Source organism: Oncorhynchus kisutch, linkage group LG25 (genome assembly GCF_002021735.2).
Source record: "Oncorhynchus kisutch isolate 150728-3 linkage group LG25, Okis_V2, whole genome shotgun sequence".
Taxonomy (NCBI): domain Eukaryota; kingdom Metazoa; phylum Chordata; class Actinopteri; order Salmoniformes; family Salmonidae; genus Oncorhynchus; species Oncorhynchus kisutch.
In genome coordinates this window covers 45458716-45582255 of record NC_034198.2, presented here as the reverse complement: position 1 = coordinate 45582255, position 123540 = coordinate 45458716, and the positions used below count along the sequence as shown (strand labels likewise).

The window sequence follows — 123540 nt, the reverse complement described above, 5'->3', positions numbered from 1 at the left end:
CCTCTCCTCTCCTCTCCTCTCCTAGTGGTAGTGTTGACAGAGAGCAGCCTCTCCTCTCCTAGTGGTAGTGTTGACAGAGAGCAGCCTCTCCTCTCCTAGTGGTAGTGTTGACAGAGAGCAGCCTCTCCTCTCCTAGTGGTAGTGTTGACAGAGAGCAGCCTCTCCTCTCCTAGTGGTAGTGTTGACAGAGAGCAGCCTCTCCTCTCCTGGTGGTAGTGTTGACAGAGAGCAGCCTCTCCTCTCCTGGTGGTAGTGTTGACAGAGAGCAGCCTCTCCTCTCCTAGTGGTAGTGTTGACAGAGAGCAGCCTCTCCTCTCCTAGTGGTAGTGTTGACAGAGAGCAGCCTCTCCTCTCCTAGTGGTAGTGTTGACAGAGAGCAGCCTCTCCTCTCCTAGTGGTAGTGTTGACAGAGAGCAGCCTCTCCTCTCCTAGTGGTAGTGTTGACAGAGAGCAGCCTCTCCTCTCCTAGTGGTAGTGTTGACAGAGAGCAGCCTCTCCTCTCCTAGTGGTAGTGTTGACAGAGAGCAGCCTCTCCTCTCCTAGTGGTAGTGTTGACAGAGAGCAGCCTCTCCTCTCCTAGTGGTAGTGTTGACAGAGAGCAGCCTCTCCTCTCCTCTCCTCTCCTCTCCTAGTGTTGACAGAGAACAGCCTCTCCACTCCTAGTGGTAGTGTTGTCGTGAGCTGTTCAGTGTGTGTTGACAGTCCTTTCTACCGCGCCATTTTTGAAAGATATAACATCAGCCATCGACAACTACACAAGTTTAGCTACTTTTCTCAACAACATTGATGCCCTGATTGTAGCAGGAGCTATCAACAGACTTGACCCAACACTGCCAAACAAGATGTAGCTACCAACAGAACAGAGTTTAATGGATCCAGTCAGTGTGAAGCGTTTCTCCATGTATACAGGTCAGAGTCTAGTTACATTTTACAGATATAACTTTATAATTTGGTCAGAAAGTCATGTTTATTGCGAAACGTTAGCTTGTTGGCTCGCTAGCTAACATTACGTGTATGATCTGTGTAGTAATATAATTTGAATCAGAAAACCATTTGCATTGCTAGTTATAACCTAATGTTAGCTAGCTAGCTAACATTGAACCTAGTTTGTTAACTTTAACTACCTGCAGATTCATACCACAGTTATGACAATGTTTGTATTGGTAGTAGTATGAGTTGGAGTTATGCCGGTTCATTGTTTTAGCTAAACAAAAGACTCCACTTTGGACCATCAAAATAGCCAGGTGTGTCTGGGGGGTGATTACGGCATCTATTGTATTTCATGAACATGTCGAGACAATTACTGCTTACGCCTTTTGTATCCTGTGCATGTGACAAATGAACTTGGATTTGATTGGATACAGGGTGTGTTTACCACAGGGCCTCACGTTAATCCTTAAAGAGATGGGTGGGTGGGGGGAGAAGAGAGGCTGCTCTCTATCAACACTACCACGGGGGGGGGGGCGATGCTGAATGGGTGTAGCCAAAGAAGAGCTCTCCAGTAGGTGTACCAACACATTCAAAGGTAATTTTCTCAAAAGTGGGGTTACAAGTTTATCAACATTCAAAGCAGAATGACTTTCCTCGTTGTTCCTCAACTGTAGCCCATGTTTAGATGTTCCTGTTTGGTAAACATTCCATTTTGCTGGTTAAAGCCAGGTTTTTCTGGTTGGTTTCCAACATCTCACAACCTACATCCTAAATGTTTCATCTTGTGAACTAAGTTTATTTAAAACATACTATTTTGTAGCTCTGAGTCTCTACTATTATCCAATGTGTAAAAATGATGCTACATAAGACCGAATCGAGGCGGCCGGCCACAATTAGATTTATCTGGCCATGTAAATCCCGTAGACACACAGTACCAGTCAACAGTTTAGACAAACCAACTCATTCCAGAGTTTTTCTTAATTTTTACTATTTTCTACATTGTAGAATAATAGTGAAGACATCAAAACTATGAAATAACACACATGGAATCATGTAGTAACCAAAAAAAGAGTTAAATATTTGAGATTCTTCAAAGTAGCCACCCTTTGCCTTGATGACAGCTTTGAACACTCTGGGTATTCTCTCAAGTGCTCATGATTCCATATGTGTTATTTCATAGTGTTGATGTCTTTTCTATTATTCTACAATGTAGAAAATAAAGTACAAACACCTTGAATGAGTAGGTGTGTTAACTTTTGACTGGTACTGTGGATATTACACGTAAAACAACCTGACACACACAAGGGGGGGGGGGGAAGAGCGAGAGAGAGAGAGACAGAGAGAGAGAGAGAGACAGAGAGACAGAGAGCGAGAGACAGAGAGAGAGAGAGAGAGAGACAGAGACAGAGACAGAGACAGAGAGACAGAGAGACAGAGAGACAGAGAGAGAGGCACAAGTAGAACAATGGAGTCACTAAACCTCAGGCTGAGGACTGTTTCACTCAGGGATGTAGCAGAGTCACTAAACCTTGAGTGCCAATCGAGTCCAAGTCTGGAGTCCGAATCCCAGTGCGTGAGTCCTGGTCCAAGTGCTCATCTCTGAGTCAACTGGGTCCACATTAACTCAACATAAAGTCATTTCCCCAGTGAGATACAGCGTAGTGGCAAGAGGAAATGTCCTTTCTTTCTGTGCCAACAAATATTTGCATTTAGTCTAGCTAAACGACTACCGCCCCGTAGCACTCACATCCGTCATCATGAAGTGCTTTGAGAGACTAGTCAAGGACCATATCACCTCCACCCTACCTGACACCCTAGACCCACTCCAATTTGCTTACCGCCCAAATAGGTCCACAGACGATGCAATCTCAACCACACTGCACACTGCCCTAACCCATCTGGACAAGAGGAAAACCTATGTGAGAATGCTGTTCATCGACTACAGCTCGGCATTCAACACCATAGTACCCTCCAAGCTCGTCATCAAGCTCGAGACCCTGGGTCTCGACCCCGCCCTGTGCAACTGGGTACTGGACTTCCTGACGGGCCGCCCCCAGGTGGTGAGGGTAGGCAACAACATCTCCTCCCCGCTGATCCTCAACACTGAGGCCCCACAAGGGTGCGTTCTGAGCCCTCTCCTGTACTCCCTGTTCACCCACGACTGCGTGGCCACGCACGCCTCCAACTCAATCATCAAGTTTGCGGACGACACAACAGTGGTAGGCTTGATTACCAACAACGACGAGACGGCCTACAGGGAGGAGGTGAGGGCCCTCGGAGTGTGGTGTCAGGAAAATAACCTCACACTCAACGTCAACAAAACTAAGGAGATGATTGTGAACTTCAGGAAACAGCAGAGGGAACACCCCCCTATCCACATCGATGGAACAGTAGTGGAGAGGGTAGCAAGTTTTAAGTTCCTTGGCATACACATCACAGACAAACTGAATTGGTCCACTCACACAGACAGCATCGTGAAGAAGGCGCAGCAGCGCCTCTTCAACCTCAGGAGGCTGAAGAAATTCGGCTTGTCACCAGAAGCACTCACAAACTTCTACAGATGCACAATCGAGAGCATCCTGGCGGGCTGTATCACAGCCTGGTATGGCAACTGCACCGCCCTCAACCGTAAGGCTCTCCAAAGGGTAGTGAGGTCTGCACAACGCATCACCGGGGGCAAACTACCTGCCCTCCAGGACACCTACACCACCCGATGCTACAGGAAGGCCATAAAGATCATCAAGGACATCAACCACCCAAGCCACTGCCTGTTCACCCCGCTATCATCCAGAAAGCGAGGTCAGTACAGGTGCATCAAAGCTGGGACCGAGAGACTGAAAAACAGCTTCTATCTCAAGGCCATCAGACTGTTAAACAGCCACCACTAACATTGAGTGGCTGCTGCCAACACACTGTCAATGACACTGACTCAACTCCAGCCACTTTAATAATGGGAATTGATGGGAAATGATGTAAATATATCACTAGCCACTTTAAACAATGCTACCTTATATAATGTTACTTACCCTACATTATTCATCTCATATGCATACGTATATACTGTACTCTATATCATCGACTGCATCCTTATGTAATACATGTATCACTAGCCACTTTAACTATGCCACTTTGTTTACGTACTCATCTCATATGTATATACTGTACTCGATATCATCTACTGTATCTTGCCTATGCTGCTCTGTACCATCCCTCATTCATATATCCTTATGTACATATTCTTTATCCCCTTACACTGTGTATAAGACAGTCGTTTTTTGGAATTGTTAGTTAGATTACTTGTTCGTTATTACTGCATTGTCGGAACTAGAAGCACAAGCATTTCGCTACACTCGCATTAACATCTGCTAACCATGTGTATGTGACAAATAAAATTTGATTTGATTTGATAATGTTACCAGGGCGTTTAGCACCCCGGGTGGTGCACCCAGTGCTTGAGGCATCACTACAGACCCGGGTTCGATCCTGGCAGTGATCGCGAGACCCATGAGGCGGCGCACGATCGGCACGGCGTCGTCCAGGTCCTTATCCCACCACACTCTAGCGACTCCTTGTGGCGGAACGGGCGCCTCCACGCTGACCGCGTTTCCTCCGACACATTGGTGTGGCTGGCTCCCGGGTTAAGCGAGCAGTGTGTCAAGAAGCAGTGCGGCATGGCAGGGTCGTGTTTCAGAGGACGCACGGCTCTCAACCTTTGCCTCTCCCAGGTCCGTACAGAAGTTGCAGCGATGGGACAAGATTGTAACTACCAATTGGGGAGAAAGAAGGGGTAAAGAGTACACCCACTCCAAATCTTTTTTTCAAAAAAATGTTTTATTGAGCATTGCAGATAGAAATGCCATGAATAGAGCAGACGTTATTCCTTATTCAACATGAGGCAAGAGGCATATTTGTTCTACATAGCATATTTCTATCTGAAGGTTCCAAAACGTTGACTCCTGCTGAAAGAGGCCCAGGTTGTCGGCGCTATAGCTTTCTAACGAAGTGACGTGGCTGTTCAAGGTTTGTAGCCTAAACAAATAGTTACCGGTCCTCAAGTAGCCCAGTTCCAGAAGATGCTGAATAAATGTAAAAAGGCAGAAAACGTAGCGTCGGTATTACGGGTCTTATCTTTTGGGTTAAGATGTTTCCACAACAGAACCTGGATATGAAATGTAGTGGGGAAAAGTGGGAGGGGTTAAGCGAGACTACAAATGGTTTACTTGTCTATAGTCGAGGGAGAGTCAGAGAGCCGCTCCACTGTTGTTTTACTATTCAACTTAATGCTGCTATTGGTTTACATTTTATAAAACAGCCTGTGTTTTTTAACCAGGCAAAAGGATAACTAGCAGGCTGGTGGTGACTGGTTAGCTACCGGGGAATCAAGAGAGTCGCCATGTGTATAATCGGAGGTGGAGCTGATGTAGGTTGTATGTACCAGTTGTCCCCCCTGTAGCTCACCAGCTGATGTAGGTTGTATGTGGTGGTTGTCCCCTCTGTAGCTCACCAGCTGATGTAGGTTGTATGTACCAGTTGTCCCCCCTGTAGCTCACCAGCTGATGAAGGTTGTATGTGGTGGTTGTCCCCCTGTAGCTCACCAGCTGATGTAGGTTGTATGTGGTGGTTGTCCCCCCTGTAGCTCACCAGCTGATGTAGGTTGTATGTGGTGGTTGTCCCCCCTGTAGCTCACCAGCTGATGTAGGTTGTATGTGGTGGTTGTCCCCCCTGTAGCTCACCAGCTGATGTAGGTTGTATGTGTTGGTTGTCCCCCCTGTAGCTCACCAGCTGATGTAGGTTGTATGTGGTGGTTGTCCCCCCTGTAGCTCACCAGCTGATGTAGGTTGTATGTGGTGGTTGTCCCCCCTGTAGCTCACCAGCTGATGTAGGTTGTATGTGGTGGTTGTCCCCCCTGTAGCTCACCAGCTGATGTAGGTTGTATGTGGTGGTTGTCCCCCCTGTAGCTCACCAGCTGATGTAGGTTGTATGTACCAGTTGTCCCCTCTGTAGCTCACCAGCTGATGTAGGTTGTATGTGGTGGTTGTCCCCTCTGTAGCTCACCGGCTGATGTAGGTTGTATGTGGTGGTTGTCCCCCCTGTAGCTCACCAGCTGATGTAGGTTGTATGTGGTGGTTGTCCCCCCTGTAGCTCACCAGCTGATGTAGGTTGTATGTGGTGGTTGTCCCCCCTGTAGCTCACCAGCTGATGTAGGTTGTATGTGGTGGTTGTCCCCCCTGTAGCTCACCAGCTGATGTAGGTTGTATGTGGTGGTTGTCCCCCCTGTAGCTCACCAGCTGATGTAGGTTGTATGTGGTGGTTGTCCCCCCTGTAGCTCACCAGCTGAGTAGGTTTTATGTGGTGGTTGTCCCCCCTGTAGCTCACCAGCTGATGTAGGTTGTATGTGGTGGTTGTCCCCTCTGTAGCTCACCAGCTGATGTAGGTTGTATGTACCAGTTGTCCCCTCTATAGCTCACCAGCTGATGTAGGTTGTATGTACCAGTTGTCCCCTCTGTAGCTCACCAGCTGATGTAGGTTGTATGTACCAGTTGTCCCCTCTGTAGCTCACCAGCTGATGTAGGTTGTATGTGGTGGTTGTCCCCCCTGTAGCTCACCAGCTGATGTAGGTTGTATGTGGTGGTTGTCCCCCCTGTAGCTCACCAGCTGATGTAGGTTGTATGTGGTGGTTGTCCCCCCTGTAGCTCACCAGCTGATGTAGGTTGTATGTGGTGGTTGTCCCCCCTGTAGCTCACCAGCTGATGTAGGTTGTATGTACCAGTTGTCCCCCCTGTAGCTCACCAGCTGATGTAGGTTGTATGTGGTGGTTGTCCCCCCTGTAGCTCACCAGCTGAGTAGGTTGTATGTGGTGGTTGTCCCCCCTGTAGCTCACCAGCTGATGTAGGTTGTATGTGGTGGTTGTCCCCCCTGTAGCTCACCTGCTGATGTAGGTTGTATGTACCAGTTGTCCCCTCTGTAGCTCACCAGCTGATGTAGGTTGTATGTGGTGGTTGTCCCCCCTGTAGCTCACCAGCTGATGTAGGTTGTATGTGGTGGTTGTCCCCTCTGTAGCTCACCAGCTGATGTAGGTTGTATGTACCAGTTGTCCCCTCTATAGCTCACCAGCTGATGTAGGTTGTATGTACCAGTTGTCCCCTCTATAGCTCACCAGCTGATGTAGGTTGTATGTACCAGTTGTCCCCTCTGTAGCTCACCAGCTGATGTAGGTTGTATGTACCAGTTGTCCCCTCTGTAGCTCACCAGCTGATGTAGGTTGTATGTGGTGGTTGTCCCCCCTGTAGCTCACCAGCTGATGTAGGTTGTATGTGGTGGTTGTCCCCCCTGTAGCTCACCAGCTGATGTAGGTTGTATGTGGTGGTTGTCCCCCCTGTAGCTCACCAGCTGATGTAGGTTGTATGTGGTGGTTGTCCCCCCTGTAGCTCACCAGCTGATGTAGGTTGTATGTGGTGGTTGTCCCCCTGTAGCTCACCAGCTGATGTAGGTTGTATGTGGTGGTTGTCCCCCTGTAGCTCACCAGCTGATGTAGGTTGTATATACCAGTTGTCCCCCCTGTAGCTCACCAGCTGATGTAGGTTGTATGTGGTGGTTGTCCCCCCTGTAGCTCACCAGCTGATGTAGGTTGTATGTGGTAGTTGTCCCCCCTGTAGCTCACCAGCTGATGTAGGTTGTATATACCAGTTGTCCCCCATGTAGCTCACCAGCTGATGTCGGCTGTATGTGCCGGGTGAGACGCTTCCTTCCCACTACTGAACTGTGTTGCTTCTAATATTAAATTGTGCTTTGTGACTGAAAATCTCTCTAAAAACTCTTGTCCAATCCACTTAGTAGTCAGATTTTAGTCACAGAGAAAACTGAAGTTACTTTTGTTTAGTTCTAGTTTTTTCTGGGTCTATTTAGTCACTTATTGTCGTCAATTGCCACTGAAAAATATACTTTAAACGAATATTTTAGTCTCTATATTTGTTAAAGTAAATGAACACTGGCCTGCGCACCAAATTGCACGCTATTCCCTTTATAATGCACTACACTTTTTTTTTTATACCAGAGCCTAGTTTAAAAGTAGTGCACTATATAGGGAGGCATTTTGGGATGCAGTCTGTGACACTGTCTCTACCTGGAAGTGAAAGATCCCAGCGTACTCGCCACGTCCAAAGCCTTGTCCTGCAGGAACAACCCGGGCCATCACATCTTCATTCAGGGTCAGAGAGGCGATGGCCGCCAGGAGCCAGCAGTCACCTGGAGGGGGAAACAGAGAAGAGAGACTAAGGGAGTGGAGGTCATCACAGGTCAGAGAGACGAAGGGAGTGGAGGTCATCACAGGTCAGAGAGACGAAGGGAGTGGAGGTCATCACAGGTCAGAGAGACGAAGGGAGTGGAGGTCATCACAGGTCAGAGAGACGAAGGGAGTGGAGGTCATCACAGGTCAGAGAGACTAAGGGAGTGGAGGTCATCACAGGTCAGAGAGACTAAGGGAGTGGAGGTCATCACAGGTCAGAGAGACTAAGGGAGTGGAGGTCATCACAGGTCAGAGAGAGACGAAGGGAGTGGAGGTCATCACAGGTCAGAGAGAGACGAAGGGAGTGGAGGTCATCACAGGTCAGAGAGAGACGAAGGGAGTGGAGGTCATCACAGGTCAGAGAGAGACGAAGGGAGTGGAGGTCATCACAGGTCAGAGAGAGACGAAGGGAGTGGAGGTCATCACAGGTCAGAGAGACGAAGGGAGTGGAGGTCATCACAGGTCAGAGAGACGAAGGGAGTGGAGGTCATCACAGGTCAGAGAGACGAAGGGAGTGGAGGTCATCACAGGTCAGAGAGAGACGAAGGGAGTGGAGGTCATCACAGGTCAGAGAGAGACGAAGGGAGTGGAGGTCATCACAGGTCAGAGAGACTAAGGGAGTGGAGGTCATCACAGGTCAGAGAGAGACGAAGGGAGTGGAGGTCATCACAGGTCAGAGAGACGAAGGGAGTGGAGGTCACAGGTCAGAGAGACTAAGGGAGTGGAGATCATCACAGGTCAGAGAGACATGAGAGTGGAGTTCATCACTGGTCAGTTTTCAATCCTCATTCTGAACATTCCTGGGGTTAATGACAGGCCAGTACACTAGTCTACCCTGCTGGGTTAATGATAGTACACTAGTCTCCCCTGCTGGGTTAATGACAGGACACTAGTCTACCCTGCTGGGTTAATGACAGGACACTAGTCTACCCTGCTGGGTTAATGACAGGCCAGTACACTAGTCTCCCCTGCTGTGTTAATGACAGGACACTAGTCTACCCTGCTGGGTTAATGACAGGCCAGGACACTAATATACCCTGCTGGGTTAATGACAGTACACTAGTCTACCCTGATGGGTTAATGACAGGCCAGTACACTAGTCTACCCTGCTGGGTTAATGACAGGACACTAGTCTACCCTGCTGGGTTAATGACAGGCCAGTACACTAGTCTACCCTGCTGGGTTAATGACAGTACACTAGTCTACCCTGCTGGGTTCATGAGATGACAGTACACTAGTCTCCCCTGCTGGGTTAATGACAGGCCAGGACACTAGTCTACCCTGCTGGGTTAATGACAGGCCAGTACACTAGTCTACCCTGCTGGGTTAATGACAGGACACTAGTCTACCCTGCTGGGTTAATGACAGGCCAGTACACTAGTCTCCCCTGCTGTGTTAATGACAGGACACTAGTCTACCCTGCTGGGTTAATGACAGGCCAGTACACTAGTCTACCCTGCTGGGTTAATGACAGGCCAGGAAACTAATCTACCTTGCTGGGTTAATGACAGTACACTAGTCTACCCTGTTGGGTTAATGACAGGCCAGTACACTAGTCTACCCTGCTGGGTTAATGACAGGACACTAGTCTACCCTGCTGGGTTAATGACAGTACACTAGTCTACCCTGCTGGGTTAATGACAGGCCAGTACACTAGTCTACCCTGCTGGGTTCATGAGACGACAGTACACTAGTCTACCCTGCTGGGTTAATGACAGGACACTAGTCTACCCTGCTGGGTTAATGACATGCCAGTACACTAGTCTACCCTGATGGGTTAATGACAGGACACTAGTCTACCCTGTTGGGTTAATGACAGGCCAGTACACTAGTCTACCCTGCTGGGTTAATGACAGGCCACTAGTCTACCCTGCTGGGTTAATGACAGGCCAATACACTAATCTACCCTGCTGGTTTAATGCCAGTACACTAGTCTCCCCTGCTGGGTTAATGACAGGCCAGTACACTAGTCTCCCCTGCTGGGTTAATGACAGGCCAGTACACTAGTCTACCCTGCTGGGTTAATGACAGGACACTAGTCTACCCTGTTGGGTTAATGACAGGCCATTACACTAATCTACCCTGCTGGGTTAATGACAGGCCACTAGTCTACCCTGCTGGGCTAATGACAGGCCAGTACACTAGTCTACCCTGCTGGGTTAATGACAGGCCAGTACACTAGTCTACCCTGCTGGGTTAATGACAGGCCAGTACACTAGTCTACCCTGCTGGGTTAATGACAGGCCAGTACACTAGTCTACCCTGCTGGGTTAATGACAGGCCAGGACACTAGTCTACCCTGCTGGGCTAATGACAGGCCAGTACACTAGTCTACCCTGCTGGGTTAATGACAGGCCAGTACACTAGTCTACCCTGCTGGGTTAATGACAGGCCACTAGTCTACCCTGCTGGGTTAATGACAGGCCAGTTTACTAGTCTACCCTGCTGGGTTAATGACAGGCCAGTACACTAGTCTACCCTGCTGGGTTAACGACAGGACTAGTCTACCCTGCTGGGTTAATGACAGGCCAGTACACTAGTCTACCCTGTTGGGTTAATGACAGGCCACTAGTCTACCCTGTTGGATTAATGACAGGCCAGTACACTAGTCTACCCTGCTGGGCTAATGACAGGCCAGTACACAAGTCTCCCCATCTGGGTTAATGACAGGCCAGTACACTAATCTACCCTGCTGGGTTAATGACAGGACACTAGTCTACCCTGCTGGGTTAATGACAGGACAGGACACTAGTCTACCCTGCTGGGTTAATGATAGTACACTAGTCTACCCTGCTGGATTAATGACAGGCCAGTACACTAGTCTACCCTGCTGGGTTAATGACAGGCCAGTACACTAGTCTACCCTGCTGGGTTAATGACAGGCCACTAGTCTACCCTGCTGGGTTAATGACAGGCCAGTTTACTAGTCTACTCTGCTGGGTTAATGACAGGCCAGTACACTAGTCTACCCTGCTGGGTTAACGACAGGACTAGTCTACCCTGCTGGGTTAATGACAGGCCAGTACACTAGTCTACCCTGCTGGGTTAATGACAGGACACTAGTCTACCCTGCTGGGTTAATGACAGGCCAGTACACTAGTCTACCCTGCTGGGTTAATGACAGGCCACTAGTCTACCCTGCTGGGTTAATGACAGTACACTAGTCTACCCTGCTGGGTTAATGACAGGCCAGTACACTAGTCTACCCTGCTGGGTTAATGACAGGCCACTAGTCTACCCTGCTGGGTTAATGACAGTACACTAGTCTACCCTGCTGGGTTAATGACAGGCCAGTACACTAGTCTACCCTGCTGGGTTAATGACAGGACACTAGTCTACCCTGTTGGGTTAATGACAGGCCAGTACACTAGTCTCCCCTGCTGGGTTAATGACAGGACACTAGTCTACCCTGCTGGGTTAATGACAGGCCAGTACACTAGCCTACCCTGCTGGGTTAATGACAGGCCACTAGTCTACCCTGCTGGGTTAATGACAGGCCAGTACACTAATCTACCCTGCTGGTTTAATGCCAGTACACTAGTCTCCCCTGCTGGGTTAATGACAGGCCAGTACACTAGTCTCCCCTGCTGGGTTAATGACAGGCCAGTACAGTAGTCTACCCTGCTGGGTTAATGACAGGACACTAGTCTACCCTGTTGGGTTAATGACAGGCCAGTACACTAATCTACCCTGCTGGGTTAATGACAGGCCACTAGTCTACCCTGCTGGGCTAATGACAGGCCAGTACACTAGTCTACCCTGCTGGGTTAATGACAGGCCAGGACACTAGTCTACCCTGCTGGGTTAATGACAGGCCAGTACACTAGTCTACCCTGCTGGGCTAATGACAGGCCAGTACACTAGTCTACCCTGCTGGGTTAATGACAGGACACTAGTCTACCCTGCTGGGTTAATGACAGTACACTAGTCTACCCTGCTGGGTTAATGACAGTACACCAGTCTACCCTGCTGGGTTAATGAGACGACAGTACACTAGTCTACCCTGCTGGGTTAATGACAGTACACTAGTCTACCCTGCTGGGTTAATGACAGGCCACTAGTCTACCCTGCTGGGTTAATGACAGGCCAGGCCACTAGTCTACCCTGCTGGCTTAATGACAGGCCAGGCCACTAGTCTACCCTGTTGGATTAACACACAAATAAACACCATGCCAAAGCTCGTCTCGCTTTGTCAGAAATCTTCTTTGTTAGAGAAGATTTGTAAACGGTTGAGGGTGAGGCTAGTTGTGAGCAAATGGAAAGGGAAGTGGGTCTCATTTCCAGTAACTGGCTCTGTGAAGACTTCCTCCCAGCATGGTAACTGAGCTGGTTTCCATAGAGATATCTCAGTTTGTCCATATTGTCCACATTACAGAGATCACAACATTACATGTTTTATACCTCAGAGATAACAACCTGACATGTTTTAAATGATTATACCTCATGACAGAGATAACCTGACATGTTTTAAATGATTATACCTCATGACAGAGATCAACACCTGACATGTTTTATATTATACAGTACCTTAGAGAGACAACAACCTGACATGGAGGCTGTTCAGTGGTAGTCTAGGAAACCAAATCACCTGTGTAATAACTGATTAAAGCACTAACTGAATGTTATTACATATGCTGTGATCAATCACATTAACTGAATGTTATTACATATGCTGTGATCAATCACATTAACTGAATGTTATTACATATGCTGTGATCAATCACATTAACTGAATGTTATTACATATGCTGTGATCAATCACATTAACTGAATGTTATTACATATGCTGTGATCAATCACATTAACTGAATGTTATTACATATGCTGTGATCAATCACATTAACTGAATGTTATTACATATGCTGTGATCAATCACATTAACTTTTCTATACCATCTCCTCCTCACAGCTTAAACCATGGACACTGTTACAAACCGGCGACCCTGTGGTTTTGGTTTGGTTCCTGTTTTGGTTCCTGTTTTGGTACCAAATATGAAAGTGACTTACCCAAGCCGCCTTGGCAGATGTCGGTTCTCGAGGCTCCACCAACAATGAACTCTGGGCTGGACACCAGCTCCTATTCAGGGAGAGACGACCAAAGCATGAGTAAAACTGTGAAAGATATTACTGAGAATTTCAATCAAATAAAAGTACAGATTTTGGGGCTTCTAAACTTTGCAGCCCTAATTAAAGCAATACGCTTTAAGCTTGGGGGGAATAACTGCACAATGAGCTACTAGTGTAGCCTCAGGGGGAATAACTGCACAATGAGCTACTAGTGTAGCCTCAGGGGGAATAACTGCACAATGAGCTACTAGTGTAGCCTCATGGGGAATAACTGCACAATGAGCTACTAGTGTAGCCTCAGGGGGAATAACTGCACAATGAGCTACTAGTGTAGCCTCAGGGGGAATAACTGCACAATGAGCTACTAGTGTAGCCTCAGGGGGAATAACTGCACAATGAGCTACTAGTGTAGTCTCAGTTATTTCATAGAGCACTGCATTTGTTATATTATCTACTATTTAGGGACCAATACATGATTAAAACTGTGTTTTGAACTTTTAAAGCAACTGTCCAGTGTTTCCAGATTTCTATTAAATAAATAAAATATATTTGTTGTTACGTTCAAAAGGCTTTCCTGTGAAGTCGTGACTTGCGACATACGCCTAGTTACGCCTAGTTACGCCTAGTTACGCCTAGTTACGCCTAGTTACCTGAATCAGGTCACATATGACCTAGAATTAATTACAATACGAGTGAAATAGTTTTAATTCCAAAACAATTGTAATTAAGCATGTTTAAAAATATATATATATATTTTCTGTGTTTACAATGGTGTGGGCGTATACCGGTGATTAAAACCATTCATGCGAGTAGACCGCTGATTGGCTCAGGAGGATTTCACCATAGCTCAGGAGCTCAGGAGGATTTCACCATAGCAAGCATTTTAAATAGATATGGGCGGGGGGGTATTCTCCTATTTATGCTTTGGCCACAAATACGAGTATAGGATGAGTCAACAACATTATCTGGGTATGAGCTAACAGATTATTAACTTTTAAAAGTCTGATTTACACTAGACAGTAACATTCATAGCAGATTTGACTAAAAGGATCAGTCATTACCCAATAATAGTTATGAAATAAAAGCACATGGGAATGAAGAGGGTAGACCAATACACATTAAAGTCATGCACGAGTAAAGGGCAGGGTCCACGATGACCTAACGTAACCTCAATTGTCTCAAAGTCTACGAGTCGATCTGTTGACAGACAAAACAAAAAGGTGTAGGATCAGATGACTAACGCCAAAGTTCCATCCGAATAGTTGGAGGATGAGTCACCACACCACCCTGACCATGTTCCTCGTTCATTTAGCCGTACGGTAACAGTTTCAGTTGTTTGGGATACAAGTGATTCCTTTACGCCCAACGGTCCAATCATATCAAACGGATAACACGCATCTGGACACGCCCATCAGACTACTGTGACATCACTGACCCAGGCTATAAAGAGATATTCCCAGTGAGGATTTGTGTTTGATGAAAAAGATGTATATCAGAACAAAGTATATATATATATATATCTTCATTATGTCTGATACATATTATAAACAGAAACACAAGTGGGGGAAAAGAAAAGTCCAGATTCTGACTTTTTTAAATACAATGTATTATTATTTGAACATGCTGCATAGGCTGAAACCATTAAAGTAAAGGCAACCCTACAATGTATGGCCTGTTAAGCCTTATGAACCCTACAATGTATGGCCTGTTAAGCCTTATGAACCCTAAAATGTATGGCCTGTTAAGCCTTATGAACCCTACAATGTAAGGCCTGTTAAGCCTTATGAACCCTACAATGTATGGCCTGTTAAGCCTTATGAACCCTACAATGTATGGCCTGTTAAGCCTTATGAACCCTACAATGTATGGCCTGTTAAGCCTTATGAACCCTACAATGTATGGCCTGTTAAGCCTTATGAACCCTACAATGTATGGCCTGTTAAGCCTTATGAACCCTAAAATGTATGGCCTGTTAAGCCTTATGAACCCTAAAATGTAAGGCCTGTTAAGCCTTATGAACCCTAAAATGTATGGCCTGTTAAGCCTTATGAACCCTAAAATGTAAGGCCTGTTAAGCCTTATGAACCCTAAAATGTATGGCCTGTTAAGCCTTATGAACCCTAAAATGTATGGCCTGTTAAGCCTTATGAACCCTAAAATGTAAGGCCTGTTAAGCCTTATGAACCCTAAAATGTATGGCCTGTTAAGCCTTATGAACCCTAAAATGTATGGCCTGTTAAGCCTTATGAACCCTAAAATGTATGGCCTGTTAAGCCTTATGAACCCTAAAATGTATGGCCTGTTAAGCCTTATGAACCCTAAAATGTAAGGCCTGTTAAGCCTTATGAACCCTAAAAAGTATGGCCTGTTAAGCCTTATGAACCCTAAAATGTATGGCCTGTTAAGCCTTATGAACCCTAAAATGTATGGCCTGTTAAGCCTTATGAACCCTAAAATGTAAGGCCTGTTAAGCCTTATGAACCCTAAAATGTATGGCCTGTTAAGCCTTATGAACCCTAAAATGTATGGCCTGTTAAGCCTTATGAACCCTAAAATGTAAGGCCTGTTAAGCCTTATGAACCCTAAAAAGTATGGCCTGTTAAGCCTTATGAACCCTAAAATGTAAGGCCTGTTAAGCCTTATGAACCCTAAAATGTATGGCCTGTTAAGCCTTATGAACCCTAAAATGTATGGCCTGTTAAGCCTTTGAACCCTAAAATGTAAGGCCTGTTAAGCCTTATGAACCCTAAAAAGTATGGCCTGTTAAGCCTTATGAACCCTAAAATGTAAGGCCTGTTAAGCCTTATGAACCCTAAAATGTATGGCCTGTAAGCCTTATGAACCCTAAAATGTATGGCCTGTTAAGCCTTATGAACCCTAAAATGTAAGGCCTGTTAAGCCTTATGAACCCTAAAATGTAAGGCCTGTTAAGCCTTATGAACCCTAAAATGTATGGCCTGTTAAGCCTTATGAACCCTAAAATGTAAGGCCTGTTAAGCCTTATGAACCCTAAAATGTATGGCCTGTTAAGCCTTATGAACCCTAAAATGTATGGCCTGTTAAGCCTTATGAACCCTAAAATGTAAGGCCTGTTAAGCCTTATGAACCCTAAAATGTATGGCCTGTTAAGCCTTATGAACCCTAAAATGTAAGGCCTGTTAAGCCTTATGAACCCTAAAATGTAAGGCCTGTTAAGCCTTATGAACCCTAAAATGTAAGGCCTGTTAAGCCTTATGAACCCTAAAATGTAAGGCCTGTTAAGCCTTATGAACCCTAAAATGATCAGTCAAAATTATGTTTCTCATGAAATGTGATGATATTTGAAGGAAACCAGATCAAAGTATGAAAAACTGACTGTTTCTTCTACATTGATAAAGTTTGATCATGAAGTTACTGTTTTCCCCCAAGTCAAACACTTGGATTCATTATTAAGAGGACAAGGTAACATCACCTTAACTCTCATTTGAATACACCAATGGTAACATGATATTCTCTTACCTCATTTAAATAAGTCCTGCCTTGTCACCAACGTCGGAGAAGGCGTGTTTGCAAAGGGGCGTGGTTTATATAGCTAGATAGCTACTCTACTGGTGCCAACATTTGAGTATAGGGTGTCAGCAAATATAATTAAAAGTTTACCCTATTCATCTATGGCAATGATATATGTTTCCCCTTTCATCTGTGTCTGGGGTTAGCTAGTTACTGGCTAGCTAGGTCTTCATCTGTGTCTGGTGTTAGCTAGTTACTGTCTAGCTAGGTCTTCATCTGTGTCTGGTGTTAGCTAGTTACTGTCTAGCTAGGTCTTCATCTCTGTCTGGTGTTAGCTAGTTACTGTCTAGCGAGGTCTTCATCTGTGTCTAGTGTTAGCTAGTTACTGTCTAGCTAGGTCTTCATCTGTGTCTGGTGTTAGCTAGTTACTGTCTAGCTAGGTCTTCATCTGTGTCTGGTGTTAGCTAGTTACTGTCTAGCTAGGTCTTCATCTGTGTCTGGTGTTAGCTAGTTACTGTCTAGCTAGGTCTTCATCTGTGTCTGGTGTTAGCTAGTTACTGTCTAGCTAGGTCTTCATCTCTGTCTGGTGTTAGCTAGTTACTGTCTAGCTAGGTCTTCATCTGTGTCTGGTGTTAGCTAGTTACTGTCTAGCTAGGTCTTCATCTGTGTCTGGTGTTAGCTAGTTACTGTCTAGCTAGGTCTTCATCTGTGTCTGGTGTTAGCTAGTTACTGTCTAGCTAGGTCTTCATCTGTGTCTGGTGTTCGCTAGTTACTGGCTAGCTAGGTCTTCATCTGTGTCTGGTGTTAGCTAGTTACTGTCTAGCTAGGTCTTCATATGTCTGGTGTTAGCTAGTTACTGGCTAGCTAGGTCTTCATCTGTGTCTGGTGTTAGCTACTTACTGGCTAGCTAGGTCTTCATCTGTGTCTGGTGTTCGCTAGTTACTGGCTAGCTAGGTCTTCATCTGTGTCTGGTGTTAGCTAGTTACTGTCTAGCTAGGTCTTCATATGTCTGGTGTTAGCTAGTTACTGGCTAGCTAGGTCTTCATCTGTGTCTGGTGTTAGCTACTTACTGGCTAGCTAGGTCTTCATCTGTGTCTGGTGTTAGCTAGTTACTGGCTAGCTAGTTCTTCATCTGTGTCTGGTGTTAGCTAGTTACTGGCTAGCTAGTTCTCTGTCTTTGTTTAGTGTTAGCTAGTTACTGGCTAGCTAGTTCTCTGTCTGTGTTTAGTGTTAGCTAGTTACTGGCTATCTGGGTCTTCAGTCAGCATGCAACAAAAGGGGGGGGGGGGGGCTAGTCTTTCAAAACTCAGACGCAGTTGTCAAGTCAACACAAATATCAGTGCTGCTGTGAACCGTATCACAAGAGAAATGCCAAACTAAAAATGTATTAAAAAATATATATAATTGATGCAATTTCAATGTTGTTTGAGTTGCTTTGTGTATCACCACGCCGGTCTTTTCAAACGTCCTGGTAGTTAGCCATGAGAGTGACGTTCTTGTCTGTTGTTCTTGCCATAATATGGACTTGATCTTTTACCAAATAGGGCCTTCTTCTGTATACCACCCCTACCATGTCACAACTGATTGGCTCAAACTCATGAAGAAGAAAAGAAATTCCACAAAATAACTTCTTACAAGGCAGACATGTTAATTGAAATACATTCCAGGTGACTATCTCATGAAGCTGGTTGAGAGAATGCCAAGAGTATGCAAAGCTGTCATCAAGGCAAAGGGTGGCTACTTTGAATAATCTCAAATATAAAATATATTTGAATTTGTTTAACACTTTTTTTGGTTACTACCTGATTCCATATGTGTTATTTCATAGTTTTGATGTCTTCATTATTATTCTACAATGTAGAAAATCGTTTTTAAAAACCCGTTGAATGAGTAGGTGTGTCCAAACTTTTGACTGTTATTGTACATATAAACATACATTAATATGGCAGCGGAAAGCAATTGAGAAAACTAAATAGAAACATTTGAGGTATACATCTTGTCTTGTCCGCATTGTCCTCGAAGATAAAATGTGCAGCCGGGAAAACTTATTTCCTAAATTAGACATTCAAGTTTTTCCTTAATCTCTAACCCAGAATAATTCCTGTTTTATTTGCAATATGTTTTTATCAAACAGTACAGCTCTCAGATCATCACATAAAGAACTATCAAATAAAAAGTGAATTGTCCACCTCCCCTAAAATCACACACAGTACATAGTCCCTCTTCTTCTTCATTTACGTCACTGAACCTACCTACTTCAATTACCAGAGGCAGTATACTGGTTCTCAACTGGGTATACAAGGACGTTTGGTTTCTGGTTAGGTGAGAGGTGACATAAGGTTCTGGATCATAGCTGTTTTCGATCTGGTTGTAAGTTCTGAGTTTTGGTTTAAACCATAAATCCGTTTTCTTTTGGGTTGGTTAACTTGTGTTTGATCATATTTACATTGCATCCTAACTTGTTTCTGTTGTAGATCAACTTCCTGTGTATAAAGTTGGTCTGTTTTGTTTGGTATACGGTTTTATCAAATATATATATATATTTTTTTTCTTCCAGAGATAACGCTTTGGTCTATTTTGATCAATACAAATCCAGCCATAGAGCAGACATTTAACTTGTGCTTAATGGCAGTAACTTACCCCAGGTCGTTTCCATTGCACACCTCTGGTTTTGGAAGATCTCGGTCCGAGCTCATTGAATCCCAAGGACGCAGGTTCGGCTGGAAAAGTGGAATCCGTGAAAAGTGAACCTCTACTCAGACACTCGCTCCTGAGAGACTCGAAGTCTTGGTTTAGGTACTTCGACGCATTGGCATTAGTGCCAAATCCTGCGGCCAAAGCCCTCTTCTTGGCCAACGTTGATGCCACCCCAGCCATTGTGCAAGTCCTTTTTCTTCTCCTCTGTCGGGTCGGGTGGCTGACTGCGTCGACACAGTGAAAAGAGTTGGGATGTGTTTCACTGGTGGAAAAGTCTAAATTCCTTCTACGCCCCTGGTTTTTCAGGCGTGGTCTGTCTGCCTCTTGACTGCAAGTCAGTGCGAGTTTTTTTCCCCTCAACAATATGTACATAAGATTTCTGTTACCGGAACTGTTGCTTCTACACAACGTTTACTTGTTCAAAAGTATTTAGTGTCAATACGAACACTTTTTAGGCATATGCATCAAACAATCAACCACTCAATGAATCTGTTTGAGTATCATAACGGGGAGGATGAACATAAAGTCCGAGTTCACTCTCTAGTCTTAATAACCCGTTTGAACCTGACGCATCAGTCGTATCTCCATACAGGTAGACAGACAGACGCAGTTGAGAGGTTGGTGTCCGGTAGACCGTCTTCTTCCTACGACTTGTGAGAGCCAGTGTGACCTGTGTAGATTTAAAATACCTCTGTGTTGGTCGGAGAAAAGATGGCCACATGTTCAAGGGTTGGTCTATTGATGTTGTCTTATGATAACGATAATTCTCCATAAAATGAAATGCTGTGCTGCTGCACCGGTCTGCCTGTTGTGTATTGGGGAGCATCAACTCCTCTCTTTTGCACACGATCACAGAAGGCAGGACATAACATACCAGTGATCGCGTCTATATCAGTACAGTGCGATTGTAATGCAACGTACAGTATGAAATGTAGAGGCTATAAGCACAGATAATAACAAGACATGTTCATATAGGCTCAGGTTAGCCAGACGTTACAGACACAAGAGTTTTATAACCCGTCTTTGGAAGTGACGTGCACTTGTAAAATAGCGTCAAAATAAGCTCAACAAACAAAAACACACGACACGACTAATAGAAACAATGTCCATCAATGAAAAGTTGTGCTGCCCTTTACAGTCCAACTCCCCTGTAAAGTAACAATGAACAACGAGAGGGGACATGAGTAGCCATGCTACCCCAATGACAACATGTACAGTAGACAGCACTATAGCTAGCTAGCAGGTAAAGCATAAATTAACAGATATAAAGTTCATAAATGCATTAAAATACATGAATATCCCAATATGCTGTTAGAATACGATACAATGTCAGCGGCCATATAAACTCATTATCTGTGTTTCTAAATATTAGATTGATGATGATTTTGTCTGTACCTACCTCTTACAGTACAGGGAAACTGTATGGGGGGGGGTGATGTTTATGAGGGGATGTTTAGGATGTTTCCAACCTGTTGCAGTAACCATGTCTACCAACAGGGGTCATTTACAAACTGCAGACCTGGATGGACTCAACTAGGTAACGCCATGGAATTCAGACAGAGATTACAGGGTGTGTAGAGGACTGTAGAACAGAGATTACAGGGTGTGTAGAATACAGTAGAATAGAGATTACAGGGTGTGTAGAATACTGTAGAACAGAGATTACAGGGTGTGTAGAGGACTGTAGAACAGAGATTACAGGGTGTGTAGAGGACTGTAGAACAGAGATTACAGGGTGTGTAGAATACAGTAGAATAGAGATTACAGGGTGTGTAGAATACTGTAGAACAGAGATTATAGGGTGTGTAGAGGACTGTAGAACAGAGATTACAGGGTGTGTAGAGGACTGTAGAACAGAGATTACAGGGTGTGTAGAGGACTGTAGAACAGAGATTACAGGGTGTGTAGAGGACTGTAGAACAGAGATTACAGGGTGTGTAGAGGACTGTAGAACAGAGATTACAGGGTGTGTAGAGGACTGAAGAACAGAGATTACAGGGTGTGTAGAGGACTGTAGAACAGAGATTACAGGGTGTGTAGAATACAGTAGAATAGAGATTACAGGGTGTGTAGAGGACTGTAGAACAGAGATTACAGGGTGTGTAGAGGACTGTAGAACAGAGATTACAGGGTGTGTAGAGGACTGTAGAACAGAGATTACAGGGTGTGTAGAGGACTGTAGAATAGAGATTACAGGGTGTGTAGAGGACTGTAGAATAGAGATTACAGGGTGTGTAGAATACTGTAGAACAGAGATTACAGGGTGTGTAGAGGACTGTAGAACAGAGATTACAGGGTGTGTAGAGGACTGTAGAACAGAGATTACAGGGTGTGTAGAGGACTGTAGAACAGAGATTACAGGGTGTGTAGAGGACTGTAGAACAGAGATTACAGGGTGTGTAGAGGACTGAAGAACAGAGATTACAGGGTGTGTAGAGGACTGTAGAACAGAGATTACAGGGTGTGTAGAATACAGTAGAATAGAGATTACAGGGTGTGTAGAGGACTGTAGAACAGAGATTACAGGGTGTGTAGAGGACTGTAGAACAGAGATTACAGGGTGTGTAGAGGACTGTAGACACTCATACTGATGATTCATGTGTGCTTCTCTTTCAATGGACCTTATTCATGCGGTGGCCATGACTGTTTGGAAACAATAAACATGGGATAGGAAATCCCAGAGGGTAAATACCATACGTAGCTCTAAAGCCACTCCTGACAGAATGTATGATGAACAAATCAACGAGACCACTAAAAGAGGGGTGGAAGAGAGATATCAAGGGAGAGGCTCTGAGTGTGAACGGAGAGGCATGTTTCCTCATTCGAGGCTTCCTATTTGTCCAAGTCCCTTCATGACTGTTTACAGTATTTGAGTCACCAGCAATATAATAGGAGGCCTCTGATGGTGTAGAGTAGCATGTTGTAAGTGTAGTAGGTCGATAAACATCACAGGGTGGGGCTGGTGAGGAAGCCTGCGTTTTCCCTGCAGGATATAGGCTCGTCTGCTGGTTGAGATGTATCCTGTACAGGGGACGGCCTACCAGGTTTGTCACTTCTAGGACAGAGTTACACCTAACCCCTTTAGGGGATGTGTCACACACTGACCATAGTTTGCTTTGTATGTTTCTATGTTTTGTTTGGTCAGGGTGTGATCTGAGTGGGCATTCTATGTTGTATGTCTAGTTTGTCTGTTTCTGTGTTTGGGCCTGATATGGTTCTCAATCAGAGGCAGGTGTTCGTCATTGTCTCTGATTGGGAGCCATATTTAGGTAGCCTGTTTTGTGTTGGGTTTTGTGGGTGATTGTTCCTGTCTTTGTTACACCAGATAGGGCTGTTTTCGGTTTTTCACGGTTTCTTGTTTTTGTATATTGTTCTATTTTCATCTTTATTAAAGATGTATCACAATAACCACGCTGCGTTTTGGTCCACCTCTCCTTCAACAGAAGAAAGCCGTGACAGAATCACCCACCAACCAAGGCCCAAGCGGGGTGGTAAACAGCAGCAGCAGCAACAACCGCGGCCAGCATCACAGGACTCCTGGACATGGGAGTTCATATTGAACGGAGAGGGACCCTGGGCACAGGCTGGGGAATATCGCCGCCCCAAAGCAGAGCTGGAGGCAGCACAGCAGCGCGACAGGTACGCGAGGCAGCGAGGTGTGAGGCTAAGCCAGGTAGCAGACCTGAGCTCACTCCTCGTGCTTATTATAAGCAGCGCGTTACTGGTCAGGCACCGTGTTATGCGGTTAAGCGCACGGTGTCGCCAGTACGTGCCCATAGCCCGGTGCGCTATAGGGCAGCGAAAGTGCCATGCGAGTGTGGGCATCGAGCCAGGGCGTATGGTGCCTGCTCAGCGTGTCTGGTCGCCGGTACGCAGTTTTGGTCCAGGGTATCCTGCGCCGGCTCTGTGTACTGTGTCTCCGGGGCGCTGGGAGGGTGCAGTGCGTCCTATGCTTGCGCTCCGCTCGTGCTGGGCAAATGTGGGAGTGGAGCCTAAAGGAGAGGTGCGCGTAGTAGGCACTAGATCTTCCGTGCTTACCCACAGCCCGGTTCAACCTGTGCCTGCACTCTGGAGGGCTAGAGTAGTGATCCAGCCTGGGGGAGTGGTGCCAAGGCTGCGCACCAGAGCTCCAGTGCTCCCCCACAGCCCGTCCTTCAGGTGCCTCCTAACACTAAGCCTCCTGGAGGTCTCCCCAGCCTGGTGGGTCCTGTGGCAGCCCCACGCACCAAGCTGTCTCTCTGTCTCCTCCCTACAGGTGTTCCCGCCTGTCCGGCGCTGCCGGAGCCTCCCGCCTGTCCGGAGTAGTTCGAGCTGCCCCTCTGTCCCGAGCTGCCCCTCTGTCCAGTGGGGTCATTTAGAAGGGTCGCCGTGGTTAGGAAGCCACGGAGGCAGACAATGAGGCGGACTAAGACTATGTTGAAGTGGGGTCCACGTCCCGCGCCAGAGCCGCCACCGCGGACAGACGCCCACCCAGACCCTCCCCTATAGGTTAAGGTTTTGCGGCCGGAGTCCGCACCTTTGGGGGGGTGGGGGGTGGGGTCACGTTCTGACCTTTGTTTTGTATTTATTTAGTATGGTCAGGGCGTGAGTTGGGGTGGGCAGTCTGTTTGTTTTTCTATGATTTGGGGATTTGTATGTTTCGGCCTAGTATGGTTCTCAATCAGAGGCAGGTGTCATTAGTTGTCTCTGATTGAGAATCATACTTAGGTAGCCTGGGTTGCACTGTTTGTTTGTGGGTGATTGTCTATGTTAGTTGCTTGTGTTCAGCACAGGTCTCATTTATAGCTTCACGGTCATTATTCGTTTATTGTTTTTGTATAGTTTGTATTCAGTGTTCAGTTCTTTCTTTTATTAAATATTCATCATGAACACATACCACGCCGCATTTTGGTCCTCTGATCCTTCTCGCCTCTCCTCTTCGGATGAAGAGGAGGACGACCGTGACAGGATGGTCCTACCAGGTCTGGACAGAGTTACACCTAACCCCTTTAGAGGATGGTCCTACCAGGTCTAGACAGAGTTACACCTAACCCATTTCGGGGATGGTCCTACCAGGTCTGGATGGAGTTGTACCTAATTCTAAAGTCGATGTCTACTCCCCCGTGTAAATCAAATTAGCATAGTATACATCCCCATAAAAATCTGCCTGTTTTTTTTGTTGCATTGGATGAATCCATCGCATCCACCTGTGTCGCTCTCCCGTGTCTGCGGTGAAAGGTGACAGTTAAGTACACCTGTGTCGCTCTCCCGTGTCTGCGGTGAAAGGTGACAGTTAAGTACACCTGTGTCGCTCTCCCGTGTCTGCGGTGATAGGTGACAGTTAAGTACACCTGTGTCGCTCTCCCGTGTCTGCGGTGAAAGGTGACAGTTAAGTACACCTGTGTCGCTCTCCCGTGTCTGCGGTGAAAGGTGACAGTTAAGTACACCTGTGTCGCTCTCCCGTGTCTGCGGTGAAAGGTGACAGTTAAGTACACCTGTGTCGCTCTCCCGTGTCTGCGGTGAAAGGTGACAGTTAAGTACACCTGTGTCGCTCTCCCGTGTCTGCGGTGAAAGGTGACAGTTAAGTACACCTGTGTCGCTCTCCCGTGTCTGCGGTGAAAGGTGACAGTTAAGTACACCTGTGTCGCTCTCCCGTGTCTGCGGTGAAAGGTGACAGTTAAGTACACCTGTGTCGCTCTCCCGTGTCTGCGGTGAAAGGTGACAGTTAAGTACACCTGTGTCGCTCTCCCGTGTCTGCGGTGAAAGGTGACAGTTAAGTACACCTGTGTCGCTCTCCCGTGTCTGCGGTGAAAGGTGACAGTTAAGTACACCTGTGTCGCTCTCCCGTGTCTGCGGTGAAAGGTGACAGTTAAGTACACCTGTGTCGCTCTCCCGTCTCTGCTGTGAAAGGTGACAGTTAAGAGCGGTGCTGGTCTGACCATAACACTTCCTGAGAATCTGTCTTCGAACAAAATCCTCTGTAGCGTCTGAACAGGTTGGCCAACAAACTATTATACCACACTCTGATAAGATGAGACTCTTACGAACAAGATGGTGTTCTCAGTTTTGGTCTACGACCTTCACAGGAGCCTTGGGACTCGTCTGAAGTGGGTGCAGCAGATCTGCCAACTTCTTCTGTCTGTAGAGACGGAAACTGTTCGGTCTACACACTAATAGGGCCGCTCTGTGTAAAGGTCAGACTCTTGTTTTTGCTCTAGGATGCTTCACAATACTCCTCTGAATTTCCAGTTGGAAAAAATGAATGGAAGTATATATGGACACTGTTTAATGACAGAAATATGGGGTTCAATACATGTCACAAAAACAAAAATGTTTATTTCTTATCAAACCAAATCTTATTGGTCACATACACACGGTTACCAAATCTTATTGGTCACATACACATGGTTACCAAATCTTATTGGTCACATACACATGGTTACCAAATCTTATTGGTCACATACACATGGTTACCAAATCTTATTGGTCACATACACATGGTTACCAAATCTTATTGGTCACATACACATGGTTAGCAGATGTTAATGGTCACATACACATGGTTAGCAGATGTTATTGGTCACATACACATGGTTAGCAGATGTTAATGGTCACATACACATGGTTAGCAGATGTTATTGGTCACATACACATGGTTAGCAGATGTTATTGGTCACATACACATGGTTAGCAGATGTTATTGGTCACATGGTTAGCAGATGTTATTGGTCACATACACATGGTTAGCAGATGTTAATGGTCACATACACATGGTTAGCAGATGTTATTGGTCACATACACATGGTTAGCAGATGTTATTGGTCACATACACATGGTTAGCAGATGTTAATGGTCACATACACATGGTTAGCAGATGTTATTGGTCACATACACATGGTTAGCAGATGTTATTGGTCACATACACATGGTTAGCAGATGTTAATGGTCACATACACATGGTTAGCAGATGTTAATGGTCATATACACATGGTTAGCAGATGTTATTGGTCACATACACATGGTTAGCAGATGTTAATGGTCACATACACATGGTTAGCAGATGTTATTGGTCACATACACACGGTTAGCAGATGTTAATGGTCACATACACATGGTTAGCAGATGTTATTGGTCACATACACATGGTTAGCAGATGTTAATGGTCACATACACATGGTTAGCAGATGTTATTGGTCACATACACATGGTTAGCAGATGTTAATGGTCACATACACATGGTTAGCAGATGTTAATGGTCACATACACATGGTTAGCAGATGTTAATGGTCACATACACACGGTTACCAAATCTTATTGGTCACATACACATGGTTAGCAGATGTTATTGGTCACATACACATGGTTAGCATATGTTAATGGTCACATACACATGGTTAGCAGATGTTAATGGTCACATACACATGGTTAGCAGATGTTAATGGTCACATACACATGGTTAGCAGATGTTAATGGTCACATACACATGGTTAGCAGATGTTAATGGTCACATACACATGGTTAGCAGATGTTAATGGTCACATACACATGGTTAGCAGATGTTAATGGTCACATACACATGGTTACCAGATGTTTTTGGTCACATACACATGGTTACCAGATGTTATTGGTCACATGGTTAGCAGATGTTATTGGTCACATACACATGGTTACCAGATGTTATTGGTCACATGGTTAGCAGATGTTATTGGTCACATGGTTAGCAGATGTTATTGGTCACATACACATGGTTAGTAGATGTTATTGGTCACATACACATGGTTACCAGATGTTATTGGTCACACACACATGGTTAACAGATGTTATTGCGGGTGTAGCGAAATGCTAGTGTTTCTAGCTCCAACAGTGCAGTAGTATCTAACTAAATGCTTGTGTTTCTAGCTCCAACAGTGCAGTAATATCTAACTAAATGCTTGTGTTTCTAGCTCCAACAGTGCAGTAGTATCTAACTAAATGCTTGTGTTTCTAGCTCCAACAGTGCAGTAGTATCTAACTAAATGCTTGAAATATATAAATATTAAGATGAGCAATGTCAGTGGCATTGAGTAAATACAGTAGAATACAGTACATACAGTATGAGATGAGTAAATACAGTAGAATACAGTACATACATACAGTATGAGATGAGTAAATACAGTAGAATACAGTACATACAGTATGAGATGAGTAAATACAGTAGAATACAGTACATACATACAGTATGAGATGAGTAAATACAGTAGAACACAGTACATACATACAGTGTGAGATGAGTAAATACAGTAGAACATAGTACATACATACAGTATGAGATGAGTAAATACAGTAGAATACAGTACATACATACAGTATGAGATGAGTAAATACAGTAGAACACAGTACATACATACAGTATGAGATTAGTAAATACAGTAGAATACAGTACATACATACAGTATGAGATGAGTAAATACAGTAGAATACAGTATGAAATGAGTAAATACAGTAGAATACAGTACATACAGTATGAGATGAGTAAATACAGTAGAATACAGTACATACATACAGTATGAGATGAGTAAATACAGTAGAATACAGTACATGCAGTATGAGATGAGTAAATACAGTAGAATACAGTACATACAGTATGAGATGAGTAAATACAGTAGAATACAGTATGAGATGAGTAAATACAGTAGAATACAGTACATACAGTATGAGATGAGTAAATACAGTAGAATACAGTACATACAGTATGAGATGAGTAAATACAGTAGAATACAGTACATACAGTATGAGATGAGTAAATACAGTAGAATACAGTACATACAGTATGAGATGAGTAAATACAGTAGAATACAGTACATAGAGTATGAGATGAGTAAATACAGTAGAATACAGTACATACAGTATAAGATGAGTAAATACAGTAGAATACAGTACATACAGTATGAGATGAGTAAATACAGTAGAATACAGTACATACAGTATAAGATGAGTAAATACAGTAGAATACAGTACATACAGTATGAGATGAGTAAATACAGTAGAATACAGTACATACAGTATGAGATGAGTAAATACAGTAGAATACAGTACATACAGTATGAGATTAGTAAATACAGTAGAATACAGTACATACAGTATGAGATGAGTAAATACAGTAGAATACAGTACATACAGTATGAGATGAGTAAAGCAGTATATAAACATTATTAAAGTGACCAGTGATTCCATGTCTATGTACATAGGACAGGAGGGTTGAGTAACTGGGTGGTAGCCGGCTAGTGATGGATATTTAACAGTCTGATGGCCTTGAGATAGAAGCTGTTTTTCAGTCTCTCTGTCCCTGCTTTGATGCACCTGTACTGACCTCGCCTTCTGGATGATAGCGGGGTGAACAGGCAGTGGCTCGGGTGGTTGTTGTCCTTGATGATCTTTTTGGCCTTCCTGTGACATCGGGTGGTGTAGGTGTCCTGGAGGGCAGATAGTTTGCCCCTGGTGATGCGTTGGACAGACCACACCACCCTCTGGAGAGCCCTGGGGTTGCAGGTGGTGATACAGCTTGACAGCTCTCTGTAAAAGTTAGTTCACAGGAAGGCCATAAAGATCAAGTATCTCTGAGGACAGGTGGAGAAGACTGGAGCAATGGGTGAAGAGACAGGCTATTAGGGATCTCTGAGGACAGGTGGAGTGGACTGGGCCCTGGAGCAATGGGTGAAGAGACAGGCTATTAGGGATCTCTGAGGACAGGTAGAGTGGACTGGGCCCTGGAGCAATGGGTGAAGAGACAGGCTATTAGGGATCTCTGAGGACAGGTGGAGTGGACTGGGCCCTGGAGCAATGGGTGAAGAGACAGGCTATTAGGGATCTCTGAGGACAGGGAGTGGACTGGGCCCTGGAGCAATGGGTGAAGAGACAGGCTATTAGGGATCTCTGAGGACAGGTGGAGTGGACTGGGCCCTGGAGCAATGGGTGAAGAGACAGGCTATTAGGGATCTCTGAGGACAGGTGGACTGGACCCTGGAGCAATGGGTGAAGAGACAGGCTATTAGGGATCTCTGAGGACAGGTGGAGTGGACTGGGCCCTGGAGCAATGGGTGAAGAGACAGGCTATTAGGGATCTCTGAGGACAGGTGGACTGGACCCTGGAGCAATGGGTGAAGAGACAGGCTATTAGGGATTTCTGAGGACAGGTGGAGTGGACTGGGCCCTGGAGCAATGGGTGAAGAGACAGGCTATTAGGGATCCCTGAGGACAGGTGGAGTGGACTGGGCCCTGGAGCAATGGGTGAAGAGACAGGCTATTAGGGATCTCTGAGGGCCCTGGAGAGATGGTTGAGGGAGCACTGGTGACTGAAAGAAAAAGACATATCTTCACATTGTTGAACCATTCATAAACCCTACCTTAACCATTCATAACCCTATCCCAGACCTTAACCCTTCATAACCCTTATCTTAACCCTTCATAACCCTATCCCAGACCTTAACCCTTCATAACCCTTATCTTAACCCTTCATAACCCTATCCCAGACCTTAACCCTTCATAACCCTTATCTTAACCCTTCATAACCCTATCCCAGACCTTAACCCTTCATAACCCTTATCTTAACCCTTCATAACCCTATCCCAGACCTTAACCCTTCATAACCCTTATCTTAACCCTTCATAACCCTATCCCAGACCTTAACCCTTCATAACCCTTATCTTAACCCTTACCTTAACCCTTCATAACCCTATCCCAGACCTTAACCCTTCATAACCCTTATCTTAACCCTTCATAACCCTATCCCAGACCTTAACCCTTAACTTAACCATTCATAACCCTATCCCAGACCTTAAGCCTTAACTTAACCATTCATAACCCGTATCTTAACCCTTACCTTAACCATTCATAACCCTTACCTTAACCATTCATAACCTTAACCCTTACCTAAACCATTCATAACCATATCCCAAACCTTAACCCTTACCTTAGCTATTATCTTAACCATTCATAACCCTTACCTTAGCCATTCATAACCCTTACCTTAGCCATTCATAACCCTTATCTTAACCATTCATAACCATATCCCAAACCTTATCCCTTACCTTAACCCTTACCTTAACCATTCATAACCCTTACCTTAACCTTTACCTTACCCATTCATAACCCTTACCTTAACCATTCATAAACCTTACCCTAACCCTTATTTTAACCATTCATAACCCTTACCTTAACCATTCATAAACCTTACCCTAACCCTTATTTTAACCATTCATAACCCTTACCTTAACCATTTATAACCCTTATCTTAACCATTCATAACCCTTACCTGAACCATTCATAAACCCTTACCTTGACCATTCATAACCCTTAACCTTAACCCTTACATTAACCATTCATAACCCTTACCTTAACCCTTATCTTAACCATTCATAACCCTATCCCAAACCTTAACCCTTACCTTAACCATTCATAACCCTTACCTTAACCCTTATCTTAACCAATCATAACCCTTACCTTAACCCTTATCTTAACCAATCATAACCCTATCCCAAACCTTATCCCTTACCTTAACCCTTACCTTAACCATTCATAACCCTTACCTTAACCATTCATAACCCTTATCTTAACCCTTACCTTAACAATTCATAACCCTTATCTTAACCCTTACCTTAACAATTCATAACCCTTACCTTAACCCTTATTTGAACCATTCATAACCCTTACCTTAACCATTCATAAACCCTACCTTAACCATTCATAACCCTATCCCAGACCTTAACCCTTACCTGAACCATTCATAACCCTATCCCAAACCTTAACTCTTACCTTAACCATTCATAACCCTATCCCAAACCTTAACCCTTACCTTAACCATTCATAACCCTATCCCAGACCTTAACCCATACCTTAACCATTCACTTAACCATTCATAACCCTTATTTTAACCCTAACCTTAACTAGTATCTTAACCATTCATAACCCTTACCTTAACCATTCATAAACCCTACCTTAACCCTTACCTTAAACCTTACCTTAACCATTCATAACCCTTATCTTAACCATTCATAACCCTCATCTTAACCCTTACCTTAACCATTCATAACCCTTACCTTAACCATTCATAACCCTTACCATAACTATTATCTTAACCATTCATAACCCTTACCTTAACCATTCATAAACCTTACCCTAACCCTTATTTTAACCATTCATAACCCTTACCTTAACCATTCATAACCCTTATCTTAACCATTCATAACCCTTACCTGAACCATTCATAAACCCTTACCTTGACCATTCATAACCCTTAACCTTAACCCTTACATTAACCATTCATAACCCTTACCTTAACCCTTATCTTAACCATTCATAACCCTATCCCAAACCTTAACCCTTACCTTAACCATTCATAACCCTTACCTTAACCCTTATCTTAACCAATCATAACCCTTACCTTAACCCTTATCTTAACCAATCATAACCCTATCCCAAACCTTATCCCTTACCTTAACCCTTACCTTAACCATTCATAACCCTTACCTTAACCATTCATAACCCTTATCTTAACCCTTACCTTAACAATTCATAACCCTTATCTTAACCCTTACCTTAACAATTCATAACCCTTACCTTAACCCTTATTTGAACCATTCATAACCCTTACCTTAACCATTCATAAACCCTACCTTAACCATTCATAACCCTATCCCAGACCTTAACCCTTACCTGAACCATTCATAACCCTATCCCAAACCTTAACTCTTACCTTAACCATTCATAACCCTATCCCAAACCTTAACCCTTACCTTAACCATTCATAACCCTATCCCAGACCTTAACCCATACCTTAACCATTCACTTAACCATTCATAACCCTTAACTTAACCATTAACTTAACCATTCATAACCCTTATTTTAACCCTAACCTTAACTAGTATCTTAACCATTCATAACCCTTACCTTAACCATTCATAAACCCTACCTTAACCCTTACCTTAAACCTTACCTTAACCATTCATAACCCTTATCTTAACCATTCATAACCCTTACCTTAACCATTCATAACCCTTACCTTAACCATTCATAACCCTTACCTTAACCCTTACCTTAACCATTCATAAACCCTACCTTAACCATTCATAACCTTTACCTTAACTATTATCTTAACAATTCATAACCCTTACCTTAACCATTCATAACCCTCATCTTAACCCTTACCTTAACCATTCATAACCCTTACCTTAACCATTCATAACCCTTACCATAACTATTATCTTAACCATTCATAACCCTTACCTTAACCATTCATAAACCCTACCTTAACCCTTACCTTAACCATTCATAACCCTTACCTTAACCATTCATAACCCTTACCTTAACCATTCATAACCCTTACCTTAACGATTCATAACCCTTACCTTAACCCTTATCTTAACCATTCATAACCCTTACCTTAACCATTCATAACCCTTACCTTAATCCTTATCTTAACCAATCATAACCCTTATCTTAACCAATCATAACCCTATCCCAAACCTTATCCCTTACCTTAACCCTTACCTTAACCATTCATAACCCTTACCTTAAACATTCATAACCCTTATCTTAACCCTTACCTTAACAATTCATAACCCTTATCTTAACCCTTACCTTAACAATTCATAACCCTTACCTTAACCCTTATTTGAACCATTCATAACCCTTACCTTAACTATTCATAAACCCTACCTTAACCATTCATAACCCTATCCCAGACCTTAACCATTCACTTAACCATTCATAACCCTTACCTTAACCATTAACTTAACCATTCATAACCCTTATTTGAACCATTCATAACCCTTATTTTAACCCTTACCTTAACTAGTATCTTAACCATTCATAACCCTTACCTTAACCATTCATAACCCTTACCTTAACCCTTAACTATTCATAACCCTTACCTTAACCATTCATAACCCTTATCTTAACCCTTACCTTAACCCTTCATAACCCTATGCCAGACCTTAACCCTTCATAACCCTTATCTTAACCCTTACCTTAACCCTTCATAACCCTATCCCAGACCTTAACCCTTCATAACCCTTACCTTAACCCTTCATAACCCTATCCCAGACCTTAACCCTTCATAACCCTTATCTTAACCCTTCATAACCCTATCCCAGACCTTAACCCTTCATAACCCTTATCTTAACCCTTCATAACCCTATCCCAGACCTTAACTCTTCATAACCCTTATCTTAACCCTTCATAACCCTATCCCAGACCTTAACCCTTCATAACCCTTATCTTAACCCTTACCTTAACCCTTCATAACCCTATGCCAGACCTTAACCCTTCATAACCCTTATCTTAACCCTTACCTTAACCCTTCATAACCCTATCCCAGACCTTAACCCTTCATAACCCTTATCTTAACCCTTCATAACCCTATCCCAGACCTTAACCCTTCATAACCCTTATCTTAACCCTTCATAACCCTATCCCAGACCTTAACCCTTCATAACCCTTATCTTAACCCTTCATAACCCTATCCCAGACCTTAACCCTTCATAACCCTTATCTTAACCCTTCATAACCCTATCCCAGACCTTAACCCTTCATAACCCTTATCTTAACCCTTCATAACCCTGTCCCAGACCTTAACCCTTCATAACCCTTATCTTAACCCTTCATAACCCTATCCCAGACCTTAACCCTTCATAACCCTTATCTTAACCCTTCATAACCCTATCCCAGACCTTAACCCTTCATAACCCTTATCTTAACCCTTACCTTAACCCTTCATAACCCTATCCCAGACCTTAACCCTTCATAACCCTTATCTTAACCCTTCATAACCCTATCCCAGACCTTAACCCTTAACTTAACCATTCATAACCCTATCCCAGACCTTAAGCCTTAACTTAACCATTCATAACCCGTATCTTAACCCTTACCTTAACCATTCATAACCCTTACCGTAACCATTCATAACCTTAACCCTTACCTAAACCATTCATAACCATATCCCAAACCTTAACCCTTACCTTAGCTATTATCTTAACCATTCATAACCCTTACCTTAGCCATTCATAACCCTTACCTTAGCCATTCATAACCCTTATCTTAACCATTCATAACCATATCCCAAACCTTATCCCTTACCTTAACCCTTACCTTAACCATTCATAACCCTTACCTTAACCTTTACCTTACCCATTCATAACCCTTACCTTAACCATTCATAAACCTTACCCTAACCCTTATTTTAACCATTCATAACCCTTACCTTAACCATTCATAAACCTTACCCTAACCCTTATTTTAACCATTCATAACCCTTACCTTAACCATTCATAACCCTTATCTTAACCATTCATAACCCTTACCTGAACCATTCATAAACCCTTACCTTGACCATTCATAACCCTTAACCTTAACCCTTACATTAACCATTCATAACCCTTACCTTAACCCTTATCTTAACCATTCATAACCCTATCCCAAACCTTAACCCTTACCTTAACCATTCATAACCCTTACCTTAACCCTTATCTTAACCAATCATAACCCTTACCTTAACCCTTATCTTAACCAATCATAACCCTATCCCAAACCTTATCCCTTACCTTAACCCTTACCTTAACCATTCATAACCCTTACCTTAACCATTCATAACCCTTATCTTAACCCTTACCTTAACAATTCATAACCCTTATCTTAACCCTTACCTTAACAATTCATAACCCTTATCTTAACCTTACCTTAACAATTCATAACCCTTACCTTAACCCTTATTTGAACCATTCATAACCCTTACCTTAACCATTCATAAACCCTACCTTAACCATTCATAACCCTATCCCAGACCTTAACCCTCACCTGAACCATTCATAACCCTATCCCAAACCTTAACTCTTACCTTAACCATTCATAACCCTATCCCAAACCTTAACCCTTACCTTAACCATTCATAACCCTATCCCAGACCTTAACCCATACCTTAACCATTCACTTAACCATTCATAACCCTTAACTTAACCATTAACTTAACCATTCATAACCCTTATTTTAACCCTAACCTTAACTAGTATCTTAACCATTCATAACCCTTACCTTAACCATTCATAAACCCTACCTTAACCCTTACCTTAAACCTTACCTTAACCATTCATAACCCTTATCTTAACCATTCATAACCCTTACCTTAACCATTCATAACCCTTACCTTAACCATTCATAACCCTTACCTTAACCCTTACCAATAACCATTCATAACCCTTACCTTAACCATTCATAACCCTTACCTTAACCATTCATAACCCTTACCTTAACCATTCATAACCCTTACCTTAACCATTCATAACCCTTACCTTAACCATTCATAACCCTTACCTTAACCATTCATAACCCTTACCTTAACCATTCATAACCCTTACCGTAACCATTCATAACCCTTACTGTAACCATTCATAACCCTTACCTTAACCATTCATAACCCTATCCCAGACCTTAACCCTTACCTGAACCATTCATAACCCTATCCCAGACCTTAACCATTCATAACCCTTACCTTAACCATCCATAACCCTTACCTTAACCATTCATAACCCTTACCTTAACCATTCATAACCCTTACCTTAACCCTTATCTTAACCATTCATAACCCTTACCTTAACCCTTATCTTAACCATTTATAACCCTATCCCAAACCTTAACCCTTACCTTAACCATTTATAACCCTCATCTTAACCCTTACTGTAACCATTCATAACCCTTACCTTAACCATTCATAACCCTATCCCAGACCTTAACCCTTACCTGAACCATTCATAACCCTATCCCAGACCTTAACCCATACCTTAACCATTCATAACCCTTACCTTAACCATCCATAACCCTTACCTTAACCATTCATAACCCTTACCTTAACCATTCATAACCCTTACCTTAACCCTTATCTTAACCATTCATAACCCTTACCTTAACCCTTATCTTAACCATTCATAACCCTATCCCAGACCTTAACCCTTCATAACCCTTATCTTAACCCTTACCTTAACCCTTCATAACCCTAACCCAGACCTTAAACCTTCATAACCCTTATCTTAACCCTTCATAACCCTATCCCAGACCTTAGCCCTTCATAACCCTTATCTTAACCCTTCATAACCCTATCCCAGACCTTAACCCTTCATAACCCTTATCTTAACCCTTCATAACCCTATCCCAGACCTTAACCCTTCATAACCCTTATCTTAACCCTTCATAACCCTATCCCAGACCTTAACCCTTCATAACCCTTATCTTAACCCTTACCTTAACCCTTCATAACCCTATCCCAGACCTTAACCCTTCATAACCCTTATCTTAACCCTTCATAACCCTATCCCAGACCTTAACCCTTCATAACCCTTATCTTAACCCTTACCTTAACCCTTCATAACCCTATCCCAGACCTTAACCCTTCATAACCCTTATCTTAACCCTTCATAACCCTATCCCAGACCTTAACCCTTAACTTAACCATTCATAACCCTATCCCAGACCTTAAGCCTTAACTTAACCATTCATAACCCGTATCTTAACCCTTACCTTAACCATTCATAACCCTTACCTTAACCATTCATAACCTTAACCCTTACCTAAACCATTCATAACCATATCCCAAACCTTAACCCTTACCTTAGCTATTATCTTAACCATTCATAACCCTTACCTTAGCCATTCATAACCCTTACCTTAGCCATTCATAACCCTTATCTTAACCATTCATAACCATATCCCAAACCTTATCCCTTACCTTAACCCTTACCTTAACCATTCATAACCCTTACCTTAACCTTTACCTTACCCATTCATAACCCTTACCTTAACCATTCATAAACCTTACCCTAACCCTTATTTTAACCATTCATAACCCTTACCTTAACCATTCATAAACCTTACCCTAACCCTTATTTTAACCATTCATAACCCTTACCTTAACCATTCATAACCCTTATCTTAACCATTCATAACCCTTACCTGAACCATTCATAAACCCTTACCTTGACCATTCATAACCCTTAACCTTAACCCTTACATTAACCATTCATAACCCTTACCTTAACCCTTATCTTAACCATTCATAACCCTATCCCAAACCTTAACCCTTACCTTAACCATTCATAACCCTTACCTTAACCTTTACCTTACCCATTCATAACCCTTACCTTAACCATTCATAAACCTTACCCTAACCCTTATTTTAACCATTCATAACCCTTACCTTAACCATTCATAAACCTTACCCTAACCCTTATTTTAACCATTCATAACCCGTACCTTAACCATTCATAACCCTTATCTTAACCATTCATAACCCTTACCTGAACCATTCATAAACCCTTACCTTGACCATTCATAACCCTTAACCTTAACCCTTACCTTAGCCATTCATAACCCTTATCTTAACCATTCATAACCATATCCCAAACCTTATCCCTTACCTTAACCCTTACCTTAACCATTCATAACCCTTACCTTAACCTTTACCTTACCCATTCATAACCCTTACCTTAACCATTCATAAACCTTACCCTAACCCTTATTTTAACCATTCATAACCCTTACCATAACCATTCATAAACCTTACCCTAACCCTTATTTTAACCATTCATAACCCGTACCTTAACCATTCATAACCCTTATCTTAACCATTCATAACCCTTACCTGAACCATTCATAAACCCTTACCTTGACCATTCATAACCCTTAACCTTAACCCTTACATTAACCATTCATAACCCTTACCTTAACCCTTATCTTAACCATTCATAACCCTATCCCAAACCTTAACCCTTACCTTAACCATTCATAACCCTTACCTTAACCCTTATCTTAACCAATCATAACCCTTACCTTAACCCTTATCTTCACCAATCATAACCCTATCCCAAACCTTATCCCTTACCTTAACCCTTACCTTAACCATTCATAACCCTTACCTTAACCATTCATAACCCTTATCTTAACCCTTACCTTAACAATTCATAACCCTTATCTTAACCCTTACCTTAACAATTCATAACCCTTACCTTAACCCTTATTTGAACCATTCATAACCCTTACCTTAACCATTCATAAACCCTACCTTAACCATTCATAACCCTATCCCAGACCTTAACCCTTACCTGAACCATTCATAACCCTATCCCAAACCTTAACTCTTACCTTAACCATTCATAACCCTATCCCAAACATTAACTCTTACCTTAACCATTCATAACCCTATCCCAAACCTTAACCCTTACCTTAACCATTCATAACCCTATCCCAGACCTTAACCCATACCTTAACCATTCACTTAACCATTCATAACCCTTAACTTAACCATTAACTTAACCATTCATAACCCTTATTTTAACCCTAACCTTAACTAGTATCTTAACCATTCATAACCCTTACCTTAACCATTCATAAACCCTACCTTAACCCTTACCTTAAACCTTACCTTAACCATTCATAACCCTTATCTTAACCATTCATAACCCTTACCTTAACCATTCATAACCCTTACCTTAACCATTCATAACCCTTACCTTAACCCTTACCTTAACCATTCATAAACCCTACCTTAACCCTTACCTTAACCATTCATAACCTTTACCTTAACTATTATCTTAACAATTCATAACCCTTACCTTAACCATTCATAACCCTCATCTTAACCCTTACCTTAACCATTCATAACCCTTACCTTAACCATTCATAACCCTTACCATAACTATTATCTTAACCATTCATAACCCTTACCTTAACCATTCATAAACCCTACCTTAACCCTTACCTTAACCATTCATAACCCTTACCTTAACCATTCATAACCCTTACCTTAACCATTCATAACCCTTACCTTAACCATTCACAACCCTTACCTTAACCCTTACCTTAACCATTCTTAACCCTTACCTTAACCCTTACCTTAACGATTCATAACCCTTACCTTAACCCTTATCTTAACCATTCATAACCCTTACCTTAACCATTCATAACCCTTACCTTAACCCTTATCTTAACCAATCATAACCCTTATCTTAACCAATCATAACCCTATCCCAAACCTTATCCCTTACCTTAACTATTATCTTAACCATTCATAACCCTTACCTTAACCATTCATAACCCTTATCTTAACCCTTACCTTAACAATTCATAACCCTTACCTTAACCCTTATTTGAACCATTCATAACCCTTACCTTAACCATTCATAAACCCCACCTTAACCATTCATAACCCTATCCCAGACCTTAACCATTCACTTAACCATTCATAACCCTTACCTTAACCATTCATAACCCTTATTTTAACCATTCATAACCCTTATTTTAACCCTTACCTTAACTAGTATCTTAACCATTCATAACCCTTACCTTAACCCTTAACTATTCATAACCCTTACCTTAACCATTCATAACCCTTACCTTAACCCTTAACAATTCATAACCCTTACCTTAACCATTCATAACCCTCATCTTAACCCTTACCTTAACCATTCATAACCCTTACCTTAACCATTCATAAACCCTACCTTAACCCTTACCAATAACCATTCATAACCCTTACCTTAACCATTCATAACCCTTACCTTAACCATTCATAACCCTTACCTTAACCATTCATAACCCTTACCTTAACCATTCATAACCCTTACCTTAACCATTCATAACCCTTACCTTAACCATTCATAACCCTTACCGTAACCATTCATAACCCTTACTGTAACCATTCATAACCCTTACCTTAACCATTCATAACCCTATCCCAGACCTTAACCCTTACCTGAACCATTCATAACCCTATCCCAGACCTTAACCCATACCTTAACCATTCATAACCCTTACCTTAACCATCCATAACCCTTACCTTAACCATTCATAACCCTTACCTTAACCATTCATAACCCTTACCTTAACCCTTATCTTAACCATTCATAACCCTTACCTTAACCCTTATCTTAACCATTTATAACCCTATCCCAAACCTTAACCCTTATCTTAACCATTCATAACCCTTACCTTAACCCTTACCTTAACCATTTATAACCCTATCCCAAACCTTAACCCTTATCTTAACCATTCATAACCCTTACCTTAACCCTTACCTTAACCATTTATAACCCTATCCCAAACCTTAACCCTTACCACACCCCGGGTCCTCTCCAAATACTACCGCTGCACCATCGAGAGCATCCTGACCGGTTGCCTTCCCCAAAACGTGTAAATATTGGACTATAAATTGTGCCTTCCTGTATTATACTGATGCTAACATGTTTATTATTTTCTACTGAAACATTTACTTAATGTATTCTTATCTTTTATTATTTCTTATTGTTGTTGTCCAGAAAGAACCAGCATTTCATGGACGATGTATACCATGTGTATCCCGTACATACTGTACGACAAATACAACTTGAAACATGAAATGATGTACAGATGTATAATAAAGCATACTGTGCATTCTGAAAGTATTCAGACCCCATTACTTTTTCCACATTTTGTTACGTTACCTTACTCTAAAATGGATTAAACAAAAACAAATCCTAATCACACTACCCCATAATGACAAAGCAAAAACAGTTTTTTCAAATACCTTATTTACATAAGTATTCAGACCCTTTGCTATGAGACTCAATTGAGCTCAGGTACATCCTGTTTCCATTGATCATCCTTCAGATGTTTCTACAACTTGATAGGAATCCACCTGTGGTCAATTAAATTGATTGGACATGATTTGGAAAGGCACACACCTGTCTATATAAAGATCCCACAGTTGATAGTGCATGTCAGAGCAGAAACCAAGCTATGAGTTCGAAGGAATTGTCCGTAGAGCTCCGAGACTGGATTGTGTCGAGGCACAGATCTGGGGAAGGGTACCAACACATTTCTGCAGTATTGAAGGTCCCCAAGAACATAGTGGCATCATTCTTAAATAGAAGAAGTTTGGAACCACCAAGACTCTCCCTAGACCTGGCTGCCCGGCCAAACTGAGCAATGGGGGAGAAGGGCCTTGGAACCACCAAGACTCTTCATAGACCTGGCCTCCCGGCCAAACTGAGCAATCAGGGGAGAAGGGCCTTGATCAGGGAGGTCACCAAGAACTTGATAGTCACTCTGACAGAGCTCCAAAGTTCCTCTGTGGAGATGGGAGAACCTTCCAGAAGGACAACCATCTCTGCAGCACTTGACCAATCAGGCATTTATGGTAGTGTGGCCAGACGGAAGCCACTCCTCAGTAAAATGCACATGACAACCCGCTTGGAGTTTGCCAAAAGGCACCTAAAGGACTCTTAGACCATGAGAAACAAGATTCTCTGGTCTGATGAAACCAAGATTGAACTCTTTGGCCTGAATGCCAAGCGTCAGGCACCTAAAGGACTCTTAGACCATGAGAAACAAGATTCTCTGGTCTGATGAAACCAAGATTGAACTCTTTGGCCTGAATGCCAAGCGTCTGGAGGAAACCTGGCACCATCTATACGGTACAGCATGGTGGTGGCAGCATCACGCTGTGGGGATGTTTTTCAGTGGCAAGGACTGGGAGACTAGTCAGGATCGAGGGGAAGTTGAACAGAGCAAAGTAGAGAGAGATCCTGTCACGCCCTGACCTTAGTTCCTTTTTTATGTCTCTATTTTGGTTTGGTCAGGGCGTGAGTTGGGGTGGGCATTCTATGTTGTTTTTCGATGTGTTTGGCCTGGTATGGTTCCCAATCAGAGGCAGCTGTCTATCGTTGTCTCTGATTGAGAACCATACTTAGGTAGCCTTTTCCCACCTGGTGTTTGTGGGTAGTTGTTTCCTGTTTTGTGTTGTGTCACCTTTCAGGACTGTTTCGATTTTCGTTGTTTCACTTGGTTATTTTGTATTTCGTGTTCAGTTATATTACATTAAAATGGACACTTACCACGCTCTCCATCGGGTCAGGGTCACATCAAACGGAGGGAGTCACAGACACCAGGAATTTTCAATTTCCCTAACCTCTTCTCCATCCAACCTGACACCACATATGGACCAGCCAGAAGGCAGGGGTCCACCACTTCTCCATCCAACCTGACACCACATATGGACCAGCCAGAAGGCAGGGGTCCACTTTGTCCAAAAATGTAACTTCTACTGGACCAGAATCGTCTGCTTCATGATCACCATTGCGAGGCTTCTAGCCAATGAGAGGGCATGTACTGTATGTGTGTGAACAACAGGCCATAGAGATACATAGAGGCCTCATCTTTGTATCTGTGTCATTATAGCATCTGTGACAGCATGGGCAGCACCATTGAGGCTATCTCCATTTTAAAGTAGTCAGTTTTCTTCATCATTGGCTCCCAACTCATAAGAATCTCCATCCAGTTGACTACTTTAAAATGATGGAAGCCCTCAATTGCAGTGTCCATGCTAAAACGGGTTATATCCATGATGAGTCATCTATCTATCTCTATGACAACAGGTACAACTCTGATATAAAGTTGTCGAGATGCCACATAAGTCCATTTATATCAGTGCATTCGTAACAACCTAACCATTACGAAAATTATATTCGATTAAATATGCCCCACGTAGCAAATTACCAATACAATTTTTTGACACTCTCATTGACCTACATACAAAAGTTGATCACTTTGTGAGCTCTAGAGTTTTTTTTGTTGAGCAGACCTGCCTGGAGGAGCGTGTATAAATCATGCTGTATTAATCATGCTGTATAAATGATGGTGTATTAATCATGCTGTATTAATTATGCTGTATTAATTATGCTGTATTAATCATGCTGTATAAATGATGGTGTATTAATCATGCTGTATTAATCATGCTGTATAAATGATGGTGTATTAATCATGCTGTATTAATCATGCTGTATTAATCAGGAGGAGCGTGTATTAATCATGCTGTATTAATCATGCTGTATTAATCATGGTGTATTAATCAGGAGGAGTGTGTATTAATCATGCTGTATTAATCAGGAGGAGCGTGTATTAATCATGCTGTATTAATCATGCTGTATTAATCAGGAGGAGTGTGTATTAATCATGCTGTATTAATCAGGAGGAGTGTGTATTAATCATGCTGTATTAATCATGGTGTATTAATCATGGTGTATTAATCAGTGTGTATTAATCATGGTGTATTAATCAGGAGGAGTGTGTATTAATCATGCTGTATTAATCATGCTGTATGTCTCATTGCAGCCAGCACAATTTATTTTTTAACCTTTATTTAACTAGGAAAGTCAGTTAAGAACACATTTTTATTTTACAATAACGGCCTAATCCGGATGACGCTTGGCCGATTATGCGCCGCCCTATGTGACCCCCGATCACGGCCAGTTATGAGACAGCCCAGGATCGAACCAGGGTCTGTAGTGACGCCTCTAGCTACTGAGATGCAGTGCCTTAGACCGCCGCGCCACTCGGGAGCCACTAGCAAACGAACCACTTAAAGGCAGAAAAACTAAATAAATGACTCTCGAGTTATTAAAAAGAGTCGTTCAAAAAGAACGAGTCGATTGCGAATTGCTACTCCAAACCAATTAAATTGTCTGACTCGGCTACCTCACCTTACTGCTAGTTCACACGAGGTCACACAAGGCCACACCCTGAAGCGGCGAAACGACACGTTTTGTATCTGATAGACAAAACAGAAAAAGCATCATTATTACCTCAGTGATGGCGGGGATAGCGTCTAAACTGCAGCACGACCGGGAGAAGGCGCAGGGCATCGGCTCCAACGCGCGGGCGGTCAAATATCTCGGTCAGGACTTCGAGGCGCTGAGAGCCAGTTGTCTTGAACGCGGGCAGCTTTTTCAAGATGACCTTTTCGAAGCGATCCCCGCGTCTCTTGGATTCAAAGATCTTGGACCAAATTCCAGTAAAGTTCGTGGTATCAAATGGATGCGACCGATGGTAGGTAGCTCGAACCTGGGTTCCTGTATATTCCTGTCGAAATTAAAAACATGAAATGATGGTGGTTGTTTGGATGCTCTGGTCCTTACACCTGTTAACCTGCCTCTCCTTCCTTTTCTGAGAATGACAACATCATAAACAGATTTTTTTTTATGTCTAGATTGTCTCTTGTCAAATAATTGCTTATATCTTAGAGAGTAAGTGAGATATTTCAACTTTCTATTTGTTTGTTATTGTCCCAGGAGTTGACCTCCAATCCCCAATTTATAGCTGGAGGGACCACTAGGACAGATGTCTGCCAGGGGGCACTGGGTAAGATCACACACACACACCGGGACACGTACAATAAAAGAGTCAGAATCTAAATTGGTGGGAATGAAACGGAACAAGTCACATCCACTAGATTCCTCTGAGTTTAAATTGATGAAAAGTTATCAGGGAAAGATCCTATTCAATTTGTCTGCAGCAAAGTTATGAAATATGTTTGTGTTATCAGAACGATGAGTGGTTTGGTTCATCAGGCTTGTTTCCTAACTGTTCACTATAGCTTACTTTCCCAAATCTCATTGTACTATTGTGTCTGGGCCAGTACAGTTCTGTGGAAGGAAATAGAATCCTAAATGTCTCAGTATGTCCAGTCTTACCTGCATATGCCTCCTACCTACACAAATTAGTCATCATATAAAATAAATATGCACCCTATAATTACCTGGCTCTTTGTTTAGGAAACTCAATGTCTTGTCTATTTATGACATACATGTATACCCATTATGCACTTTCATCTGCATATACTCATACCTCCCAGACAGTTGACCTAAACCCTTCAATGGATTCTTCCAGGTTAATTCTGAAATCCGTCTATATAAACACAAGACACTGTGATAACCTTCACCCTCCCCTCCCCACTCCTCACATATTCAATTACCTATCAGATACCATACCAGAATTCGTATCTTCACATTGCCAAAACCTCATCATCAACCAAACACTCAGTAATCTCCTCCATGAAGACTGGGGGTCAGCTTGATGAACCAAACTACTCAGTAATCTCCTCCATGAAGATTGGGGGTCAGCCTGATGAACCAAACTACTCAGTAATCTCCTCCATGAAGACTGGGGGTCAGCTTGATGAACCAAACTACTCAGTAATCTCCTCCATGAAGATTGGGGGTCAGCCTGATGAACCAAACTACTCAGTAATCTCCTCCATGAAGACTGGGGGTCAGCTTGATGAACCAAACTATTCTGTAATCTCCTCCATGAAGATTGGGGGTCAGCTTGATGAACCAAACTATTCCGTAATCTCCTCCATGAAGACTGGGGGTCAGCTTGATGAACCAAACTACTCCGTAATCTCCATGAAGACTGGAGGTCAGCCTGATGAACCAAACTACTCAGTAATCTCCTCCGTGAAGACTGGGGTTCAGCCTGATGAACCAAACTGATTTTTATTTATTTAACTCGGCAAGTCAGCTAAGAAGAAATAAGAACAAATACTTATTTTCAATGACGGCCTAGGAACAGTGGGTTAACTACCTTGTTCAGGGGCAGAACAACAGAGTTTTACCGTGTCAGCTCAGGGATTTGAACTTACTGGCCCAACACTCTAACCACTAGGCTACCTGTCTCTAACCACTAGGCTACCTGTCTCTAACCACTAGGCTACCTGTCTCTAACCACTAGGCTACCTGTCTCTAACCACTAGGCTACCTGTCTCTAACCACTAGGCTACCTGCCTCTAACCACTAGGCTACCTGTCTCTAACCACTAGGCTACCTGTCTCTAACCACTAGGCTACCTGCCTCCTCTAACCACTAGGCTACCTGCCGCCCTAACCACTAGGCTACCTGCCTCCTCTTACCACTAGGCTACCTGTCTCTAACCACTAGGCTACCTGTCTCTAACCACTAGGCTCCCTGCCTCCACTAACCACTAGGCTCCCTGCCTCCTCTAACCACTAGGCTCCCTGCCTCCTCTAACCACTAGGCTCCCTGCCTCCTCTAACCACTAGGCTCCCTGCCTCCTCTAACCACTAGGCTACCTGCCTCCTCTAACCACTAGGCTACCTGCCTCCTCTAACCACTAGGCTACCTGCCTCCTCTAACCACTAGGCCACCTGCCTCCTCTAACCACTAGGCCACCTGCCTCCTCTAACCACTAGGCCACCTGCCTCCTCTAACCACTAGGCCACCTGCCTCCTCTAACCACTAGGCCACCTGCCTCCTCTAACCACTAGGCCACCTGCCTCCTCTAACCACTAGGCCACCTGCCTCCTCTAACCACTAGGCCACCTGCCTCCTCTAACCACTAGGCCACCTGCCTCCTCTAACCACTAGGCCACCTGCCTCCTCTAACCACTAGGCTTCCTGCCTCCTCTAACCACTAGGCCACCTGCCTCCTCTAACCACTAGGCCACCTGCCTCCTCTAACCACTAGGCCACCTGCCTCCTCTAACCACTAGGCCACCTGCCTCCTCTAACCACTAGGCCACCTGCCTCCTCTAACCACTAGGCCACCTGCCTCCTCTAACCACTAGGCCACCTGCCTCCTCTAACCACTAGGCCACCTGCCTCCTCTAACCACTAGGCTACCTGCCTCCTCTAACCACTAGGCTACCTGCCTCCTCTAACCACTAGGCTACCTGCCTCCACCTCTAACCACTAGGCCACCTGCCTCCACCTCTAACCACTAGGCCACTTGCCTCCACCTCTAACCACTAGGCCACCTGCCTCCACCTCTAACCACTAGGCCACCTGCCTCCACCTCTAACCACTAGGCCACCTGCCTCCACCTCTAACCACTAGGCCACCTGCCTCCACCTCTAACCACTAGGCTACCTGCCTCCACCTCTAACCACTAGGCTACCTGCCTCCACCTCTAACCACTAGGCCACCTGCCTCCACCTCTAACCACTAGGCCACCTGCCTCCACCTCTAACCACTAGGCCACCTGCCTCCACCTCTAACCACTAGGCCACCTGCCTCCACCTCTAACCACTAGGCCACCTGCCTCCACCTCTAACCACTAGGCCACCTGCCTCCACCTCTAACCACTAGGCCACCTGCCTCCACCTCTAACCACTAGGCCACCTGCCTCCACCTCTAACCACTAGGCCACCTGCCTCCACCTCTAACCACTAGGCCACCTGCCTCCACCTCTAACCACTAGGCCACCTGCCTCCACCTCTAACCACTAGGCCACCTGCCTCCACCTCTAACCACTAGGCCACCTGCCTCCACCTCTAACCACTAGGCCACCTGCCTCCACCTCTAACCACTAGGCCACCTGCCTCCACCTCTAACCACTAGGCCACCTGCCTCCACCTCTAACCACTAGGCCACCTGCCTCCACCTCTAACCACTAGGCCACCTGCCTCCACCTCTAACCACTAGGCCACCTGCCTCCACCTCTAACCACTAGGCCACCTGCCTCCACCTCTAACCACTAGGCCACCTGCCTCCACCTCTAACCACTAGGCCACCTGCCTCCACCTCTAACCACTAGGCCACCTGCCTCCACCTCTAACCACTAGGCCACCTGCCTCCACCTCTAACCACTAGGCCACCTGCCTCCACCTCTAACCACTAGGCCACCTGCCTCCTCTAACCACTCTACCTGTCTTAACTAATTCCTGTTTTAACCTAGGCCAGAACCAGGTTTATTTTACCTGTCTAACTAATCCCTGTTCTTTCCCAGGTGACTGCTGGCTGTTAGCAGCTATAGCTTCTTTGACCCTCAACAAACAGGTGTTGTCCCGGGTGGTTCCCAAAGGACAGACCTTCGACAAGGATTATGCTGGCATCTTTCACTTTGAGGTACACACACGGGCGCAACTTTGATTTTAGAAGTAAGGGAACATAAGCTGGTCTTGGGGTCTTTTTTTGGGGGGGGATCTAACGCTTCCTGAATTTCTACACAATATAATATTACCCTTTTTGGGTCATTTTGGGGACACTTTTATTGTAAATAAGAATAGAACATGTTTCTAAACACCTCTACATGAATGTGAATGATACAATGTCAGCTCCAATACTAGCTTAGAATAGACCATTATATTTCCACCAACCATTTAATTTGTTTGGCTTCTTTTTTGAAGGCCTCATGGTCAACTTGAGGGTTAAACTAATGCATTCTGGGAAATGCAGTTTTCCCCCATATTGAACAAAATGTAAGTAATTAATGAAATATGATAAAATATTTGCATACAGGTTTTTTTTATGCATGTATATAACGTCGGATGTGGTTTGCAAACTATCACGGATTACAAAGGGTAACCCAGCTGTCCAGTGACGCGACGAGACGGGCTAAATACCTTCTAGGCTAACAACACTGAACTATGCATTGGAGCACCAGCTGTTCCAAACAGCTCTCTGTAGCCGATGTGAGTAAGACCTTTTAAACAGGTTAACATTCACAAAGCCGGAGGATCAGACGGATTACCAGAACATGTTCTCAGAGCATGCACTGACCAGCTGGCAAGTGTCTTCACTGACATTTTCAACCTCTCCCTGACCCAGTCTGTAATACCTACATGTTTTAAGTAGACCACCATAGTCCCTGTGCCTTAGGAAGAGAAGGTAGCCTTTATAAATGACTATCGCCCCTGTAGCACTCACATCTTTATCCCTGAAAGGTTGATCATGCCTCACATCAAGACCATCAACCCACTCCAATTCGCATTCTGCCCCCACAGATGATGCAGTCTCTGTTGTGATCCACGCTGTCCTTTTCCCACCTGGACAAAAGGATGCCTACAGTGCATTTAGAAAGTACTCGACCATTTCCACATCTTGTTACGTTACATCCTTTATTCTAAAATTGATTAAATAAAATGTTCCCCTCATCAATCTACACACAATAAATCGAAAAGGATTTTCAACATTTTTGCAAATATATTACATAAGTATTTAGACCCTTTGCTATGAGGCTTTAAATTTAATTCCGGTGCATCCTGTTTCCATTGATCGTCCTTGAGATGGTTCTACAACTTGGAGTCCCCCTGTGGTAAATTCAATTGATTGGACATGATTTGGAAAGGTGCACACACCTGCCTGTATAAGGTCCCACAGTTGACGGTGCATGTCAGAGCAACAACCCAGCCATGAGGTCGAAGGAATTGTCTGTAGAGTTCCGAGACAGGATTGTGTCGAGGCACAGATCTGGTGAAGGGTACCAAAACATTTCTGTAGCATTGAAGGTCCCTCAGAACACAGTGGCTTCCATCATTCTTAAATGAAAGAAGTTTGGAACCACCAAGACTCTTCATAGAGCTGGCCGCCAGGCCAAACTGACCAATCAGGGTAGAAAGGCCTTGGTCAGGGAGGTGACTCCCAAATATTAGCGTCATATTCAAGGCTGTAATCGCTGCCTGTCATTATTAAATGTAAGAAGTTTGGAACCATCAAAACTCTTCTGGCCAAACTGAGCAATCGGGAGAGAAGGGCCTTGCTCAGATTGGTGACCAAGAACCTGATGGTAAATCTCCAGAGTTCCTCTGTGGAGATAGTTGCCCTTCTGGAAGGTCATATCCCATCTCTGCAGCACTCCACCAATCAGGCCTTTATGGTAGAGTGGCCAGACGGAAGCCACTCCTCAGTAAAAGGCACCTGACAACCTGCTTGGAATTTGCCAAAAGGCACCTAAAGACTCTCAGACCATGAGAAACAAGATTATCTGGTCTGATGAAACCAAGATTAAATTCTTGGGCCTGAATGCAAAGTGTCACGTCTGTAGGAAACCTGGCACCATCCCTACTGTGAAGCATAGTGTTGGCATCATCATGCTGTGTTGTTGTGTTTTTCATTCTTGATGAAAAACTGCTTTAGAGCGCTCAGGACCTCAGACTGGGATGAAGGTTCACCTTCCAACAGGACAACGACCCTAAGCACACAGCCAAGACAACGCAGGAGTGGCTTCGAGATGAGTCTCTGAATGTCCTTGAGTGGCCCAGCCAGAGCCCAGACTTGAACCCGATCAAATATCTCTGGAGAGACCTGTAAATAGCTGTGCAACTAACCTCCCCATCAGCTTGAGAGGATCTGCAGAGAACAATGGGAGAAACTCCCCAAATACAGGTGTACCAAGCTTGTAGCATCATACCAATGAAGACTCGAGGTTGTAACCGCTGTCAAAGGTGCTTCAACAAAGTACTGAGTAAAGGGTCTGAATACTTACGTAAATGTGATATTTCAGTTTTTTATTTTTTAATAAATTCTTAAACATGTCTACCTGCTTTATCCTTATGGGGTATTGTGTGTGCTTATTTTTAATAAAGTTGTAACAAAATCTGGAAAAATTCAAGGGGTCTGAATACTTTCCAAATGCACTGTGTGAAAATGCTGTTCATTAACTGCAGCTCAGCATTCAACACCATAGTGCCCTCCAAGCTCATCACTAAGCTAAGGACCCTGAGACTGAACACCTCCCTCTGCAACTGGATCCTGGACTTCCTGACAGCCCCCCCCCAAGTGGTGAGGCAACAACAGATCCACCATGCTAACCCTGAACACAGGGGTCCCACAAGGATGTGTGCTTAGTCCCCTCCTGTACTCCCTGTTCCCACAACTGTGTGGCCGCGCATGTCTCCACAACCATCATTAAAGTTTGCAGACGACACAAGGGTGGTGAGACAGCCTACAGAGAGGAGGTCAGAGAACGGACAATGCGGTGCCAGGACAACAACCTCTCCCTCAACGTCAGCAAGACAAAGGAGCTGATCGTGGACTACAGGAAACAGAGGGCTGAGCACACCCCCATCCTCGTCGACGAGGCTGTTGTGGAACAGGTCGAGAGCTTCCTCGTTGTCCAGAACACTAAGGAACTACTGTATCATGATCAACACATTCGTGAAGAGGGCACGACAACTTCTCTTCCCCCTCAAGAGGCTGAAAAGATTTGGCACGGGCCCTCAGATCCTCATTAAGTTCTACAGCTGCACCATCGAGAGCATCCTGACTGGCTGCATCACTGCTTGGCGTCCAACCACAAGGCACTACAGAGGGTAGTATATACGTCACCGTACATCACTGGAGTTGAGCTCCCTGCCACCCAGGACCTCTATACCAGGCGGTGTCAGAGGAAGACCCTATAAATTGTCAAAGACTCCAGCCACCCAAGTCATAGACTGTTCTCTCTGCTGCTGCACGGCAATACCGATTCACCAAGTCTGGAACCAACAGGACCCTGAACAACTTCTACCCCCTATATATATATATATATATATATATATATATATATATATATACTACTAAATAGTACCCCCAAGCCGTAAGACTGCTAAATATTTAGTCTGCTATTGGTTATCTGTTTACCCATCTGCATTGACCCTAGTGGTGTGGGGGCTGTGCTTTGGCAAAGTGGGTGGGGTTATATCCTTCCTGTTTGGCCCTGTCCGGGGGTGTCCTCGGATGGGGCCACAGTGTCTCCTGACCCCTCCTGTCTCAGCCTCCAGTATTTATGCTGCAGTAGTTTATGTGTCGGGGGGCTGGGGTCAGTTTGTTATATCTGGAGTACTTCTCCTGTCCTATTCGGTGTCCTGTGTGAATCTAAGTGTGCGTTCTCTAATTCTCTCCTTCTCTCTTTCTTTCTCTCTCTCGGAGGACCTGAGCCCTAGGACCATGCCCCAGGACTACCTGACATGATGACTCCTTGCTGTCCCCAGTCCACCTGGCCATGCTGCTGTTCCAGTTTCAACTGACCTGAGCCCTAGGACCATGCCCCAGGACTACCTGACATGATGACTCCTTGCTGTCCCCAGTCTACCTGGCCATGCTGCTGCTCCAGTTTCAACTTCCACCTGACTGTGCTGCTGCTCTAGTTTCAACTGTTCTGCCTTATTATTATTCGACCATGCTGGTCATTTATGAACATTGAACATCTTGACCATGTTCTGTTATAATCTCCACCCGGCACAGCCAGAAGAGGACTGGCCACCCCACATAGCCTGGTTCCTCTCTAGGTTTCTTCCTAGGTATTGGCCTTTCTAGGGAGTTTTTCCTAGCCACCGTGCTTCTCCACCTGCATTGCTTGCTGTTTGGGGTTTTAGGCTGGGTTTCTGTACAGCACTTTGAGATATCAGCTGATGTACGAAGGGCTATATAAATAAATTTGATTTGATTTGATTTTGCGTTTACTTCTTTGACTCATCACGTACACTGCTGCTACTGTTTATTATATATCCTGTTGTCTAGTCACTATCCTGACCTATAGGGACATATCTACCTGCACATTGACTTGTTCCTTGTATTTCGACATGTTATTGTTACTCATTGTATATTTCCTTGTTATTTTTCAAATTTACCCCCCCCCCCAAAAAAAAAAATCTCTGCGTTGTTGAGGTCCTGTAAGTAAGTATTTAATTGTTAATTTACACCTGTTGTTTACTACGCTTGTGACAAATAACTTTTGATTTGCCATGTTTGATGGTTTAATACAATATGTATATTTATTAAGACTACACCTAATATAGAAGAGGAATTTGAATTTCACTGAACTCAATACTATTTGCTTTACTTCAATTCAAAAATTCTGAATTGGAATATGAGGCATTCTGAATTGGAATATGAGGCATTCTGAATTGGAATATGAGGCATTCTGAATTGGAATATGAGGCATTCTGAATTGGAATATGAGGCATTCTGAATTGGAATCTAACCCTGGTTGACATGCTGATACATCTCTGCAATCGTAATGTTCACTGTATGAAAAAGAGACATTCGGGGCTCACAAACCATCTGTGCAGAGTGTGATCCCTGGAGGCTCATTGTTTGCTCTTGTTGTGGTCCTCTTCAGTTCTGGCAGTTTGGTGAGTGGGTGGACGTGGTGATTGACGACCGGCTGCCGGCGAAGGATGGAGAGCTGCTGTTTGTTCACTCAGCCGAGGGCAATGAATTCTGGAGCGCCCTGCTGGAGAAGGCCTACGCCAAGTAAGGGACATCATCTGAAAAGTGGAATTGATAGCTGGTGGCAGATATTCTTGCAGTGCCCCCCCCCACCCGAATCAGCTGTGTAGTGCTAGGGTATAAACCAAAACGACCCCCCCAGGACCGAGTTTGGGGAAACCCTTCAATGGGGTCCGAATTTGTAACTGGAGGGCCCCTGGTTTCAGATCCCAGGTATAAAATGTCCTGCCATTGTGCTCTTGAGCAAGACACTTAAACCCTGAAAGGGACTGTTGCTGACCCTGTGACTCTCTCTCTCTCCCCCTCTTCCCCAGGCTGAATGGATGCTATGAGGCTCTCTCCGGAGGCTCTACCACTGAGGGTTTTGAGGACTTCACCGGGGGCATCGCTGAGGTCCATGAATTGAGGAACGCTGGACCAAAACTCTTCAAGATCATCAGGAAAGCTCTGAGCAGAGGCTTCCTGCTTGGCTGCTCTGTCGATGTACGACACACACACAGGTTGAAATTGGCAGATTCTGTAATTAATACGCGCCTAAATTGGAACGCAGTGGCAGTAGAGTAACATGCTGTACATGACGTCAGAGCTCACTTTCTCCACTCACAGCTCTGTATGTGTTTTGACTGACCGCTGTTCTGAACTAGAGCGCTGTGAGTGACAAGAAGATGTCCCCTCATCCCTCCAGCTGACTGGGAAACTGTTGAACATTTGTTGTTGTCTGAGTGAAGGGAAAATACTGTAAATCAAGAGGAGTCGATGAATTTTGAAAAATGAGACATTGAGGATTATAATAAATACCTCCTTTTTGATGTCATACAAGCAAATGTTCACTTAACATTTCCATATTTGAAAACTGTCATTTACAGTGTGGTTTATCATCCCTATGTGTGATCCACGAGGAGGACGTGTGTTATACCCTGGGTTGTCCTGAACAACAATGAGCCTATGTTTTGTCCTGTTGTGAAGATAATTTGCTGTGGAACACAACCATCTGAATGCACTCATGCCTCCATTCTATGCATCAAAATTACAATCTGTTTGTCTGAAGTGTCGTTGTGAAAATCCTCGCACTGTAAGATCATAATTTATAACTTCGCTAGCCATGTTGGCAATAGAATAAGCTTTCAAATGATACCCACCTGACCCAGATTGCGAATTATAATGGAAACTTTTTTTGGATCGCGTAAACCGCAATGGTAATTGTGTGGGTTGTGTTCCAAACAAAAACGACAAGTGTACTTGCTCTAGTTCGTCAACCCCACCAGTCTGAAGGAGTTACTGTGTTCTCCCCACCAGTCTGAAGGAGTTACTGTGTTCTCCCCACCAGTCTGAAGGAGTTACTGTGTTCTCCCCACCAGTCTGAAGGAGTTACTGTGTTCTCCCCACCAGTCTGAAGGAGTTACTGTGTTCTCCCCACCAGTCTGAAGGAGTTACTGTGTTCTCCCCACCAGTCTGAAGGAGTTACTGTGTTCTCCCCACCAGTCTGAAGGAGTTACTGTGTTCTCCCCACCAGTCTGAAGGAGTTACTGTGTTCTCCCCACCAGTCTGAAGGAGTTACTGTGTTCTCCCCACCAGTCTGAAGGAGTTACTGTGTTCTCCCCCACCAGTCTGAAGGAGTTACTGTGTTCTCCCCACCAGTCTGAAGGAGTTACTGTGTTCTCCCACCAGTCTGAAGGAGGTTACTGTGTTCTCCCCACCAGTCTGAAGGAGTTTACTGTGTTCTCCCCACCAGTCTGAAGGATTACTGTGTTCTCCCCACCAGTCTGAAGGAGTTACTGTGTTCTCCCCACCACGTCTGAAGGAGTTACGTGTTCTTCCCCACCAGTCTGAAGGAGTTACGTGTTCTCCCCACCAGTCTGAAGGAGTTACTGTGTTCTCCCCACCAGTCTGAAGGAGTCTGAAGGAGTTACTGTGTTCTCCCCACCAGTCTGAAGGAGTTACTGTGTTCTCCCCACCAGTCTGAAGGAGTTACTGTGTTCTCCCCACAGTCTGAAGGAGTTACTGTGTCTCCCCACCAGTCTGAAGGAGTTACTGTGTTCTCCCCACCAGTCTGAAGGAGTTACTGTGTTCTCCCCACCAGTCTGAAGGAGTTACTGTGTTCTCCCCACCAGTCTGAAGGAGTTACTGTGTTCTCCCCACCAGTCTGAAGGAGTTACTGTGTTCTCCCCACCAGTCTGAAGGAGTTACTGTGTTCTCCCCACCAGTCTGAAGGAGTTACTGTGTTCTCCCCACCAGTCTGAAGGAGTTACTGTGTTCTCCCCCACCAGTCTGAAGGAGTTACTGTGTTCTCCCCACCAGTCTGAAGGAGTTACTGTGTTCTCCCCACCAGTCTGAAGGAGTTACTGTGTTCTCCCCACCAGTCTGAAGGAGTTACTGTGTTCTCCCCACCAGTCTGAAGGAGTTACTGTGTTCTCCCCACCAGTCTGAAGGAGTTACTGTGAAGGAGTTACTGTGTTCTCCCCACCAGTCTGAAGGAGTTGCTCTGTGTTCTCCCCACCAGTCTGAAGGAGTTACTGTGTTCTCCCCACCAGTCTGAAGGAGTTGCTCTGTGTTCTCTGTTCTTCTTTACAGATCAGTAACTTAGCTGACTCGGAGGCCATCACGTCCAGTAAGCTGGTGAGGGGTCACGCCTACTCTCTGACTCGCCTTGCTCAAACCGATCCCGTGTCTAGGTGTCGTACAGAGGAGACTCCCTGCAGCTGGTTAGGGTGCGTAACCCCTGGGGACAGGTGGAGTGGACCGGAGCCTGGAGCGACAAGTGAGTAAAGCCCTATGCTAGGCCTGCTGGGATGCTGTTAGGGTAAAGCCCTATGCTAGGCCTGCTGGGATGCTGTTAGGGTAAAGCCCTATGCTAGGCCTGCTGGGATGCTGTTAGGGTACAGCCCTATGCTAGGCCTGCTGGGATGCTGTTAGGGTACAGCCCTATGCTAGGCCTGCTGGGATGCTGTTAGGGTAAAGCCCTATGCTAGGCCTGCTGGGATGCTGTTAGGGTACAGCCCTATGCTAGGCCTGCTGGGATAGGGCTTAAAAAACATGAAATTGATCAGAAATACAGTGTAGACATTGTTAATGTTGTAAATGACTATTGTAGTTTTTATGGAATATCTACATAGGCGTACAGAGGACCATTATCAGCAACCATCACTCCTGTGTTCCAATGGCACGTTGTATTCGCTAATCCAAGTTTATCATTTTAAAAGGCTAATTGATCATTAGAAAACCCTTTTGCAATTGTTAGCACAGCTGAAAACTGAGTTCCTCTGTCCAGTGTGTGTTCATTTACAACATTAACAATGTCTACACTGTATTTCTGATCAATTTCATGTTATTTTAATGGACCAAAAATGTGCTTTTCTTTCAAAAACAAGGACATTTTGAAGTTACCCCAAACTTTTGAACTTTTATCCAAAGCCAGTCATGCGTGTGTACATGTTTAAGTATGGGTAGTCTTGGAAATCTAACCCACAGTGCTGGCATTGCAAACATAATGCTCTGCTAACGGAGCTGCGGAGGACCACCGCTGTGCTAACGGAGCTGCGGAGGACCACCGCTGTGCTAACGGAGCTGCGGAGGACCACCGCTGTGCTAACGGAGCTGCGGAGGACCACCGCTGTGCTAACGGAGCTGCGGAGGACCACCGCTGTGCTAACGGAGCTGCGGAGGACCACCGCTGTGCTAACTGCTCATAGTGGGGAACTGAGAAAAATGGCTTTTATTTACCTTGGTTTCACAGTAACTTTATACAGTTACTGCTAACATGACCCCCATTGTCTCCTAAACACAATACAACAGAGGCAGGATACTTGTCCACATGATTAAGCATGTATTTAATGTAGCAGTAGGGCAGTACGGCTCTGCTCTGTGTCCAGACTGCAGCTTCTTGTTTGTATTGCTGCAAAACATTTTTTACCTTTTTATTTAACTAGCTAAGTTAAGAACAAATTCTTATTTATAATGATGGCCTACCAGGGAACAGTGGGTTAACTGCCTGTTCAGGGGCAGATCAACAGATTTTTACCTTGTCAGCTCGGTGATTTGATCTTGCAACCTTTCGGTTACTAGTCCAACGCTCTAATCACTAGGCTACCTGATGGTTACTAGTCCAACGCTCTAATCACTAGGTTACCTGCTGGTTACTAGTCCAACGCTCTAACCACTAGGTTACCTGCTGGTTACTAGTCCAACGCTCTAACCACTAGACTACCTGCTGGTTACTAGTCCAACGCTCTAACCACTAGGCTACCTGCCTCCCCTCTAACCACTAGTCTACCTGCTGGTTACGAGTCCAACGCTCTAATCACTAGGTTACCTGCTGGTTACTAGTCCAACGCTCTAACCACTAGGTTACCTGCTGGTTACTAGTCCAACGCTCTAACCACTAGGTTACCTGCTGGTTACTAGTCCAACGCTCTAACCACTAGGTTACCTGCTGGTTACTAGTCCAACGCTCTAACCACTAGGTTACCTGCTGGTTACTAGTCCAACGCTCTAACCACTAGGCTACCTGCTGGTTACTAGTCCAACGCTCTAACCACTAGGTTACCTGCTGGTTACTAGTCCAACGCTCTAACCACTAGGTTACCTGCTGGTTACTAGTCCAACGCTCTAACCACTAGGCTACCTGCCTCCCCTCTAACCACTAGTCTACCTGCTGGTTACTAGTCCAACGCTCTAACCACTAGGCTACCTGCTGGTTACTAGTCCAACGCTCTAACCACTAGGCTACCTGCTGGTTACTAGTCCAACGCTCTAACCACTAGGTTACCTGCTGGTTACTAGTCCAACGCTCTAACCACTAGACTACCTGCTGGTTACTAGTCCAACGCTCTAACCACTAGGCTACCTGCTGGTTACTAGTCCAACGCTCTAACCACTAGGTTACCTGCTGGTTACTAGTCCAACGCTCTAACCACTAGGCTACCTGCTGGTTACTAGTCCAACGCTCTAACCACTAGACTACCTGCTGGTTACTAGTCCAACGCTCTAACCACTAGACTACCTGCTGGTTACTAGTCCAACGCTCTAACCACTAGACTACCTGCTGGTTACTAGTCCAACGCTCTAACCACTAGACTACCTGCTGGTTACTAGTCCAACGCTCTAACCACTAGACTACCTGCTGGTTACTAGTCCAACGCTCTAACCACTAGACTACCTGCTGGTTACTAGTCCAACGCTCTAACCACTAGGCTACCTGCCCCCCCTCTAACTACTAGTCTACCTGCTGGTTACGAGTCCAACGCTCTAAACACTAGTCTACCTGCTGGTTACTAGTCCAATGCTCTAACCACTAGACTACCTGCTGGTTACAGGTCCAACACTCTAACCACTTGGCTACCTGCTGGTTACTAGTCCAACGCTCTAAACACTAGTCTACCTGCTGGTTACTAGTCCAATGCTCTAACCACTAGACTACCTGCTGGTTACAGGTCCAACACTCTAACCACTTGGCTACCTGCTGGTTACTAGTCCAACACTCTAAACACTAGGCTACCTGCTGGTTACTAGTCCAACGCTCTAACCACTAGGTTAACTGCTGGTTACTAGTCCAACGCTCTAACCACTAGGTTAACTGCTGGTTACTAGTCCAACGCTCTAACCACTAGGTTACCTGCTGGTTACTAGTCCAACGCTCTAACCACTAGGTTACCTGCTGGTTACTAGTCCAACGCTCTAACCACTAGGTTACCTGCTGGTTACTAGTCCAACGCTCTAACCACTAGGTTACCTGCTGATTACTAGTCCAACGCTCTAACCACTAGGTTACCTGCTGGTTACTAGTCCAACGCTCTAACCACTAGGCTACCTGCCTCCCCTCTAACCACTAGTCTACCTGCTGGTTAAGAGTCCAACGCTCTAATCACTAGGTTACCTGCTGGTTACTAGTCCAATGCTCTAACCACTAGGTTACCTGCTGGTTACTAGTCCAACACTCTAACCACTAGGCTACCTGCTGGTTACTAGTCCAACGCTCTAACGACTAGGCTACCTGCCTCCCCTCTAACCACTAGGTTACCTGCTGGTTACTAGTCCATTGCTCTAACCACTAGGTTACCTGCTGGTTACTAGTCCAACGCTCTAACCACTAGGTTACCTGCTGGTTACTAGTCCAACGCTCTAACCACTAGGTTACCTGCTGGTTACTAGTCCAACGCTCTAACCACTAGGTTACCTGCTGGTTACTAGTCCAACGCTCTAACCACTAGGTTACCTGCTGGTTACTAGTCCAACGCTCTAACCACTAGGTCACCTGCTGGTTACTAGTCCAACGCTCTAACCACTAGGTCACCTGCTGGTTACTAGTCCAACGCTCTAACCACTAGGTTACCTGCTGGTTACTAGTCCAACGCTCTAACCACTAGGTTACCTGCTGGTTACTAGTCCAACGCTCTAACCACTAGGTTACCTGCTGGTTACTAGTCCAACGCTCTAACCACTAGGTTACCTGCTGATTACTAGTCCAACGCTCTAACCACTAGGTTACCTGCTGGTTACTAGTCCAACGCTCTAACCACTAGGCTACCTGCCTCCCCTCTAACCACTAGTCTACCTGCTGGTTAAGAGTCCAACGCTCTAATCACTAGGTTACCTGCTGGTTACTAGTCCAATGCTCTAACCACTAGGTTACCTGCTGGTTACTAGTCCAACACTCTAACCACTAGGCTACCTGCTGGTTACTAGTCCAACGCTCTAACGACTAGGCTACCTGCCTCCCCTCTAACCACTAGGTTACCTGCTGGTTACTAGTCCATTGCTCTAACCACTAGGTTACCTGCTGGTTACTAGTCCAACGCTCTAACCACTAGGTTACCTGCTGGTTACTAGTCCAACGCTCTAACCACTAGGTTACCTGCTGGTTACTAGTCCAACGCTCTAACCACTAGGTTACCTGCTGGTTACTAGTCCAACGCTCTAACCACTAGGTTACCTGCTGGTTACTAGTCCAACGCTCTAACCACTAGGTTACCTGCTGGTTACTAGTCCAACGCTCTAACCACTAGGTCACCTGCTGGTTACTAGTCCAACGCTCTAACCACTAGGTCACCTGCTGGTTACTAGTCCAACGCTCTAACCACTAGGTTACCTGCTGGTTACTAGTCCAACGCTCTAACCACTAGGTTACCTGCTGGTTACTAGTCCAACGCTCTAACCACTAGGTCACCTGCTGGTTACTAGTCCAACGCTCTAACCACTAGGTCACCTGCTGGTTACTAGTCCAACGCTCTAACCACTAGGTTACCTGCTGGTTACTAGTCCAACGCTCTAACCACTAGGTTACCTGCTGGTTACTAGTCCAACGCTCTAACCACTAGGTTACCTGCTGGTTACTAGTCCAACGCTCTAACCACTAGGTTACCTGCTGGTTACTAGTCCAACGCTCTAACCACTAGGTTACCTGCTGGTTACTAGTCCAACGCTCTAACCACTAGGTTACCTGCTGGTTACTAGTCCAACGCTCTAACCACTAGGTTACCTGCTGGTTACTAGTCCAACGCTCTAACCACTAGGTTACCTGCTGGTTACTAGTCCAACGCTCTAACCACTAGGCTACCTGCTGGTTACTAGTCCAACGCTCTAACCACTAGGCTACCTGCTGGTTACTAGTCCAACGCTCTAACCACTAGGCTACCTGCTGGTTACTAGTCCAACGCTCTAACCACTAGGCTACCTGCTGGTTACTAGTCCAACGCTCTAACCACTAGGTTACCTGCTGGTTACTAGTCCAACGCTCGAACCACTAGGTTACCTGCTGGTTACTAGTCCAACGCTCTAACCACTAGGTTACCTGCTGGTTACTAGTCCAACGCTCTAACCACTAGGCTACCTGCCTCCCCTCTAACCACTAGTCTACCTGCTGGTTAAGAGTCCAACGCTCTAATCACTAGGTTACCTGCTGGTTACTAGTCCAATGCTCTAACCACTAGGTTACCTGCTGGTTACTAGTCCAACACTCTAACCACTAGGCTACCTGCTGGTTACTAGTCCAACGCTCTAACGACTAGGCTACCTGCCTCCCCTCTAACCACTAGGTTACCTGCTGGTTACTAGTCCATTGCTCTAACCACTAGGTTACCTGCTGGTTACTAGTCCAACGCTCTAACCACTAGGTTACCTGCTGGTTACTAGTCCAACGCTCTAACCACTAGGTTACCTGCTGGTTACTAGTCCAACGCTCTAACCACTAGGTTACCTGCTGGTTACTAGTCCAACGCTCTAACCACTAGGTTACCTGCTGGTTACTAGTCCAACGCTCTAACCACTAGGTCACCTGCTGGTTACTAGTCCAACGCTCTAACCACTAGGTCACCTGCTGGTTACTAGTCCAACGCTCTAACCACTAGGTTACCTGCTGGTTACTAGTCCAACGCTCTAACCACTAGGTTACCTGCTGGTTACTAGTCCAACGCTCTAACCACTAGGTTACCTGCTGGTTACTAGTCCAACGCTCTAACCACTAGGTTACCTGCTGGTTACTAGTCCAACGCTCTAACCACTAGGTTACCTGCTGATTACTAGTCCAACGCTCTAACCACTAGGTTACCTGCTGGTTACTAGTCCAACGCTCTAACCACTAGGCTACCTGCCTCCCCTCTAACCACTAGTCTACCTGCTGGTTAAGAGTCCAACGCTCTAATCACTAGGTTACCTGCTGGTTACTAGTCCAATGCTCTAACCACTAGGTTACCTGCTGGTTACTAGTCCAACACTCTAACCACTAGGCTACCTGCTGGTTACTAGTCCAACGCTCTAACGACTAGGCTACCTGCCTCCCCTCTAACCACTAGGTTACCTGCTGGTTACTAGTCATTGCTCTAACCACTAGGTTACCTGCTGGTTACTAGTCCAACGCTCTAACCACTAGGTTACCTGCTGGTTACTAGTCCAACGCTCTAACCACTAGGTTACCTGCTGGTTACTAGTCCAACGCTCTAACCACTAGGTTACCTGCTGGTTACTAGTCCAACGCTCTAACCACTAGGTTACCTGCTGGTTACTAGTCCAACGCTCTAACCACTAGGTTACCTGCTGGTTACTAGTCCAACGCTCTAACCACTAGGTCACCTGCTGGTTACTAGTCCAACGCTCTAACCACTAGGTCACCTGCTGGTTACTAGTCCAACGCTCTAACCACTAGGTTACCTGCTGGTTACTAGTCCAACGCTCTAACCACTAGGTTACCTGCTGGTTACTAGTCCAACGCTCTAACCACTAGGTCACCTGCTGGTTACTAGTCCAACGCTCTAACCACTAGGTCACCTGCTGGTTACTAGTCCAACGCTCTAACCACTAGGTTACCTGCTGGTTACTAGTCCAACGCTCTAACCACTAGGTTACCTGCTGGTTACTAGTCCAACGCTCTAACCACTAGGTTACCTGCTGGTTACTAGTCCAACGCTCTAACCACTAGGTTACCTGCTGGTTACTAGTCCAACGCTCTAACCACTAGGTTACCTGCTGGTTACTAGTCCAACGCTCTAACCACTAGGTTACCTGCTGGTTACTAGTCCAACGCTCTAACCACTAGGTTACCTGCTGGTTACTAGTCCAACGCTCTAACCACTAGGTTACCTGCTGGTTACTAGTCCAACGCTCTAACCACTAGGCTACCTGCTGGTTACTAGTCCAACGCTCTAACCACTAGGCTACCTGCTGGTTACTAGTCCAACGCTCTAACCACTAGGCTACCTGCTGGTTACTAGTCCAACGCTCTAACCACTAGGCTACCTGCTGGTTACTAGTCCAACGCTCTAACCACTAGGTTACCTGCTGGTTACTAGTCCAACGCTCTAACCACTAGGTTACCTGCTGGTTACTAGTCCAACGCTCTAACCACTAGGTTACCTGCTGGTTACTAGTCCAACGCTCTAACCACTAGACTACCTGCCTCCCTTAATCCCCTTGCTAGTGTTGTTGTAAAACTGTAGGGTTATTGTAAAGATGACTCAAGTCTGTGCCATTGACTAGTCTAGTTCTGCTAGTTTGTCGGTTGTATTGCGCCATAATAATGAGGGCTTTGTCTCTCTGGCGTGCATGGTATGGTACAGAGCCAGCAGAGAGAGGGTGTTGCTGACCTTTTGAAGACTGACTCAGCCCGTTGACATTTTAAAAGTACAACTGACAGCGTTTTTAACTACTTCGCAGATATGAAACAGACAATCGTATCAGTCAAAAATATACATTTTACTGGTTTATGGTACCAAACCAACTTTGTAAGAGGTTTTAAAAATAGGTTCTATTTGACCATACATTTCATAGTGTAGAGTAAAACATGGCAGAATAGATAGATGCAGTTCAATGCGCACAATTAGCCCGGCGTCGTCCGAGTTAGTGGAGGGGAGGGTTTGGCCAGTGTAGGCCGTCATTGTAAATTAAGAATTTGTTCTTAACTGACTTTCCTAGTTAAATAAAAGTTTTTTTTAAATCCACGCTTGGCATTCATATCTCTTACTAGTTGATCGATGCTAAATACATTTGATTTAAGGTGGTTGGGCAGGCACTTCCCATTCAGTTGTCAAAACGTGGGTTGGGAGCATGCTTTGGCAGTCAGGTTGCATAAGGACGAGCAGGATTCTATTCCCCATTTTTTTTGTTTATCAATGTAATTTTTTACAGGCCAAATACAAGCTGAGAAATTGAGGGTTGATCTACTCTTGCCTTGTTAGATTTTAGCTCATCTCACTCTGGCTAACATGAGTTGTTGATCTTAGGGAGGGAGAGAGAGCCTACCTGTTAATGGTGGTTTAATCAATAGGACTGTAATGTAAAGGCTCCCTGGTACAGAAATCCATTCAGGTGTATTTTTTTTTGAAGAAGAAGAATCCTTTCTAATGATCTAAAGTCACGCTGCTGCTACTTCCTGTAAACATACAGTCCAGTTTATAGTGAATGATGACAGGCCCTACTGCCTGTAAACACGCAGTCCAGTTCATAGTGAATGATGGCAGGCCCTACTGCCTGTAAACACACAGTCCAGTTCATAGTGTCTGTAAACACACAGTCCAGTTCATTGTGAATGGATGACAGGCCCTACTGCCTGTAAACATGCAGTCCAGTTCATAGTGAATGATGGCAGGCCCTACTGCCTGTAAACACACAGTCCAGTTCATAGTGTCTGTAAGCACACAGTCCAGTTCAAAGTGAATGATGACAGACCCTACTGCCTGTAAACATGCAGTCCAGTTCATAGTGAATGGATGACAGGCCCTACTGCCTGTAAACATGCAGTCCAGTTCATAGTGAATGATGACAGACCCTACTGCCTGTAAACATGCAGTCCAGTTCATAGTGAATGATGGCAGGACCTACTGCCTGTAAACACACAGTCCAGTTCATAGTGAATGATGACAGGCCCTACTGCCTGTAAACACACAGTCCAGTTCATAGTGAATGATGACAGGCCCTACTGCCTGTAAACACAGTGCAGTTCATACTGCCTGTAAACACACAGTCCAGTTCATAGTGAATGATGACAGGCCCTACTGCCTGTAAACACAGTGCAGTTCATACTGCCTGTAAACACACAGTCCAGTTCATAGTGAATGATGGCAGGCCCGTGTGGCAAATGTCTTATTTACATAAAGGCCTACTGTAGCTCTGATTGGCTATGGCGCACCGGTCTGCATAGACTCCGGTCCTGGACTAGACGGATGTTTTATGTACTGCAGTGTCTATTATTATAATATAATAATTTTTTATACTTTTTTTTATTTCACCTTTATTTAACCAGGTAGGCTAGTTGAGAACACCTTTATTTAACCAGGTAGGCTAGTTGAGAACAAGTTCTCATTTGCAACTGCGACCTAGCCAAGATAAAGCATAGCAGTGTGAGCAGACAACAAAGAGTTACACATGGAGTAAACAATTAACAAGTCAATAACACAGTAGAAAACAAAGGGGGAGTCTATATACAATGTGTGCAAAAGGCATGAGGAGGTAGGCAAATAATTACAATTTTGCAGATTAACACTGGAGTGATGAATGATCAGATGGTCATGTACAGGTAGAGATATTGGTGTGCAAAAGAGCAGAAAAGTAAATAAATAAAAACAGTATGGGGATGAGGTAGGTGAAAAAGGGTGGGCTATTTACCAATAGACTGTACTGCTGCAGCGATCGGTTAGCTGCTCAGATAGCTGATGTTTGAAGTTGGTGAGGGAGATAAAAGTCTCCAACTTCAGCGATTTTTGCAATTCGTTCCAGTCACAGGCAGCAGAGTACTGGAACGAAAGGCGGCCAAATGAGGTGTTGGCTTTAGGGATGATCAGTGATATACACCTGCTGGAGCGCGTGCTACGGATGGGTGTTGCCATCGTGACCAGTGAGCTGAGATAAGGCGGAGCTTTACCTAGCATGGACTTGTAGATGACCTGGAGCCAGTGGGTCTGGCGACGAATATGTAGCGAGGGCCAGCCGACTAGAGCATACAAGTCGCAGTGGTGGGTGGTATAAGGTGCTTTAGTGACAAAACGGATGGCACTGTGATAGACTGCATCCAGTTTGCTGAGTAGAGTGTTGGAAGCCATTTTGTAGATGACATCGTTGAGGATCGGTAGGATAGTCAGTTTTACTAGGGTAAGCTTGGCGGCGTGAGTGAAGGAGGCTTTGTTGCGGAATAGAAAGCCGACTCTTGATTTGATTTTCGATTAGAGATGTTTGATATGAGTCTGGAAGGAGAGTTTGCAGTCTAGCCAGACACCTAGGTACTTATAGACGTATATATTATTAATTGTCCTAAAAGCTTTCCCACTCTATTTTGATATAGAATTTTCACAAATACCTTCCTCTACGTCTTTCACAAACATTCAACGAGTTTATAAACACTTAGACGTGTTCATTCTTCCTGCGAGGTGTTGAGGAGATTTAATGGTGCTAACATGCTGTCAGTTCCACTTTTTAAAGGTATTAAATGATCAGGGCCCTCTTTTCTATTGACATGTTTGTGTTTTCTCCCAGCTCCTCAGAGTGGCACCATGTCAGTGATGAAGACCGGGCCAGACTGATCAACAAATCTGAAGATGGAGAGTTCTGGTAAAACGGACCGACGTGTACTCCCGATATACCTTTTCATGAACTATCATAAGGAGACCTATTGTAGTCATGTTTTAATGTTATAATGGTAATGTTATAATGGTAATGTTATAATGGTAATGTTATAATGGTAATGTGTTAATGTTATAACGGTAATGTTTGAATGTTATAATGGTAATGTTTGAATGGTAATGTTATAATGGTAATGTTAGAATGGTAATGTTATAATGGTAATGTTATAATGGTAATGTTTTAATGTTATAATGGTCGTGTTTTAATGTTATAATGGTAATGTTATAATGGTAGTGTGTTAATGTTATAACGGTAATGTTATAATGTTAATGTTATAATGGTAATGTTATAATGGTAGTTTTTATGTTATAATGGTAATGTTATAATGGTAATGTTATAATGGTAATGTTATAATGGCAATGTTATAATGGTAATGTTTTAATGGTAATGTTATAATGGTAATGTTATAACGGTAATGTTTTAATGGTAATGTTATAATGGTAATGGTATAATGGTAGTGTTTTAATGTTATAATGGAAATGTTATAATGGAAATGTTATAATAGTAATGTTTAATGGTAGTGTTTTAATGTTAGAATGGTAATGTTAGAATGGTAATGGTTTAATGCTATAATGGTAATGTTTTAATGGTAATGTTATAATGGTAATGGTTTAATGTTATAATGGTAGTGTTTTAATGGTAATGTTATAATGGTAATGGTTTAATGTTATAATGGTAATGTTTTAATGTTATAATGGTAATGGTATAATGGTAATGTTATAATGGTAGTGTTTTAATGTTATAATGGTAATGTTATAATGGTAATGGTATAATGGTAAATTGTTATAATGGTAGTGTTTTAATGTTATAATGGTAATGTTATAATGGAAATGTTATAATGGTAATGTTATAATGGTAATGTTTTAAAGTTATAATGGTAATGTTATAATGGTAATGTTATAATGGTAGTTTTAATGTTATAATGGCAACGTTTAAAGTTATAATGGTAATGTTATGTTATAATGGTAATGTTACAATGGTAATGTTTTAAAGTTAGAATGGTAATGTTATAATGGTAGTGTTTTAATGTTATGGTAATGTTATAATGGTAATGTTTTAATGTTATAATGGTATAATGGTAATGTTTTAATGTTATAATGGTAATGGTATAATGGTAAATTGTTATAATGGTAGTGTTTTAATGTTATAATGGGAATGTTATAATGGTAATGTTATAATGGAAATGTTTTAAAGTTATAATGGTAATGTTTTAATGGTAATGTTATAATGGTAAATTGTTATAATGGTAATGTGTTAATGTTATAATGGTAATGTTTTAATGGTAATGTTATAATGGTAAATTGTTATAATGGTAATGTGTTAATGTTATAATGGTAATGTTATGTTATAATGGTAATGTTATGTTATAATGGTAATGTTACAATGGTAATGTTTTAAAGTTAGAATGGTAATGTTATAATGGTAGTGTTTTAATGTTATGGTAATGTTATAATGGTTGTGTTTTAATGGTGTGTGCCCTACATCTTTGTGTTCCAGGATGTCATTCTTAGATTTCCTCAGTCAGTACTCTCGTCTGGAGATCTGTAACCTTACCCCGGACACCCTCTCAGAAGATGAGAACCAGAATTGGGCTCTTAACAAGTTTGAAGGCGCCTGGAGGAAAGGTTCCACAGCCGGGGGCTGTCGCAACTTCCCCGGTATGGACCCTGACAAATAACCTTCTCTTCTGTCTAGATCTTACTGACCCATACCATCATCCTCTTCCTGCTTAAATCTTAAACATTGGTTTTGCAGCAAGGGAGATCTAGGGATAGCTAGACCATATTTATTTTACCTTTATTTAACTAGGCAAATCCGTTAAGAACAATTTCTTATTTACAATGACGGTCTAGGAACAGTGTGTTAACTGCCATGTTCAGGGGCAGAACGACAGATTTGTACCTTGTCAGCTCGGGGATTCGATTTTGCAACCTTCCGGTTACTAGTCCAACGCTCTAACCACTAGGCTACCTGGCTCTAACCACTAGGCTGGCTACCCGGCTCTAACCACTAGGCTGGCTACCCGGCTCTAACCACTAGGCTGGCTACCCGGCTCTAACCACTAGGCTGGCTACCCGGCTCTAACCACTAGGCTGGCTACCCGGCTCTAACCACTAGGCTGGCTACCCGGCTCTAACCACTAGGCTGGCTACCCGGCTCTAACCACTAGGCTGGCTACCCGGCTCTAACCACTAGGCTGGCTACCCGGCTCTAACCACTAGGCTGGCTACCCGGCTCTAACCACTAGGCTGGCTACCCGGCCCTAACCACTAGGCTGGCTACCCGGCTCTAACCACTAGGCTGGCTACCCGGCTCTAACCACTAGGCTGGATACCCGGCTCTAACCACTAGGCTGGCTACCCGGCTCTAACCACTAGGCTACCTGCCGCCCCATATGACCATATGGTCAGGGTTTCAACTATTATGAGGGGTGGTATCCCTCTTACTAACGAAAAGACAGTCCTCCATCCCCCTTCTAAACTGGCCTATAAATGGTGAAAATCACAGGACCCAGAATAGAGCCTTGGGGACACCAGTTGTCAATTCCACATTGTCCAATGTAACTCCATTCACTGATTTGTGAATTTGTGATATTTCCCCAAACAACATACATACAACTAATAGCTGGACCCCTGTTACTTCCCTCCCCAGATTCATTCTGGCAGAACCCCCAGTTTGTGATCAAGCTGGATGAAGAGGATGATGATCCTGACGATGATGAGGCTGGCTGTACCTTCCTCGTTGGACTGATCCAGAAGAACAGACGCAGGATGAGGAAGTCAGGAGAGGACATGCAGACCATTGGATTCTCCATCTATGAGGTTAAGTATGTTTGGGATTAAAAGTCTGGAGCTACACAACCATTTTAGATCAACCATAGTCATCACCTGCATGGAGTTACATTCCATTTGCTTATTGTAACACACAAACACCGGCTAGCTAGCATGCCCGGTCTGTAACACACACACACACCAACCAACAGGCTAGCTAGCATGCCCGGTCTGTAACACACACACACACCAACCAACAGGCTAGCTAGCATGCCCGGTCTGTAACACACACACACACCAACCAACAGGCTAGCTAGCATGCCCGGTCTGTAACACACACACACACCAACCAACAGGCTAGCTGGCATGCCCGGTCTGTAACACAAACACACACCAACCAACAGGCTAGCTAGCATGCCCGGTCTGTAACACACACACACACACCAACCAACAGGCTAGCTGGCATGCCCGGTCTGTAACACAAACACACACCAACCAACAGGCTAGCTAGCATGCCCGGTCTGTAACACAAACACACACCAACCAACAGGCTAGCTAGCATGCCCGGTCTGTAACACACACACACACAAACACCAACAGGCTAGCTAGCATGCCCGGTCTGTAACACACACACACACAAACACCAACAGGCTAGCTGGCATGCCCGGTCTGTAACACAAACACCAACAGGCTAGCTAGCATGCCCGGTCTGTAACACAAACACCAACAGGCTAGCTAGCATGTCCGGTCTGTAACACAAACAACAACAGGCTAGCTAGCATGCCCGGTCTGTAACACACACACACACACCAACCAACAGGCTAGCTAGCATGCCCGGTCTGTAACACACACACACACACAAACACCAACAGGCTAGCTAGCATGCCCGGTCTGTAACACACACACACACACAAACACCAACAGGCTAGCTAGCATGCCCGGTCTGTAACACACACACACACACAAACACCAACAGGCTAGCTAGCATGCCCGGTCTGTAACACAAACACCAACAGGCTAGCTAGCATGCCCGGTCTGTAACACAAACACCAACAGGCTAGCTAGCATGCCCGGTCTGTAACACACACACACACACCAACCAACAGGCTAGCTAGCATGCCCGGTCTGTAACACACACACACACAAACACCAACAGGCTAGCTAGCATGCCCGGTCTGTAACACACCAACAGGCTAGCTGGCATGCCCGGTCTGTAACACACCAACAGGCTAGCTGGCATGCCCGGTCTGTAACACACCAACAGGCTAGCTGGCATGCCCGGTCTGTAACACACCAACAGGCTAGCTGGCATGCCCGGTCTGTAACACACCAACAGGGTAGCTGGCATGCCCGGTCTGTAACACACCAACAGGCTAGCTGGCATGCCCGGTCTGTAACACACCAACAGGCTAGCTGGCATGCCCGGTCTGTAACACACCAACAGGCTAGCTGGCATGCCCGGTCTGTAACACACCAACAGGCTAGCTGGCATGCCCGGTCTGTAACACACCAACAGGCTAGCTAGCATGCCCGGTCTGTAACACACCAACAGGCTAGCTGGCATGCCCGGTCTGTAACACACCAACAGGCTAGCTGGCATGCCCGGTCTGTAACACACCAACAGGGTAGCTGGCATGCCCGGTCTGTAACACACCAACAGGCTAGCTGGCATGCCCGGTCTGTAACACACCAACAGGCTAGCTGGCATGCCCGGTCTGTAACACACCAACAGGCTAGCTGGCATGCCCGGTCTGTAACACACCAACAGGCTAGCTGGCATGCCCGGTCTAAACTATTTGTTCTCCTTTTCTCCACAGGTGCCAAAGGAGGTATGTGTGAAAGGGGGCGGGTCTCTTTGTGATCGGTAACCATGGAAATGGGGTATGACAGGGGCAACTGGTTCTGCTCCATCAGCATTTAAAGCTTATTATGGGATAGGTAGTCATTAATCCTGCATTAACTTTTCAACAAATTAAAACACAAACATTTGACTTACTTAAATACTTATTTATTTCACAAGGCTGGCCCAGGGATATATCACTAAGTCTGAATGAACATCAGATTCCAGAACAGTATATAGTGTGCGCACTGTTACAAGACAGAATCACTGTCATGTGTTGTACAGGAGGTCTGAGATGAGACAGACTTAGAATCACTGTCAAATGTGTTGTACAGGAGGTCTGAGATGAGACGGACTTAGAATCACTGTCATGTGTTGTACAGGAGGTCTGAGAGTTGTACAGGAGGTCTACGTTTTCTTTGTCCATTTTAAAATAACATCAAATTGATCAGAAATACAGTGTAGACATTGTTAATATGTAAATGACTATTGTAGCTGGAAACGGCAGATTTTTAATGGAATATCTACATAGACATACAGAGGCCCATTATCAGCAACCATCACTCCTGTGTTCCAATGGCAAGTTGTGTTAGCTAATCCAAGTTTATCATTTTAAACTGCTAATTGATCATTAGAAAACCATTTTGCAATTATGTTAACACAGCTGAAAACCGTTCTGATTTAAAGAAGCAATACAATAAAAGAAGCTATCTTTCTTTCAGAAACTTGTCTTCATGAAATAGTACCCACAAAACACCAGTCTCAACGTCAACAGTGAAGAGGCGACTCCTGCATGCTGGCCTTCTAGGCGGAGTTCCTCTGTCCAGTCTCAATGTCAACAGTGAAGAGGCGACTCCAGCATGCTGGCCTTCTAGGCGGAGTTCCTCTGTCCAGTCTCAACGTCAACAGTGAAGAGGCGACTCCTGCATGCTGGCCTTCTAGGCAGAGTTCCTCTGTCCAGTCTCAACGTCAACAGTGAATAGGCGACTCCGGGATGCTGGCCTTCTAGGCAGAGTTCCTCTGTCCAGTCTCAACGTCAACAGTGAAGAGGAGACTCCTGCATGCTGGCCTTCTAGGCAGAGTTCCTCTGTCCAGTCTCAACGTCAACAGTGAAGAGGTGACTCCTGCATGCTGGCCTTCTAGGCAGAGTTCCTCTGTCCAGTGTCTGTGTTATTTTGCCCATTTTAATCTTTTCTTTTTATTGGCCAGTCTGAGATATGGCTTTTTCTTTGCAACTCTGCCTAGAAGGCCAGCATGCAGGAGTCTCCTCTTCACTGTTGACGTTGAGACTGGACAGAGGAACTCTGCCTAGAAGGCCAGCATCCCGGAGTCGCCTCTTCACTGTTGATGTTGAGACTGGTGTTTTGCGGATACTATTTAATGAAGCTACCAGTTGAGGACTTGTGAGGCGTCTGTTTCTCAAACTAGACACTCTAATGTACTTGTCCTCTTGCTCAGTTGTGCACCGGGGCCTCCCACTCTTTCTATTCTGGTTAGGGTCAGTTTGCGCTGTTCTGTGAAGGGAGTAGTACACAGCGTTGTACGAGATCTTCAGTTTCTTGGCAAATTCTCACATGGAATAGCCTTCATTCTTTAATCAGCACAATAGTTTTCAGCTGTGTTAACATAATTGCAAAAGGGTTTTCTAATGATCAATTAGCCTTTTAAAATGATAAACTTGGATTAGCTAACACAACGTGCCATTGGAACACAGGAGTGATGGTTGCTGATAATGGTCCTCTGTACGCCTATGTAGATATTCCATAAAAACTACAATAGTCATTTACAACATTAGCAATGTCTACACTGTATTTCTGATCAATTTCATGTTATTTTAATGGAACAAAAATGTGCTTTTCTTTCCAAAACAAGGATATTTCTAAGTGACCCCTTTTGAATGGTAGAATGTGTAAATAAATAAAACGCGCATTTTGTTCCAGTACTCAGGTCAGAGACGGGTCCACCTGAACAAGAACTTCTTCCTGCGTAACGCGTCATTTTGTTCCAGTACTCAGGTCAGAGACTGGTCCACCTGAACAAGAACTTCTTCCTGCGTAACGCGTCATTTTGTTCCAGTACTCAGGTCAGAGACGGGTCCACCTGAACAAGAACTTCTTCCTGCGTAACGCGTCATTTTGTTCCAGTACTCAGGTCAGAGACGGGTCCACCTGAACAAGAACTTCTTCCTGCGTAACGCGTCATTTTGTTCCAGTACTCAGGTCAGAGACGGGTCCACCTGAACAAGAACTTCTTCCTGCGTAACGCGTCATTTTGTTCCAGTACTCAGGTCAGAGACGGGTCCACCTGAACAAGAACTTCTTCCTGCGTAACGCGTCATTTTGTTCCAGTACTCAGGTCAGAGACGGGTCCACCTGAACAAGAACTTCTTCCTGCGTAACGCGTCATTTTGTTCCAGTACTCAGGTCAGAGACGGGTCCACCTGAACAAGAACTTCTTCCTGCGTAACGCGTCATTTTGTTCCAGTACTCAGGTCAGAGACGGGTCCACCTGAACAAGAACTTCTTCCTGCGTAACGCGTCATTTTGTTCCAGTACTCAGGTCAGAGACGGGTCCACCTGAACAAGAACTTCTTCCTGCGTAACGCGTCATTTTGTTCCAGTACTCAGGTCAGAGACGGGTCCACCTGAACAAGAACTTCTTCCTGCGTAACGCGTCATTTTGTTCCAGTACTCAGGTCAGAGACGGGTCCACCTGAACAAGAACTTCTTCCTGCGTAACGCGTCAGCAGCTCGCTCCGAGACCTTTATCAACCTGAGGGAGGTGTGCGAACGCTTTTGTCTTCCCCCCGGAGAATACCTCATCATCCCGTCCACCTTCCAACCTAACAACAATGGAGACTTCTGTGTCAGGGTGTTCTCTGAGAAACAGGCTGAGTTCCAGTAGGTTCTCTTCCGTTCTATTCTACTCCTGTTCTATTCTAATCGGTTCTATTCCATTTTATTCTACTGTGTTCTATTTTACTCTGTTCTCTTCTACTCTGTTCTCTTCTACTCTGTTCTCTTCTACTCTGTTCTATTCTACTGTTCTATTTTATTCTACTCTGTTCTATTCTATTTTATTCTACTCTGTTCTATTCCATTTTATTCTACTCTGTTCTCTTCTACTCTGTTCTATTCTACTGTTCTATTTTATTCTACTCTGTTCTATTCCATTTTATTCAACTCTGTTCTATTCTACTGTTCTTTCTGTTCTCTTCTACTCTGTTCTATTCTACTGTTCTATTTTATTCTACTCTGTTCTATTCTATTTTATTCTACTCTGTTCTATTCCATTTTATTCTACTCTGTTCTCTTCTACTCTGTTCTATTCTACTGTTCTATTTTATTCTACTCTGTTCTATTCCATTTTATTCAACTCTGTTCTATTCTACTCTGTTCTATTCTACTGTTCTATTTTATTCTACTCTGTTCTATTCCATTCTATTCAACTCTGTTCTATTCTACTGTTCTTTCTGTTCTCTTCTACTCTGTTCTATTCTACTGTTCTATTCTACTGTTCTATTTTATTCTACTCTGTTCTATTCTACTCTATTCTATTCCATTTTATTCTACTCTGTTCTATTCTACTCTGTTCTATTCCATTTTATTCTACTCTGTTCTATTCCATTTTATTCTACTCTGTTCTATTCTACTCTGTTGATTCTGTTCTATTCCATTTGATTCTACTCTGTTCTATTTTATTTTACTCAGTTCTATTCTGTTTGGTTCTATTCTGTTTTAACACTTCTCCTTTTATTCCAGAGACCTTGATGATTCTGTGGAGTCTCACGTTGAGGAGGTAAAAATCATATTATGGGTTGTGGCTATTGGTATATTGATTATTGGTAATCTTTGGTAGTCTGGAATCAAACAGTAATGCAGATCTATGTTCCATAAGTACCACATATGTCCATGTCCCTTCTGCAGATCGTGGTGGAGAAGGATGATGTCGATGACAGATTTAGGAATCTATTTGGACAGCTAGCTGGACACGTGAGTATTGTGTTATAGAAATATGTATATTTGTATATTTCTTACTGTTTTTATTGCGAGTGCTCAAAGGTTATACTTCCAATGTATTCATTACACATTAACTTACAGATTTGAATACAGACCAGACTTCAGTTCAACAACAATCACAAAGGCTTGTCTTGTCAATAGTTACCAACCTGGGTTCTGTATCTTCGTTTATCTGCCCACGTAGGACTGTGAGATCTCTGCATTTGAACTGCGGAGGATTCTGAACAAAGTTGTGACCAAGCGTAAGACATTATTCTTTTACTTTTGTATTGCAAACGGCACGTTATGCAGTCTCATCTGAACGTCGTAACATTCTTGGTTATCTTCACGAACCCTGGCTAACAAGATGAATCAGCAATGCAAAAATTGACTTATTCATTTACTAAATACCTAAATAATCACACAGAATTACGTGTGTGTGTGTGTGTGTGTGTGTGTGTGTGTATATATACACAGGATAGATCACACATCGATTACTAATCATGTCATGAAAAGCCCCTAGTGGACTAACCAGATATGACGGCTGGTTACTCAAAGGAAGGGGGTTGGGTTTGAATGAAAGAGCGGAAGACTGAGGGATTCCAGCATGGTGATCGTCACCTCCACGTAGAAATTTGCCCTTTTTAAACATTAGGACAGCAGTCCTAACATTCATAAGTTTACTTATAAAAACAATTCTAACATTTAGAAGCTAAAATCACATTTCATCTTGTCACAAGTAGTTTCATATTTAAACATTTAAATTGCACAACAATTCCATGTGAATGTGATAACTAGAATGTGTAGACCTTCCAAGATACAGTTTGTCATCCTGTCATCAGTAATAATGTCTCAGACAACAACTGATCTGACATCATATTCTTTAAGTACCAACGGACACTTTCAGAAAGGGAATTATTGTTCCATTCCCCAACATTTTGATGTTACCATACTCTCTCTATGTTAACAAAGGGCTTTCCAAGAGTCCATTCTGTAGAGTGGAGAGAGAAGAGGGAAAGGTATTTATGAGGGGGGGGTCATAAACCTCACCCAACAGGGCAACATCACAACACTGCAGTGTTCATGTCTGTTGGAGCTGGATACTTTTCATGCACTATGGTGTGGTCTCCAGGTGATGACATCATTACCGATGGCTTCAACTTGGTGACGTGTCGTAACATGGTCAACCTGTTGGACGTATCCTTTTTCACTCCGAGATCTCGTTTGAGATGTGGTTCTGTTGTGATACCTGGCTTTTATCTACCTTGATTCCTGCCTCTCACAGAAAGATGGAAGTGGCATGCTGGGTCTGGTGGAGTTTAAGATCCTGTGGATTAAGATTGAGAAATATCTGGTGTGTTAAACTTCTAACAGATCACTTTAGTTTCTTCATATTGTAGAAAACAGATTCACAAATCTGAACTGCTCACCGGCAACAGCATGTGGTTGATGGACTGTCTTATGTGATGTTCTCTCTCCCTCCTCCCTTTACTGTCTCTCTTTCCTGTCTCTCTCTCCCTCCTCCCTTTCCTGTCTCTCTTTCCTGTCTCTCCTTCCTGTCTCTCTCTCCCTCCTCCCTTTCCTGTCTCTCTCAGGACTTGTACAGGGAGAAGGATGTGGATGACTCTGGTCAAATGAGCTCAGCTGAGATGCGTCTCGCTGTGAACGATGCTGGTGAGTAAACGATACGCTCTAACAGAGGTATAGTTACTACTGTTAAGACACTGGTCTCTCGGTCCTCCCTTCCTGTAGATTTCTCTCTGATCGTTCTGTTTTTCCACCTGTAGGTTTTTCTCTGAACAGTTCTCTACACCAGATCATTGTTGCCCGCTACAGTGAATCTGGCCTGACTGTGGACTTTGACAACTTTGTGGGCTGCCTGATTCGCCTAGAGACATTGTTCAGTGAGTTACCTCTATTCACACACACACACACACACACACACACAGTGGTCTGGATGGAGACTGTTTAATACGTTTCCTCTTTATACACAGAAACACACACTGTATATGACATCAGAAAGGTGCAGAGGTCTCTGAACTCTGAACTCTGCTTTCCAGATACCTTCAAAACTCTGGACAAGGATGAGTCTGGAGAGGTGGAGCTGACCATGCTGGAGGTAAGGATACAGGGTGTTCCATACGTCTGTAGTCTTGTCTGTCTGACCATGCTGGAGGTAAGGAAGAATCTAGTATGTCTGTCTGACCACAAGGAAGAATCTAGTCTGTCTGTGTCTGACCATGCTGGAGGTAAGGAAGAATCTAGTCTGTATGTCTGACCATGCTGGAGGTAAGGAAGAATCTAGTATGTCTGTCTGACCACAAGGAAGAATCTAGTCTGTCTGTGTCTGACCATGCTGGAGGTAAGGAAGAATCTAGTCTGTCTGTCTGACCATGCTGGAGGTAAGGAAGAATCTAGTATGTCTGTCTGACCACAAGGAAGAATCTAGTCTGTCTGTGTCTGACCATGCTGGAGGTAAGGAAGAATCTAGTCTGTCTGTCTGACCATGCTGGAGGTAAGGAAGAATCTAGTCTGTCTGTCTATGTTGGAGGATAGGAAGAATCTAGTCTGTCTGTCTGACCATAAGGGAGAATCTAGACTGTCTGTCTGACCATAAGGGAGAATCTAGTCTGTCTGTCTGACCATAAGGGAGAATCTAGTCTGTCTGTCTGACAATAAGAGAGAATCTAGTCTGTCTGACAATAAGAGAGAATCTAGTCTGTCTGACCATAAGGGAGAATCTAGTCTGTCTCTGACCATAAGGGAGAATCTAGTCTGTCTCTGACCATAAGGGAGAATCTAGTCTGTCTCTGACCATAAGGGAGAATCTAGTCTGTCTGTCTGACCATAAGGGAGAATCTAGTCTGTCTCTGACCATAAGGGAGAATCTAGTCTGTCTGTCTGACCATAAGGGAGAATCTAGTCTGTCTGACCATAAGGAAGAATCTAGTCTGTCTGCGGAGCACCCTATTTCCTATGAACTACTTTTGACCGACGAGGGCGGAGACTGTGACGAGGGCGGAGACTGTGACGAGGGCGGAGACTGTGACGAGGGCGGAGACTGTGACGAGACACTGACTGGTTTCTTCTCTTGTTTTTGTCCACAGTGGCTGAATGTGTCTCTGCTCTAGAAGAAGGATTCTACATATTGAGGAAGTTTTAATGAACATTCACACTCACACATTGATAATAAAAAATGTATGTGATGTTTTCATTTCCAGTTTGATTCTGATCCACAACAGCAAAGCCCTGACATTTGGAATGTTTTAAAGCTAATGGAAAACAGGACAAGACTTTAATGCTCCGTTGACGGTGTTGATTTACATTTGCATGTGAGTCATTTAACAGACTCTCTGATTCAGAGTCACTACAGTAGGGAGTCATTTAGCAGACTCTCTGATCCAGAGGCACTACAGTAGGGAGTCATTTAGCAGACTCTCTGATCCAGAGTCACTACAGTAGGGAGTCATTTAGCAGACTCTCTGATTCAGAGTCACTACAGTAGGGAGTCATTTAGCAGACTCTCTGATCCAGAGTCACTACAGTAGGGAGTCATTTAGCAGACTCTCTGATCCAGAGTCACTACAGTAGGGAGTCATTTAGCAGACTCTCTGATTCAGAGTCACTACAGTAGGGAGTCATTTAACAGACTCTCTGATTCAGAGTCACTACAGAAGGGAGTCATTTAGAAGACTCTCTGATTCAGAGTCACTACAGTAGGGAGTCATTTAGCAGACTCTGATCCAGAGTCACTACAGTAGGGAGTCATTTAGCAGACTCTCTGATCCAGAGTCACTACAGTAGGGAGTCATTTAGCAGACTCTCTGATTCAGAGTCACTACAGAAGGGAGTCATTTAGAAGACTCTCTGATTCAGAGTCACTACAGTAGGGAGTCATTTAGCAGACTCTGATCCAGAGTCACTACAGTCGGGAGTCATTTAGCAGACTCTCTGATCCAGAGTCACTACAGTAGGGAGTCATTTAGCAGACTCTCTGATTCAGAGTCACTACAGTAGGGAGTCATTTAACAGACTCTCTGATTCAGAGTCACTACAGAAGGGAGTCATTTAACAGACTCTCTTATCCAGATTCACTACAGAAGGGAGTCATTTAGCAGACTCTCTTATCCAGAGTCACTACAGAAGTGAGTCATTTAACAGACTCTGATCCAGAGTCACTACAGTAGTGAGTCATTTAACAGACTCTCTGATCCAGAGTCACTACAGAAGGGAGTCATTTAGCAGACTCTCTTATCCAGAGTCACTACAGAAGGGAGTCATTTAGCAGACTCTCTTATCCAGAGTCACTACAGAAGGGAGTCATTTAGCAGACTCTCTGATTCAGAGTCACTACAGTAGGGAGTCATTTAGCAGACTCTCTGATCCAGAGTCACTACAGTAGGGAGTCATTTAGCAGACTCTCTGATTCAGAGTCACTACAGTAGGGAGTCATTTAAGACTCTGATTCAGAGTCACTACAGTAGGGAGTCATTTAACAGACTCTGATTCAGAGTCACTACAGAAGGGAGTCATTTAACAGACTCTCTGATTCAGAGTCACTACAGAAGGGAGTCATTTAACAGACTCTCTGATTCAGAGTCACTACAGAAGGGAGTCATTTAGAAGACTCTCTGATCCAGAGTCACTACAGTAGGGAGTCATTTAGCAGACTCTCTGATCCAGAGTCACTACAGTAGGGAGTCATTTAGCAGACTCTCTGATTCAGAGTCACTACAGAAGGGAGTCATTTAACAGACTCTCTGATTCAGAGTCACTACAGAAGGGAGTCATTTAACAGACTCTGATTCAGAGTCACTACAGAAGGGAGTCATTTAACAGACTCTCTGATTCAGAGTCACTACAGAAGGGAGTCATTTAACAGACTCTGATCCAGAGTCACTACAGTAGTGAGTCATTTAACAGACTCTCTGATCCAGAGTCACTACAGAAGGGAGTCATTTAGCAGACTCTCTTATCCAGAGTCACTACAGAAGGGAGTCATTTAGCAGACTCTCTTATCCAGAGTCACTACAGAAGGGAGTCATTTAGCAGACTCTCTGATCCAGAGTCACTACAGTAGGGAGTCATTTAGCAGACTCTCTGATCCAGAGTCACTACAGTAGGGAGTCATTTAGCAGACTCTGATTCAGAGTCACTACAGTAGGGAGTCATTTAACAGACTCTGATTCAGAGTCACTGCAGAAGGGAGTCATTTAACAGACTCTCTGATTCAGAGTCACTACAGAAGGGAGTCATTTAGAAGACTCTCTGATTCAGAGTCACTACAGAAGGGAGTCATTTAAGACTCTGATTCAAGGTCACTACAGAAGGGAGTCATTTAACAGACTCTCTGATCCAGAGTCACTACAGTAGGGAGTCATTTAACAGACTCTCTTATCCAGAGTCACTACAGAAGGGAGTCATTTAGCAGACTCTCTTATCCAGAGTCACTACAGAAGTGAGTCATTTAACAGACTCTCTTATCCAGAGTCACTACAGAAGGGAGTCATTTAAACAGACTCTCTGATTCAGAGTCACTACAGTAGGGAGTCATTTAACAGACTCTCTGATTCAGAGTCACTACAGAAGGGAGTCATTTAGCAGTCTCTCTGATTCAGAGTCACTACAGAAGGGAGTCATTTAGCAGACTCTCTTATCCAGAGTCACTACAGAAGGGAGTCATTTAGCAGACTCTCTTATCCAGAGTCACTACAGAAGTGAGTCATTTAACAGACTCTCTTATCCAGAGTCACTACAGAAGGGAGTCATTTAACAGACTCTCTGATTCAGAGTCACTACAGTAGGGAGTCATTTAACAGACTCTCTGATTCAGAGTCAATACAGAAGGGAGTCATTTAACAGACTCTCTGATCCAGAGTCACTACAGAAGGGAGTCATTTAACAGACTCTGATTCAGAGTCACTACAGAAGGGAGTCATTTAACAGACTCTCTGATCCAGAGTCACTACAGTAGTGAGTCATTTAAACAGACTCTCTGATTCAGAGTCACTACAGAATGGAGTCATTTAGCAGACTCTCTTATCCAGATTCACTACAGAAGGGAGTCATTTAACAGACTCTCTGATCCAGAGTCACTACAGTAGTGAGTCATTTAACAGACTCTCTGATTCAGAGTCACTACAGAAGTGAGTCATTTAACAGACTCTCTGATCCAGAGTCACTACAGTAGTGAGTCATTTAACAGACTCTCTGATCCAGAGTCACGACAGTAGTGAGTGCGTACATTTTCATACTTTAAGGAAATTCTCAAAGCTGCTAATGAGAACCTTGACGACCTTGTACCAGTGGCCGAGCTGGCAACATTAGCCCCATGGGGACGGGGTCACACTCAGACAATCAGAGAGGGGGCATACTATTGTGGCACAACATGGTGTGTGTGTGTGTCCCACAACAGTAGTGAGGGTGTGTAACATGTTAGGGGCAATATAGGATTGCTAAATATAGTTTGCTAAAATAATAGTTGCTTGCCATAATGTAATGTTGGTATTGGTGAAAAGTGTCAATCCTTTACATAAACTGCCTACATTACCACAAATATTAATTGATAATTATTTTCCATAAGATAAACAGGATTAAAAAAATATATATATTTGAATGACTATACCAGAATAGAAATAGGAGTTGGAGGCCCCGGTGCACAACCGAGCAAGAGGACAAGTAAATTAGTGTCTAGTTTGAGAAACAGACGCCTCACAAGTCCTCAACTGGCAGCTTCATTAAATAGTACCCACAAAACCCCAGTCTCAACGTCAACAGTGAAGAGGCGACTCCTGCATGCTGGCCTTCTAGGCAGAGTTCCTCTGTCCAGTCTCAACGTCAACAGTGAAGAGGCGACTCCTGCATGCTGGCCTTCTAGGCGGAGTTCCTCTGTCCAGTCTCAACGTCAACAGTGAAGAGGCGACTCCAGCATGCTGGCCTTCTAGGCAGAGTTCCTCTGTCCAGTCTCAACGTCAACAGTGAAGAGGAGACTCCTGCATGCTGGCCTTCTAGGCAGAGTTCCTCTGTCCAGTCTCAACGTCAACAGTGAAGAGGCGACTCCTGCATGCTGGCCTTCTAGGCAGAGTTCCTCTGTCCAGTCTCAACGTCAACAGTGAAGAGGCGACTCCTGCATGCTGGCCTTCTAGGCAGAGTTCCTCTGTCCAGTCTCAACGTCAACAGTGAAGAGGCGACTCCAGCATGCTGGCCTTCTAGGCAGAGTTCCTGTCCAGTCTCAACGTCAACAGTGAAGAGGCGACTCCTGCATGCTGGCCTTCTAGGCAGAGTTCCTCTGTCCAGTCTCAACGTCAACAGTGAAGAGGCGACTCCTGCATGCTGGCCTTCTAGGCAGAGTTCCTCTGTCCAGTCTCAACGTCAACAGTGAAGAGGCGACTCCTGCATGCTGGCCTTCTAGGCAGAGTTCCTCTGTCCAGTCTCAACGTCAACAGTGAAGAGGTGACTCCTGCATGCTGGCCTTCTAGGCAGAGTTCCTCTGTCCAGTCTCAACGTCAACAGTGAAGAGGCGACTCCAGCATGCTGGCCTTCTAGGCAGAGTTCCTCTGTCCAGTCTCAACGTCAACAGTGAAGGGGTGACTCCTGCATGCTGGCCTTCTAGGCAGAGTTCCTCTGTCCAGTCTCAACGTCAACAGTGAAGAGGTGACTCCTGCATGCTGGCCTTCTAGGCAGAGTTCCTCTGTCCAGTCTCAACGTCAACAGTGAAGAGGTGACTCCTGCATGCTGGCCTTCTAGGCAGAGTTCCTCTGTCCAGTCTCAACGTCAACAGTGAAGAGGCGACTCCAGCATGCTGGCCTTCTAGGCAGAGTTCCTCTGTCCAGTCTCAACGTCAACAGTGAAGAGGCGACTCCTGCATGCTGGCCTTCTAGGCAGAGTTCCTCTGTCCAGTCTCAACGTCAACAGTGAAGAGGCGACTCCTGCATGCTGGCCTTCTAGGCAGAGTTCCTCTGTCCAGTCTCAACAGTGAAGAGGAGACTCCTGCATGCTGGCCTTCTAGGCAGAGTTCCTCTGTCCAGTCTCAACGTCAACAGTGAAGAGGCGACTCCTGCATGCTGGCCTTCTAGGCAGAGTTCCTCTGTCCAGTCTCAACGTCAACAGTGAAGAGGCGACTCCTGCATGCTGGCCTTCTAGGCAGAGTTCCTCTGTCCAGTCTCAACGTCAACAGTGAAGAGGCGACTCCTGCATGCTGGCCTTCTAGGCAGAGTTCCTCTGTCCAGTCTCAACAGTGAAGAGGAGACTCCTGCATGCTGGCCTTCTAGGCAGAGTTCCTCTGTCCAGTCTCAACGTCAACAGTGAAGAGGAGACTCCTGCATGCTGGCCTTCTAGGCAGAGTTCCTCTGTCCAGTCTCAACGTCAACAGTGAAGAGGTGACTCCTGCATGCTGGCCTTCTAGGCAGAGTTCCTCTGTCCAGTCTCAACGTCAACAGTGAAGAGGCGACTCCTGCATGCTGGCCTTCTAGGCAGAGTTCCTGTCCAGTCTCAACGTCAACAGTGAAGAGGTGACTCCTGCATGCTGGCCTTCTAGGCAGAGTTCCTCTGTCCAGTCTCAACGTCAACAGTGAAGAGGAGACTCCTGCATGCTGGCCTTCTAGGCAGAGTTCCTCTGTCCAGTCTCAACGTCAACAGTGAAGAGGTGACTCCTGCATGCTGGCCTTCTAGGCAGAGTTCCTCTGTCCAGTCTCAACGTCAACAGTGAAGAGGCGACTCCTGCATGCTGCCCTTCTAGGCAGAGTTCCTCTGTCCAGTCTCAACGTCAACAGTGAAGAGGCGACTCCTGCATGCTGCCCTTCTAGGCAGAGTTCCTCTGTCCAGTCTCAACGTCAACAGTGAAGAGGAGACTCCTGCATGCTGGCCTTCTAGGCAGAGTTCCTGTCCAGTCTCAACGTCAACAGTGAAGAGGCGACTCCTGCATGCTGCCCTTCTAGGCAGAGTTCCTCTGTCCAGTCTCAACGTCAACAGTGAAGAGGAGACTCCTGCATGCTGGCCTTCTAGGCAGAGTTCCTCTGTCCAGTCTCAACGTCAACAGTGAAGAGGTGACTCCTGCATGCTGGCCTTCTAGGCAGAGTTCCTCTGTCCAGTCTCAACGTCAACAGTGAAGAGGCGACTCCTGCATGCTGGCCTTCTAGGCAGAGTTCCTGTCCAGTCTCAACGTCAACAGTGAAGAGGTGACTCCTGCATGCTGGCCTTCTAGGCAGAGTTCCTCTGTCCAGTCTCAACGTCAACAGTGAAGAGGAGACTCCTGCATGCTGGCCTTCTAGGCAGAGTTCCTCTGTCCAGTCTCAACGTCAACAGTGAAGAGGTGACTCCTGCATGCTGGCCTTCTAGGCAGAGTTCCTCTGTCCAGTCTCAACGTCAACAGTGAAGAGGCGACTCCTGCATGCTGCCCTTCTAGGCAGAGTTCCTCTGTCCAGTCTCAACGTCAACAGTGAAGAGGCGACTCCTGCATGCTGCCCTTCTAGGCAGAGTTCCTCTGTCCAGTCTCAACGTCAACAGTGAAGAGGAGACTCCTGCATGCTGGCCTTCTAGGCAGAGTTCCTGTCCAGTCTCAACGTCAACAGTGAAGAGGAGACTCCAGCATGCTGGCCTTCTAGGCAGAGTTCCTGTCCAGTGGCTGTGTTCTTTTGCCAATATTAATGTTATTTTCATTGACCAGTCTGAGATATGGCTTTTTCTTTGCAATTCTCTACCAACTGTCTCTGTACTGTACGTCTCTCTCCTGAGCCTGTTTTCTGTACTGTAGGTCTCTCTCCTGAGCCTGTTGTCTGTACTGTACGTCTCTGTACTGTAGGTCTCTCTCTCCTGAGCCTGTTCTCTGTACTGTAGGTCTCTGTACTGTAGGTCTCTCTCTCCTGAGCCTGTTCTCTGTACTGTAGGTCTCTGTACTGTAGGTCTCTCTCTCCTGAGCCTGTTCTCTGTACTGTAGGTCTCTGTACTGTAGGTCTCTCTCTCCTGAGCCTGTTCTCTGTACTGTAGGTCTCTCTCTCCTGAGCCTGTTGTCTGTACTGTACGTCTCTGTACTGTAGGTCTCTCTCTCCTGAGCCTGTTCTCTGTACTGTAGGTCTCTGTACTGTAGGTCTCTCTCTCCTGAGCCTGTTGTCTGTACTGTACGTCTCTGTACTGTAGGTCTCTCTCTCCTGAGCCTGTTCTCTGTACTGTAGGTCTCTGTACTGTAGGTCTCTCTCTCCTGAGCCTGTTCTCTGTACTGTAGGTCTCTCTCTCCTGAGCCTGTTCTCTGTACTGTAGGTCTCTCTCTCCTGAGCCTGTTGTCTGTACTGTACGTCTCTGTACTGTAGGTCTCTCTCTCCTGAGCCTGTTGTCTGTACTGTACGTCTCTCTCCTGAGCCTGTTTTCTGTACTGTACGTCTCTCTCTCCTGAGCCTGTTTTCTGTACTGTACGTCTCTCTCTCCTGAGCCTGTTTTCTGTACTGTACGTCTCTCTCTCCTGAGCCTGTTTTCTGTACTGTACGTCTCTCTCTCCTGAGCCTGTTTTCTGTACTGTACGTCTCTCTCTCCTGAGCCTGTTTTCTGTACTGTACGTCTCTCTCCTGAGCCTGTTTTCTGTACTGTAGGTCTCTCTCCTGAGCCTGTTTTCTGTACTGTAGGTCTCTCTCCTGAGCCTGTTTTCTGTACTGTAGGCCTCTCTCCTGAGCCTGTTTTCTGTACTGTAGGTCTCTCTCCTGAGCCTGTTGTCTGTACTGTACGTCTCTCTCCTGAGCCTGTTGTCTGTACTGTACGTCTCTCTCCTGAGCCTGTTGTCTGTACTGTACGTCTCTCTCCTGAGCCTGTTGTCTGTACTGTACGTCTCTCTCCTGAGCCTGTTCTCTGTACTGTAGGTCTCTGTACTGTAGGTCTCTCTCTCCTGAGCCTGTTGTCTGTACTGTACGTCTCTCTCCTGAGCCTGTTGTCTGTACTGTACGTCTCTCTCCTGAGCCTGTTCTCTGTACTGTAGGTCTCTGTACTGTAGGTCTCTCTCCTGAGCCTGTTCTCTATTCTGTGTACTGTAGGTCTCTCTCTGCTGAGCCTGTTCTCTGTACTGTAGGTCTCTGTACTGTAGGTCTCTCTCCTGAGCCTGTTCTCTATTCTGTGTACTGTAGGTCTCTCTCTGCTGAGCCTGTTCTCTGTACTGTAGGTCTCTGTACTGTAGGTCTCTCTCCTGAGCCTGTTCTCTGTACTGTAGGTCTCTCCTGAGCCTGTTCTCTCTTTTTATCCTTCCTCTGGGATCTGTTTTTGACTGGCCCTAAGGCAGCGAAAGTGACAAACGCACATTAGTTGGCAATTTCGGCATGTAAAAACAGGTGCTCTGGCATTTCCCACCCCTTATGCCAGGTTAGGCAGATGACCTGTCTAACAGCTTGCTTGCGCTGAGGTGGAAGGAGTAGCAATATTTGAGGTGTGTCCTTAAAGACAATTTAATGCCAGGATAGGCAGATGACCTGTCTAACAGCTTGCTTGCGCTGAGGTGGAAGGAGTAGCAATATTTGAGGTGTGTCCTTAAAGACAGTTTAATGTGGTGCAAATGGCATATTTACAACCAAGGAAAAACCGGTCTTAGCGGTAACCCTGTTGATAAATGGATTTTGAGAGTGGAAGAGCAAGATATCCAGCCGTGAAGCAGTGTCTCATAGGACAAGAGAGGTGGGTTTTTGTTTGTTCCAGTAACCCTCGTATTTAGAAAGATCGAGTTTGGGAGCAGCAAAACCGTGAGCAGACATCCCTGTTTATCGATGTACATTATTTTAGCTCCCGTTTATTATTCTGCATAAAACCCTCTCCATATTGGAGTCCATTTTCCCATCATGAAACAAGAAATTAGATTATTTTTTCCCATGTGTTTTATATAGTGTGGAAATATGAAGTTGGGAATAATACTTTGAAATGGTGAAAATTATGAGACCCTTTTTTTGTGTGTAAGAGCTGTTTGAAAACACTGCTTGAAATATGTCTGCCTGTTTTGATGGGATGGAGTTCTGGCCTGGTGACACACATCTGTAAAAAAAAAAAAAAAAAAAAGATGTCAGAAACCGTCTCAGGGAAGCTCATCTGCTCGTTGTCCTCACCAGGGTCTTGACCCTGACTGCAGTTCGGCAGCTCACCTTCTACATCCTGGAGAAGTGTGTTCTTCACGGATTAATCCTGGTTTCAACTGTACTGGGCAGATGGCAGACAGCATCAGTGGTGATTTATGCATGCAAATCATGGTGGGACTCCCCAAAAATGTGGGACTCAAATCATGGTGGGACTCCCCAAAAATGTTTTAGATGCATGCCAGCAAAGCCACAACACTAAATAATACATTAATTGCACTATAATGGTGATAAACGGTACCTGCAAACTGTTAGGGCCTACATAAAGCTGTCCCAACAGCAGAGCTTTCTTTTCAGCACCATGGAGTGAATGCTTAGCCAGGTGTAGCAGTGGTATCAGCGGAGGCTTGTTTGGCAGCGAAACAGTTCATTCAGCCTCATTTACTGCCTTAAAAAAAACATGGCTGACATGCTTAAACGAATGTGGTTTCTACTGAGAATTGAAATGTGCAAACTATGGCATAAGGTGAGGACGAGCGGATAAGAGGTAATCCGTCATTTCGACTAAGACATTACTGAGTGAGCTGGGATGGATGTAATCAATATAACTTTGTTCCGCACTTTTAAAATGTACAGTGACAAAATTCAGAACATGGGCTGTTAGTACAGTGTTCTCCCTGTACCCCAAGTCAGAACCATAGGATGAAGGGGGCGTGTAAAGCTTACAATATTCGATGATGACATTTCTCTAAAATAGTCTACATGTGCACCACCAAGTCAGAGCAGTAGGCTAAGTTATGAGGGGGAAAGGGACCAAATTATTAGTGAGGCACATGGGCGACTCACAGTTTACACCAGCCAGCAGCATACCAGCAACATACCACCCTGCATACCAGCAGCATACCACCCTGCATACCACCAGCATACCACCCTGCAACCAGCAGCATACCACCCTGCATACCACCCTGCATACCAGCAGCATACCACCCTGCATACCAGCAGCATACCACCCTGCATACCACCCTGAACCAGCAGCATACCACCCTGCATACCAGCAGCATACCACCCTGCATACCACCCTGCATACCAGCAGCATTACCACCCAGCATTACCATCCTGCATACCACTGCTGGCTTGCTTCTGAAGCTAAGTAGGGTTGGTCCTGGTCAGTCCCTGGATGGGAGACCAGATGCTGCTGGAAGTGGTGTTGGAGGGCCAGTAGGAGGCACTAAATGCCCCAAGGCAGAGATTGGGGACACTGCCCTGTGTAGGGTGCTGTCTTTCGGATGGGACGTTAAACGGGTGTCCTGACTCTCTGCGGTCATTAAAAGATCCCATGGCACTTATCGTAAGAGTAAGGGTGTTAACCCCGGTGTCCTGGCTAAATTTCCCAATCTGGCCCTCAAACAATCACGGTCACCTAATAATCCCCAGTTTACAATTGGCTCATTCATCCCCCTCCTCTCCCCTGTAACTATTCCCCAGGTCGTTGCTGTAAATGAGAACGTGTTCTCAGTCATCTTACCTGGTGAAATAACAGATAAAAACACACAACAAACGTTTGTATTAGTGTAGCTAAGAAAGAAATACTATCACCCTGGCATGTTACATCATTTATGCAGCAGACAAGACATTTCTGGACTCAAGTGTTGTTCTCACTTCAACAGAAGGTGGTGCTGCAGTCCTTGAACAGGAAGGTGGTGCTGCAGTCCTTGAACAGGAAGGTGGTGCTGCAGTCCTTGAACAGGAAGGTGGTGCTGCAGTCCTTGAACAGGAAGGTGGTGCTGCAGTCCTTGAACAGGAGGTGGTGCTGCAGTCCTTGAACAGGAAGGTGGTGCTGCAGTCCTTGAACAGGAAGGTGGTGCTGCAGTCCTTGAACAGGAAGGTGGTGCTGCAGTCCTTGAACAGGAAGGTGGTGCTGCAGTCCTTGAACAGGAGGTGGTGCTGCAGTCCTTGAACAGGAGGTGGTGCTGCAGCCCTTGAACAGGAGGTGGTGCTGCAGCCCTTGAACAGGAGGTGGTGCTGCAGCCCTTGAACAGGAGGTGGTGCTGCAGTCCTTGAACTGGAGGTGGTGCTGCAGTCCTTAAACAGGAGGTGGTGCTGCAGCCCTTGAACAGGAGGTGGTGCTGCAGCCCTTGAACAGGAGGTGGTGCTGCAGCCCTTGAACAGGAGGTGGTGCTGCAGCCCTTGAACAGGAGGTGGTGCTGCAGCCCTTGAACAGGAGGTGGTGCTGCAGCCCTTGAACAGGAGGTGGTGCTGCAGCCCTTGAACAGGAGGTGGTGCTGCAGCCCTTGAACAGGAGGTGGTGCTGCAGCCCTTGAACAGGAGGTGGTGCTGCAGCCCTTGAACAGGAGGTGGTGCTGCAGCCCTTGAACAGGAGGTGGTGCTGCAGCCCTTGAACAGGAGGTGGTGCTGCAGCCCTTGAACAGGAGGTGGTGCTGCAGTCCTTGAACAGGAGGTGGTGCTGCAGTCCCCGAACAGGAGGTGGTGCTGCAGCCCTTGAACAGGAGGTGGTGCTGCAGTCCTTGAACAGGAGGTGGTGCTGCAGTCCTTGAACAGGAGGTGGTGCTGCAGTCCTTGAACAGGAGGTGGTGCTGCAGTCCTTGAACAGGAGGTGGTGCTGCAGTCCTTGAACAGGAGGTGGTGCTGCAGTCCTTGAACAGGAGGTGGTGCTGCAGCCCTTGAACAGGAGGTGGTGCTGCAGCCCTTGAACAGGAGGTGGTGCTGCAGTCCTTGAACAGGAGGTGGTGCTGCAGTCCTTGAACTGGAGGTGGTGCTGCAGTCCTTGAACTGGAGGTGGTGCTGCAGCCCTTGAACAGGAGGTGGTGCTGCAGCCCTTGAACTGGAGGTGGTGCTGCAGTCCTTGAACTGGAGGTGGTGCTGCAGTCCTTGAACTGGAGGTGGTGCTGCAGTCCTTGAACAGGAGGTGGTGCTGCAGCCCTTGAACAGGAGGTGGTGCTGCAGCCCTTGAACAGGAGGTGGTGCTGCAGCCCTTGAACAGGAGGTGGTGCTGCAGCCCTTGAACAGGAGGTGGTGCTGCAGTCCTTGAACAGGAGGTGGTGCTGCAGCCCTTGAACAGGAGGTGGTGCTGCAGTCCTTGTGGACTAATGTTGTCATCAAACTTTTTCATCAAAGTCTGACATTTTCTGGATTTATGGTGCTTTCGAGACAACTGGAAAAAATAGGTTGAATCATGACGTCGGTGATCTTCAGGTTGGAGCTCTAGAGCCTATTTACACATCAAACGTAAAATAGCAACAACAAAGATCCTGCAGAAACGATGGAGGGTAAATGAAGGTTTTTGCCTTGTGCCTTCCAGCTGCTCCTAGTTATCACCAAGGCCCGTATCACCAAGGCCCGTATCACCAAGGCCCGTATCACCAAGGCCCGTATCACCAAGCCTGTATTTTATACATTTAGATGTAATATTAATCCAAGCAGGTTATAATAGTCAGGGAGGGGGCACATATGGCACGGTACTCTGATTGGATAGTATTCATTGAAAATCCTACAATGTGATTTTCTGGATTTTTTTTCCCTCATTTTGTCTGTCACAGTTGAAGTGTACCTATGATGACAATTACAGGCCTCATCTTTTTAAGTGGGAAAACTTGCACAATTGGTGGCGGACTAAATACGTTTTTTTTGCCCCACTGTATTTTAGGGCCTAATGAATTTATTTCAATTGACTGATTTCCTTATAAATGATGAACTGTAAATCAGTAAAGTCTTAGATGTTGTTACGGTGCGTTTATATTTTCGGCCAGTGTATAGTTCTATATCAACCAACGGTGGCCTTTATCTTACTTACCGAGAAGTGCCTCACAAGCTAGGTGTCCATCCAATTGGCGACAGATTTCTATGTAGAATTATCATAAAGGAAATTTGCATGGAAAAGCCTTAATTTCTCAGAACAAGAATAGACTGATGAGTTTCAGAAGAAATGTCTTTGTTTCTGGCCATTTTGAGCCTTAGGGTTATGCATTAGGGTTATAACTATATGCAGTAGGGTCATGTATGCATTAGGGTCATGTATGTATTAGGGTTATAACTATATGCATTAGGGTTATGTATGCATTAGGGTTATGCATTAGGGTTATAACTATATGCATTAGGGTCATGTATGCATTAGGGTTATGTATGCATTAGGGTTATGTATGTATTAGGGTTATAACTATATGCATTAGGGTTATGTATGCATTAGGGTTATGTATGCATTAGGGTTATGTATGCATTAGGGTTATGTATGCATTAGGGTTATAACTATATATATTAGGGTTATAACTATATGCATTAGGGTTATGTATGCATTAGGGTTATGTATGCATTAGGGTTATGTATGCATTAGGGTTATGTATGCATTAGGGTTATGTATGCATTAGGGTTATAACTATATGCATTAGGGTTATGTATGCATTAGGGTTATAACTATATGCAGTAGGGTTATGTATGCATTAGGGTTATAACTATATGCAGTAGGGTTATGTATGCATTAGGGTTATAACTATATGCAGTAGGGTTATGTATGCATTAGGGTTATAACTATATGCATTAGGGTTATGTATGCATTAGGGTTATAACTATATGCATTAGGGTTATGTATGTATTAGGGTCATGTATGCATTAGGGTTATGTATGCATTAGGGTTATGTATGCATTAGGGTTATAACTATATATATTAGGGTTATGTATGTATTAGGGTTATGCATGCAGTAGAGTTATGTATGCAGTAGGGTTATGTATGCAGTAGGGTTATGTATGCATTAGGGTTATGTATGCATTAGGGTTATGTATGCATTAGGGTTATGTATGTATTAGGGTTATAACTATATGCATTAGGGTTATGTATGCATTAGGGTTATGTATGCATTAGGGTTATGTATGCATTAGGGTTATGTATGTATTAGGGTTATAACTATATGCATTAGGGTTATGTATGCATTAGGGTTATGTATGCATTAGGGTTATGTATGCATTAGGGTTATGTATGCATTAGGGTTATAACTATATGCATTAGGGTTATGTATGCATTAGGGTTATAACTATATGCAGTAGGGTTATGTATGCATTAGGGTTATAACTATATGCAGTAGGGTTATGTATGCATTAGGGTTATAACTATATGCATTAGGGTTATGTATGCATTAGGGTTATAACTATATGCATTAGGGTTATAACTATATATATTAGGGTTATAACTATATGCATTAGGGTTATGTATGTATTAGGGTTATGTATGCATTAGGGTTATGTATGTATTAGGGTTATGTATGCATTAGGGTTATGTATGCATTAGGGTTATGTATGCATTAGGGTTATGTATGCATTAGGGTTATGTATGCATTAGGGTTATAACTATATGCATTAGGGTTATGTATGCATTAGGGTTATAACTATATGCAGTAGGGTTATGTATGCATTAGGGTTATAACTATATGCAGTAGGGTTATGTATGCATTAGGGTTATAACTATATGCAGTAGGGTTATGTATGCATTAGGGTTATAACTATATGCATTAGGGTTATGTATGCATTAGGGTTATAACTATATGCATTAGGGTTATGTATGTATTAGGGTCATGTATGCATTAGGGTTATAACTATATGCATTAGGGTTATGTATGTATTAGGGTCATGTATGCATTAGGGTTATGTATGTATTAGGGTCATGTATGCATTAGGGTTATGTATGCATTAGGGTTATGCATGCAGTAGGGTTATGCATGCAGTAGAGTTATGTATGCAGTAGGGTTATGTATGCAGTAGGGTTATGTATGCAGTAGGGTTATGTATGCATTAGGGTTATGTATGCATTAGGGTTATAACTATATGTATTAGGGTTATGTATGCATTAGGGTTATGTATGCATTAGGGTTATGTATGCATTAGGGTTATGTATGTATAAGGGTTATGTATGTATAAGGGTTATGTATGCATTAGGGTTATGTATGCATTAGGGTTATGTATGTATTAGGGTTATGTATGCATTAGGGTTATAACTATATGCATTAGGGTTATGTATGCATTAGGGTTATGTATGCATTAGGGTTATGTATGTATTAGGGTTATGTATGTATTAGGGTCATGTATGTATTAGGGTCATGTATGCATTAGGGTCATGTATGCATTAGGGTTATGTATGCATTAGGGTTATAACTATATATATTAGGGTCATGTATGCATTAGGGTCATGTATGCAGTAGGGTTATGCATGCATTAGGGTTATGTATGTATTAGGGTTATGTATGCATTAGGGTTATAACTATATATATTAGGGTCATGTATGCATTAGGGTTATGTATGCATTAGGGTTATGTATGCATTAGGGTTATGTATGCATTAGGGTTATGTATGCATTAGGGTTATGTATGCATTAGGGTTATGTATGTAGTAGGGTTATGTATGCATTAGGGTTATAACTATATGTATTTGTCTATGACTTTCAAAGTGCTTAACAAATAAATAAAATAAACTGTCTTCTAAATTAGACCAATGCGTTAACATAAATTATAAAATAGGTATAGCTTTTAGCAATACTAAGTAAAAGCACACCGGAAAAGGTGTTTTTAAAAATGTCTATTGTTTCTGAGGCAGATCCTCCAGCAGGATCGATGTCCCTGTACCGGGGTGTCCCTATACCGGGGTGTCCCTATACCGGGGTTACCCTATACCGGGGTGTCCCTATACCGGGATGTCCCTATACCGGGGTTACCCCTATACCGGGATGTCCCTATACCGGGGTGTCCCTATACCGGGATGTCCCTATACCGGGATGTCCCTATACCGGGATGTCCCTATACCGGGGTGTCCCTATACCGGGGTGACCCTATACCGGGGTGTCCCTATACCGGGGTGACCCTATACCGGGATGTCCCTATACCGGGGTGTCCCTATACCGGGGTGACCCTATACCGGGGTGTCCCTATACCGGGGTGACCCTATACCGGGATGTCCCTATACCGGGGTGTCCCTATACCGGGGTGTCCCTATACCGGGGTGGTTGAGCTAACATGCGCTAATGTGATTAGCATGACAGTTGTAAGTAACAGCAAACTTTCCAGTACATGGACATGTCTTATATGGGCAGAAAGCTTAAATGTTTGTTAATCTAACTGCACTGTCCAATGTACAGTAGCTATTACAGTGAACAAATACCATGCTGTTGTTTGAGGAGAGTGCACACCAACAACTACAATTATCATGGCAACTGAAGGTAAATAATGTACTTACATTCAGTAATCTTCCTCTGATTTGTCATCCTGAGGGTCCCAGAGATAAAATGTACCATAGTTTTGTTTGATAAAATCTATTTTTATATTCAAATGTAGGAACTGGGTTCTACAGTTTGAACACCTGCCGTGTCTGGCTCCACACCCACCCCACCCAGACATCTAGATTTGGCATTACCATATCATTTGGTATGTTCTCTATACTTATGTACTTGAAAATGTATCAATTGATCAATTCGGCCCATTTGGGCAGACTTGATACAAAATATTGTCCAGTATTGCAATGCTTCTCTGGATCAATCTGCAATATTATATTATGGCCTTTCTCTTGGATTTCAAAGATAATTATTTTTTAAACATGTTTTTGGTTTGTATTATTTTTTACCAGATCTAATGTGTTATATTCTCCTACATTTCACATTTCCACAAACTTTTAAAGTATTTACTTTGTATCAATAATATGCATATCCTTTGCTGCAGGTCCTGAGCTACAGGAAGTTAGATTCAGGTTTGTCATTTTAGGCAAAACATTTTTTTTTCTTAAAGGTCCGACCCTTAAGAGGATGTTGTCGTTAATAATTTTGTCTGCCAACGCTCCAAACATATTTAGCAAAAAGTGGATGTGTTTTACTGTTGCTATTAATGGTTACTTTAGCCTTCCCCCCCCCCCCCCCCCCAACATGTTATGGAACATGTTGGAGCCCCTCCTCTATCCCCCACCCCCCTCTCTCTCCTCCCCCTATTTTTCTCTCTCCCTCTCCTCTCTCTCTCCCTCTCCTCTCGGTCTCCCCCCTCCCCCTCCAGGTAAGGTCTGTCAGGCCGCATCTCTCTCTCTCTCCATCTCTCTCATCATCTCTACTCTCTCACCATCTCTCTCCCTCACCATCTCTCTCTCTCTCTCACCCCTCTCTCTCTAGCCCCATGTCTCTCTCTCTCACCACTCTCTCTCCCTCTAGCCCCATCTTCCTCTCTTACTAAGGTGGTAGGCCTCTCTTTCACCAGGTAAGGCTGTCAGGGCACCTCTCTCTCTCCCCCCAGGACTGTACATACAGGCTCACATTCCTTCTTCTCCTGACAGAACAGGTTCTAACACGTCCTCATCAGCAAACTAACTACACCCCCACCATTACATCAAACTAACTACACCCCCACCATTACATCAAACTAACTACACCCCCACCATTACATCAAACTAACTACACCCCCACCATTACATCAAACTAACTACACCCCCACCATTACATCAAACTAACTACACCCCCACCCTTACATCAAACTAACTACACCCCCACCATTACATCAAACTAACTACACCCCCACCATTACATCAAACTAACTACACACCCACCAGTACATCAAACTAACTGCACACCCACCAGTACATCAAACTAACTACACCCCCACAAACTTACTACACCCCCACCATTACATCAAACTAACTGCACACCCACCAGTACATCAAACTAACTACACCCCCACAAACTAACTACACCCCCACCATTACATCAAACTAACTACACCCCCACCAGTACATCAAACTAACTACACCCCCACCAGTACATCAAACTAACTACACCCCCACCATTACATCAAACTAACTACACCCCCACCATTACATCAAACTAACTACACCCCCACCATTACATCAAACTAACTACACCCCCACCATTACATCAAACTAACTACACCCCCACCATTACATCAAACTAACTACACCCCCACCAGTACATCAAACTAACTACACCCCCACCATTACATCAAACTAACTACACCCCCACCAGTACATCAAACTAACTACACCCCCACCATTACATCAAACTAACTACACCCCCACCATTACATCAAACTAACTACACCCCCACCAGTACATCAAACTAACTACACCCCCACCAGTACATCAAACTAACTACACCCCCACCATTACATCAAACTAACTACACCCCCACAAACTAACTACACCCCCACCATTACATCAAACTAACTACACCCCCACCATTACATCAAACTAACTACACCCCCACCATTACATCAAACTAACTACACCCCCACCAGTACATCAAACTAACTACACCCCCACCATTACATCAAACTAACTACACACCCACCAGTACATCAAACTAACTAATAATAGTGAAGACATCAAAACAATGAAATAACACATTTTGAATCATGTAGTAACCAAAAAAAAGTCTTAAACAAATCAAAGTAGCCACCCTTTTCCTTGATGACAGCTTTGCACACTCTTGGCATCCTCTCAACCAGCTTCATGAGGTAGTCATCTGGAATGCATTTCAATTAACAGGTGGGCCTTGTTAAAAGTTAATTTGTGGAATTTCTTTCCTTCCTAATGCGTTTGAGCCAATCAGTTGTGTTGTGACATGGTAGGGGTGGTGTACAGAAGATAGCCCTATTTGGTAAAAGACCAAGTCAATATTATGGCAAGAACAGCTCAAATAAGCAAAGAGAAACCCAGAAAATTTCAAAAACTTTTAGTTTCTTCAAGTGCAGTTGCAAGAACCATCAAGCGTTATGATGAAACTGGCTCTCATGAGGACCGCCAAAGGAAAGGAAGACCCAGAGATACCTCTGCTGCAGAGGATAAGTTCATTAGAGTTAACTGCACCTCAGATTGCAGCCCAAATAAATGCTTCACAGAGTTCAAGTAACAGACACATCTCAACATCAACTGTTCAGAGGAGACGGCGTGAATCAAGCCTTCATGATCGATATGCTGCAAAGAAACCACTACTAAAGGACACCAATAATAAGAAGAGACTTGCTTGGGCCAAGAAACACGAGCAATGGACATTAGACCGGTGTAAATCTGTCCTTTTAGTCTGATGAGTCCAAATTGGATATTTTTGGTTCCATTTGTCTTTGTGAGACGCAGAGTAGATGAACGGATGATTTCTGCATGTGTGGTTCCCACCGTGAAGCATGGAGGAGGAGGTGTGATGGTGTGGGGGTGCTTTGCTGATGACACTGTTGGTGATTTATTTAGTATTCAAATTGCATGCTGACTGCAGGAATGTCCACCAGAGCTGTTGCCAGAGAATTGAATGTTCATTTCTCTACCATAAGCTGCCTCCAATGTCATTTTAGAGATTTTGGCAGTACATCCAACCGACCTCCGACCACGTGTATGGCGTTGTATGGGTCAGCGGTTTGTTGATGTCAATGTTGTAAACAGAGTTCCCCATGGTGGTGGTGGGGTTATGGTATGGGCAGGTATAAGCTACGAACAACGAACACAATTGCATTTTATCGATGGTAATTTGAATGTACAGAGATACCGTGATGAGATCCTGAGGCCTGTTGTCGTGCCATTCAGCCACCCCCATCACCTCATGGTACAGCATGATAATGCACAGCCCCATGTCAAGGATCTGTACATCCTGGAAGCTGAACATGTCCCCGTTCTTCCATGGTCTGCATACTCGACAGCGTGTTCCAGTTCCCGCCAATATCCAGCAACTTCACACAGCCATTGAAGAGGAGTGGGACAACAAGCCCCAATCAACAGCCTGATCAACTCTATGTGAAGGAGATGTGTCGCGCTGCATGAGGCAAATGGTGTCACACCAGATACTGACTGGTTTTCTGATCCACGGCCCTACCTATTTATTTAAGGTATCTGTGACTAACAGATGCATATCTGTATTCTCAGTCATGTGGAATCCATAAATTAGGGCCTAATGAATTTATTTAAATTGACTGATTTCCTTATATAAAATCTTTGAAATTGTTGCATGTTGCGTTTATATATATATTTATATATTTGTAAAGATTTTTTTGTTCAGATAGTCTGACATAGTCAGGTAACTTATGACTTTATTAGCATTGTGATAAGTTAGTGTTTATGAATTGAGTTGCACTGAGCAGAGAGCAACAACAAAGAGCCTTCTAGTGTTCTTACCTATTTTAGTATACCTGTTGTTGTTTTTTTACAGGAAACTGACCTAGCCCCAGGCTACGTTTGCCGTCAGAGGGGAAAACAGGAAGCTGACGGGTGTGTACCACTACAATCCAACCTCCCACTTTTTCTACCTGCTTTTTCTTTCCCCCGACCAAAGAAGCGCTGGATACACCTATCGTTGTCCTTCTCCTGTCTACTTTCTTCACAGCAGTGTAAATGGTGAGTACTGGGATGTTTTTGCATCGATGGCGCTTCCTAAGCCAACATATTCTCAGTGTTACTATATAATGTGGGGTTAGAGGTTAGGGTTAGGGTTAGACATATTCTCAGTGTTACTATATAATGTGGGGTTAGAAGTTAGGGTTAGGGTTAGACATATTCTCAGTGTTACTATATAATGTGGGGTTAGAGGTTAGGGTTAGACATATTCTCAGTGTTACTATATAATGTGGGGTCAGAGGTTAGGGTTAGGGTTAGACATATTCTCAGTGTTACTATATAATGTGGGGTTAGAGGTTAGGGTTAGGGTTAGACATATTCTCAGTGTTACTATATAATGTGGGGTTAGAGGTTAGGGTTAGGGTTAGGGTTAGACATATTCTCAGTGTTACTATATAATGTGGGGTCAGAGGTTAGGGTTAGGGTTAGACATATTCTCAGTGTTACTATATAATGTGGGGTTAGAAGTTAGGGTTAGGGTTAGACATATTCTCAGTGTTACTATATAATGTGGGGTTAGAGGTTAGGGTTAGGGTTAGACATATTCTCAGTGTTACTATATAATGTGGGGTCAGAGGTTAGGGTTAGGGTTAGACTTATTCTCAGTGTTACTATATAATGTGGGGTTAGAGGTTAGGGTTAGACATATTCTCAGTGTTACTATATAATGTGGGGTCAGAGGTTAGGGTTAGGGTTAGACATATTCTCAGTGTTTCTATATAATGTGGGGTTAGAGGTTAGGGTTAGAGGTTAGAGGTTAGGGTCAGAAGTTAGAGTTAGGGTCAGAAGTTAGAGTTAGGGTTAGAGGTTAGGGTTAGGGTTAGAGGTTAGGGTTAGAGGTTAGGGTTAGGGTCAGAGGTTAGGGTTAGAGGTTAGGGTTAGGGTCAGAGGTTAGGGTCAGAGGTTAGGGTCAGAGGTTAGGGTCAGAGGTTAGGGTTAGAGGTTAGAGGTTAGGGTTAGGGTTAGAGGTTAGGGTCAGAGGTTAGGGTCAGAGGTTAGGGTCAGAGGTTAGGGTCAGAGGTTAGGGTCAGAGGTTAGGGTCAGAGGTTAGAGGTTAGGGTTAGAGGTTAGGGTTAGAGGTTAGGGTTAGAGGTTAGGGTTAGAGGTTAGGGTCAGAGGTTAGGGTCAGAGGTTAGGGTCAGAGGTTAGGGTTAGGGGTTAGGGTTAGAGGTTAGGGTTAGAGGTTAGGGTTAGAGGTTAGGGTTAGAGGTTAGGGTTAGAGGTTAGGGTTAGGGTTAGAGGTTAGGGTTAGAGGTTAGGGTTAGAGGTTAGAGGTTAGGGTTAGAGGTTAGGGTTAGAGGTTAGGGTCAGAAGTTAGGGTCAGAGGTTAGGGTCAGAGGTTAGGGTCAGAGGTTAGGGTCAGAGGTTAGGGTCAGAGGTTAGGGTCAGAGGTTAGGGTTAGAGGTTAGGGTTAGAGGTTAGGGTCAGAGGTTAGGGTTAGAGGTTAGGGTTAGAGGTTAGGGTTAGGGTTAGAGGTTAGGGTTAGAGGTTAGGGTTAGAGGTTAGGGTTAGAGGTTAGGGTTAGAGGTTAGGGTTAGAGGTTAGGGTCAGAGGTTAGGGTTAGAGGTTAGGGTTAGGGTTAGGGTTAGGGTTAGAGGTTAGGGTTAGAGGTTAGGGTTAGGGTCAGAGGTTAGGGTCAGAGGTTAGCGTCAGAGGTTAGGGTTAGGGTCAGAGGTTAGGGTCAGACGTTAGGGTCAGAGGTTAGGGTTAGAGGTTAGGGATTAGGGTCAGAGGTTAGGGTTAGAGGTTAGGGTTAGAGGTTAGGGTTAGAGGTTAGGGTCAGAGGTTAGGGTCAGAGGTTAGGGTCAGAGGTTAGGGTCAGAGGTTAGGGTCAGAGGTTAGAGGTTAGAGGTTAGGGTTAGAGGTTAGGGTTAGAGGTTAGGGTCAGAGGTTAGGGTCAGAGGTTAGAGGTTAGGGTTAGAGGTTAGAGGTTAGGGTTAGAGGTTAGGGTTAGGGTTAGAGGTTAGGGTTAGAGGTTAGGGTTAGAGGTTAGAGGTCAGAGGTTAGGGTCAGAGGTTAGGAAATATGTCTTATATTATGAAACTGAGAGAATAGGTTTTAAAATAACGTATCGAAATGGACAGTATACAATATAATAAAATATAATATATCTATAATATATCTAAATATCTATAATATATCTCTCCGGCCCAATATTCACCGATACCACACTGTGATTTCTAACAGCATGACACCTCAGTGGGGATCTATCCTGAATCTTAGTCTCTTTTGACATTCACAAAGTTCAGCTTTTGACATTCACAAAGTTCAGCTTTTGACATTCACAAAGTTCAGCTTTTGGTTTAGGGGGGCATTCGAACTGCCAAAAGTAGTGCACTCTATATAGGGAATAGGGTTGTCTGTGCCCTGGTCTAAAGTAGTGCACTCTATATAGGGAATAGGGTTGTCTGTGCCCTGGTCTAAAGTAGTGCACTCTATATAGGGAATAGGGTTGTATGTGCCCTGGTCTAAAGTAGTGCACTCTATATAGGGAATAGGGTTGTATGTGCCCTGGTCTAAAGTAGTGCACTCTATATAGGGAATAGGGTTGTATGTGCCCTGGTCTAAAGTAGTGCACTCCATATAGGGAATAGGGTTGTCTGTGCCCTGGTCTAAAGTAGTGCACTCTATATAGGGAATAGGGTTGTATGTGCCCTGGTCTAAAGTAGTGCACTCTATATAGGGAATAGGGTTCTATGTGCCCTGGTCTAAAGTAGTGCACTCCATATAGGGAATAGGGTTGTATGTGCCCTGGTCTAAAGTAGTGCACTCTATATAGGGAATAGGGTTGTATGTGCCCTGGTCTAAAGTAGTGCACTCTATATAGGGAATAGGGTTCTATGTGCCCTGGTCTAAAGTAGTGCACTCCATATAGGGAATAGGGTTGTATGTGCCCTGGTCTAAAGTAGTGCACTCCATATAGGGAATAGGGTTGTCTGTGCCCTGGTCTAAAGTAGTGCACTCTATATAGGGAATAGGGTTGTATGTGCCCTGGTCTAAAGTAGTGCACTCTATATAGGGAATAGGGTTCTATGTGCCCTGGTCTAAAGTAGTGCACTCCATATAGGGAATAGGGTTGTATGTGCCCTGGTCTAAAGTAGTGCACTCTATATAGGGAATAGGGTTGTATGTGCCCTGGTCTAAAGTAGTGCACTCTATATAGGGAATAGGGTTCTATGTGCCCTGGTCTAAAGTAGTGCACTCCATATAGGGAATAGGGTTGTATGTGCCCTGGTCTAAAGTAGTGCACTCTATATAGGGAATAGGGTTGTCTGTGCCCTGGTCTAAAGTAGTGCACTCCATATAGGGAATAGGGTTGTATGTGCCCTGGTCTAAAGTAGTGCACTCTATATAGGGAATAGGGTTCTATGTGCCCTGGTCTAAAGTAGTGCACTATATAGAGTTCTATGTGCCCTGGTCTAAAGTAGTGCACTCCATATAGGGAATAGGGAATAGGGTTCTATGTGCCCTGGTCTAAAGTAGTGCACTCCATATAGGGAATAGGGTTCTATGTGCCCTGGTCTAAAGTAGTGCACTCCATATAGGGAATAGGGTTCTATGTGCCCTGGTCTAAAGTAGTGCACTCTATATAGGGAATAGGGTTCTATGTGCCCTGGTCTAAAGTAGTGCACTCCATAAAAGGAATAGGGTTGTATGTGCCCTGGTCTAAAGTAGTGCACTCCATATAGGGAATAGGGTTCTATGTGCCCTGGTCTAAAGTAGTGCACTCTATATAGGGAATAGGGTTCTATGTGCCCTGGTCTAAAGTAGTGCACTCTATATAGGGAATAGGGTTCTATGTGCCCTGGTCTAAAGTAGTGCACTCCATAAAAGGAATAGGGTTGTATGTGCCCTGGTCTAAAGTAGTGCACTCCATATAGGGAATAGGGTTCTATGTGCCCTGGTCTAAAGTAGTGCACTCTATATAGGGAATAGGGTTCTATGTGCCCTGGTCTAAAGTAGTGCACTCTATAAAGTAGTGCACTATATATAGTATATAGGGAATAGGGTTGTATGTGCCCTGGTCTAAAGTAGTGCACTCCATATAGGGAATAGTGTTCTATGTTCCCTGGTCTAAAGTAGTGCACTCCATATAGGGAATAGGGTTCTATGTGCCCTGGTCTAAAGTAGTGCACTATATATAGTATATAGGGAATAGGGTTCTATGTGCCCTGGTCTAAAGTAATGCACTATATAGGGAATATGGCCCTGGTCTAAAGTAGTGCACGATGTAGGGAATAGGGTGACATTAGTTATACAACCAGCTCCCTCCTGAGTGTTTTGGCGTCACCAGGGTGGTTCTACGACTAGTTCGGACTTGTTCCTCCTGTCTCCAGTAATGTGGCCGACAGAGGCCTAGAACTCTCACAAGGAAACTATGTATGCCAAGAGAGAGACTAAGAAAGTCACTGTGAAAGATCAGGGCCTGTATTCACACAGATCGGGGCCTGTATTCACACAGATCGGGGCCTGTATTCACACAGATCGGGCCTGTATTCACAAAGATCTGATCCTGTATTCACACAGATCGGGCCTGTATTCACAAAGATCTGGGCCTGTATTCACAAAGATATGGGCCTGTATTCACACAGATCTGGCCTGTATTCACAGAGATCTGGGCCTGTATTCACAAAGATCTGGGCCTGTATTCACAAAGATCAGGGCCTGTATTCGCAAAGATCGGGGCCTGTATTCACCAAGCGTGCTGACTAATCTAGGGTCAGTTTGGCCTTTTAGTTCATCAATGTATTGACCAGGGGGCCTGATCCTAGATCAGCACACCTACGCTGAGACTCTTTGTTAACATGGGCCCAATAATACTCTCTCTCTCTATACTCCATGTATTTCTCTCTCTATACTCCATGTAGTCCTCTCTCACTATACTCCATGTACAGTTGAAGTCGGAAGTTTACATACACTTAGGTTGGAGTCATTAAAACTCGTTTTTCAACCACTCCACAAATGTCTTGTTAACAAACTATAGTTTTGGCAATCTACTTTGTGTATGACACAAGTCATTTTTCTAACAATTGTTTACAGACAGATTATTTCACTTATAATTCACTGTATCACAATTCTAGTGGGTCAAAAGTTTAGGTTCCTTTTTTCTCAATTTCCGTCTGACTGACGTGCCCAGGGTAAACTGCCTGTTGCTCAGGCCCTGAAGGATATGCATAGAATTGGTACCATTGGATATAAAACACTTTATGTTAAAATAATGTAGGAGACTATAACATAATAGATATGGTAGGAGAAAATCCAAAGAAAAACCAACTGGAAATGTTTATTTTTTGAGTGACCATGCTCTTACAATGGAACGTATGGGCGCATTCTGAATTCTAGCTCCCAAGATGCAATTCCTGTGGCTTCCACAGGGTGTCAGCAGTCTATGTTCAAGGTTTCAGGCTCGTAACTTCCAAAACGAAGTAAGAAATATGAATTCTAGTACAGAATTCGCGATGAAGACAAGACAAACCTGCTAGAATCGGTTTCCTTTTGAACATACTTCTATCTGATATAAATATTATAATTTGATTACATTTTAGGGTATCTGAGGAGTAAATAGAAACGTATTTTGACTTGTTGAAACAAAGTTTAGGGGCAGATTTTCAGATTCCTTTCTCCTAACATCCATGGCTTTCACATCCACATGGTGCTGTGGTGAATACAAGGCTGGGACTGGTCATTGTCCTAATTAGGGGCTCATGAGTGGCGCAGCAGTCTAGGGCATTGCATCTCAGTGCTAGAGATGTCACTGGTTTGATTCCAGGCTGTATCATAACTGCCCATGATTGGGAGTCCCATTGGGTGGTGCACTATTGGCCCAGCGTCATCCGGATTTGGGTTTGGCCGGGGTAGGGCCGTCATTGTAAATAAGAATTTGTTCTTAACTGACTTGCCTAGTTCAATAAAGGTTAAATAAAATAATTGAAAGAAACCAGAATGTAAATAGCTATAACATTAGTCAATGTTGCTAGCGAGCCAATGGTAGCAAACCATCTAACATAAGCTAGCTAGCTAAGTAACTCGGCTAGCAAGGTCACAATCAGATAGCAAACTAGCCAACTTAACAGCTTTTACCATCATTTAGCTAGCTAGTAATAGCCAAGATCTAGCTAAGTTTCTAACGTTAGCAAGCCATCAAATATTAGCAAGCTAGCCAAGGAACATTAACTAGCTAGGCTAGCTAGTTAGCTTGCATTGTTGTCCTCGTTGATGTTAACATTACACAACTAAAACTACCTAATGTTACTTGAGCAAACAACATTTACATTCAAATCATGATCATGAACAGATGAGAACAAAAAAATGAGAAATGTTAAAAAGCGTTCGTTTCAATAAAATAACTAGGCTATAGAGTAGGGACATCCTAAGGATTCAGGATTGCACGGACTCTTGTCTCTCCATGCATGATTCAAAATCCAGGCTAGTGAATTGGTGCGCCATCTATCTATATCAACTGAATGGGTGCTGCTAGTGTATTAATGTTCGGTATTTCAAATCATTCTGTGTTGATAAATATACAGTGGGGAGAACAAGTATTCGATACACTGCCGATTTTGCAGGTTTTCCTACTTACAAAGCATGTAGAGGTCTGTCATTTCTATCATAGGTACACTTCAACTGTGAGAGACGGAATCTAAAACAAAAATCCAGAAAATCACATTGTATGATTTTTAAGTAATTAATTTGCATTTTATTGCATGACATAAGTATTTGATCACCTACCAACCAGTAAGAATTCCAGCTCTCACAGACCTGTTAGTTTTTCTTTAAGAAGCCCTACTGTTCTCCACTCATTACCTGTATTAACTGCACCTGTTTGAGCTCGTTACCTGTATAAAAGACACCTGTCCACACACTCAATCAAACAGACTCCAACCTCTCCACAATGGCCAAGACCAGAGAGCTGTATAAGGACATCAGGGATAAAAATTCTAGACCTGCACAAGGCTGGGATGGGCTACAGGACAATAGGCAAGCAGCTTGGTGAGAAGGCAACAACTGTTGGCGCAATTATTAGAAAATGGAAGAAGTTCAAGATGATGGTCAATCACCCTTGGTCTGGGGCTCCATGCAAGATCTCACCTCGAGTGGCATCAATGATCATGAGGAAGGTGAGGGATCAGCCCAGAACTACACGGCAGGACCTGGTCAATGACCTGAAGAGAGCTGGGACCACAGTCTCAAAGAAAACCATTAGTAACACACTACGCCGTCATGGATTAAAATCCTGCAGCGCACGCAAGGTCCCCCTGCTCAAGCCAGCGCATGTCCAGGCCCGTCTGAAGTTTGCCAATGACAATCTGGATGATACAGAGGAGGAATGGGAGAAGGTGATGTGGTCTGATGAGACACAAATAGAGCTTTTTGGTCTAAACTCCACTCGCCGTGTTTAGAGGAAGAAGAAGGATGAGTACAACCCCAAGAACACCATCCCAACCGTGAAGCATGGAGGTGGAAACATCATTCTTTGGGGATGCTTTTCTGCAAAGAGGACAGGACGACTGCACCGTATTGAGGGGAGGATGGATGGGGCCATGTATCGCGAGATCTTGGCCAACAACCTCCTTCCCTCAGTAAGAGCATTGAAGATGGGTCGTGGCTGGGTCTTCCAGCATGACAATGACCCGAAACACACAGCCAGGGCAACTAAGGAGTGGCTCCGCATTAAGCATCTCAAGGTCCTGGTGTGGCCTAGCCAGTCTCCAGACCTGAACCCAGTAGAAAATCTTTGTATATATGAAGATAAATATCAAACAATTAAACTAGTCTAGGTGTTACATTTTCTTTTCCAGAAGTTACTGGCTACTTATCAAGTATTAAAGACGGTTGGTGGATGGGAACACTGATAACATCCCTGTTGAGGCTTTTCGGCTTCTTCTGTGGTGTTTTAAAAGGTGCCGCTGTACATAGTGATCAACACTTCTTCAAGTGGGTGAGGCGATTTAGGGAGTGGCATTTATTGCTTTCAGCCTCTGACTGCCGATTTTAGAGAAATCACCCTTGTCTTTCAAACTAACTCATGACTAGATAACCGGCTATGAGTTCAGGCTACCCACCAGAGATTCAAATCACTTCTTGAATGGCTAACTCTGCATGCCCGCCAGATAGGAATTTATTGCCTTGGGCGGAAAATTGCAAGCGGGAGGACATTGTTGCTGGGCAGATTTCTTCTACCAAATCCTGGCCAAATCAAGAGAGGCGCGAATCTAACAACAGACGAGCAACAAGTAATACATGCGAACAAAAAAACAGCTGTAACCAAAATACAAAATATGTCCCCCTAAAAAAACTGAATCATTTGTTTTTGCTTTGTGCACATAAATGAATATTAATGTGGGATATTTTGTTTGAATTCAGACCCAGTGACTCAGACTTGAGCACTTGGACTTCAGCCATAGGGACTTGACTCGTGACTCGACCATTGGTGATTAGGACTTGGACTCAACTCAGACTTCAGCCATAGGGACTCGTGACTCGACTCGGATTCGAGCACAGGAGATTTGGGACTAGACTCAGCCTCAAGATTTACTGACTCGACTACAACACTGGCTTGTGTTGTAGTCTCAGCAAAAAAAGAAACATCCCTTTTTCAGGACCCTGTCTTTCAAAGATAATTTGTAAAAATCCAAATAACTTCACAGATCTTCATTGTAAGGGGTTTAAACATTGTTTCCCATGCTTTTTCAATAAACCATAAACAATTAATGAACATGCACTGTGGAACGGTCATTAAGACACTAACAGCTTACAGACAGTAGGCAATTAAGGTCACAGTTATGAAAACTTAGGACACTAAAGAGGCCTTTCTACTGACTCTGAAAAACACCAAAAGAAAGATGCCCAGAGTCCCTGCTCATCTGCGTGGACGTGCCTTAGGCATGCTGCAAGGAGGCATGAAGACTGCAGATGTGGCCAGGGCAATAAATTGCAATGCACATATGTTGAGACACCTAAGACAGCGCTACAGGGAGACAAGACGGACAGCTAATCGTCCTCGCAGTGGCAGACCACGTGTAACAACACCTGCACAGGATCGGTACATCCGAACATCACACCTGCTGAACAGGTACAGGATGGCAACAACAACTTCCTGAGTTACACCAGGAACGCACAATCCCTCCATCAGTGCTCAAACTGTCTGCAATAGGCTGACAGAGGCTGGACTGAAGGCTTGTAGGCCTGTTGTAAGGCAGGTCCTCACCAGACATCACCGGCAACAATGACACCTATGGGCACAAACTCAATGTCGCTGGACCAGACAGGACTGGCAAAAAGTGCTCTTCACCGACGAGTCGTGGTTTTGTCTCACCAGGGGTGATGGTCGGATTCACGTTTATCGTCGAAGGAATGAGCGTTACACTGAGGCCTGTACTCTGGAACGGGATCGATTTGGTGGTGGAGGGTCCGTCATGGTCTGGGCCGGCGTGTCACAGCTTCATCGGACTGAGCTTGTTGTCATTGCAGGCAATCTCAACACTGTGCGTTACAGGGAAGACATCCTCCTCCCTCATGTGGTACCCTTCCTGCAGGCTCATCCTGACATGACCCTCCAGCATGACAATGCCACCAGCCATACTGCTCGTTCTGTGAGTGATTTCCTGCAAGTAAGGAATGTCAGTGTTCTGCCATGGCCAGCGAAGAGCCCGGATCTCAATCCCATTGAGCACGTCTGGGACCTGTTGGATCAGAAGGTTGCAGGTGCCTTGGTGGAAGAATGGGGTAACATCTCACAGCAAGAACTGGCAAATCTGGTGCAGTCCATGAGGAGAAGATGCACTGCAGTACTTAATGTAGCTGGTGGCCACACCAGATACTGACCGTTACTTTTGATTTTGACCCCCCCCCCCTTTGCTCAGGGACACATTATTCCATTTCTGTTAGTCACATGTCTGTGGAACTTGTTCAGTTTATGTCTCAGTTGTTGAATCTTATGTTCATACAAATATTTACTCAGTTTGCTGAAAATAAACGCAGTTAACGAGAGGACGTTTCTTTACATATCAGGGACTGGCATTTATGCTGTTTGCGAACTATTTGTTATTTTTTAACAACTCTTTTTACTGATTCGAGAGTCACGATTTTCTGAGTGACCCGTTCATTTTAGTTGTTAGTTTGACCTGCTGGTGCTGGCCGCAACGAGTTCTACAGTAGGTTTAATACATGCTCCTATGGCTCAGTGGCTCCAGAGATGTGCTCCGACCACCAACTGTCTGTCATTATGCACACAGGGAAATCGATCATGAGCACAGAGACAAAAAATACATATTTAGAGCTGATCATTGATCACATGGTGCAAGAATGAATGAAATGAATGGATTATTGAATGTTATGATGGACACAGCTTTCATACACAGCCTCTGCTCAACAAACTCAAACCCGAGAATGAATCATTTGGGGGGGGGGTTGCAGTTCGCAAACGACTGTACTTAACACTCTCGTGGCAGTCAAGCAATGCATTCCACCAAGAGTTGTTCAAAATGTAGTCGATTGTGGCCACAACTAGACCTTGTTTAAAATGTTTCAAGAAATAATCGTATTTGTATGCCTAGCAATCAACACGTGTACATTGTTTTAAAGCACATTTTTACAAGTCTCAGTCACAAATGACGGCTCCAATAAGCCTCTTATGCTGAACGACATGTAAACGAGAGGCTTGTAGAATCATGACTCTCCAGTTTTCAGTTAACCTTTCACCGGTAGTGGGTCCCGGTGGGTCTGGGCTTAGTGACTCAAATGAACAAAATGAGTCAAAGAGAGTCAGTTAAAAGAGCTGAACTTCCCATCAATAGTCAGGAGTATTTTTTGGTGTTCCAAAGATTATGGTCACTAGCTAATTACATACAGAAATTCCCCAACTTGTCAGTCTCACTGTAAATGGTAAGGAAGCACAATGATGGAATTCTTTGCAGTTTGGATGTTTTCAGGAATGTATTTCACCCGCCCAATTGAGCAACCACAGAGCAGGCTCACTTGCCCGACTGCTGAGTTCAGTTGCCCTGGACAACCCTTTAAGGTCAATCCCTGCATATAAATACATCTGTAAGGTTACATAATAAGATTCCCTGCTGTTCAAGCAATGGTAATTTCAATTTACTTTTATATTCTAATTGATTCTTCAAGATTATATATTTCCAAGGAGCTTAGTACAACTGTCTCACCATAAGGTTGTAGTCTTCTTCTTCTCTCCTTTGTGACCATTATATTCTTCTTCTCTCCTTTGTGACCATTGTATTCTTCTTCTTCTCTCCTTTGTGACCATTGTATTCTTCTTCTTCTCTCCTTTGTGACCATTGTATTCTTCTTCTTCTTCTCTCATTTGTGACCATTGTATTCTTCTTCTTCTTCTTCTTCTCTCATTTGTGACCATTGTATTCTTCTTCTTCTCTCCTTTGTGACCATTGTATTCTTCTTCTTCTCTCCTTTGTGACCATTGTATTCTTCTTCTTCTTTCCTTTGTGACCATTGTATTCTTCTTCTTCTATCCTTTGAATATTGTATTCTTCTCCTTCTTCTCTCCTTTGTGACCATTGTATTCTTCTTCTTCTTCTCTCCTTTGTGACCATTGTATTCTTCTTCTTCTTCTCTCCTTTGTGACCATTGTATTCTTCTTCTTCTTCTTCTCTCCTTGTTGACCATTGTATTCTTCTTCTTCTTCTATCCTTTTTGACCATTGTATTCTTCTTCTTCTTCTATCCTTTTTGACCATTGTATTCTTCTTCTTCTATCCTTTGTGACCACTGTATTATTATTATTATTCTTCTCTCCTTTGTGACATTGTATTCTTCTTCTTGTTCTAATTCTTCTTCTCTCCTTTGTGACCAGGCCTCTGGAATAGCGGTCCACGATGACGTCGTTCTCACGTTTGACAAGATCAGGGTTCGCCTCCAGGGGGCTGACAAACAGGAGCAGCTGAAGCTGGTGCTCTTCAAGATCAGTGACGATGGGAAATGTATCATCGTGGACGAGGACAAATGCCTGAAGGTCAGAAGTGGCATGTATAATAGTATATAATTATCAGTTAATAATATAGGACATTTAGCAGACACTTTTATCCAAAGTGACGTAGTTATAAGAACATAATTTGTTTAACATATAGATGGTCCGTGGGAATCGATCCCTCTATCCTGACATTGCAAGCGCCATGTTGTACCAACTGAGATCCAGAGGACCAAGTGTTTAGGCATTTTAAGCCCTTTCTCAATTCCTATTACTGTCATGCCTTGGTCATAGTATTTTGTGTTTTCGTTATATATTTGGTCAGGCCAGGGTGTGACATGGGTTTATTTTGTTGTGTTTCGTATTGGGGTTTTGTAGGCATTGGGATTGCGGCTGAGTAGGGGTGTAGCATAGGTTTGGCTGCCTGAGGCGGTTCTCAATCAGAGTCAGGTGATTCTCGTTGTCTCTGATTGGGAACCATATTTAGGTAGCCGGGGTTTCACTGTGTATTTTGTGGGTGATTGTTCCTGTCTTTGTGCTTGCACCAGATAGGGCTGTTTCGGTCACATGACGTTTATTGTTTTTGTATAGTTTGTGTTTCTTTCTTTCTTTATTGAATAAACATGGATTGCAAATAGCCACGCTGCATTTTGGTCCCATCCTTGCTACACCTCCTCGTCCAAGGAGGAGATAGAAGAAAGCCGTTACAATTACCTTGATTCCTTGCATCGTCTCTCCTCGCTTCGTTCTCGTTATTAATTGGTTGATAGGTGAGAATTGTCTGTTAATTGAATGATTCGAATATTCTGCCCTGAAACATATAATTGTATGGAATGGATTAGAATGTATACAATTATAATCAATAAATGTGTAGTTCTAGTCAGAATTAGGGTGAATAAACATTTGACTATTGTAGCTGGGCCTCCGCCTGGTTCATTTCAACCAGTTTCCTACAAATTCTGGGTTTCAGGCTGAGAGTAATATAAATAAATTGGGTTATGTACCTGGAGAAGAAGGTCCAAGGGGAGGGACCTTCTCCCCCCTCCCCCCCATACTACTGAGACGGTCAAGGGGGTAGGATGCGAGGAATCACAGAAAGAATTTAGGGGCTGCATCCTAAATCTCATTTAAAATATCTCATAAGTTCTGGTCAAAAGTAGTGAACTATATAGGAAAGGGGGGATACCTAGTCAGTTGTACAACGGAATGCATTCAACTGAAATGTGTCTTCCGCATTTAACCCAACCCCTCTGAATCAGAGAGGTGCAGCGGGGGCGGGGGGGGGGGGGGTGCCTTAAATGACATACAAGTCATCAGGGAACAGTGGGTTAACGCTCCCCAGTGGGTTAACAGCCCCCCAGGGAACAGTGGGTTAACGCTCCCCAGTGGGTTAACACTCCCCAGGGAACAGTGGGTTAACGCTCCCCACTGGGTTAACAGCCCCCCAGGGAACAGTGGGTTAACAGCCCCCCAGGGAACAGTGGGTTAACGCTCCCCAGTGGGTTAACAGCCCCCCAGGGAACAGTGGGTTAACAGCCCCCCAGGGAACAGTGGGTTAACGCTCCTCAGTGGGTTAACAGCCCCCCAGGGAACAGTGGGTTAACAGCCCCCCAGGGAACAATGGGTTAACGCTCCCCAGGGAACAGTGGGTTAACGCTCCCCAGGGAACAGTGGGTTAACGCTCCCCAGTGGGTTAACAGCCCCCCAGGGAACAGTGGGTTAACGCTCCCCAGGGAACAGTGGGTTAACGCTCCCCAGTGGGTTAACAGCCCCCCAGGGAACAGTGGGTTAACAGCCCCCCAGGGAACAGTGGGTTAACGCTCCCCAGTGGGTTAACAGCCCCCCAGGGAACAGTGGGTTAACGCTCCCCAGTGGGTTAACAGCCCCCCAGGGAACAGTGGGTTAACGCTCCCCAGTGGGTTAACAGCCCCCCAGGGAACAGTGGGTTAACAGCCCCCCCAGGGAACAGTGGGTTAACGCTCCCCAGTGGGTTAACAGACCCCCAGGGAACAGTGGGTTAACGCTCCCCAGTGGGTTAACAGCCCCCCAGGGAACAGTGGGTTAACGCTCCCCAGTGGGTTAACAGCCCCCCAGGGAACAGTGGGTTAACGCTCCCCAGTGGGTTAACAGCCCCCCCAGGGAACAGTGGGTTAACGCTCCCCAGTGGGTTAACAGACCCCCAGGGAACAGTGGGTTAACGCTCCTACCCGCCTTGCCCGTAGGAAATAGGGTGACATTTTGTGTAACATGGCTGCCATATAATTATGTAGTCTCATGTTAATGTATCAAAATGCAGAAACCGCAATGTCCAAACTTTCTTACTATTATAATTGTGGTTATAATAGTAACGTGAATAGTAACGTGAATATCTGGAAAAAGCTCTATATCATTTGTTATCAATTAATCAATTACCAATCAATTAAGGTCAAGGACCTGAACGGGGAGGAGGACGTATTCAGGAAGATCGTCAACATGATGCCGACAGATGACTGCCGCTATGCCCTGTACGACTGTTCCTGGGAGAGCAAGGACAGCCCCAAAGAGGACCTGGTCTTCATCATGTGGTAGGTTGGACCATAACCCTGTACGACTGTTCCTGGGAGAGCAAGGACAGCCCCAAAGAGGACCTGGTCTTCATCATGTGGTAGGTTGGACCATAACCCTGTACGACTGTTCCTGGGAGAGCAAGGACAGCCCCAAAGAGGACCTGGTCTTCATCATGTGGTAGGTTGGACCATAACCCTGTACGACTGTTCCTGGGAGAGCAAGGACAGCCCCAAAGAGGACCTGGTCTTCATCATGTGGTAGGTTGGACCATAACCCTGTACGACTGTTCCTGGGAGAGCAAGGACAGCCCCAAAGAGGACCTGGTCTTCATCATGTGGTAGGTTGGCTAAAAATTGAGAATAACATAGGTTAAAAAGAGTTTGAATGAATAGATTACAATAATTAACCCAGTATGACTGTTCCTGGGAGAGCAAGGACAGCCCCAAGGAACGTGGACTATAGATGATGTGGTAGGTTGGACCGTAACCCTGTATGACTGTTCCTGGGAGAGCAAGGACAGCCCCAAGGAACGTGGACTATAGATGATGTGGTAGGTTGGACCGTAACCCTGTATGACTGTTCCTGGGAGAGCAAGGACAGCCCCAAGGAACGTGGACTATAGATGATGTGGTAGGTTGGACCGTAACCCTGTACGACTGTTCCTGGGAGAGCAAGGACAGCCCCAAGGAACGTGGACTATAGATCATGTGGTAGGTTGGACCGTAGAGTTAGAATTACATGGACTGTACGCCATGAATAACAATACCATGTCGGCCATATTGAATGGAGGACGTGTGTGAGAGAGAGGATTTGTTCATTGACTCCAGGCAGAATGTTTGGGAGTACATTCTAAACGTAGTATTCTTCTGTTTGAATCGCAGGGCTCCAGAACATTGACTCCAGGCAGAATGTTTGGGAGTACATTCTAAACGTAGTATTCTTCTGTTTGAATCGCAGGGCTCCAGAACATTGACTCCAGGCAGAATGTTTGGGAGTACATTCTAAACGTAGTATTCTTCTGTTTGAATCGCAGGGCTCCAGAACATTGACTCCAGGCAGAATGTTTGGGAGTACATTCTAAACGTAGTATTCTTCTGTTTGAATCGCAGGGCTCCAGAAAATTGACTCCAGGCAGAATGTTTGGGAGTACATTCTAAACGTAGTATTCTTCTGTTTGAATCGCAGGGCTCCAGAACATTGACTCCAGGCAGAATGTTTGGGAGTACATTCTAAACGTAGTATTCTTCTGTTTGAATCGCAGGGCTCCAGAACATTGACTCAAGGCAGAATGTTTGGGAGTACATTCTAAACGTAGTATTCTTCTGTTTGAATCGCAGGGCTCCAGAACATTGACTCCAGGCAGAATGTTTGGGAGTACATTCTAAACGTAGTATTCTTCTGTTTGAATCGCAGGGCTCCAGAACATTGACTCCAGGCAGAATGTTTGGGAGTACATTCTAAACGTAGTATTCTTCTGTTTGAATCGCAGGGCTCCAGAACATTGACTCCAGGCAGAATGTTTGGGAGTACATTCTAAACGTAGTATTCTTCTGTTTGAATCGCAGGGCTCCAGAACATTGACTCAAGGCAGAATGTTTGGGAGTACATTCTAAACGTAGTATTCTTCTGTTTGAATCGCAGGGCTCCAGAACATTGACTCCAGGCAGAATGTTTGGGAGTACATTCTAAACGTAGTATTCTTCTGTTTGAATCGCAGGGCTCCAGAACATTGACTCAAGGCAGAATGTTTGGGAGTACATTCTAAACGTAGTATTCTTCTGTTTGAATCGCAGGGCTCCAGAACACTCAACGATCAAAAAGAAGATGAAATACGCCAGCTCTAAGCAATACATTAAAGCAAAGTTCCAAGGTAAGAGTTTAGGTGTCTTTCAAAAACGTTCAACCTCATCTCATGAGGCGGCAGGGTAGCCTAGTGGTTAGAGTGTAGAGGCGGCAGGGTAGCCTAGTGGTTAGAGTGTAGAGGTGGCAGGGTAGCCTAGTGCTTAGAGTGTAGAGGCGGCAGGGTAGCCTAGTGGTTAGAGTGTAGAGGCGGCAGGGTAGCCTAGTGGTTAGTGTGTAGAGGAGGCAGGTAGCCTAGTGGTTAGAGTGTAGAGGCGGCAGGGTAGCCTAGCGGTTAGAGTGTAGAGGCGGCAGGGTAGCCTAGCGGTTAGAGTGTAGAGGCGGCAGGGTAGCCTAGCGGTTAGAGTGTAGAGGCGGCAGGGTAGCCTAGTGGTTAGAGTGTAGAGGCGGCAGGTAGTCTAGTGGTTAGAGTGTAGAGGCGGCAGGGTAGTCTAGTGGTTAGAGTGTAGAGGCAGCAGGGTAGCCTAGTGGTTAGAGTGTAGAGGCGGCAGGTAGTCTAGTGGTTAGAGTGTAGAGGCGGCAGGGTAGTCTAGTGGTTAGAGTGTAGAGGCGGCAGGGTAGTCTAGTGGTTAGAGTGTAGAGGCGGCAGGGTAGCCTAGTGGTTAGAGTGTAGAGGCGGCAGGGTAGCCTAGTGGTTAGAGTGTAGAGGCGGCAGGGCAGCCTAGTGGTTAGAGTGTAGAGGCGGCAGGGCAGTCTAGTGGTTAGAGTGTAGAGGCGGCAGGGCAGCCTAATGGTTAGAGTGTAGAGGCGGCAGGGTAGCCTAGTGGTAGAGTGTAGAGGCGGCAGGGTAGCCTAGTGGTTAGAGTGTAGAGGCGGCAGGGTAGCCTAGTGGTTAGAGCGTTGGACTAGTAACCGAAAGGTTGCAAGTTCAAACCCCCGAGCTGACAAGGTACAAATCTGTCCCTGAACAGGCAGTTAACCCACTGTTCCCAGGTCGTCATTGTAAAATAAGAATTTGTTCTTAACTGACTTGACTAGTTAAATAAAGGTAAAATAAAATAAATAAAAATCTCCTTTCCAGAATCAGATGGATATGTTCATTGAGCGCCAGACAGAAGATAATGGACTGAAACAGGGAAGACTGGCTTGTCCAATAAAGATACGCTCATTTTCAAAAGCCTTCTATTACTTCAAAGCTATAATCCACAGTTGGATTTATAGATGAATCATTATACAATTCAAATCAAATGTTATTCATCACATGCTTTATAAACAGGTGTGTTAAACAGATGTTTCCCAGCAATACAGAGAGAAAGAAAATAGAGAAATAATAGAAAAGTAAAACACGTAATAATATTAATAATAATAAATACACAATGAGTAACGATAACTTGGCTATATACACGGAGTACAAGTACCTAGTAGATGATAACTAGGATATATACACGGGGTACCAGGCTATATACACGGAGTACCAGGCTATATACACGGAGTACCAGGCTATATACACAGGGTACCAGGCTATATACACAGGGTACCAGGCTATATACACGGGGTACCAGGCTATATACACAGGGTACCAGGCTATATACACGGGGTACCAGGCTATATACACAGGGTACCAGGCTATATACACAGGGTACCAGGCTATATACACGGTGTACCAGGCTATATACACGGAGTACAAGTACCTAGTAGATGATAACTAGGATATATACACAGGGTACCAGGCTATATACACAGGGTACCAGGCTATATACACAGGGTACCAGGCTATATACACGGGGTACCAGGCTATATACACGGGGTACCAGGCTATATACACAGGGTACCAGGCTATATACACGGGGTACCAGGCTATATACACAGGGTACCAGGCTATATACACGGGGTACCAGGCTATATACACAGGGTACCAGGCTATATACACAGGGTACCAGGCTATATACACGGTGTACCAGGCTATATACACGGAGTACAAGTACCTAGTAGATGATAACTAGGATATATACACAGGGTACCAGGCTATATACACAGGGTACCAGGCTATATACACAGGGTACCAGGCTATATACACGGGGTACCAGGCTATATACACGGGGTACCAGGCTATATACACAGGGTACCAGGCTATATACACGGGGTACCAGGCTATATACACAGGGTACCAGGCTATATACACGGGGTACCAGGCTATATACACAGGGTACCAGGCTATATACACAGGGTACCAGGCTATATACACGGGGTACCAGGCTATATACACGGGGTACCAGGCTATATACACGGGGTACCAGGCTATATACACGGGGTACCAGGCTATATACACGGGTAACAGGCTATATACACGGGGTACCAGGCTATATACACAGGGTACCAGGCTATATACACAGGGTACCAGGCTATATACATGGTGTACCAGTGCCTAGTAGATGATAACTAGGCTATATACACGGGGTACCAGTACCTAGTAGATGATAACTAGGATATATACACGGAGTACCAGGCTATATACACGGTGTACCAGTACCTAGTAGATGATAACTAGGCTATATACACGGGGTACCAGGCTATATACATGGTGTACCAGTACCTAGTAGATGATAACTAGGCTATATACACGGAGTACCAGTACCTAGTGATGATAACTTGGACCTATACACGGGGTACCAGTACCTAGTAGATGATAAAATGGCTATATACACGGAGTACCAGTACCTAGTGATGATAACTTGGCTATATACACGGGGTACCAGTACCTAGTAGATGATAAATAGGATATATACACGGGGTACCAGGCTATATACACGGTGTACCAGTACCTAGTAGATGATAACTAGGCTATATACACGGGGTACCAGTACTGAGTCAATGATAACTTGACTATATACACGGGGTACCAGTACCTAGTAGATGATAACTAGGATATATACACGGGGTACCAGGCTATATACATGGTGTACCAGTACCTAGTAGATGATAACTAGGCTATATACACGGAGTACCAGTACCTAGTGATGATAACTTGGATCTATACACGGGGTACCAGTACCTAGTAGATGATAAATTGGCTATATACACGGAGTACCAGTACCTAGTGATGATAACTTGGCTATATACACGGGGTACCAGTACCTAGTAGATGATAACTAGGATATATACACGGGGTACCAGGCTATATACACGGTGTACCAGTACCTAGTAGATGATAACTAGGCTATATACACGGTGTACCAGTACCTAGTAGATGATAACTAGGCTATATACACGGGGTACCAGGCTATATACATGGTGTACCAGTACCTAGTAGATGATAACTAGGCTATATACACGGAGTACCAGTACCTAGTAGATGATAACTAGGATATATACACGGAGTACCAGTACCTAGTGATGATAACTTGGCTATATACACGGGGTACCAGTACCTAGTGATGATAACTTGGATCTATACACGGGGTACCAGTACCTAGTAGATGATAACTAGGCTATATACACGGAGTACCAGTACCTAGTGATGATAACTTGGCTATATACACGGGGTACCAGTACCTAGTGATGATAACTTGGATCTATACACGGGGTACCAGTACTGAGTCAATGATAACTTGGCTATATACACGGAGTACCAGTACCTAGTGATGATAACTTGGCTATATACATGGTGTACCAGTACCTAGTAGATGATAACTTGGCTATATACACGGTGTACCAGTACCTAGTAGATGATAAATGGTGAATGAGGTGGCCTGGGCGAATGAGGTGGTCAGGGTGAATGAGGTGGTCAGGGTGAATGAGGTGGTCAGGGTGAATGAGGTGGCCAGGGGACATCAACAGGACATCCTAGTTTTACACACACTTGCAACATTTTGATGGACATCTAGCCTAGCCATTTTGATGGACATCTAGCCTAGCCATTTTGATGGACATCTAGCCTAGCCATTTTGATGGACATCTAGCCTAGCCATTTTGATGGACATCTAGCCTAGCCATTTTGATGGACATCTAGCCTAGCCATTTTGATGGACATCTAGCCTAGCCATTTTGATGGACATCTAGCCTAGCCATTTTGATGGACATCTAGCCTAGCCATTTTGATGGACATCTAGCCTAGCCATTTTGATGGACATCTAGCCTAGCCATTTTGATGGACATCTAGCCTAATTTACTGTATTATCTTTGACTGTGTCATGAACTAAAAACAACTCATGATGTTTTCATCTGATCGTCAAACAAATCACTTCAGAAAGCAGGTTAAGTAGGTAACCTAAGCCCAGCCTCTGAACAGTGCACTGTGCAACTGCCATTTAAATAGAAAGGGACATCTAGTAAAACACCATCCGTGGAATCACATTCAGGCTTCCCCAAAATATTTGACAATTAAAAAAAGGAACTAACTTAAATCCGTATTTCATAATTTTCATTCAATTCACTAGAGGCTGAATCCATTTCACCAGAGAAAGCATCCGAGCGTGACAAACAGCACCTCTCTGTCTGGACAGTGAAACAGCACCTCTCTGTCTCAGTATGTGTAGACCATGTATCTGATGCTGTCTGGACAGTGAAACAGCACCTCTCTGTCTCAGTATGTGTAGACCATGTATCTGATGCTGTCTGGACAGTGAAACAGCACCTCTCTGTCTCAGTATGTGCAGACCATGTATCTGATGCTGTCTGGACAGTGAAACAGCACCTCTCTGTCTCAGTATGTGCAGACCATGTATCTGATGCTGTCTGGACAGTGAAACAGCACCTCTCTGTCTCAGTATCTGGACATGCCCTAGTCTCTCTGTCTGGACATGCCCTAGTCTCTCTGTCTGGACATGCCCTAGTCTCTCTGTCTGGACATGCCCTAGTCTCTCTGTCTGGACATGCCCTAGTCTCTCTGTCTGGACATGCCTACTCTTTTTGTCTGGACATGCCCTACTCTTTTTGTCTGGACATGCCCTAGTCTCTCTGTCTGGACATGCCCTAGTCTTTCTGTCTGGACATGCCCTAGTCTCTCTGTCTGGACATGCCCTAGTCTCTCTGTCTGGACATGCCCTAGTCACTCTGTCTGGACATGCCCTAGTCTCTCTGTCTGGACATGCCCTACTCTTTTTGTCTGGACATGCCTACTCTTTTTGTCTGGACATGCCCTAGTCTCTCTGTCTGGACATGCCTACTCTTTTTGTCTGGACATGCCCTACTCTTTTTGTCTGGACATGCCCTACTCTTTTTGTCTGGACATGCCCTACTCTTTTTGTCTGGACATGCCTAGTCTTTTTGTCTGGACATGCCTACTCTTTTTGTCTGGACATGCCTACTCTTTTTGTCTGGACATGCCCTAGTCTCTCTGTCTGGACATGCCTAGTCTTTTTGTCTGGACATGCCTACTCTTTCTGTCTGGACATGCCTACTCTTTCTGTCTGGACATGCCTACTCTTTTTGTCTGGACATGCCCTAGTCTCTCTGTCTGGACATGCCTACTCTTTTTGTCTGGACATGCCCTAGTCTTTCTGTCTGGACATGCCTAGTCTTTTTGTCTGGACATGCCTACTCTTTTTGTCTGGACATGCCTACTCTTTTTGTCTGGACATGCCTACTCTTTTTGTCTGGACATGCCTACTCTTTTTGTCTGGACATGCCTAGTCTTTTTGTCTGGACATGCCTAGTCTTTCTGTCTGGACATGCCTAGTCTTTTTGTCTGGACATGCCCTAGTCTTTCTGTCTGGACATGCCCTACTCTTTTTGTCTGGACATGCCTAGTCTTTTTGTCTGGACATGCCTAGTCTTTCTGTCTGGACATGCCTAGTCTTTTTGTCTGGACATGCCCTACTCTTTCTGTCTGGACATGCCTACTCTTTTTGTCCAGACAGCATCAGATACAAGGTCAACACATACTAAGACACAGGGGCGCTGTTGCGCTAGCTTGGGTGCTTTCTCCGTTGAGATTGCGTCTTGCTGTCGATATGTGTCTTGGTCAAAATTATCAATATATTCAGAGACTACCTATCAGATCTCTGAATTTCTAGGGGGGGTGCGGGGGGGCACTGGGGTGGCCAATCAGATTTCAGGGGGACACTGGCCACTCTGGACCACACCCTGGACACGCCCCTGATCTTACCTCATCAGAACCCAAAATATAAGATTGTTTTACTCCAATGTTTGTAAACAACATAAATGTAAACAAATACTGTATAGACTCATAGCATGGATAAAACTATAATTTTTATATCATGAATAGTCAGTCCTTGCATACACAGCGCTGTCTATGAATTAGAGTGGTTACATTTCTCCAGGCCCGTCCATCAGCTTTTTACCAAAACAGAGACGGGGTGTCCACTTTGTTATTGTTTCAACAGCGGATTCTAGCGCTCATGAGCCTGATGAATGACAGAAATGGTAGACGAGTGACCTTGGGTGGTCTAGCATGCTAAGGTCCTCCAGAACCGCAGCATGGGGTAGAAACCTGCCTATTTCACTCTTACTCTTTTTTTCCCCCCCAGCTCCAATAAACCAACAAAAATATGTTTAGGATTGGGACTGCCCCATTCCTTTAAAAAAAATGGACTGACTGGCTGTGTTCGCGTGTGTTTCACAGGTCTGAAGTTTGAGTGGCAGGTGAACGACATGTCAGACGCCAAAGACAGCTCTGTCTTCATCGATAAACTGGGAGGGAGAGGAGTCGTTAAAAGACTGGAGGGGAGAGAGGTCTGAGGTCCTGACGCCGCCGTACAACACGGAATCAGACCTGGGTTCAACTACTATTCGAAAACCTTCAGATAGTTTCAGCGTTTGCTTAAGGCTGCTTTAAGAGTACCAGGTGGGTTTTTGAACATTTAGGGATGTTTTACTGATTGCAACAGGCAAGCTCAATCAAGCACAGCAAAAGTATTTAGAATTATTTTGAATAGTTCTTGAACCCAGGTCTGTTCAAAACACAGAAACAAAAGCTGCCCACTGCCGACGTCTCCAACTGAACTGTCCAACGACAGAGTGTGGGAGTTGATTTGGTCTGAAACATGCCTTGGTCAATGAAATAGTTACTCATGTAGTTGATACATTTGACATTTTTCCAGACGTGACTGCTCCACGAATTATACAAATTCACATGCATTTCCTGTATCTTGGGATCCTGGTATCATCTTTGAATGTGCTTTTATTTGTGGTATCTTGTGTCTATTGACTCTGTTCCAGAACAATCATGTGATTTTAAGCTGATATCACACCTTCCATGTTTGCTGAGGTTTTGTTTGAATTGGAAAATGTCACAATAATATTGTTAAAAAAGGAAGATACCTCCACAGAATGTCGATGGCCACCACTTTATAATAAAGAGGAACTGGATTTCTAGTATACTGCCCTGGATTCATTCATTTGCTTTGTCTGTCTGTCTGCCTGCCTGCCTGTCTGTCTGCCTGGATTCATTCATTTTCTATGTCTGCCTGCCTGCCTGCCTGCCTGCCTGTCTGTCTGCCTGGATTCATTCATTTTCTTTGTCTGCCTGCCTGCCTGTCTGTCTGCCTGGATTCATTCATTTTCTTTGTCTGTCTACCTGCCTGCCTGTCTGTCTGCCTGGATTCATTCATTTTCTTTGTCTGCCTGCCTGCCTGTCTGCCTGGATTCATTCATTTTCTTTGTCTGTCTGTCTGCCTGGATTCATTCATTTTCTTTGTCCGTCCGTCTGTCTGTATGTATTCCATTTGTTACCACAGAGATTGACATTAAGTGTCAACAGAACAGTTGGGCAAGTTGAGCCTGGTCTGTCGTCGCCCTATTGGCTAGCTGATTTTTTAATCATTTTTTTACTGAAAACAAACAATTATCTCCCCCTACATTTAAGTGAAAGATTAACAACGTGTGGTATTTCTGTGTGTAAACAACTAATTTAAACAAGTAAATAATAACTACTCATCAAGGTATTTGTAAGTATGACACCGGAACTCATGTTGTTGACATGGCATGGGCCGTGACACCAATTCAGTGCCTTTTAAGATGTGTAACCTGGTGAAGAAAATCTTTTGATTTCACCTCATTTGATCATTCTGTCATAACGAGCTCATGTCTTAATCAAAAACACGTTTACATTTAAAATAAATCAATAATAGACTATTTTAAGTGCCCAATAAAGTAACAGAGTTGACCGTAATAGGGTTGACGATTTCATCTTAAATCAGCCATAAATCCTGGCTTGTTAGCTACCATTACGTGACGTGTGTACAACACCCGTGGAATATGGCCTGTGTCAGTAAACATCTGTAAAAAAAGCCTAATGAAATTGTTGCCTGTAGAGCTGGTTAGTCTGTTTTCATGTTATCCAGAGGTAAACAAATCATCGGCCAGAGCGTCAAGTGTGCCCTCCGAGAGTGAAACGAGATGGGTGGGGCTAAAGCTTCAGAGGGTGTGAAGGATGCTGAATGGGTGTAGACAAAGAAGAGCTCTCCACTAGGTACCAAAACATCCAAGGGCCATTTTCTCCAAAGTGAGGTTACAAGTTTATCAACTTTCTAAGCAGAATGACTTTCCCATTGTTCCTCAAATGTAGTGTATAATCTACCATGTTGTATCTCTGAGTCCCTACTTTTATCCAATGCAAAAAAAATGTTTTTCCAAATGTTGCTTCATAAAACCGAATCCAGGTGGTGGGTTACATATTTTACACACACAGTGAAAATACAATATTTCAAGAGTCATATTAAAATTATTAATTTAATTTAATTATTAATGTAATTGTGTGCTAGGAATATTTTACTTTGTTCTACTATAATACACATAAGTGAATTTGTTCCAATCCTATGGGGGAACTTTGTACAAAAAGTGCTGTAATTTCTAAACGGTAACCCCGATTTGGATAGAAATCCCCTCAAATGAAAGCTGACGGTCTGCACTTTAACCCCAGAGTCGTTGTACCATTTCATATCCAAAGTGCTGGAG

General features: G+C 44.4%; 2 protein-coding genes and 1 pseudogene across 3 annotated transcripts in view; 2 read left to right on the top strand and 1 right to left on the bottom strand.

The window, feature by feature from the left end:
* LOC109879240 (calpain-2 catalytic subunit-like) overlaps positions 1 to 20304 on the bottom strand; it is a 47451-nt gene extending 27147 nt beyond the window's left edge. Inside the window, exons 1-3 of the mRNA XM_031805145.1 lie at positions 19411 to 20304; positions 13222 to 13291; positions 8054 to 8175 (exon numbers count right to left, since the gene is read on the bottom strand). Coding sequence (XP_031661005.1) covers positions 8054 to 8175; positions 13222 to 13291; positions 19411 to 19839 — 621 coding nt within the window. The 5' untranslated portion in view covers positions 19840 to 20304. The remainder of the gene's footprint in view (positions 1 to 8053; positions 8176 to 13221; positions 13292 to 19410) is intronic.
* A 23559-nt stretch (positions 20305 to 43863) lies between these two features.
* LOC109879239 (calpain-2 catalytic subunit-like) lies at positions 43864 to 78145 on the top strand (annotated as a pseudogene).
* Positions 78146 to 98207: 20062 nt separating this feature from the next.
* Positions 98208 to 121957, top strand: LOC109879246 (cofilin-2-like). Of its 2 annotated transcripts, XM_031805014.1 has the most exons (5): positions 98208 to 98334; positions 110164 to 110322; positions 112702 to 112841; positions 114618 to 114694; positions 121208 to 121957. In XM_031805014.1, the coding sequence occupies exons 1-5, from the start codon at positions 98332 to 98334 to the stop codon at positions 121321 to 121323; spliced, it is 495 nt and encodes a 164-aa protein (XP_031660874.1). In that variant the 5' UTR covers positions 98208 to 98331; the 3' UTR covers positions 121324 to 121957. The 2 variants fall into 2 exon arrangements, 1 of the variants encoding a protein (XP_031660874.1); XR_004205459.1 differs by lacking the exons at positions 98208 to 98334; positions 110164 to 110322; positions 112702 to 112841 and adding an exon at positions 113074 to 113161 and having other exon boundaries at positions 121208 to 121238.
* Positions 121958 to 123540: the final 1583 nt, after the last annotated feature.

What these genes read in the sequence shown, in the direction of transcription:
- LOC109879246 (XM_031805014.1), top strand. An exon ending in ACGAGGACAAATGCCTGAAG is followed by an intron (nt 110,323 to 112,701) that starts GTCAGAAGTGGC and finishes CAATCAATTAAG; the next exon opens with GTCAAGGACCTGAACGGGGA. An exon ending in GACCTGGTCTTCATCATGTG is followed by an intron (nt 112,842 to 114,617) that starts GTAGGTTGGACC and finishes TTTGAATCGCAG; the next exon opens with GGCTCCAGAACACTCAACGA.